Source organism: Hippocampus zosterae, chromosome 12, assembly GCF_025434085.1.
Source record: "Hippocampus zosterae strain Florida chromosome 12, ASM2543408v3, whole genome shotgun sequence".
Taxonomy (NCBI): Eukaryota; Metazoa; Chordata; class Actinopteri; order Syngnathiformes; family Syngnathidae; genus Hippocampus; species Hippocampus zosterae.
Window position 1 is genome coordinate 8,981,480 of NC_067462.1, and position 143,623 is coordinate 9,125,102.

Here is a 143,623-nt window from a genome sequence, read left to right on the forward strand (position 1 = left end):
CAACACTACTTTTCGGTTACATCATTATGCAAGACCGTGCAGGCTAAGCATAGCGTGGTTCGAAGAAAAACGTCCCAAAGCAAAAAAAAAAAAAAAAAACACACACACACACACACACACACCACCACCACAATTTTACCAAATTGTAATCAGTCTGACGACAGAGAAAAATGTATAGACCAATTGGCGTCATAAATTTCCAAACTTTTCAGATGCATGAATTATTGAAGTTTACAAACAGTATGGTACATTTGTGGTTGGCACAGCTGCCTCACAGTTTTGCAGTACTGTGTGGAGTTTGCATGTTTTCTTTTTCCATGCATGGGTTTTCTTCAGTCTGGCTTCGACAAACCAAAAACACCCACATGAAATTCATTGACAACCGACTGTGCCTTGAGATTGGCTGCAACCACCAAGTGTGTTCCCATCCCTCTTACCCAAATTCAGCTGAGATTTGCTGGAGCTCACCCACACAAGTGTGAATATAAGTTGAAACACATTGAAAGAGACGATGTGCATGGTGTACACAGATTTATTGGCTTCCATACATAGTCCTTGCTGTCATTTTTAGTGGCCTCCAAAAATCTCCGCAATGATTTTATCAGCATGAATTACAAGCCACTTCCCAACGAATCAGCAAAACCACGCTCAGTACGTGGTAAAACAATTTTAAAAAAAATTGTGCGGGTCAATAATGTTTGCGAGTCTAAGGCACTATGTCTTCTATTTTCCTAATTTAGACGCAGGGTTTTTTACAAATCAACACAGAAGTACAAAAAGGAACAGCACATTTATCAGCACACGCACACACTCTCAAACAAACCGCTTCGTGACGCACCTACACTACCGAGGCTAGGTCCTTTTGTAAAGGTTGATTTTGAAAGGTATATAGTGCTGCTGCTGGGTCCAGAGTAATATTACCTGGAGATCTGTGTACAAAACATCTTCAGCACATCTTTGGTTTCAGACACCCCCATGCTATGTTCGTATGCAGTCTCACCCGGGTGCATCTCACCCTGCAGTGCCTTTTACACAGCATTTTTTTTTCTGTCTATGTGGCAAACTCGGGACCTGTAACAGGCGGTGGGGGGAGAATGGCTGTGCGCAAGACAATGGTGGATAAATGTTGGCTCTTCTGTTACCGCTCTGATGCAGGATCTCTGCGTGAGAGAGGCTTAGGAGAGAGATGTACATTATATGGACAAAAGTAGTACCAATACTTTAGCCCATACAGTGTATTGTATCTGAGTGGGAATATAATGAGCTACAACTCAAATGGCCACAACAAACTAGACATACAACTATGTTTTCTTCTTTTGCTGCAGAATGCCTCACATGAAGTCAAACACCTCAGATTGGTTGTTTGGATGGACCATAAAAGCAAAGAGAAAGATAACCGAGTGCATTGATTGAGTATACATGAATCGCTAGCCGTTGAACCTTCCCACGACTTTGCTTCTACCCATAAAGCCAATGCTGCTCAATCCGCATAACACAGACATCCTGCTTCTTTTTTTTTGTCCTTAAGAACTGCAAAAATACATCGTAAGAAGTGTACAAGAGTAGTTAATACAATCAAATATGACAGTACTGAACGCAGGGGAATCATAAGATTGTCCCTCGAATCAAACAACATCAACATAAACACTTTGATACTGTAACAATGTATAATAATAACAATTAAAATAGCAGAGAAAACAAGTAGATGTCATAATAACACCCGGGCTTCAAGGTAAGTCAAGTATAGAGGAAGGGTGGTCGTGTGCATCCTCTCTTCGGGCTGTGTCCTCCCTTAGGCTTCCTTTGTACTCGCCTTCATTTTCTCCACTGTTTCCTATGGTAAAATAAAGATAAAGGGTCAATATAGTCGTGGTATAAAGTAATTTCATCACGTTGCACCCATTTAAAAACCAAAGCGGTAGCATTAAAAGTTTTGGATGAGGTAATTTACAGCTCAGCTGACGGTAATTTACCTTGCGATGGCCATTCTGTTGTATTATGCATCTGAAAGTTGTTCAGGCTGCTTATGTTTTTCCCATGTTCTATCTTTTAACATTTCTACAGTTATTCCAGTTTAAAGACGGCTAACCTAGCTAGAACCTACCTTATCTACAGGACATTTGACAATATTAAAAATGTAATTGAAGAACAATTTCAAAATGAATTTGGAGATGAAAATATATACATTTGTATGTCTCATGGATTGCATTACGCAAAAGGAATCCCATGTATCCATTTGTTATATACCCGCTGTATACCCAGCAGACTTGGTTTATACGGTAATGCATATAAACATGTTTTTTGCTTACTACTATACTAATTACAGCAAGCTTGCTCTTTTGAGACAATTTGCCTCTTCAATATATGATGATTTTTTTTTCGTTTCCTGCCATGTGAGTATTGTACCGAAAAGCTTAGGTCTGCAAATTTGAAGAGGATGTTTTTTTGCAGGCTCGGCAGTTTAAGTCAAATCTCCTTTGTCGAGAAAAACACATTCCCCTTATCTGGAGAAACCCTCAAGTCAGATCCTTGGGCTAGTTGGTTTACTGATTTAAAAAAAAAAAAACAACCTGGTGTTTGTTCAGCTCTGCCACACGGAGGTTCCACTCTTCCTCTGTCATTTCCACACCGCCATCTGTTGGCTCATCCACAGCAGCTGCCTTGTCTGCATACAAAGTGAATCAAATGTGTTCAGGTACAAAGACACGGAGGAAATAACAAAATGATTTTCTTGTAGCTTACCAGTGCAGGTCATTGCAGTGCAGACCCAGTTGCCGCATGCACACACGCAGCGGTTACACTCCACCTGCGTCTCTGCACCGTCCTCATAAGTCTCATCTTCCAGAGCACATTCTAGAAGAAAATATATATATACGAAGAAGGGAATTTGGCAGCTGAGACAATCGAGCACGATTCTCCCCATTCGGAAACCACTGTAACTAAAAAGGGGTACACGGGCCGCTGCCAAATGACAGACTGGCGCAATTTAGTAAATTGCCACCTACTGCATAAAACAGTGGGAACAGTTTCGGAAAGGCGCTTTTCTGTACCCATGAGCAAAAAGTAAGCTTCATGAAGGCATGTTTGGATATGTTTAGGACAGTTGAACTTACGTTGGAATGTGTGTATTCTTATTGCCACACTGTGTGTGAAAAGAAAACACTTTTTGATGCGTTTGGGGTAATCCTAGTGTTTCTCAATAACCACACAGGACCTTGTATGCCGAAGACACAGAGTTCAGCGCTCTGGACTTCAGCCTACATAGTGATTCTGAGCATAGTACACTGAAGCAACAACCATCAGCAGCAACAATACTGAATTAGATCAGCGAGTTCTCTATCAACCCCACCGCATAGTTCAGCCTCACAGATACCATATCTGCTCTGCCCATGCTGTCTGTGTCAAAGACTCAGTCCACCGTGTCTGACACGACACCGGGATTTGTTGTTGTTTGTTTTCCTAGAGTCCAAAAACTTTTTCAGTGCAGCACAAGAGGGTAGTGAGTAACACGTCTGCCTCACAGTCAAGAGTTTGTGGGTTTGAGTCTCAACTCGTTCTGTGCGTAGTTTGCATCTTTCCCCCGTGGTTCCGTGGGTTTTCACTTACATTTCAAAAACATATGGTTGGTTCATTACGACTCAAATTTTCTCCATTGGTTTTAAATGCGAGTGTGATTGGTCACATCTATTTGTGTGCCTTTTTGTGTCTTGCGATTGACACAAAACAAAAATAGATGGAAGGGTGGTCTCAGCTCACTCTTCTCAGGCGGGTTGAACCCAGGTTTCAGGCAGTTGAGGAACTCATCAAAGCTCAACTTCCAGTCGGCATTCTCATCAGACAGCTCAATGAGGGCATCAACACAGAGACTCCTGGATAGCAAAACACACATGCAAACTCACTATTAGTAGCAACCCGACTTTACAAGCTTCCATAAGGAGGGCATGACAAGTATACTCTGGAATGGACAGACATCTAAAATAGCTCCAGAGCACATAGTAGAGATATGCATGTATATGCAAACTTTACTTTCGAAGCTTGCACAGAGGTCAAATACTGACAAGTCAAAAAAAAAAAAAACGATCTAAAATAAGTCTTATCTTTCAACCGCTATCGTGCGAGCAGACACTAACCGAAGCAGCTTGTTGCTCTCCAGGTCGGCGTAGGACTGCATCTCAGTCGCCACAGACTCATTGTGCTGGATGAACTTGAGCAACTCGGAGGAGTCCAGCGTGGAATCGCCGCCGTCATACGACTGGGGGTGAGAAAAGATGCATAAGAACAGCTTCATAGATGTGTTACACCAGACACAATAGAACTTTGGCATCCATATTTATAACAGGACCGGTGTTGTTCATTTTGAGGTTATAAACGGCATGCTACAAAATTGTTCGCATGCTCAGTTACTGCGGTACTTCCTTTGGATTTCATTCTGGTGCCTTTCATTAAGAAACACACACTGTAATTAAGACTTTACAACTATATTTGTACAAATTCAGGTTACATCACACCAAATCTCTCTCATAAGCCAAGGACCAGACGAGTAGTGCACTCTCATTTTGCCTCAGTAGTTTTAAGACATAATAAAAGAACAATCAATTGCACAAGATCCAGGTGACATTGCCCGACTATTAGAGCAGTAAGCACTCTTGCGGATCTATTCTTGGTTAAGTATGGTGTCTCTCCCCTTTGAAATAATCAGTATGCAGGTACTGTACCCCACTTCAACGAAGAGAGGCAAGGATGAGGACAATAGGTGCAAAGCGGTTGGCCCACCTTGAAGTACTTGAGCAGGATGTCAGAGAAGTTGGAGCCCTTGACAAACCAGCCATCTGGGACAACTTCGGTCTGCAGCCACTGGATCACACGGCTCCTCAGCTCGTTGCGGTCCGCAGCGTAGCAAACCACTGCGGGATGGGGAGCATTCTATTGGTCAACATTCATGAATAATTCATCGTGTACAGTCTACATTACTTGTATTGTGTTACGTTTTTATTTTTCTTTCATGTGCGTTTGTTTGTCTGTTACTAGACTATGCTTGTGCACTAAACCAACAGAGACAACCAAAAGTGTAAAAATGAATCCAACACCCACCTGGGCTGGCAGCTGCCTGCTCACTCTTTTTCTCTGAATGGTATTGAAGAAAAAAAAAAGAAATGGCAGAATTACAATCCCAAGACCAGTTATTATTTAATGCTGACATAGATTTCTTGGCCAAAGGTCTGCAAAGAAGACCGGGTGACGTAACTGACCTCTATGAACAAATTCTGTGCCAAAGCTCAGGTCAACATTCAGCAAGTTAATAGTTCACTAATGATGAGTTGCTAATATAACAATCTGCTAACAGATTGAAACATCAAGCAAGACTCGACAAGTGACTGTAGCCTCATATGGCGACTATTGGGATCGCAGAGCAATGTGACACCTCTTTAGAATGACACCTCACTTTTTCCAAAACCAATAAGTGTACAAATTACTTCAGTTGATAGACTTTGTTCACAAGAACCATCAGGAGTTAATTGCTGAGCTTATTTTCACTCCCTTTACATTATAACAGCATACGCAAACAAAGAATGTCAATGGTCCCCCATTGCTGAATAAATCCATCATAAAGCACAATATTAAACATGATCTTAGATTAAGATTAAGAAAACCTTTATTAGTCTCGCAATGGAGAAATTCCTGATGTAGCTATGGAGTGTTTAGCTTTCCAGTTGACTCTGACATGTGATCATCTCACAATATTGTGCCCATATTCATGTTCTGTGGAGTCACACGATGAACTAATTTCATCAAGTCTGACTCATTTGTTGCTCATTTTGCAGCCTTTTCTGCCAAGTCAAGTTTTGTGTAGTTTTAAATTAAACGTTTCACTTGACATGAATTGCAAGCATCGCAAATGTACCCTGGCAGTGTCCATCGTAGGCCACTTGGATTTTCAGTCCGCTCAGACAAGCATCCCTGTGCAGCTCACAATGGTTCCGGTAGGTCTTCCCATTGCTGCCACATACTGACCTCTTGTGGGGCTTACAGCTCTGGAGAGAGAAAAGAAACCAAGCACATGAATTGGAAATGTCTTTCTTACCCCACCACTACCTCACTCACTTCGATGCACAGGCAGCTGGGCTCCCCTTTCTCACTAACAGCACATTCCCGTCCTGCCCCGCAGAAGACATTGGCACATACTTTGCTCTTGCTCTGCAGCTCCTGAAATAAGAAGACAACATTTAGTTTCACACATAGTTGCGCTCGCAATAACAGATGTGACATGAAACGGTTGCGCCTTCGAGGCTGGCAACATCGTCATAATCACAGCTATAGTTGTTGAGATGAGAGTTTAAACAAAATGCTGTGGAAGTTTTTTGCAGTTGAATGCCTCTAAGGCTGGAGTGACAGTTACACTGAATGATACAAGATATTTATTTTTATTTTTTGCTCTCAAGAGACAAAAATGGGAAGTGCATCACGCAACACATGGAATCGAGTATTATGCTTATATATAATATACATTAACGAGTTTCTCTATTAGATAAGACAAGAATGAAACAGAATATACTCTGGAAGTTACACGAAGCAAGGGGACTCACTCGAATGTTAAATTAAGGCAAGTTTAGCCCCGTTTACATTTTACAGTGTTCAACTTCTGTTTACACTTGCAAACTGCAAAGCATACCCCCTTGCATTACATATATGACATTGAAGTTTCCCCACTTGGCACACGTGCTTTCTACATCTAAATATTAAGCTGGTTAACTTTTTTTTTTTTTACACTGGTATGAGAGTTATAAATGTATTACTTCGAGATAGCGTGACCCAAGTACCACATTAGTATAGCAATGTTTTAGGGACATTGAGCAGTAACATTTATCAAACTACACCTATTAAATTGCCTGAAAACTCAAATTAGAGTCAACGGTACTATACTAAATTCCAGACATTAAATCATGTCGGCATGTGAAATCTAACTTCTGTATTAACAAATGAAAGTGTCGCACAAATGTGCAAATGCTATGTATAGACCGCATAATACACCATGGATCATTATCACTCGGGGATTATATATCATGATCTGAAACTGTATATTCGGTCATACTGTTCAACTCATACTGTACATTTTCTTTTTTTTTCCCCCCTGTCCCCAAATCTGACGAGAAAAGTAAATAATCTGTGTTACAGGCAACTTTGCAGCTCCGCACAGTTAGGCGGAGTTTCTCCGCTAGGTGGCGATACATCACATGACGTGACAGCAGCTGCTTGAACTCACTGGGTAATGATTCAGACTCAGCCTCAACCGATTAGCCAAAACCTCAAAAGGAACTGCGTGTTGACAAGTCAAAATGATGAGAAGACCATACTTTCCAGTTTGTTTGTTTCACCATGACGTCTTTTATTTCTTTTATCTTTTGTTGTCGGCTGGTCTGTTGTGTGACCCCACCCGGCTACCTCCAGCCCCCTCCAAAAACCACTAATCTCAAGCAGCAAACACTCACACTCACTTTATGACCTTCATTACCTTCTCTATTCTCCATTTGTGTGCCTTTGTGTGCATCTGTGTCAGCGCACTGAAGTTTTTGTGTGTTATAGGGCGTCTCCACATCTGGAGTCTAGTATGTGCATGTGTGTGTGTGCGCGCGCGCGCGTGTGTTTTTCTTTGCGCTTGTTCCCATGCAATCGTTTTCCCACTTCCCTCCCCCTCTCTAGGGCACTGTTTCCTGTAACGAGAATAAGGCAGAGAAAAAGTTGGCCCTTCCTGTGCTTGAGCACACGTGAGCTTGCGGTCCACATTCAGGGTCTGGTATGCGGACTCAAACAAGGGCTGGATTCTTGGAGACTCACATAAGCTCACCAATAATTGAATGTAACAAGATGGATAACGGGTGGGGACGGGGGTAGGGTGTCACATGCTAAAGTGGAGCAGACTTTAAGCTCCAAGTGGTGAGAGGAGCTTGAGGGAAATGGTGGTTCACTTCTTTGCATGATTTAAAAGTCGCACACACAATAATCCAATGTTGGAGGCAAAATCTTCAAAGTGATCCTTGTGGCCCTGAAGATTGCAATCCATTTACTTGCACTGAATCCGCCGCAGTGAATTCTGTATGAGCTCTGCAGATGACGCCGGTGGTATTCTGTCCATCCATGTGCAACCAGCAGACAACCTTGACATTTAACTAATGAACGCAGAAGCACACAGGACTTTTTTTTTTCCGCCCGCACCAGACGATTCCATTGGGTTGTTGCTATGGTGAGAGGTGGTACCCGTGAGACCGCAAGTGCCAGTCAACCAGAGAGAGCCTTAAAATGAGATCGCAGCAGAGTGTGGTTGTACAGATGTTCTCAATGACCCCCGTGTCACAGCACAAGTTGTCAACACTTGCAGGTAGCGTGTCTGAATATTACATCTGTTCAACAATTTTTACTATTTGAGTACACCCCACGATGAACCCCCGTTTAAGGCGAGGATATAAGTTGAAAGCCACGATCAAGGCAGACCATTTCATTTTGCAATCGTTAAGCCTCGCCACACGCGTTACATTTTTCATTAAAACATACTTTTACAATGCAATGTAAATGTTGTTGAACAAAATTAAAAACCGATCAATCAATATGTATCTTATGTGTTGTATTATTTTGTTATTTTGACTTCAAGATGATGCCGCGAGAGTGGCTGCCTTTACAGCAGCTCCGATATTTTGTTCTTCTGCTTCTTCTTTTCATAACTTTGCTGCTGTGAATTGGGAATTTCTCCATTGTGAGACTAAAAAATGTTTTCTTATCTTATCTTAAATAAATGGCAACTAAAAATGGAAAATGTCGGGTATTTATATTAAGAGGCTGGGCCTAGTGGGGTTGCTTGTGCGATCGCCGAGTCAGCATGTGAGCGTCTCGGTGGGAGGTGTGGTCCAAAGCAGCTTCGGCATAGGTGTGCATTTTATTGTTCTCCCAGGATTTAAGAAACAGCTGAATTGGGTATTCTCTGCTGTGGCTCTCCTTTACCACATACAAAAGGATTACAGTATAGCCATTTATCTCAGCATGGCGTCTCCGCGCTCGAGTCGAGTGCACTTCTGCCCAGATCTGCCCTGTCACCTTGTTTTATTCCCACTATCTTGTCCTTTTAGTGACGAGCGCCATTGGACCAAGACCATCTTGTTCCGTTTAATGGAAGGAATGTAAAAGGAAAGTGGGAGTAGAGGAGGGTGGGCGGGGTGGCGGGGGGAGATGTTGAGATTAGGAGGAGATGGTGATGATAACACTGATAGAGTTGAATTGCTTCTATGCTGCCACTGACATCAAATATATTTTTTAACGCTTTCTTGCTTCCCCTTCCTGATCAGGAATTATTACCATAGCAGCGGGGTCGCTCAATACTGGCATTCAAGCGACATTTTTGTGCTTGTATGTGCCTCAATGTATAAGTGCATAGGTGTGCGCATATCTTTTCTCTGCTCCGATGAGTTCGAAGGTCAATCAATAGCTCTCTCGCGCCGACGTCACTCGGTAGCCGATTGGAATCAATTCCCATGAGTGCCCTGCTCCTTGTTAGTGTGCAGGAAATAGACTGATGGCTTGCAAAAGGAATAACTCGATCTTGAATGCCAAATAACAACAAGAGCATGAAATTGTCATGTATCTTTCCATGTCATCACGTAAATGTTCGATGTACTGTATATATTTTCATCTTTGAATGTTTGGGATTCTGACCCCATAGCAATCTTGAGTTGAGTAAAATAAAGCTGTTATGAATTGCCCTAGCGAGAATAACTCTTCTCATCCCTAGTAAAATGCATTTTCTTGAGCGCGGAGCTTAAGTGGCTATTGAGTGGGACAGCGAGGCACTGTGCGACAAAGCCTTTTTCATCTTCACATTTTACCCTGAGCCGTCAATGTTGTTGCGCTTCGATAGTTGACTTTGCACAAAAGAAAAAATGAACACGTGCAACGATTTTTCAGTAGAATCGCAAACTCTCAAACCTGCACGGAAGTGGGATAAGTTTCTGGATTCATGGGAGAAAAACAACGTCTTCTTCGGGTATGATCTAAAACATGCTGCTTTGATGACGTAACGATGACTATTTCGCGGTTTGCTTATCGCGGCCTCGGTGCATTGTGGATTTTATCAAACATATTCATGAAAAAATAAAAAATAAAATGCGAAAATGCAGCGAAGAAGGAAAGGTCCGCAAGAGGCAGTGAAAGTCAGCAAAACAACAGCAAGTCACAGAGCAACATATACAGTACTACATACATCTGTTTACTGTATTTCGTTATTCATACACGAACCTAACCTAACTTATACATGTTTAAATATATTAGTATATCGCATTAAGTAATGTTAATTACTACAAACATGCATGTATATAGGTGACGTTTAACATGAATTAAACGGCGCTTGAATCCGATTTTACCGATACCCACCAATGCATCGTGATGAATCTAGATTTCACCCGTCAATTGCGTCATACCCGGTGAATGAGCCGATGCACTCGCATTGCGCACGTGCGCATCGATGCATCGATTCTTTTCCACACCCTTAATACCTGTACGGTGGGGTTCGCTACTTCGCTGATTTTCATCTTTCGCGGGTGGTTTCGGTCCCCATTAACCGCGATAAATGAGGGATTACTGAACTAAGCGAACTAAATTTCTCACAGCACTGATTGGACAAGCAATGTCATGTGATCACCTGCGGCCACTGATGCCCAAGCGGGAGTGTCATAGCTAATTAAAATGCTGAGTCGCATGTGTCTTACCCTCCATGGCAAAGGCCCCGTGGCACCCCTGAGACGATTCACCGAACCCCTGGGCTTCGATCGAACTAAGGTTAAGAACCACTGGTCTCGATGTTTGTAGAAATATGTCTCGAGTCGCACAAAACTAGGGAGTTTGAAGTGCTGTCATGCATGAGATCCCACAAGATTTTATCGTAATGCGCGCAACCTCAGTTAAACCAGTCTCAAGGGATTCATTTTGGGCTTGTCAATTCAGTAACTGAGTCACATTTTTTCTCTTTTTTTGGGGGACTTTTTTGAGACGTTTCGAAAGACGGTCTGACTTTAACCCTTTCAGGGACAGTAGTTACGACAGTGGACAGCTGATTATGTTGTCAGGTTACAGGGTGCATGAAATAGTCAGAGAGTTCGCCTATGATTTTATGGGCTCCAATATGTTTGCAACATCGCTGGTATAAATGATCTGTGTCTGAATGTGTCAAAATTGGGACAAAACCTAATCAAGCATCTCTTCCGAATCCAAATGGACGAGCGATTCCGACAGCCACAGACAGACATTTGGACGCCTGAGATGACTCATGGCGCAAACATTTCATAACTTCAAAATGTGCTCCAGTCTTTGATGCTTTGATGCAGTGCTTTGTAAAATCGTCAGGACCCAGAATGTGAGGGGAGGGGAGGGAGTACATTCCGGAGGAATGTTGTGCCTCAGTCGGGGTCTGGCCGGGTTCGTCTTGAGCCAAAATCTCGCCGGTATCTGGGTCAGAGCGTTGCCCCTGATCTCCCCCTCTCCTGCGTTTCCTGCCTTTTCCCTTTGTCTCTCCGGCTTTTGGACATCGGTTCAGTGAGCAGACGTTCCATTTCACAGCGCCTTCCCGAAGGACAACCCAAGACAAATGAAAGACACTCGCTAAGTATGAACTAGTTTCCAGCTGAAAAATATATTCGCTCTTATGCCTAAATCCCAACGCACGAGGGAGAAGCATCATAAGCGAACGACTTTTCATCCGTTACTGACAGACTGCAGTCATTAAAGCTGGTGGATTTGCACTCAATAATTAAAATACCTCTTGGATGTTGCCTCCTTTCCGTGCCTAATTAACTTTATACATCTCAAATGAGACTTGAGCGTCATTCCTTGTTGCGGTTGACAGCTTTGTGAGGACAGAAGCAGGCGGACCACAAAATGCCAGCATCTTCCCCTTCTTTCGAACTCAGAGTTTGCTGTATGTGACTGATACGTGTACAAGTGGTGTGCGTATGTCCTTGAATTAATGACTACTAAGAAAAACAGTCCAGATAAACAGTTGGGGTGGTCTCGGGGTGTTTGCTTAGGGACCAGGCGCGGGCTGATATTAAACCCGCAGAAACAAAAGCATCCTGGGTAATGAGCAGTATGCACCCATCTCTGCCTGTTAGCTTTCACCCTGTTTCTTATTCAGCATGAAAGGAATGCATCGACAAATGAGATGATGTCACTCCAGTCTGCAGCCTCTTGTTTTCCGCCCACCGGGCCTTCTTGTCCAAGACCCCAGAACGTAAAGACGGTGGGGAATCGAAGACAAATAAAGTGAGACAGACTAAAGAAAAAGCCAGAAAGGAGTCACCGACTTGGCTGAGTCACATCTGCTCGCAATTAGACTAAACTAAGAAACCAAGCCCCCCCCACCTCACCCACCCACCCACCCCTGCAAACACGCACCCACCCTGCCTGGTAATGTCATCGAGCCACGTGCAATGGCATCTCTACAGCTCCCTTCAGTTTTGTTAGCCTCAATCAAACCTGATTTACAGTACGTTTGATTTCCCTTTATTTTCTGTTCTCTGCATTTTTCAGCAACAGGGCGGGTGCAAGGGGTAGGGTGGGGGTGGGGGGTCTTTGCTGAGACTCAATCCAAAACCACGACTACAATCCCTGACTCTGCAGTTGGAACAAGTGGTCGTCCACTTAAGCGAAATTGAACGAGCACCTTTGAAGATCATACTTCCTCACACGACTTAAAGCCCCGACTGGTCGCACTTTTCCCAAGATTGCTCAATGTCTGTCAACTGTCAATTCTTCGCTGCGATGGTCTTTATGTAATCTGGACCACAGAGGGGGCAGAATCTGTCACGGAGGACGTTGCTCTTCATGTGTTTTCTATTTAACAGCAAAGCAGCAAAACAAAGGGGAACACATTGAACTTATCCAGAGGACGGGTTACAAAACGATCTTCCCACATGAAATTAAAAAAAAAACAAAGTTTCAAAAGATAAAGAGTTGCGTGACCAACTTTTAAATTGAGTGCTGTTCAATTCAATTTTAGATTCAATTTTATCAGATTGTTCTGTTGGTGTTTCTTTGAGCGTAGCTCCATCTAGTGGATGCATTGTAGATTGCGTCTTATAATGCGGTGCGCCCAATGTATGAAAAAAAAAATTACAAAACAGGCCATTCATTGAAGGCGCGCCTCATAATCCAGTGCGCCTTTTAGTGTGGAAAATACGGTATATATTCTTGTCGGTGTGTTGTCGCACAACCATCAGGGCTTTGCCTTGACCCATCCCACAGATTAGGAAGGGTGGCTCAATGGCTTCAGTTGTCAGCTCAACGTTACCGTTTAATGTCGACTGCATCTCATCACAGCTTACCACCAGTCCGGTTACGAAAACTGGACGAATACTCTTTTCAAGCAAATATAACATACCGCGAGGACGTGAAACACCCCCCCCCCCGCCCCCCAATCCCCTCCACCCTGCAGCATACAGCAGCCAAGTCTTACCTCACCCTGATCTTTCCCCTGCTATAATTTCCTGAGCATGGCTCTGTCCTTTTTCTGTTTAGTCCCTGCCCAGACTGCATGACTGCATGTCGACTTGAAGTAATTAGATCGGTCTGATAAAGACAGAGGACAAAGCGTCCCACCCCTCCCCTCTGTCACATGCTCATGTTCTCTCCACCTGGGCAGATATTTTTAGCCCACCTCAGATGCAAGAGAACCGCCTATGGAGTGCCAACAAGGGAACCGACATCTACTTGGGCATGTCCTGCTTGTTCTCTTGCTTGCTAAAGCCTGAGAGGAAAGCGCTGGTGGGCACCTTTGCCATGACAACTGCAATTGTCATGATCCACGGCTGGCCTTTTGTAGGTAAATGAACCAATTCGCTCTGTCACCACAAGATAAATAAAGAAAGAAATGGGGGAAAAATATATGCGGTTGTAGAGATCCGCAGAACCGCCTCCTGGTCCGCTTTGCATATCAACCTCCTGTTGTGTGTCGCTTGTTATTTCACACTGCACACAACGCAAGCGTTTTCCCTCAGCCTCTTGGCGAAGGTGATGCAATTTTTACCTCAAGCACTCTCCTTGCTGGCAAGGTAAATAATGGCATTTCAACTAAAATCAGACCAAAAAAAAATCAATCACGTTTTGGACGATTTGAAACCACCGTTATTACTCTTGCGTAAAAGGATGACATGGTCAAACACACAATTGCTCAGTGCAGAGATTCACATTTTTGACAACAAGGGGGTTGTTTGTGCTCAATGCAACAAAGAATGTGCTCTGACAATTGTCAACAAAGTAAAATAAAAAAGATGAATTTAGTCCCCTTAGAGATAAGGTGAGAAGCTCGGTCATCCGGGAGGGGCTCAGAGTCGAGCCGTTTCTCCTCCACATCGAGAAGAGCCAGATGAAGTGGCTCTGGCATCTGATTAAGATGCCTCCTGGACGTCTCCCTGGTGAGGTGTTTCAGGCACGTCCCACTGGCAGGAGACCCCGGGGACGAACCAGGACACGCTGGAGAGACTATGTCACCCAGCTGGCCCGGGAACGCCTCGGAATCTGCCTGTAAGAGCTGGAAGAAGTGGCTGGGGAGAGGGAAGTCTGAGCTTCCCTCCTAAAGCTGCTGCCCCCGCGACCCGACCCCGGATAAGCGGCGGAAAATGGATGGATGAATTTAGTCCCCCATTCATTCTCACACAACAGTGTCCGATTTTAGTGGACGTAGGCAGCATATGGCCAGAATTGAATAACCTACAGTCAGAATCCAAGAACATCAGCTCATAAAATCTGTACCTACTCTCTGTATCACGGGTCTCGGATGACAACGACAAAAGCCTGCAGGCTCATCGGACACACTTACACTAAGTGAAGCTTCTGCTGCAACTTGTTGACCTTCTGGTATGCCAGTTCAAGCTCTTCTCATGACCAGACAACAGGCCATATATTATCTTGGTAATTACCTTCGGAGAACAGATGCCGCACCATTAACTGGCTAGCGCCTTCATTGGACAAACTGTGGCCTAAGCAAGTCATTCCTTGCTGATCGCGGCCCGGGAATTGAATAAGGCGTGCATACAATGGTGCATTCTCAAGGGAAGGCGGCCAAAGGTGGAGGGAAGCAATGGAAGAGCAGCAGGGGAGGGAAAAGGGGGGCTGCGTCATTAATGGCCACCAGGTAAGAGGTTTGATGAAGGAGGAAACTTTGATTCATTTGGCCGCAAGCAAACGAGTTGTCATGCGGATTTCTGCCATGCACAGGGCGTTTCTTAAACGTTCTTAACTCAATGTTCGTTGTCCTTCGTGCATCCACCATCTCTGGGGCTTGCTGCGAGGGTCGTATTGTTTCAAATCAGGATACACTTTGATCCAAAAAGGCACACAAGAGTATCTTACAAGAGTAATCACACTTGCTACAATATCTGTCATTTCCACACATCTTGTTTATCGTTGTGGAAACTGACATTTCTGAGTAGATGGCGGACATGCTTCCTTGGTCTTTCATCTAGCTGGCAAAAAAACATACCATTACTTGCCATTTTTGTTGTTCTGTCTTGGCAATGGTTTGTGCTCTACTACAGACAGCGCGGAAGCTATAGCCCAGGGGTCGGCAATCCAAATTGTTAGATATGAAAGAGCCATATAGGACCAAAAAAACAACAACAAACAAAACGAATAGATAAATAAATAAAAGCGTTCTATCAAACTTACAATGAAGGAAACACATGCTGTATGTATGTAGGAGACTGGACAGTCTCAGAATTGTTTATGTTATTCATTACTTTGTTGCGTGTTCACAAACGCCACCATAGAATTTATTTTGTGATTTCCTCTCTTGATTTTCTGTTTTGGGACATTATTTTAGCTTTTCTTAGTGTCATTGAAGTGATCATTAATTTCCGTTTTTCAGAGGCTGTCTTTGAACGACTCTCGAGTCGAAAAACGAGAAGAGAGAAGTCTGACGCAGATGTGTCTGTGTTTGTCGAGACTGTTAAAAGCATAAATAAAGTGTACGTTTAAACCAACATCACAGCTCTCCTTTTTTCGGAGCTGCAACATGTATCGATATCTATTTGAGCTATATTAGCCCACTATCAAAATCTTTTTCCATTTTCAAACATTTCTTAGAAAGCTCCAGGGAGCCGCTAGATGGCGCTAAAGAGCCGCATGCCCCTTCCACATTCTCTTCAAAAATACTTTTTCCAATTTCCTAGGTAACAACCTGATCAACAAGACAAGGAGCTTATTTTCTGTGACAGCAACTCCTGGCTAACAGGGCCGCCGACCAAAAGCCAGCTGTTCAACAGCTGTGCCAAGTCAGGCCAATAAATGCCACCTGTGTGTCTGCTCCTGACACGACATCACATGTCTTGATTGTCCGACTACATGCCATTGCGCTGCCACAATACGCTTGTGTTTGCTCAAAGCTTTTTCTCTTTGCGGTGTGACACTTAATAAAGCAAGTGTTGTGCATTCCTCCTGAGCTCACCCTTGAAAGCACAAACAAACACAAGAAACAAACAAACACATTGGCCACCCAAATGCACTGTTTGGACACCATTAGAGCAGCTGCCAAGCATCCCCAAACGAAGTGCAAAGTGTAGGTGGAGCAGCACTGATAAATGTACACAAGGTTTGACCTTCATTCTGTGCTTTTCCCAGCTGCCCGCCATTCATGTGTCACTTTTTTATATAGCTCCTTTTCCTGAGCCATTTCACTTTCCAAATGGAGCCTCTCTGGTGTTTTCCATCGGGGATTTGAACAATGTTGATTGTTCCAAACCCCATTAGCATTTTTGGGCTATTTTGGAAAACTAATCACGAGCACTGCATTAACTGTAATATAAAATCATGCCATCAAATATTTGGACTTGATTTGTTGCTCTTAATGTTTCTGCGTGTGTTTTTAAGAGAATCGAAATAAAAGCGTGGAAGTTTAAAGTGTCCAAACTTACCTCTGCGCTACAGAGAGTCAGGGCGAGCAGAAGGAACACAGCGACACGCCGTAACATCTGGTCGTAGGGCGGAAAAAAAGTCAGATTTATCGAGCTTCAAATATCGTTTCTTAGTTAAACCTACTTTGAAGTCATGTTCAAACAAACGCCTTTCAGCGCGCGTCTACTTGGTTAGCTTACCGTTTTAATTAACAAAGAGCTTGCTCGGGCCTCGGCGAAGGAGAGACGTGGAGCGGAGTGGATGTTCGTCGGTCTTGAAGGCAACACAACCTCGACTTGGAGGAAATTTGAGCAGCTTGGAGGAATTCGAGCAGGTCCTCCGGTCTTCCTCCTCCTCTCCCGGCTAAAGAGCCAATGAAATGTCTGGGGGGGGGGGGGGGGGGGGTCCTCCACAGAAGAGGAGGAAGGGATGCTTGGATGAGCGCCCGAACAAGCCGGTCTCTTATTAAAATACATTCAGTGAGTGACAAGAAGTGATGTGTTTACATTCATATCATCCAAATATAATTTATAGCACACAAACACCTCACCACGATGTGGCATGTGGTCAGTGACGGTATTTGCAGGCCCGTTTAATCATTTACAACAAATACAATTTCAAGGCATTTAATTAATGTTTTGTCCTAAGGGGGGGGGGGGGGACCTGACGTCACTCGAAAAAAAATGGTGTTCACAGTCATATACACATTCACATATATCTGATAGACAAGACATGATGGCAGTTATTATAATACCTTATTTTTTGTGACATTTTAAATATCATGAGCAAAAAAAAGCGAACGGTTTCACTTTTTGGACTCTTTGGGTCACTGTTAAATAGGTACAATGCTGTGAAATAGTATTTGCTCACTTCCTGATTTTTGTGTTCATATTTATGACATTAAAATTTCAGTTAATGAAACCAATTTTATTATCACACAGACTATTCAAATAAATACAAAATGCAGTTTCTAAATGCTAATTTTATTTATTAAGTCACAAAAAAAATCATAAAACTACCTGTCCCCATGTCAAAAAGTAATTTGCCCACACAAACAGAATATGTCAGACAAAGTGAAGTAGGCTACAAGATCTCAAGAAACAAACTTTTTGGAAGATGTGCAGTCCGTTATGCCTGGTATAAAATGGCACAGCATTTAATTAAAATAACATTGTGCCAACAGTGAAGCATGGTACTGTAGTGACGGTGTGATGATTTGTAGCTGCTTTGCTAACTCAGGACCAGGACAATTTGCTATGATTCATGGTACAATGCATTCTGCAGCCTCCCAGAAAATCCTGAAGGATAACGTCCAACAATCAATTTGCACCCTCAAACTCAAGCGTTCTTGAATTGTGCAGCAGGACAATGATGCAAAACACACCAGCCGTGGAACTAATCGGGAGAGGACGGCACGATTATTTTTTAATAATTTATTATTTAAGACCCCTCTTATTCTTTTTTTTTTCTCGCTGACAGCATCTCAGATGTTCACAAACATCCATATATATATATATATATAGAGAGAGAGAGAGAGAGAGAGAGAGAGAGAGATTGAGAGAGAGAGAGAGAGAGAGAGAGAGAGAGAGATGTTCTGTATAAAAAATTTCTCTACTGTGTGAAGCAAAACTGCTCAATTTTCAATGATAAGAAATTCTGGCAAGCAACAAATGGCCGTGAGAAGGTGCGAAAATTACTCAGTATGTTACAGTATTATAAAAAGAAATAAACTATTTAGTGTATGTATGTGTCTTGTGTGTAGTAATCCACTGTTGCGAGCAGAAACTAGAAAATGTGATCACAGGGACCTCTGCTGGTCCCTGCATCACTTTACATAGTAAAGATGCAAGTTTAACCTACAGGTCAACTAAATGTGGTTAACAACAGTTTACATGATGACAGGAGGTGTGACTCGTACAGCAATGTCTGTACGGCATGTTTGTATGTGTGTGTGTGATAAGTTATACAAAACGGCAACACAGCTTGACCACATGTGACTTTTTTTTATTATTGTATTTAAAAAGAAGATACTGCCGCACTACACAACTATCATCAGAGAAGACTACAAGTTAGTAAAAATTATTTCATATATATATATATATATATATATATATATATATATATGCATGTCTTTTTACAAACATCACAAGCAATGCACCGGTCTAAATAAAAATACACAGTTGTACAATAGCAGTTATAGCACATTATGGGTGTAAACAGGGACCTTGTGACATTTTTAAAAATGTTTTTAACAGCTTACACAAAGGTCAAAGCTGCCTGTCATACATTGAACGATGTGTGTGTGTATAGGCAACTTTAAATGTGTTTTTATTCACAATTTCAAGATTCTTAGGTGTCCATCATGTTGCTCTATGAAGAAAAATAAATAATAGTTCACATGCTTCCAGAAAATACACAAGAAAAAAAATGGTTGCCTGATGATGATGCTTCATTTATCGTAATACTTGCTGGTGAATGACATATTTTAGCTTCTGAAATAGCATCCGTGATGGAACATTGCTATTTTCTGACAGTGTTAAATTAAATGTGTAAGCTGTCGAGACAGTTAAGTCCCGAAAACAGCACAGTATGTACAATATAAGACATGACATTGGCGCTACAGTGTATATACACTTTTCTCCCAGACTTTTGGCAAAAGTATCTTTTAGTGTATTCTCCTCTGGTCAAACTCAGTCAAGTATTTGTCTTGCCCCCACAAACGAGGTTAAGGATACTTGTTTTCATTGATGGCACCCGTTTCTTTTATTGTCCCGCCTCCCAACAATACTTTGTGCTGATGGGGCAAGATCTTTATCACCCGCACGCCTGTTTGTACAGCGCAAAAAGAGAGAGGATTTGGTCTGAGGTGGCTCTGTAGTTTGCTCTCTAATAGGGCAAAATAAGCCCCGCTCTTTTTCAAAATCGCATCACAATCTACGGAAAAAGGTCGCACAAATCTAGACCGGATATAAACAGCACCACATTGAAAAAGACATTCAGGCAAGCGGTCTTTCTAAAGTTTTTTTTTCTCTCCTCACTACTTGAGATGCTTGCACTTGAAAGGATTCCTGTGGAAAGAGATGCATCGTCGAGGTGTTAAAAAAAAAAAAGTTTCGCACAGCGTGTGAACTCTGCATGTGCAAAAAGGTGCTCTCCCTCGACTCCGAAAATGTAACTTTTGCCGGTGACAAAGAGCTGCGCACGTTGTATAAAAGTGTAAAAGTAGGCACTTGTCGCATTATGACATTGGTTGAATGGGAAATGAACTCCAGCAGAGTTACTGATCGGCAGACACACAAATAAACTAAAACTCTCTCCAGGTTGTAAAAATGTCTACTCTTGATTAAAACCTTAGATAAAAAAAAGATGGTACTTAAAAATGGAACATAGAGTTTCTTTTTGTAAAGTAAAAACATGTCCCTCCTGCAAGTTTTGAAGACCAGGAGCACACTTTTTGTTTCATATTTGACACAATCATTATTGTCCCGATTTGTATTTTTTAAATTCCGTTTAGTTTACCTCCGCCGATGTATTGAATGGCTACTTATTTTATTTTACCGAGGATGAGAAGGGTGGGGTGTGGATTTCTTTTCTCCCATTATTATTTCATACCATTTCAAAACTAAGAGCATTTTCTATCATTTCCCAGTGACAAATCTTAATGGCAAAATTCAGGTCGGCGATGCTAATGCTAAGATAAATGCCTGTGGTTCGATTTATTGACTTTGAGTTGCCCCTTCAGAAGTGTGTCTACGTGTGTGTGCTCTCCCAGGCGTGGATATGGAGTGCAGTGGTACATGCGTGCGCCCGCCGTAGCGTGTTCATACGGTGAGGTCGTCCGACCTGGCCTTACTGCTCGCTTGGCTCAGGCGGCTCAGAGGTCTGCTGTCCTCTATCGTATCCGCCGCCTTCCTCCCTGCCTGGGCCAGCGCGCTCCCTCCCTCCCGGAGGACCGCCCCCTCCGCCTCTGCCTCGGTACCCTGCCATTCTCCACCTTCCACCCCGACCGGAGGCGCCTCCTTGGATGCATCCGGCTGCTGCAATGTCCCCTCTCCAGTCTCGGTGGTCTGGGCGTAGGAGGGAAGAGTCTCGTCGTACGCTTTGGGGATGTCCCCCATGGGCAGCTCCTCCTCGGCCTTCTCCTCCAGCCCATGGAAGGGTGGGGCCCCACTGCCCGCCTCCATGCCCACTTCCGCCAGCGGGTAGAGGTGGGTTATGGGTGGAGCTTTCTCCTCATCCAGCCGCCGGTAACCTTTGGCCCTCTGCAAGGAGGACACCGCCAAAGGGGGCAGGCTTTTTCCCGGCGGCAGGGCGGCCGAGCCTTCGCCTTGCGCCGGGGCGGGCGCCGGCTTGCGAAAAACAAAACGGATCTTCTTGAGGCCTAGGTGGCTGATCTCTACGAAGTTGAGGAAGAGTGAGACGCAAGCCACGGCCAACATGAAAATGATGAAGACCGTCTTCTCTGTGGGGCGAGACACAAAGCAGTCTACGGTGTTAGGGCAAGGCCAACGGCTGCATTTGTACAGCGGCAGTATGCGGAAGCCGTACAGGAAGTACTGGCCCACCACGAAGCCCACCTCAAAGAGTGTCTTAAAAATGATATGGCAGATGTAGGTCCTTAGCAAGGTGCCCTCCAGTCGGAACTTCTTGCTTCCTTTTGTGCTGGTCTCCTTCGTGGTGCGGACACTCCCCTGGTCAGGTGCCAGCGGGAGTCGTTCCTCGCTCAGCTCCTGTTGCCGACTAAGTTCCGCCTCCTCGCGCTCCTTGCGCTTCTCCTCCATGTGCACATGGTGCACGGCGTGGCCCACGTAGACCAGGGACGGCGTGGACACGAAGATGATCTGCAGAACCCACAGACGGATGTGAGAGATGGGGAAGGCCTCGTCGTAGCACACGTTCTCGCAGCCGGGTTGCTGCGTATTGCACACGTAGTCGGACTGCTCGTCGCCCCACACGAACTCCGCCGCCGTGCCCAAGATGAGGATGCGGAAGATGAAGAGAACCGTGAGCCACACCCTGCCAATCACCGTAGAGTGCTCATTGACTTCCTCTAAAATATTTCCCAGAAAGCTCCAGTCACCCATGATCGGTCCGTAGCACTGCAGGATGAAGGGTGGGGTAGGGAGAGAAATGGAGGGTGCAGACGGGCAGGGAGGGTTGGTTTTGGCAGGCCGGACAAGTGGGGTGGGGAAGGGGTGAGGGTTTTGGGGGGGGGGGCACACACGGAGTGTCAAGTGTAAGAAAATGTCGAAATGTTTGACAGAAAAACACAAAAAGATCGTGCTACCCAGTGGTACTCCGGATGACTTCACCAACTGAACGTTTGTGCATTGGGAATAGAAAACTTAGCTTGCGAGGTTGAAATTCACATGAGCTTAGTTCTTTGTAAAATAAAAATATTATATAAATTTGTCTTAAAAAAAAGAAAAATAAGTGAGTCAATTCAACCATACAATCATCCAACTTGGTTAGTTATCTCGTAGTGAAACCATTCACAGTTCAAACTTTGACGAGGACGGGCAACATGATACTTCTTATCGCCTCAGCAGTCAAACAACTCCAAACCACAATAACCTGACTAAAAGTTAACTTGTAACAAAAAAAAATGAAAATGACTTGGTACGCTTTAGGGAAACCGATCTTCCATACGCTCAGATATATGTAAAATGTAATGAAATGGGCCACTTGCCACAGCTGCGGCTCCCTCGAAGTTGAGTCCTGTCCCGTTCTCTTGGCACCCGGCGGGGAAAAGTGAACCTTTTTCTGCCCTCTTTCCCACCTAAAGCCCTGTCCTTGTCGCCCCACTGAGCAGATGTGAATGAATCGGCTCTGATGGTTGGTTTTGAGTTTGCTGCGAAGTTTAAGCTTGGAGCCAGACGGCCTTTATTTGCCGGGGCGACGTGTGGTGACGCAGAGAGACAATAGGATCAACAGAGCCCAAGCGGGGATGTATGGGGGTGCAGGCCTCAGGCTGCCATGGCAGCATGGATGCTGGACCACTGGCCCACCGGGTCCAACGCAGCACAGTGGTCCGGGACCAATTTCCTAAAACATTCTGCATGGTGTTCCTGAGCTTGTGGCTGCCAAATGTTAGGGAAGGGACTTTTGAAGGAGAGTGGGTGTCCTCCGGGACTAACAAAAGGAGCACCGTGGGCTTCTATGATGAATATGAGTGGAACTCTAAACACACAAGCTTTCAACAAAATGTACACTGGGTAACAAGGGGGGAAGGAGGGTGGTATTAAGGGCAAGTTTTAAAACTTAATAATTGGTCTACAAACAAACTCTGTTTTAGAGGTTTTCGTAAAAGGAGGAGAATTTCTAAAACATTTCCTGGAAATAGAAAGGGGTGGAGTTCAGTGGATGGGAATGTCCAAACTTTCCCCATTTTTTAAAAAATCACCATAAGGTCGCACATTTCATTTCAAGCGATTTAAAAAACCATACAGATTAGTTTGTTTATTTGTTTTTCAGCCATCATTGGATAGTCAAGACCAAGTCAACTGCATGATTTGCAGATGAGACCATGTCAACACCAAGACTCCATAGCGATGATGCGATGCCAAGACCAAGACTTACCGGTAGTCTACATGAGACCATATCAAGACCAAGACAAACACAATAAGAAACTGAGTAAAGTCCTACACTCTAAGAAGAAGAGGGAAGGTCGACACGAGGATATGGTCCATGTCTATATTAAGACGGAGATAATAGAAGGATGAATCAAGACAAAGACTCTCGGGAGAAAAGGGCACACTATGACAAAGACCAAGTCCATACAAGACTCAGACAAGACCAAGACTGAGTACTTGACAGATCAGACTCTATGGCGATGAAAAGTTGTCAAGACCAGGACCAAGGCAATACATGAACAAACCTTTTTAACGACCAAGAGGCAATTTCAGTTCTTATGAGGGTCAAACTAAATTTACAACAAAAAAAAAAGCAACAAGCAACAAACAAAAAAATTCTATGTTAAGATCTTTACAACAGTTCCTTTGAGGATTTGTATTTTTATTTACATTTGTACAGCAGGTAGGACTAAAAACTCTGGCGGGCATATCTCACCCACGCCCCGTAGGTTCCCCCTCTCGCTTCACTAAATGACTGAATTTGTTCTCAAGGATGGGAGGGGACTGGAACATTAGCCATTGTGGAAGATCACTGTGACCCAATGAAAAAGATAAATGAGCGTAAGGCAGAAGCATGTCCAGCAGAGTTTCACAAGAGCATAACAACAGCACTGAAATATTTATATTGCAACATTGCGAGAGATTTCACACTCTGGGGTCTGCTAGAACTCCTGTGAGTGTGTGTGTGTGTGTGTGTGTGTGTGTGTGTGTTTGTGTGTGTGTGAGTGTGTATCATCATATTAGCTGGAATGTGAGGAATGTCCACCATTGCTGTCACGTTTCAGTTTGGCCGCTTGGTCAGGTGGTTAGTTTGTTTATGGTGCCTGAATGCATGTGCACATCACTAGTTGTCACCGCTGACATGTTTGATTTGCAGCCAAGTTACATTAACTTAATTTTAGAAATGTTTGAAAAAGAGGACACTATGTGGAAATTTGACTTTTTAATTGTTTACATTAAACAAAAACAAAATTCTGGAGCATCTGCTCACCCATCAAGCGTGAAATAAACAACCAAAAGTTTTTTTTCACCTTTCTTGAATTAGCCAGTGGTGTTGTGCATGACGGGATTTTGGTGGCAGGGAGTTCCAAGGCTAGGGAGCCAAGCAGCTGAGTGCTCTGCTCTCTTAAGATGAATGGAGGGGTAGAATCTGAGGGTGTGTGGTGGAGAGGCAATGTGGAGAAGGTCAGACAGATATGGAAGGGGTGATTTGTGGATGGCTTTCAAGGTATAAAGGATGAGTTTACTATATATTCGTAGTTAAACCGGGATCCATTGTGGGGGGGGGGGGGGGTTACACAAAGAAGAGTTCTGGACCTATTGAAGCTTGTGAAGGGACTGATAAGGGAGATCACAGAGTAAAGAGTTGCAATAATCAAAAGGAAAAGTGATGCGAAAAGTAAAAAATGGAGGCCGTACAGGTGGTGAAGGAGGTGTGGTTGATGTTGCGTACGTGAACAGAAACGGACTGGTTTATGTTACGGACATTAAAAGGAATGATCGTATGGTATCGAGGATGAGACACAGACTTTTGACCTGAAGGGAGGAGAAAACTAAGCGTCAACCTTTTGAGATGGATGATGAATTTGATTTCATGAAGTTTGTGATGAACCAGGGGTTAATAATTTCTAATCAGCAGGAGGTGAAAGAGGAGGCTGAGAGTGAGATGTTGGGTTTCCAGGAAATATTGACTGAGGTGCCCTCCCAGAATACATGAAAGAGATTTACGAAAATTAGATTACAATGCTTAGAATCTTAGACTAGAGTACATTTTGGAAAATGAGGCTGATGGGGAGGATGTATATAATGAAGACTAAGGGCCCCAGGATGGAGCCCTGGGGCACACCCGAAGTGACTGGTGAGATCACTAGTAACTGAACCCATGTTTTCCATCTCGTCATTATTATACGTCTTATTATATTGCAATCTCAGTGTCACTGTCAACAAGGAGCATTTATTCATGGTTAAGGTACATTATACATTTTAAAAATATACTTTAAATTTTAAGTACAGGTGGTCTTTGTCAAATGTGTTCTGTCGAGCAGTTAGCAAAAAAGAAAAAAGAAAAAGCAAAAGTAAAAGTAAACCATAAAAACAGATGTGTGTGATCAGCTCTCTCATCTCTCTTTGCCGGCACGTGGTGTATGACTCCTCTGACAGAGCACTCTGACCATCTCGCTAAGTTCCGCCCTGTTACCACTCAGCCAATAGCATTTGGCTGCCCTTGGGCTATCACAGGCTTGGTGATCTAAGTACACCTCCTAATGTCCGCGGTTCATTATGTTCCACAAGTCTGGATTCGGCTGCTCCAGTTGCCGTGTCGTGAAAGAGGCCCATTTGATAGTTATGAAAAAGACATTTGCATGAAGCAAATAATGGAGCTTGTAAATTGATCCCAAATTGTTTAAACGATGGAAAGTGTCAATATGAGGTCCTCCTCAATGAACCGTACAGTGTTTAAAAAAAAAAAGCGTGAAAATTAATAAAAGAGTCCATCCATATTCTGTTGCTCTATTGTCGTGTAAACATTTACTGTACATTAAGGTGATGATGGTTAAAAGGAGACAAATGAAATAACTCAAATTGAAAACATATTAGTTGTGAACTACAGTAAACATCTAGCTCACAACCTCCCTCTCTTCCGGCCCACAGGCATGCCTGTGTCGTGTTGGAGAACGGCGGCCATGTTTGGAGCTCTGGTTTATCCATCGGGTTTCCCTTTAAAGAGCCGCGTGTTGGTATAGAGGACGTTTGGATGCTAAGCCCGACAGTGGGCGCGTGAATGGAACTAGGATTTTACACAAAGACATGATGTCATGATGCAGGGCGTGGACGCTATTGAGAGCGTGCAGTGAGGCGCAAGGCTAGATTAGACCTCGAGGCAGGGCACTTACTGGCCACTGACCAGAATGCTAACACGCTAACAAACATATCGTGGGGCGATCTTCCTGCAGATCCGCACTGTCGACCGCTTCCTGCTCACAGTGGCCTTTGTAAGACAGGAAGTGACGAACTCGTGCGATGACCTTATTAGGTGATAATTCATATCGTAGCTTTGATTGGTTGCAATCTGGGGCGTTTTGACATTTTAAAAAAACAAGGCTACTCTGTTTTACGGTGTGATGTGTGGCCTTTTTTGTACCTTTTTTTTTTCTTCCAACACAGATGACAAAATATAATTTGAATATCAGATCCTTTAACCTGCTCATGTTTACGTGGCTACTTGTTGCTCAGCAGAGATCGTTGGGCTCATTCAGACCAAAACGCATCCTCACACAACTGGTGGTTTGCCTATAATCTATTCGAAGAATGACTGAAATTAATTCAGCAATTACAGTCCAATTTGTTTTACTATGTCAAGGTATGAGAGCTTTGCAGGAGAGTGGTCCTGGCCAGCAAAGCAGGCTTAAACACAGCCAGAAGGGTTGGTCTACATTTACAATGTAAATTTGAATATTTGCTTCCATTAAATTGTCCTCTTTTGTTCTCTACATTCCATTTCCTTAATTTCGTAGTGTTTCTCAACTAGGACCAAGGTACCGAATGCATGGCCTGCCAATGACTAATGACTAATGAAAATCCAGGCGTATTAATGTCCTATTGGCAATTTGCTACGTCAATTTGGCTTTTTTATTCGAGCCCGTAGCAAAAAAATTAAGCTCAGTAAAGGTATGAAGAGATCATCAGTTCTGGCATAAATTATTACCCCCTTGGTGTCATGACGTCCCCTACGCGCGCCACGCACGCACACACAGAAATGAGGCATTCAGAGTGAGATTTAGCAGATGCTATCAGCCGTGACCTGAGGGCAGCGCTGAGCCCCCCCGTGACACAGCGCAACATTCAGACCTTGGCGCTCAGGTTTGTGCTTCAAGACAAACAAATGTGAGCTTGTTTGTTGAGCTTGAAAAGTGAATTGTGAGCATGTGCGTGTCTGTGTCCGCCGTGCACAAAAACCCTCCGTCTCCCCTCTTCGTGCCGTTTTGGCTTTCTTTTTTCATACCACTCATCTGTTTGGAGCCACTTGTTTTTGTGTTTTCGGCCAGTGACGCAACGAGACGGCCATGTGATCGCCTTCACACGGACTTTCTCACCTGCCTCGCCGGTCCCAACATTCCTCTGTGCTGACCCCTCACTTCCTGCATATCGTGGCTTGTTCTTTCCTGTCATAGTGTGCAACCCTTAGGGGAAGAGGGGAAAAAAACACAACAGAATTTTGATTATTGCTGAGTAAATACTGACAACACCATTGACACAGGTTAAGCAGTGTGTAAAAAAAATAATGGGGCATGTACAATGGTAACTCTTAAAGTGAGAGGAAGAAACTGTTTTTGAGCTGTGTGCTTCTTCCTCCTGCAGTAACCCTTGTTTAGCGCAGGGCATGGTTGCGAAGCGTCTTACCTCAGTAAGTCTTGCGCACATGTTCATTGTGTTTGTGTTGAACTGTTCTCTAAGTGTTCGTCAACAGCTGAAAAGTGCATCGGTGACTGTGGCTCTCCTTTGCCACATGTGAGGGCATTACAGTGGTATACAGTAAAACCTCCTAAAAAAACAATTACTCCCCGCTATCATGGGTTTGAGATTCCACGCCGCATTCCCCCCACACACGCCCCACCCCCCAATCCGCTTATGACTCAATTTTGTTCTGCCATCTGTTTTTTGGGGGGTGAAATGCCACTGTCCAGTTGGGGGGCCGCTATTTGGTTTCACAGTACGTCAATTTGAAAGAAGAGTGAAAACGGCAAGTAGGAATGGTAAATCCTCTTCAATCCTGCATTTTACACCTCCCTACAAAAAGCGATAGCTGTAGGTTCATTTTATCATGTACAACCACAGGACATGATTATTAAAGTATGTTATATATTAGGTATATGATGAGAAGTTTGTTAGTTTGAAAAAAGTGACTTGTTTATTGTAAACACCGATCGAGTATTGGGTTGCCAACATCTGCTGAATGTAACTAAAAGTAACTTGTCATCTCAGTCAAGTAATCGGTAAAAGTAACTGGTTTACTTTTTCAAGATGAGTGTGGCAATACCGATTGTAACCATCGCGCCAGAGTGGGTTCGAATGTAACTTGGATATCAATAGAGGTGAAGAAAAGCCACCAGTGTATGCTTAGTGCTCTTATATTAGGCGGTGCACTCAAGATGGCTGATGCAATTGATTGCAGATGTTAGGTAATCAATTCAGTTTAGTTACTGCCGAAACAATCAATTAATTGTGCTCCATGGTGGAGCCTGCGGCAAATACTGTCCCGCCTTCCTTCTTTATCTTACCATTAAGTTGGCAATATGTTGGTAAAAATCTTCATTAAAAAAAATACAATAAAAATAAAAAAATCACATGAGCACAAAGCATCTTTCCCAAAATGTATCTGTTTTGGTCAACATTTCGTTTCATAACATTGTATGAGGGGAAATGAAACATACGTATCCAACCCTGGATATGACATAACAATTAACAGTATTGCATGACATGGATGCAAAGTGAAATTGAAAATTTGTACGAGCCTTGCACACGACTGAGCAGTAATATTAGCTACACGCAACATGTGAAAAATTGGTTTGGTGGACCAGCCAGGACATCTCGTAAGTTGTCTCTCACCAAATGGGTGTCACCTTAGCAACAAAACAGTTTATTTGTTCTTTTTTTTTTCTTTTTCTAAAAGCATTTTACGTGTGGAAGATGGTTTTAGAGTTTCTAGTTAAAAGTCCAATTTTCCCTTACTCGCAAGGCCGTATTGTAATTCATCTTATTTGGTAAAAGACATTAGGTCAAAAACCAAGCACAATTTATGACAGGAACAGGTCTACAAAACACACACACACACACACATAAATACATATTCCTGTTGAGAAGTGATCATATAAATTGAAAGTTTACTTTCTCAGTAAATATTTATCACCGGCTATTGTGCTTGGAGATTTCCATCCACATTGATGGTAGGTAAGATTACAAAAGTGACCCGTGTGTTTCAACGGTGAGAAGTTTTGCACTGTTTGGACTGACTACCTACATTTGTACTTAAGGTTTCCCCTTCCATGTCCTGTTACTGCACCAGCCTGCACCAGTCTCCGGCCCGTGAGGGTACGCCTGCTTCAGTTAATTGTCTATCTCTCGTGCTTCGCTGACTTTGGTGTCATTGTACTATACCGAACGGCATGAAATGGGATATAAAAGCAAGAGTGAACAATTGTTCCATTTAGTTGCCTACGATGTATTTTAATAAAAAGGCCTTTATATTTTTGAATGAATCAATACATTCAAAGGTCAGTTGAAATTACTCCACTGCATGACTGGTGCCTGCAAATTTTCGAACACGGAGCACATGATTGTGGCCCACTGAGGGAAACACACTCCTATTCATCACCGTTGCTTAGTCCGCTGGCTAAAAGTTGTAAAATATTTCCATAGACTGTTTTCTTCTCATTTTGATATGTGATTGGTAAAGAAATTACACACCACAGTGTCAGAGAGGGTTTTTTCCACCTCTGATAACTGAGCCCCAATCGGAACTAAAATTGGCAGATTGTCACTTTTTAAGAAAGTCAATTTAAGGAGATTCTGCAACGCTGACACAAAAATATGTTTGAGTAATATGAGTGTGAGGCTCGCATGCACAAAGTAGGCGTCAGTCACCTGGAAGACGAGCACGAATTATCTGGTCGTGTTGGGCTTCCCTAAAGCGGCCGGTTTAAAAGTGGCACGGGGTACAGGAGTAATAGGTAGTGATTGTATGAACGGTACTCAGTGAAGAACTTCCATTCATCTTCAATTGTATTTACAAAAACAGTGTGGAGCTAGCTGGCTAGCTAGCTAGCTAGCTGGCTAGCTGGCCGCACAGCTGAAGTAAATGTTTCGCCTTGAGTGAAAAATCACCCACGGCCATATTATCAATGTAATTGGCTAAACTTGTAACCTGGAATAAAAAAACATTTTGGAGTCGGTGTCACTACCACGAGGCTGAGAAGAAATGTGTGTGTGTGTGTGCGTGCTTTTCCATGTGCGTTGTGGTGTTAGCGCAAAGGTTGCCTTTATTGTCTTAATTTATCCAACTTTTTCCATTTTACTCCCGATAACACAGACACTGGGTCATGTTGATAGGTTACGAAATAGGTTACGGATCATGTGGTTATTTTATTTATTTATTTATTTTGCTCAACTCTTTATTTTCATATATATAAAAGTTTCAAGTTTGTGTTTTTGTTCTTATGAATGAAGGGATATTTTTTGAACAGTATTTTTGCATATGGGCTGACAGACTACAATAGGTGGACCTTTGACGGAGCCCTAAGGATTTGTATTTGTGTACCCCTGTTCTATACCAACATCACAGGCTTCATTCTGACTCCAAAAATGTCTAAAATGACACTTTGATGACTGAAAGGTTGATTAACAGTTATTTTTTTTTTTTAAATCTAGAAGACGGTCAAGCCAGGAGGAGCAGGAAATCTTCAAATGGTCGCAAAAAAAGCCTTTTCTGTCCAAGATGGCCACAGAATCTCCCACACGTATGCCAGGCTCCCCAGCAGATGCCAAGAGCAATGTGGAAATGCCAAATGGGTTTTGCTTTCAAGCCGTTACATAAGGGCCTGCCGAAAACCCTTCTGATTTTTGGTCCTGCCGCAGGGGCATCATAAAAGAAACAAAAAAGCCACAGAAAAGTTATCAACCGTTTTGACCTAAAGTCTCATGAGCTTTGCTGGCATCCAATGTGACGCGATGCGTGACGAAACATTGATCATGAAGGCATATTTTCGAGATGTTTTTGGTTGAACTGCGTCAACTTTGAGGGTTGAGCAAAAACTGAAAAACCTCACAATATGCCTATGGGCGACTGACACATCCATATGAACAACCATGAGAAGATTCATCTTCCGTACCGCTTGATCCTCACTAGGGTCGCGGGGGGTGCTGGAGCCCATCCCAGCCGTCTCCGGGCAGTAGGCGGGGGACACCCTGAATCGGTTACCAGCCAATCGCAGGGCACACAGAGACGAACAACCATCCACGCTCACACCTAGGGACAATTTAGAGTGTTCAATCAGCCTGCCATGCATATTTTTGGAATGTGGGAGGAAACCGGAACACCCGGAGAAAACCCACGCAGGCCCGGGGAGAACATGCAAACTCCACACAGGGAGGCCGGAGCTGGAATCGAACCCGGTACCTCTGCACTGTGAAGCCGATGTGCTAAACTCTGGACTAACGGGCCGCCCTACCATGAGAAGAAGGCATATGAAAGTCTCAGGCAGTCAATCAACAGTACAATTGAACTGCTTCACAAGGGTCGCAGGCGTGCTGAAGCCGATCCCAACTCTCTTCGGGCTACGAAACATTATTTTAGCGGCCCCTCACTTTCACGGTGAGGGGAAGGCTTTGAGAAAGCGAGTGAAAATTGTCCTTCTGGAAGGCACATGGGAGAAGTGGAAGGACAACTTCCTCTCTGAGTGGGTCGGCACAATGCCGGAGGGCTGGGTGGAGGTCAGAGCAAGGAGAGAGGATGTCGGTGTTGTGTGAGATTGGATGTTTAACGGGATTATGTAGAATGCAACCTCCACCCCACCGGCCTCCCCTTCCAAACTAACACTGCTAGCCAACCTTGGCCTTAAGCACCAATTGATGATCAAATGATGCGTGAACGAAAAAAAAATAGCCAGTGTTGATTTCACGCTCCACATTTGCAGCCTGGATGTTGAGGGAGTCACAGAGTTCTTCCATTTTTTTTATAGAGTTCATCCTCACTCGGGGTATTGAGATTATATCACGACAATGTTTGCGACAAGACATCGGAAGGGAATCACTAACCCTGTGTCACAAGACTCTAAACCCGGCTCATGTTCCATAGTAGTGGGTAAACAATTCAACGCTTGGTCAATTCTGTTTCACAATGATAGGATAAGAAGCAACATCAAAGGAATGAAATGTGATGTCACTCTGAACGTTTGACCGCCACAAGATGTCGAGATATAGCGGACAACCACTATGATAAGATAAGATAAGATAAGATATCCTTTATTCGTCCCACACTGGGGAAATTTACAGCCTCCAGCAGCAAGAATGTATGTAGAAAGAAAGGAGAAAGAGAAAAAAAAAACAACAAACATCTTTCAATTAAATACAATATGAACACAAATGGATAAATCGCAGTACTATTTACAATTTTCCTTCACATCATTTAATTATTATTATTATTATGATTGATGATGATGGGTCCCTTTGTTTTCCAACATCACCACCGCTTACAATAATCCCCTTTATCAAGGGCAAAATGGGCACAGGTGCAAATTGGGGGGAAAAAAATATATTTAAAATGTTCATCATTGCCTACATTATTAGTTTAAAACATAAATATCCCAAATTATGATCCCAATACACTTTAATAGTATTATAGCGTTTGCCACCTATCTGACAACATTATCCATAAAGTGGCTTAGAGATTATTTCATATTTTAAAAAAATGCACACAAATCGCAGATGACATCAAAAGCTTGTGAGATTTTTGGACAAGTACGTGTAAAAGGAAATAAGGTTACTGATAAATGCACCGTCGTGCAGACCTCTGCACCGAGTACAGTGCATGTGCCAGCCAAGGTAGGAAGTCCAGTTGGCAGGGGTTAAGAAAGATTACAGAAGAGGGTAACACCCAGTATGTTTTGTGTCAGGGTTTTTGCAGGGTTCCACGCCGCCGGGTCCCTTGGGTCAGCCGGCGGTCTGACACAATCTTATCAAGACGTGGCACAGTCAGAACGGACGATGGCGACCACCGCCGTTACCGCGACCCCGCGCTCACTTCATACTCACGGAGAGCAGCAAGCGTGTTAAGATGAATGCCGTTTCCTCCAATGAACAATAGCCTACACGGACGGGAAGTTATAAAACATTTACGTCGCTACCGTTTATTACACCGGGAATATGCAGAGCGCGAGCACACTCATTCATGTTTTAATGCATCAGCTTCATAATATTGACGGCGTTATGATCGGTGCTTTTGTGAGCGGTGGAAACTGGTTGACTTGAACAGGTCTATTCAGAGAGAGTGACCAGTGTACCTCTGTGACTGGCTGGCAACCGGTTCAGGGTTTACCCCCCACCTCTCGCCCAAAGTCAGCTCAGATAGGCTCCAAACACACTGGTGACACGAGTGAGGAGAAGCTGAGAATGGATGGATGCATGAACACAAGAAAAATGCAAAATACGTCTCCTGCGATGTTACTTTGTCCGTCTCTGGCCTACTACGAGCCCAGAACAATGCGGGCCTTTCATTTGTTGTTTGTTTTTCGGGATGTATGGCAAACATGTGAAAACATGGCTCTCAATACACATAAGAGTGGAGAGACAAAGTCACTCAGTTGACAAACATGTCGCTTTTCTTGGGTGAGGGCTTCTTAAAGATATCCTTCTTCCTGCGTTTGTTAGTCCGTTCGCTCTCCGCGGCTGCTCGCAGGGATGCTGGAAGTACACGCTGGTGGCATGACGGGACGGGGGGGGGGGGGGGGGGGGGGGGAGCGGGGCTACAATAGGGCGGGGTGGTGGGGAGTGGAAGTGCCGTTAAGAGAGCATACTTCCTCCCGGCATCTTGATAACCGTGTCCCTTCTGAGGGTGGGAGAGGAACCGACGATCGGGTTTCGAGGTTGTGCTGGCTTTCATTCGGGTTAATCTGTTTGTCGAGAGAAAAGCCAGCGCGATCTTTTGGAATGAGAACAGCAGCAAATGATTTCAATTAAAGCATTGCCGATGCCGGAGATTTGCGGGAAGAAATGGACACTTTACCACAACTCAAGCTCGACTGGAAGCACTTGAACCTAAAAGGCAGAGAGGTCTGGCGCTATCTGTTCATTTTCAGCTGTTGGGGGTAGTAAATATGTTTTTTTCATCTCAGTTTCACTTTGTATCAATTTTCCATTTGAAAATGGTGCAGCCGGAAACTACAACAACATGCCGCATTGAATGTAACCGTCACACCACCACCAAACGACAATGATGGAAAAGTGGACACTGTGCAGTATCGCAGTAGCACAGCCACATGGGATGATCATCATAACAATGGAGAATTTTAGGTCTTAATATCCATGTTTTGGGAATGTTGGAAGGGAATACACAAGCAAGCATGGGGGAGTACATGTAAACGCCACACAAGACGGCCTAAAATGCGAGATGAACCGCTTGACTATGACGCGTCCTAACATGGCATCACTGTGCTGGTTGTCTGGTATTCCAATAAAGACCCCAGGAGCTTTACTACAGCCACATTGTGATCCAGAGCAGCAAGAATTTGGTACATGAGATCCTGTCAGATGTTTCAAACACAAAATTACTTTCATGGAAACACGAAAAGAAAAAACACATTTATGTAAAGCACAACATTTTTCGTCAATGGATGGTACAGCTTCTTGTTGACTTTGAAACTTAGCTTGTAGCCAACGTGTGCACATTTTGAGCATGACGTCTCTGATCCACTGGTTAAAGGACACATTGATTCTCTCCTCTTTCATCTCAAACTGCTTCAAACAACAAAGCGTGTGACGAAAGAGTGGTTAGGACTGCACAACTGTCCGTGTTTTATGTTATGTGTTGTGTTTATTATTTTACTTTATGTTAACTGTTTTGTTAAGCGCTTTGTTACAGCTGCCGCTGTTGTAAAAGCGCTGTATAAATCAGCATGTATTGTATTGTATTGTATTGTATTGTATTGTATTGTAATGTAGCAAATGAAGCAAGGAAGAGAGGCAGAAGTAACTGCAATACCCCTCCACTCCAGTGGGTGGCACTATAAAAGGCAAGTCAGCAAAGCTGCGACATTAAATGGAATGAAAAATTGTGATATGCTATCGATGTCGATTATGGTGACCAGAAGAAAAAGCGAATGCTCCACCATATAAGCATCATAGCACACGTGTAACTCATTTATGCATGGACTGCATAACCTCATCTTCCTCGCCAACGTGAGACATTCCAGTCATCCAACAAGTTGAGAGTTCAGCCGGTAATAATAGCATTGATCCGCAATGAGCATTTGAAAGAACGCATGGATTCCAAAACAGGAATGAGGAGTCCAAAATACACATCCATCCGCCGACCGCATTTGACATCATCCTCCTGCAATCCTTCACCTGTTCACAATAAGCTTAGTCTCTCTATTATGAGCCACGGAGCACCACGGCTCATTTAGTGCCATCGACCAGCGCCATTCTTTTGCTTTGCCTTGCCTGTCAGCGCGGGCGTAATAATAACCCGACTGTCAGTAATGATGATGACCATGAGAACAATACTGGGAGACACGGGCATGCGCAGCCGACCAAATATGCACGACAGGAAATAGTCCCTCGTCCATCAGAACTCATGGAAATACTACCACATACTGGGTGGAGTGACCCTATTGTTGGGAGAGGGTTTCATTGTTGTTATGGCTCATATTTAGATGGTTTAATTACAGCACGTTGGGGTTTTTATGGTTAAGGTTAGAGTGGTAAATAGAGTAACTATTAATTACTAGTAGTACAATTGCATTCATGGTTCTGACTGTGTCCTAAGCTCACTAGAATCAAGGCATTGTATTGAACTGATTAATATTAATGCTTCTAGTTATGTTTTTTTTTATTACTTGCAGTGACATTCCGACAATTGTGGACACAACCAGTGTACACAAAAGCATTTTCATTTGAAGGCATACTTTCAAGGACAAAAAAAAAGATTAAAAATGTCACTCACCATTAGCTACGCTTCACTGAGCTGTGACGATTTGGCATATTCCCTCAAGTATAATTATGACACTGACAGAAAAGCAACACAATTTAGCGTGATGGCGTTTGATATTCTGTGATGGATCACGTTGTCCCGAGCACACAATTCCTCTCTGCGTCATCATAATCTGCCAACGAAGTATATAAATCGATCAAAACTAGCAGTGATTGGGGCCAAGTAAAGTCGTTAGCTTTAAGCTAACTTTGGACTCGTCTGCTAGCGTCCATGTTGCTTCCGAAGCGACGCTTATGTGATTTTTTATTTTTTAAATAGCCGCAACACTACATGTTTTGGCAGTTATGAGGTCACATTCAGAGATTGCTGTGACAAAATATGGCCAATTTGAAACATTTGGCAGTTCTGGGGAATTCATTTAAATAATGTGTTTGAGTATCGCTATAGAATACTGTCTGTATTTTCGCGGTTACATGGGGGCATTTGGTGAATTTGCTGACGAAGGTTTTGGTTATTTGTCAGCGAGCATTCACGGATTACTTTTCAGATGGGCATTCAAAGCATCTTTCGATTTCCATTGCTTCCAATATGGGAAAAATATTTCAAAATCTCAACAAATCAGATGTCTGCCACGAATGGATTTTGTCTGACTTTTGAGGTTTCAGTGAACTTGTATGTGTCCACATCTAAAAGAAGACTACCATGAATAATCAGCACCTTAAAGTGATGTCGAATGTATCTAAGCATAATAATCTCAAGCACACAAAAACAGCTGGGAATGTTCACACTGTCCTTTAGTCGTGTTCTATAGTGTGGATGGGAAGTTGAGTAAGTAAGTGTGATTGACAGCTCAAATGGCAAACAACAACATGCCAGTACTGTTATCGAGTTTTGCGCCAATGTGCAGTGGCGAGTGACGTCCCGTAGACGTAGACTCGAGTTCTCCACCCATGAAACAACCTTGAGCTTCGCAACCCATTTAGTGTTCCCGCTCTGGACCTCGCTCAGGCTTTCTCTTAGGCGGCATGTTTAGGAACACATGTCCGTCAAACCCAGGCCCGCCTAGGCTGCGTGTCAGGCGGAACAGCGGGCTTGGGGGGGCGAGTTGGTAGTTGAGAGGCTTTACACTAATGCAACCTGACATTAGGGAGTTTTTCCCCTCAAACAGTGGCTCTCGTTCAGGTGGAATGATTGTGACAGATTGGAATAATTAGTTCCCCGAGTCCAAATCTAGTTGATCTCAACGGGAAACTACTACTGGTGCTGCAGTCCATTTGTGGTGGTTCAGGTGACACTAAACTCTTATTAGTAGATCCATTCACCCATTTTCTATACCACCTATGCTGTTCGGGGTGTCTGAGTCATAAGCCAAAGAATAAAAATGTGTTCGTATGCCAGTTGTCCTTTTCAAGGTGAGGAGGTTCATGGTTGGGTCAGGCAAGGGAATGGCTTACCATCAGTGACTGGTTATTAGTATGAAGTGGGAAATTTTCTATCCCTTAGTATCAACCACACCAAGTGAAGCCTCTCTAAAAGAGTACTATGTCTGCAACACAAAAGGAAAGAAAGAAATTGAAACATAACCGCAATTTCAAGATCGGGTTCTCACCATCATAAGGTTAGCATGTCCGCCTCACAGGGTAGAGGTTTGGGGTTAGATTCCGGCTCTGGCCTCTGGCCTGTGTGGGTTTTCTCCGGGTACTCCAGTTTCCTCCCACATTCCAAAAACATGCATGGCATGTTAATGGAACACTCTAAATCAGGGGTCTTCAATCCTGTTCCTCAGGGGCTGGTTTCCTGGATGTTTTCCACTTCTCTCCTGCAAGCACACCTGCTTGAAATGATCAGATAATCAGCCAAATTTGCAGAAGCTGGCTAACGATCGACATCATTTGAATAAGGCCCGTTGCAGCAGGGCAAGATGGAAAACAGGCAGGACAGTGGCCCTCAAGGAACAGGATTGAAGACCTCTGCTCTAAATTGTCCCTCGGCGTGAGTGTGAGCGCGACTGTTTTGTTCTATATGCTATTGGCTGCCAACTAGTTCAGGGTGTACTCAGCTTACTGTCCGAAGACGGCTGGGATAGACTGCGGCACGCCCGCGACCCTCCTGAGGATAAGCGGATTAAAAAATGGATGGATGGAATTATTTTGATGACACAAGCTGTAATGAAGTTTCCAGGACACAGCGTCTTGCTCATGAGGGATATTATCATAAAAAAAAAATCTAGTGATTTTAATTCATTTAAATTTTAAGGCATGAAAAAACGTGATCTTTTCCCACGTCAAAGCGACAGAAGAAACCTTTCACAGCGGCTCATGCTGCCCGGACAAAGTAACACATTTTAATCCTCAAGGGTATTTTCTTGACACGCTGAATTAAGGAACCAGGCTGCAAAATCATTATGACAAATTGAGAAAGAATACGAAGGAATATTTCATTTTCAAAGTTGATGCGAATCCATGACACATACCTAAACTCAAAAACCACTGACAAAGATCGCTCCCCAAGTACGATTTGCTTCTTCTTTTTGCTTTTTGTGTGATGTCACCACAGAAGGACTCCAACCAACCATCCATTTTCAATAGCGCACACATCTTGTTCTGGTCACAAGCAGCTGGAGCCTATCGCGGGTGATGACACCCATGGACTGTTCACCAGTCAATCACAAGGAACATATGGAGAAAAACAACATTCACTCCTTCAGTATGTACACATTAGAGTCCTCAATGAATCTAGCATGCTCGTTTCTGGAATGTGGGAAGAAGTCAAAATCGCCGGAGAAAACCAAAACGAACACAGGGATACTGTGCAAACTCTCCAGATTGCCCCTAGCTAAGATTCTAATTCTCCACGTCTCTGTTAAAAAGGGGAAAAAAAATAAAGAAACAACAAAAACGAAATGTCAGAGGTTCAATGTAAGGCAGCTGAGCACCCCCACCCCACCCCACCCCCGCCGCCCTCCAGGTTACCAACACCCATACTGATTTTTTTTTTTCAATTTCCACTATATTGTATGGGAAAATCTGTATCACAATTCCAACAAGTTTCTGGAAATATTCATTTATAGGCGCGAAGCGAAAGCGACTCAGAGACGGCAATCTCTCCACTTGGTAATCTTCTAAAACGTCCTACAGCTAAAATTTCTCAAACAGTGCATTGTTGCACAAGTTATTTGATGCCTGTGGGACCAGGGTGTACTGTAATCTCTCATCAAAGAACAAAACAGAAGAAAATTATTTTGCAATTTGCCACTTACGAAAATAAAAAGACTTCTGGGTAATGACATAGGATCAAAGTTGAAGAATGAAGTACTTCCTCACAGTCTAGAGCTGGGGTATCCCACTAGCGGGCCATAGATTGTTCATGCGGCATAGGCCATTTGGTATCGGGACCGCACAGAGCGAGTGAACAAAAGAATATTTCATCACAGTCTAAAGTAAGTTTTATTTTGAACATCAACTTACATCCGTCTGTGCAGTATTGGGAAAGGCTCTTCTTGCTAACATCATAGACGTCTTCGGGGAGTTTCTTCGAAATGCAGGACAGGCCAAATAATGAGACGGAAGCAGTTACAACGTTCCAAAAAATTTTATGGTTACAAAATGTGGTCCTCCGAAGGGAAACCCCTGCTTGGGGGTGCTTCCCAAAAGAGTAAGGCAAATCATCAAACTCTGCCATCACGGTCCGCCCACATACAACGATCAAGCTAAAATATCTCCCAATAAAATTGTCATCCATTTCTTCAGCATAGGTTGTTCAAATGTGGCGGGAATCAGACAAAACCTCTACTCTCAACTCAACTTTACTTTACTTTACTTTACTGGCCATACACTCCCGAGACTTTTTTGTGCATCTCCTCATGATGGATATGCCCACCAAATTTGACGCTGCTAGTTGGAACAGGCTTCGGGGGTTGAATTCTCCAAAACAGAGGTAGGGAACTCCGGTCCCTCGAGAGCCACATCCCGCCTGTTTTAGATCTCTCCTGACTCCAACACACCTGATTCAAATCATCAGCTCATCAGCGAGCGCTGCACAGGCCTGAAACAATCATGTACAATTGAATCAGGTGTGCTGGAGTAGGGAGGGGTCGAAAACAGGCATGACATGGCTCTCGAAAAACCGGAGTTTTCGAACATGCCCGCAAAATGGCCGACTTCCCGTGTCATTTGGCACATTACCTCGGGAGGCCTTTTTTTTGTACTTCTATATCAGCGATAGACAAGCCTACCAAATTTGATGGCAATAAGTGAAACATATATTTAGAACACGCTTTCAAAGTACAGTATGAGCCAATTTTTGAGCGGTATAATTTTCAAGAGGGTTTCTGCTCTCACAACTCAACCCTGGGCACGTCCTCCCTGGAAGGCCACCGTGGAAGCGGAATTGCCATTAATGCCAGAAAACAATCCCACTTCCCCTTCTGTTACCGGCAGAATGCTTCCCAACAGAAACTAGAGCACCAGGGATGTAAGAAGAAAAGGGTGCCGAGGCAAACGGGAGGAGCGGGGGTGTTCGGGCTGGAGGAAGAGGAGGAGAGAAGCCAAAGAAGAGAGGGTGGGCCTTAGGGTTGCCACTGGGTGAGTGGGTGTGATGCCCCCTCCCTGCGTTTTCTTCTTAAACCCCCTGTGAAGACTTTGGGCCCGGGACAACAAAAGCTCAAGAAGAAGAAGAAGAAGGAAAGTGGCCACCATTAAAGAGGATAAGCAAGAAGCCTCATCAGGAACAAGCTTCTAAGACGACAGCAGGTAAGGCCAACAGGTTGCAACTAAAAGGAGCATTCGGGGAACATCGTCAATCAATGTTTCAGTAGACCTTAAGGATATACAGTTCAAATTAAATGATAAATGACCTGAAGTGAACAATTTTACACACCATGTTAGCGTGACGCTTTTCAAATGGAGGATTTGTTTGATTCCAAAACGTCACCACACTCGTGAATTTGCCCAAGACAACTTTACAGGGCAGGCTCTTTTCATTTTGTGTGCGCTGTTGTTCTCCTACGTGAGCCGTTTGTTTATTTTAATTTAGATTCACTCTCAATATGAGTTGACATTCCCGTATGCTTTTTCCAAGAATGACTTTGTTCAGGTTTATGATTGGCTGGATTGGACTTTGCAGTGATATCAGCATTCAAGAATGCTTTTTTAATTTTAAGTTTGAACATATTTATTTTGTACATGACTTGGCAATTGATGTTAGCTTAGCATCGCTGTAGGCACACAGCGCAAAAGGAGAATGTTGTTCCTTCCTATTGAATATATATTGCTGCGGTTTGGAAAATGGACGAATGCATAAATGTTGAATGGAGCAAACTCTTGAACATGCTCTTTTTGTTAGTATGGAAAAAATAACAATCGTGATTATTTTTGATTGATATTGAAATCATCCATCCTTCCATTATTCGAACCGCTTTATCCTCACGCAGGTTGCGGGCGTGCTGGGGACTGTTATCGGGCAGTAGGCGGGGCACACCCCGACAAACAAACAAAAACATACAGTAACTCCTAGGGAGAATTTTGAGCATTCAATCTACCTACCATTGCTTGTTTTTGCAATGTGGGAGGAAAGCCACAAAGGCACGGGGAGAACATGTAAACTCCCCACAGAAAGTTTCAGGGACCGGAATCGAACTCGCAACCCTTCCACCGTGTCAGTCAACCAGCATGCTGCCGGATATTGAAATCATGATTCACAAAAATGATTATTCATCAAAACCGTCTTCAACTCCGAAAACTTCATTGCTGCATTGCAAAAATTCAAACCGTGAATCAGCATCGCCCTCGTCTCTTTATCATATTCGTTTTATCTTACTTTGTTGTTCTATTTGTCATTTTCACAAGTCTTTAGACATACTGGGCTAACCCGTCCTGGTCAATTATTATATTTCGCGCCATACGATGTGCAACCGAGTGTTGGTACGACAATTTAAAAAAGTACTCTAATCACCTCCTCTGGCCCAAACAACAGCGATGCAAGTTTAGAGAAACTTGAAAACAGTTTCAAGCTTTTTTTTTTTTAGATTTATTTAGCATAATCTTCTGTTGGAATGGCTGTTTTTCAACCAAGAAAAAAAAAGAAAATACTATCATCTCTAATGTAAGACCGCTCTTGGTCTGATAAATCGAGTGGCTCATAGTTGGAAAATTTCAAGTTGGGACATTCATAAGATAAGGTAGCACTGAAGCAACATTTTTCTTGACTGATCGCCACAGTGATACGCGCAGATCCATTCAGATTATTCCTTCAAGTCACCACATAAGGTCCAACGCGAATGCCTCTGCGCCGCCGTCCGCAGCTAACCAATATCTCATCGGGAGATCGTTGTGGTGCGTATACAGCTGATGACAAGGTAGGCGGCCATGTAAGGAAGCGGGCCCGACGCTGGTGCGACTGATATACGGACGCGTAATGCCAACAGGTGACTCAGCAGAGCCGGCGGTGTGTGTGTGTGTGGGGCGGGGGTGTTCAGATTGCGGCCCGTAGCTCACTGAACTACGCCTAAATGACGGCGCCACCGGGCAGCTGAAGTTAAACACACGCATCCTGGACAGCCGTCTTGGCACTGGCGGCTGATATATGCTTGCCACCCCTGCGGCCGAGTTGCTAAACAGCTGCAGAGCGTACACACAGAGAATCACTCCCGGCACGCGTCAAACGTTAATAATAGGCATCGTGCATATCAACAATGGTACCACCATCAAGCCTGGAACGTGATTTACTCGGATAACAAATTTTCGCCGTTGAAATGACCTGAATTGCGATTTGGCTGTTGCACTCCCTCCAGTAAGAAGAATTACTTGATTCTTGCAAAGTTATTCTTCAAAAATTCGAAATGATTTTCTCATTTGAACGAGTTCACTGCCATTGACGGCTGTAGAAGTGCAAAGGTCATTTGTTTTGACCTGCCGTGACAATGTATGAATTTTGGAATATAATAAATACTTGCTGATCTTCACTTTTCTCTCATATGTTCCGGCTTTATTGTGATGAAATGACAGCTTTTTATTTTTTTTTTATTTGCTCTTATCAGAAATGTAAAACAAATCGGAAAATTAAGTGCTTTACATAAAAACAAATACGGGTTATTTTCCAACTCGTTTGATCATTAACGTAAAGACGCCCTCCACTTAATTTCCATTTGAAATTCAATATATATATAATATGTTTGTAACATATTAGTTAAGATGGAGGTCTTCCAACTCCTTTCCAGGCGTGTTGAAAAGCACAGATTGGTATGAGCTGTATTCATAGGTGTGTGTGTGTGCGTGTGCGTGTGCGTGTGTGTGTGTGTGTACCAATAACGTGATTCTGGACATGTCGAGGTGGAACCAAAGATAAAAGTAAAAAAAAGAAAGAAAAGTAGTAAAGAAAGAATTAATTATGGAAGAGAAACAAAAACACTTCTAAAATAACTTGTAATAACAAAATGTTTCCTAAATGATATTTCATGATTCTTCATCCGATAGCTTAATAGTTTTTTTTTTATTCCCAATACAATTGAATGAGTAACTTCCAGTGAATTGCCTGCGGCACTTAGCGCGCCGCATCTGAAAGTATCAACACAAAGGATTCGCCTCCATGTCACAACACCGCTGACATATTTTATTTTAGCGCCGCAACATATGTAAACGCTCCCGAGCAGAGGGCTGTCGTACTGTATTCCGTTTAAATTCTCGATCTCGAGTGGCAGTCACAAGCAGCTGCTAGCTTCGTATTTTACCACCACATTGACACTACGTCGAGGACGTCTCATTTCACGCAAAACTATGGAAAAGTTCCTAAAATAAACAAGACTAAAAATAAGACTTTTATGTACGACACATTAGATAAATGTGAAATACAGCATGTATGCCGACATGAGATTTTTTTTGTTCCCATCTAAGGTGGTAGCTACTGCATGAGTGCCATCCACTTGTACTTTGAACCATGCGGCCTCACGGCTCCCTCTAGAGAATGTCAAATAACGCAGGGAATAAATCAGCCTTTCTCACTCATCGTGCAGTCATAACACAATTGTCCTCGAGGCACATCACGGTGTAAATACTTCGTTGACCTCACAAAGGTTCCTTTACTTTAAACATGTCCTGCAAGAGGCTCAAGAGGAGGGCTGAACGATTTTGAAAAAATAACCTCACTGCGATGTCATTCCTTCTTAATATTGTGATTTGGATTTATGTGGATATTATGTGGATTTATGTGGATATTATGTGATTGTTTCTTTTAGGTTCACTTCATGTCTATTTTTCTTTTTTACAAACACAAGTAATATTTTAATCCATGTTACAGTAAACCTTTTTTTTTTACATGTACTGTAAATGTTTTGGTTGTATTGGCTGGTTTTACACAAAAATAAAGGCAAATGAATTATGAAGGAATACAAAATCTACTTCAGTTACAGTTCTTAAAATTTTGAGGTGGAGAGAGGGGGCTTTCACTTCGACAATTTCACAAAATTCTACCAAACAGTTGTGACACAAGCAAGTCAGTAAGTCACATGTCAGACTACAACAAGCATGCAAACAAATCTGTGGTCAACTTCACCTTTTTCATGTTTCATGAAACAAGCACGTGAAAACATGTGGACTGCGTTTCTGAAGCGCTGAACTTATTTAGACTCTATATAAAGAAAATTAATACACAATCCATTCATCCATCTATTGATTTTCCAATCTGTTGACCCTCACGCGGGTCATGGGCATCCTGGAGCCTGTCCCAGTTGTCTTCGGGCAGTAGGCGGGGGACACCGTGAACCGGTTGCCAGCCAATCGCAGAGTACGCAGAGACAAACAACCATTCGTGCTCACAATCACACCTAGAGACAATTTAGAGTGTTCAATCAGCCTGTCGTGCATGTTTTTGGAATGTGGGAGGAAACCAGAGTACCCGGAGAAAACCCACGCAGGTACGAGGAGAACATGCAAACTCCACACAGGAAAGATGGAGGCGGAATCAAACCCTGCACCTCTGCACTGTGAGGTGGCTGTGCTCATCGGTCGACCACCGTGCAGCTCTGAAATATACATGTACCGTTTTATAAGGCGCACCTGAAAGCATTCAATTTTCTCAAAAGCCGACAGTTCGCCATATAATCCGATGCGCCTTTTTATACGGATCAATATTCAGATTTCTTGGATGCGGTATTTTAGATGTTCTGTAAAGCGCTTTGTTACAGCAGCAGCGGTTCTGAAGGCTCTGTGTAAATAAAGCTGTATTGGATTGCATTCCCTTTAGCATGGCTCCATCTAGTGGATACATAATGCAACCGCAGCCACTATTGTAGCTTCTATTCTATGCGTCTTATAATGTGGTGCGCCCTATATATGAAAACAGTTTTAAAATAGGCCATTCACTAAATTCTGAAGGCTCTGTGTAAATAAAGCTGTATTGGATTGCATTCCCTTTAGCGTGGCTACATCTAGTGGATACATAATGCAACCGCAGCCACTATTGTAGCTTCTATTCTATGCGTCTTATAATGTGGTGCGCCCTATATATGAAAACAGTTTTAAAATAGGCCATTCACTAAAGGTGGGCCTTATACTCCGAAGCGCCTTATTGTGCGGAAAATACGGTACATTTGATAAATGAAGCCTACCGCACAACTGAAATAGAGATTCTTTTGCTTTCCAAATTGCAGACTTTTCGATTTGAAAATTGCATTCTACTACATGGCAATATCGATTTGAATTTGCTTCGTTGTTCAGCCCTACTTAAAAGTCTGTCGAACCGAAAGGCACAGAGTGGAAATTCGACAATGTTTATACTCCATTTTTTTTCCCACATCACTCAAGCAGCGTCGTATCTTAAGTTTGCTCCTAACTTTTGTCTCACAGCCCAACCCCCCCCCCCCCCAACGGCCAAACAAAAGGGTAAAATCAACGGCTTATAAATCAGAAAACTTGTCCATTGGGGAACATTTCCATCAGCTCGTGCGCAAGCAATCTAAACATGTTGGCTATTTATGACGTTCAGCAACTCATGTGTCACTGCCCTGTAAGGAGGCAAAGAGTCCAACCAAGTGGAAAAAATGTGTGGTCCCGTCGTCATCTTTGTTTGTGCCACTTGAGCGTGGCATTACTCCCACCCCAGTGTATCAGTGCCCGTCGTCCATTATGTCTCCATTAGCCTGCCAACGCACTTTGTAAATAGACGTGACAGCCGTGATTCTGCACAGGCTCTGCGTCGCAATGAATCGCTGCTTAATAATGTCACAACAAGGTGGAGAAGGGAAAGAGAGCTGTGAGACACGGGCAAATTCAATGGAATTTTCTTGAAGCTCCGCCCACCTTGATTACTTTGGTGAAATTATGAGATGAGGATTTTTCTTTTACCCACTTGCCACATCTAAAATCGGGATGGTCATAACAATTGATTGCTTGATCATCTGTCTGTGGGATACAAAGTGTGGTGTTTGAATTAACCAGCAGAGGCGCTGTTGAGTCACTCACAACTCTGTCCAAAGAAGACTTTTGTTGGTAATTTTTATTCCTAAGTATTGTGACTTTATTCTCATTAAAGTGCCATTAAGATTTTTTTCTTTCAATGTTATTATTTGATTTGAATAAAATTATGGGATTTTTTTTCCCTCACACAATCACCTTTTTTGTTTAAATATTGTAATATTATTTTCGTGAAATTGTATTGGTCCGAACTGCTTCGTCTTTTTTCATAAAGGTTTGACTGTCAGAATATTACACATATTTTGTCTTAATATTATGACTTCAATCAAACAAATGACTACTTTGTACTCTAAATATGATTTTTTTCCATAAAATTGCTACAGTCATAAACTATGTTTTCATCTGAATGTTTTTTCTTTTAATCTCACAATTTTGCTTCCTCGTATTGTTGCAATTTTTTTCCCAAAACACTTCTACTTCTCACACTTCTGTTATGTAACGACTTATTTGCGTAGCTGTGTTTCTCAAACAAATGCGTGTTTGATCCTGTAACATTCCTGTAATTTTTTTTCTTGTCTTATTTGGAACTTATTTCAAGAACGTGAAGACTTTTGTCTCGTACCATTTAGACTTTGTTTCATAAAACTCTGAATTTTTTCTTGGGTTATTTAAATTTTTGTCTTCTAGGATTCTGACTTCATTCTTGTAAAATTAAAAACTTTTTTTCTCATGACGTAATCCGTTTTTCTCATAACCTTAGTAATTTTTGCCGAATCATTTACAATTTAATTCCCACAATGACTTTTTTCTGTAGATTTATGTTGTAATCTTTTTTTTTACTTAAAACTTTACATTTCTCCCTATAACTTTATTCTTGTAAAAACAACAACTTGTGGAATTGCAACATTTTCTTTCTTTTCAATGGCGACGGCATAGTAAGTGGAAAAATACATCCCCCCCACCCCCACGGGTTTGTTTACGATTAAGATGAGAAGGGATTTTGTTCCATCAATGAATCCGTTTCATGAAGATAATGTGTATTGTGAGAAAGTTGAAAAAGCAGTCAGGCGGTTGTTTGATAAGAACACAGTCGTTTCCATGCTCAACCTCCTGCCATTGTGCCGCGTGGGCTCTCACTCCCTTCCTCAGAGTTGAAACTTCTTTGTGATTCACTTCCAGTCGAGATCGTCAGCTTCATGCAAGCCAACGCAGAAACGGTCCAGCATTGTGGCCACAAGGCACAAAAAAAAGAAAAAAGAAAAATAACAAGATTTGATAGAATGAGTTTGTTGTTTGTCAAGGGTAATGTAGTGGGCCACATACCTGTCCGCTGTACAGCTGCCATGCGATTAATTTCCGGTTAATTTAAACCAAAAAATTTTAACATTTTATTCTCGTAACTGTCTGGGGGTTTTTTTCTCGTCAATTTAGGCCTTTTTAATCAATGTTGGGTCTATTTTATCGTAACATTATACATTTTCTCTTGAAACACAATATAATTATTTTTTTTCCTCATGAAATTACAATTTTTTGTACTGTTGTACTTTTTGCACTCTTCTAACTTTGTTGTAAACTATTTTGGGGCAGTATTAGTATTCACTCAGGGACGGAGCGAGATGGTGGCCAGCCCACATTGAGGGCAATGTTGTGTCACCCTGGCCACCCCACTGAAAAAAAATTCAGGCTCGCATAAAAAAAAAGTTTGTTCATGTGACATTCGCAGGCTGAGCCACGATTAATCTTTTCCTGGGTCATTTTCAATCGACAACAAGAGGCAAAATGGCCGCTGCTGAGATGGATTAAAAACGAGTTGATTTTTGCTGCTTAATTCATATTCCACAAATGTAATATTCATCAGAATGCCGTGTTTAGACGAGTGGACCCGCATAGAACATTTTATTGTAAAGGAAACTTTCGACTTGACATCCCCTTTAAAAAAATGTCTTCGAATTTGAAGACTTTTTCTTAATTTCAAAACTTGATTCCTTTGTGACAATAAGCGGATTAGAAAATGGATGGATGGATTGATAATAACTTGATTCTCATGATACAAAGATTTCTTTTGAGTTTTATTATTATTGGTATTGTTATGATCGTGATTTATTATCATGTCAACTAATTTTCACCCGAACGATTCTCATAAAACGACATTTGGACGATCATAGCATGAAGACATTTTCCTCCTGTCAGTACGACTTTTTTTCAGAAATAGGATTCTTTTCTTTCTACTTCATGACTTCAATTTGAATAATATTCCACCAAAATGACAACCTGTTTCATGCATTAGGACCGTTTTTTTGTATTACCTTTTTTCTCACCTGGACGATATAACTTATTATAAGTAGGCTAAATTACATATCACTTCTTTTCATCTTATCATTTTTTTATTTTATGACTTCAGTCCCACAATGTTACTTTTTTCATAGACTGTTTTTTTAATTCTTGTATCTACAGGTTTTTTTTCCCCCCTCCTGAAAATGACCACTTGATCTCATATCATTGACTATTTTTGTTCTTTGAGCGTGCCCCTACTCCCCCTTTGTCGTCTCGCGCGATGTTGCAATGGAAACCCCGACACTTATTTCCATATATAAGCCTGATCGAGAGTTGGTGGGGGAGGGAGGGTGGACACATGGTCACGGTCATTTAGACCTTCTCTCTCTCGCACACATAAGCAGCATCAGCGTGGTCAGCTGGCTCCATCGAAGCCTTCTATGGCGGAATCACCGTGGAGTGTTAGACATGGAGAGTGGGGGCTCTAAAAGAGGAGGAACGGTAAGCGACGACGTTTCTTCCATACGTTTGCTTCCAATCGGATGTTTTCTCAAACTTTGCCAAGTTGGGTAATAGCTTATGACCGGGTGTCAAAGTCTCTTATCTGTCGGGTTGTATGCGGGTGTCAGAGGTGAACAGCCAACATCTTAATGATGGGGTCATTCATAAAGCTGCCTTATAGGGTCATTGCCAGCTCGCAGGCGCCATGTTTGGGTCTGGGCCAAACTCTCACTAATGCTAGAATGGAAAAAAAAAGCACTCCTACGGAGATCCACGTGGAAGCGTTGAGGACAATTTGGGGGGTGGATGAAGAGATAGAAATGGCGGCGATGGAGTGGACGCCTGCTGCAGGCCACGTTCCCATCCAAAAGGACAAACTCTTCTCCATTCGACCTGCCCGCTGGCGGCATTTTACCCACTCATGTCGGTCACTCATGCACATTGCTGGAAGAAATGGCACAGTTGAAAATATATGCCGTCATTTTTGGTGTAAAAAGCAGCAGCGTGTGTACTTTAGCGTGATTCGAGAACTTCCTCTCCCACGAGGGGTGGTGATGGAAAAAATTGTTTTCATGCCCCTCTGTCCAGTTCACAAGCGATTCACAAGGCAGAGTATCTATTTTTAAGGAGATGATCAACATACACGCAAACACACACACACACACACACACACACACACACACACGGCTTCAAGATTTCTTTTCCCATGCTTGAATTCTTAATGAATAATTTTGGTCGTTTAATTATATTTTAAAGGGTACATTATGATCACTTCTCAGAAAAATAATGGCAGGAACAGTAAGATGGGAAGAAATGAAAACATGAAAACAGAAGCTGTTGAAGGGAAATGCTTTCGTGTGTCTTTATGTTTCATGTGTTTTATTTTTTAAGTATGTTAAGTTTGGGTGTATATTCGAATATTTTGTGTTTTTTTTTTCTTTTGGGTTTAAATGATTGTAGTATTTTATATATTTTATTAATGGACAGTATTATGTTTTTCCTTTTCTTTTTAACATACATATGCGTTACTTTTATTTAATGTTTTCTTTTTTTTTCCATTTAAATATACTTGGTTTATGACAAACCGTTTCATGCTGTATTTTTTTGTCATTTTTGTAAATAGTTTATTTCACAAGTGATTTTGTTAGTTGTTTTTTTTTAACTTGATAGTTTAAATCTACAGTGCCATGAAAAACTATTCATTCTCATCTCACATTATCTGATTCAAGGGAAGCCTTGCGGTTCTTTAAATGATGCCCTGAGTTTGTTTGTGAATTCCTGGATGAGCCGTCGATATGCTCTTGGGGTAAATTTTGTAGACAAGCTGTTGACCAAGAGCTTCCAGTATGTTGAGGCAGCCATTTTGAATGCCCAAGAAACCAAATTACTGTATGGTTCCTTGACTGCATAGCTCTCGCCGCTTCCTGCTCCTTGCTCCTCTCAACAACCTCAATCTTGTCATCCCTCTCAGGTGTGCTCTTGGTGCCCTTGAGCCGCAATGGGCGACTGGAGCCTGTTGGGGAACGTCCTGGAGGAGGTCCAGGAGCACTCCACCTCGGTAGGCAAGGTGTGGCTCACCGTGCTCTTCATCTTCCGCATCCTGGTGCTGGGAACGGCGGCCGAGTCGTCGTGGGGCGACGAGCAGAGCGACTTCCTGTGTGACACACAGCAGCCCGGCTGCACCAACGTGTGCTACGACCGCGCTTTCCCTATCGCGCACATCCGCTATTGGGTGCTGCAGATCGTCTTCGTGTCCACGCCATCCCTCATCTACATGGGCCACGCCGTGCACACGGTGCGAGCTGAGGAGAAGCGCAGGCGGCGGGAGCAGGAAGCGAAAGAAGCCAGATCGGCCGGGGCGGAGACCAGATCGGAGGAGTGCGAGGCCGAGATGGAGGGCGAAAAGGAGTACCTGCAGCGGAGGGAGAGCGGGAGGGAGGTCGGGGCGGACGGGCGGAGCCGGCTGCGTCTCAGGGGTCCGCTCCTCCACACATATATCCTCAGCATCCTTATACGCACTGCCATGGAGGTTATCTTCATTGCCGTGCAGTACATGATCTACGGGGTGTTCCTCAAGGCGCTGTACCTGTGCACAGCATCGCCCTGCCCGAACCCGGTCAACTGCTACATGTCGCGGCCCACCGAGAAGAACATCTTCATCGTCTTCATGCTGGTGGTGGCCGCGGTGTCCCTGGCACTGTCTGTGCTTGAGCTCTACTACCTGGGCTGGAAGAGCCTGAGGGCGTATGTGCAGCGGAAGGCCGCGCGGCGCACCTTGCCTGTCGTGACAGCGACGGCGCTGGAGCCAGATGGGCCCATGGCCCCGCGTACTCCGCCTCCTGACTTCAACCACTGCGTCAACCCCCTGACCTCCATGGCGCCCGTTCCCTTCAGCAACAGGATGGCGCTCCAGCAGAACTCGGCCAACATGGCGGCCGAGCGCCACCACAGCAGGGACAACCTGGAGGACAATGAGGACTTTCTGCGAAGGTACCAGGGGGCGCCATCGCCCCAGGGTCTGCCCAATAACTGCGGCCCCATGCACGCGACACACTCTGAGTATGCTGGGGACAACCGTAGTCTGAGCAAGACGAGCAGGAGCAGCGGGCGAGGGAGACAAGACGACCTTTCCATTTAAACACGGGACCTTCGCGAACTACTTTGAACTATAGACAACATGCAGGATAGCAGAACGGACGCCTGAGAGTTCCACTTGACATGTTTATGAAGCACTACCATACTCTATTTGTTCGCACGTGCAGTAGGGCAGAAGTGCAGAATGACTCACTCACAGACAGTTTCTATCACAGAAAATTGACTTGATTGTTTAATTTTGCACTTTATAGTTGGGCAGGCACCCCAAGGACTCAACTGTTGTATTTTTATACTGTACAAGCAATCAAAAAGTCAATTTTATATAATATATTCCCTTTAAAGACTGAACATTCGGCAAGCTCCTCGCTGCCCATCTTCAAAACCCTCCTCAAAAGTCACTTGTATTCTTTGGCATTCGACTCAGCATGACCTTGATTTGTTCTTGGTTTTACTGTTTGGTGCTTTCTACCGCCTTTATTACCGATTTGTCTTACTGTTTATTGTGCATGTTAAATTGCTCCATGTAAGGCACTTTGTATGCAGCGATGGCTGTTTGAAAGTGCTCTATAAATACTGTTGACTTGACTTGACTTAAAGACGATGTAAAGTGAATTCTGAGATTTGCCTCTCCATACATTATACCTGAGGTTTGAAGATAATTGCTGCAAAAGTGCAAAGATTGACAACAATGTAGAAATGAATTGTGGAGCCATATTGTTGTAAGTTTTTCATCATTTCAGTTTTCCAGATTGTTCAGTGTGGCTAAAACGGTGCTTGATGATACTCTTTGGCATCTGGCACTCGTCTCAGCCCCACTATATTAGAACTTGAGTGCATCTGATTGCATCAGCAGTTTTCTGGTAAGATTGTGACATGCACTTACTCAACCAGCTGTGTCCACACCTCGAAAATGTATCCTCCCCGTCATCCCACGTTAGTTTTAGAGCACCTCGCTGCTGTGTTGTGGAAAAGGGGCTTAATGATACAGTGGGATATAGTACAGCGAGAGGAGGCTTTACACAGGTATAGTTTTGTGACTAGAACATGTACTTCTGCGTGGACATAGATAAAATAGCATCAATTTTTCCAGGTGGTTGAAATAGGGTTTGATTGACAGTTGAGTGGGGTCAGAGTCACAGCACACGTTACACACACACACACACACACAAACAGCATTAAAGTCTTTATTTTTCATGATTTTGAAGCCTCATTTTATATACACGACGATTTGAAATTTGGCAGGGTTTTTAACAATAGTCTTCTGTAGTGTGTCAAATTTACAATAAATTTTTATTGACACTTTACAGACACTGTCAGTTTAATTACCGGTATATTTTCGTGCTGTTCAATAGCTGTGAAGTTACCATAAAGGTAATATGCCTTGATGAGGGTCGTGTAATATATTACTTTATACAGCATACAAAAAATAAAATTAAAAATACTGTACGTACTGTATATGAAAATGCTCTTGTGAACAGTCATTTGACAGGACCCATGTGGACGCCTGTCATGATTGAAAATTATGGCCACTAGGTGGCGACATTGCACTTACGTTTCCCTCGTGTCTTCAGTGTTGACAATGATTTGTCATTATGTCATCATTTTCCTGACCACAAATGGACTTTTTTTAATTCCTTCTTCTTCTTTCCATATTACGCAGCTTACTTGGACAATTATTCACTCATTCATTTGCTTTTTCAAAGTAACTTTAGGTTTTAGTGTACAACAGCAACAATCCATTCAACTATCTGCATATACTTTCGTTTTATGTACTTGTAGCTTTTCTCAATAAATGATCACGTTTGTTTAACATTGTGAGTTGTGTTTTTACTTACCAATAGAGGGTAGCGAACAGCCAGAACGCACCTCCTGTAAAATCATACGGACAAAGAAGAAATTATGATGCATTCATGTCACAGCCCGACATTTTATTATCGAAAAGGGCGTTTTCGTTAAAAAAAAAAAAGAAAAAAGAAAAGTGGGAACAAATTGTAGAGTTGATATTCAGTAGAAACTTGTATTATGAATAAATGACTTCAGGTCTGGGATAGCTAGGACGCGTTAGTTAAAAATATGATTTTATTTATTATTCATATGTGGCTGTACGTGACACACACTGTCGGTCAAGTTCAGCGAGGATAATTTTCTACTGTTTAAAAGTGAAAAACTGTTGTGTCGATATCATTTCTTGGCAACAAGGACATAACTTAAATTTGAGGAGTCACTATCCACGCGTGGACGAGAGGGAAGTTCAAAATGACGATAACTTTGAATGCGGCGCTTGCCTGATGGGAAATGAAGTTTTATTCCCACCACCTATTGCCGTACACCGGTAGTCTCTGCTCAACGTTTACCGGTATGTCCTGTAACCACAACCGGAGGCTGAAGTGACTTCTTCGCGAAAACGGACATCTTAGTCATTATCTTAGCTTTGACTTCTAGAGTAAGTACTCGTTGTTAGCTGATAGCTGTTTTTTTGGTTTTATCTTACCGCAAAGCGTTGAGAGATGGTCTATCTCGTTATTAATTTATGCTAGCAACGAACCGGTTGGGAAATAAAACTGACTATTCTATTGCAGCTTTACATGCTGGTAACCAACTGCTTTGTGGTTGAGCTGTCATGTTAAACGGAAAACGTCAAGAGGTCGTTACGCTGTTGCTCAACTCCAAAAAACTAACGCATATTGCAACGACAGTAAGTTTGGGCGGTTTGGTAAATAATAAAAACACAAAAACCCTCACGCCTGTTTTCGGTGCAATGTAGTACACGGAGTCCTCGTTTTACGACGGAGTTCTGTTACTGTTGTCGTAAATCAAAGACCAACCGTTTTTACCTGGCTGGTCTTAATATCGGTTCCTGTAAATATGAATAAATAACGGATTACACTATGTAGCACAAACTTATTTTGAATTTAGGTCTTAACCTTAATTTACGAGTAAATGTTTATACCGTGTTCTCCCCGGGCCTGCGTGGGTTTTCTCCGGGTGCTCCGGTTTCCTCCCACATTCCAAAAACATGCGTGGTAGGCTGATTGAACACTCTGAATTGTCCCTAGGTGTGAGTGTGAGTGCGAATGGTTGTTCGTTTCTGTGTGCCCTGCGATTGGCTGGCAACCGATTCAGGGTGTCCCCCGCCTACTGCCCGGAGACGGCTGGGATGGGCTCCAGCACCCCCCGCGACCCTAGTGAGGATCAAGCGGTACGGAAGATGAATGAATGAATGAATGTTTATACCGTCTAAACAAGGGTCGGGAAACTTATCGCCATTTAAACCCCAGGGGAATTGTTGGAACAAGCCACAGCGACTCATATTAGTTAACGCGGGTTTTTTTCTTCATAAAGTCTGGTTAGATTTCCTAAAAACGAAAATGGACCCTGATAATTTCCCCGCACCTGGTTTACGTGCCTCTTTCTTTGCTTATCTTGGTCCTCCATGGTTAACTAGTCATTCATGCATATGCTCACCTCCTTTCGTTTTAGTCTTCAGCGGTACGGCCATGAGGAAACCTTGGACAAAAACGGGCATCTTTGTCTCCGCGTCCATCGCCTGCGGTTGGGCGTTGTGGTGGAGGCAGTGGAAGGCCAATGGCGGCTCAAAATCGTCGCCGTATCAGCTCAAATTGGTTCAAGTGCTGTTTCGACACGGTGCCCGTACGCCCCTTAAATCGATACCTGATGTGTTGGAGGTAAAATCCAAAGAATTTAATTGTTTTATGATGGTGTTGCATGGCTTTGTTGTCTTGTCAGAATGAATACTCAAAAACGGGCTCCTTGCCTAGCAAATTCAAATAGGTCCAGCCTTACGGACAATCTGGAAAAAGAAAGTACAACAATAAATTCAGTTGTTGTCAAGGTTCGAGAATGAAAAGTTTTTACATTTTTTTCCAAAATTTGTCAGTACCATGGGATAAAGTTGTCGAAAAATAGTTGTAATATGAAAAATGATGCATTTTTATCCCCAGAAAATAACTAATGTCATTTCATTATTCGCTATTTTCCCATGAAAGGCACAATGGGTGCCCACACTATTGGAGCCTCCAGGCCACACACAGATCAACCATGTGGTCACAGACCTTGATGGTGGGCCCAGACCTCCATCTCCATTGGAGGACAGCTACAGGGAAAAAAAGCTAAGCGTGAGTAGGGTTTTTTTCTCACATTTGAAGAGCACTCACGTTTCTTTTCAGACAACCATTCAAGTCACTATGTTTGTCGACCATATCAGGGTGGCGTGTTTGTGGGTCAGCTGACCACTTTGGGCATGCAGCAGCTGTACGAGCTGGGTGAAAGGTTGAGGAGAAGATACGTCCAGGAAGTTCCATTCCTCAATTCCACCTTCTGCTCTAATGAGGTCTAGTAAGTGTGGGTTAGAGGAAGACAATATGATTTAATGTCAGTCAGTGGATTCTAATGAGTAAATTCCCATGTGAAGTGTGCGCTCTACCAACATTATAAGGACCATCGAGTCTGCCCAGTGCCTGGTGGCAGGGCTCTTCCAGCAAAAACAAAAAGGTACACACTCATGTGATATCACTTCCTTCTTTATCCTCAACATCTTTTCACTTTTTTTTTTTTTTTTTGCTTGCACAGAAATAGTTCCCATATTAACCACAGATGCAGAGTCGGAAATTCTGTACCCCAATTACCACGGATGCCGGCTGCTCAGAATGCTCAGCAAGTTTGTACCATGACACAAAAGTAGCAATTTTGTTAAGATTTTTTTGGGGGGTGTTTTTCTTCTCGATTGTCCTTGACTGTTTTGAAAGGCGCTTATAAATAAAATGTCTTCTTATCATATATACTGTATATTCTGGTAATCAAATGAGAACTGTGTTTGCGTGTCAGCCCCCGCTTCAAAGAGGTGTCCCTCCTGCCGGACATGGTGGCTGACCTGAAAAGCATCCGGAGTGAGCTAGGCATCAGCGCCAAATCGGACGTTGACTTCCTCCTCATCAGGGACGACATGGTCGCCAGAGAGGTGACGCTCGCTCCTGTTAGCAAGTTGAGAAAAGTGATTGATGCAAGCAGAAATCAAACGGAAGTTCCAAACGTTGAAAGTAGGGTGTTTGCAAATGTGATCATATCAAATAATTGTAATTAAGTTATAAAATTGGTTGTAACATGAGATTAAAAAAATAGGTTTGAACCAAATCGCTTCACTTTGAAATATATCGAGCTACGTATCGAATCGTCTTTGATTGGAACGATGTATCAACAGTGCTGACAAGTTCAAATGTACGTCAGATGACGAGAAAAAAAGTTACTGCACCATATTGATGAGAAGGAGGATATTGAATTGTCATCCCACGGAGTTGAACCGAATTGAGTCGTTCCATTTTTAATGTAAATCGTCCTTGAATGGTTTCTCACCCCACGTGTCAAACCATATCAAGTCTTCTTTTGGAAAGAGATGCACACCCCTAAGAGAAAAATATATATATACTGTATATACATGTGTTTTGAGAGGTTGTAATTTTATGACAAATCAGGAAAAAAAATCTTATAAGACAGTCAGTCAAGGTATTATGGTTACAGTTTGAACCATTTAAACAGATACCTTAGTGTAAAGATAATATTTAAGGCACATGACAAGCTGCCCGTCTGGCTGCTACCATGCACAGTCATTTAAACAGTGATCACTGTCCCACCTAATGCACCCTATGCTCAAACTGATGTGACCTTGGTAAACCGAAACGTGTCATGCAACAAGTTACAGCCGTGCTACGGCGTGTGTGCATGCCTGCCTATTGTCAGACTCACGGCCTGCCGTGCCCGCCCGCGCTGGCCGCGTGGAGAAACCGAGTGGAGCAGAGAGCCGTGGACACGATGGTTTACTGTTACCAACCCAGCAAGAGGTCAGCCATTGGAACAATGAATGACTCTTATCGCTCTTAATCAGAGTCAACAAGAACAGTGTGACACAATCTTTTTTTTTTTCGGTACGACAGGGAGAATTTGCAGTTGTGCGTGGGACCTCTGCTGCATATGCTCTTAGTTAACATTGACGAGAAACTACAAGGCACCTCATCCGAGCCAAACAGGTTACACATGCATATTTCTTCATGGCTTAAGTGGGTTCGTACAAACTGGAAAGTTTTCTCACTCGAATTAATGCCGACTTTTCATGGCAAGATGAGCAGGTATGTTTTGCAAATGCTACTAAACAATTGATCATTTTAAGGAAATGAACACACAATGGAAATTTCTGCTCCAAGTAGACATTCATGCAAAGTAAAATATTTACATGTACTATTAATTCATTGCATTTTTTAATCAAACCAAAATTATCATTGCATTGTTTTTTTTAAATATAAAGAACAAGAAAAAATATTTTTCTTGACATTGTTTTGATAATATATTTTGGAAAAACTCCCTGTATCCGCATTTATTCACATGAATGTGTTCAGTTTTTTAAGTTTCCTTATATTCCTATTTATTCACATCCTATTGGATTTATTTCCACTATGCTAATCTGTAACCTGTCCCATACTCCCATGAATGTACAGTATATATTTTTTCAATTAAATTTTTTTGTCTGAAGAAAAAAGGTTGCTTTTTGTTTAACAGCAATATTCCTGTGTTCATTAGCATCCCCTGATTGCAGTACTTATATTCTTTCCGCCTTTTTCAAACAGGAAGCTGTTCTTGTACTCGGCCCACGACACAACATTGATCCCGTGCCTGATGGCGCTGGGCATTTTCGACATGAAGTGGCCGCCGTACGCTTCCGACATCACTCTGGAGCTCCACGAGCACAAGCGCACAAAGGAACCTTTTGTCAAAGTGTCCTACATGGGTCAGGTATGAGCCCCCCCCTGCCACGGTCAAACACACACACACACACACCAGTTGTGCATGAGTGGCTGTTTCTTTTCTCCAGGATCAACTTATTCCTGGCTGCAGTGGACTCTACTGCCCCCTGCAAGAATTTCAGAATGTGCTTTCAGCCTATTCGCTCAACGTTGACCTCTACCAATCGCTTTGCAACAGCACAGGGGACTCATCTAAACTCTGAATACACACGGGCCTCTGTTGCATTTCCAGATATTGTCTATGCTATCACGACTGTAGAGTTTATTTGGTTTTGCCCACAAACTGAATGTCACTTCATTCCTCAGGGGAAGAATATTTTATACATAAATTAGGTTGTGCAAAGTGAGTCAATTGCAGTGTGTTTGTTTAATAAACAAGCAAGAAGAGAATTCTGTCCAAGTGCTTTTACTTTGTAGTATTAGATCTTAAGGCAAAGAACTGTCTTTGGTAACTGGGAGAAAACGGACACCTGATTAGCAATGAGAAAAGTTGTGGAGTGAAACCTCCCAACTTCTGTACTGACTGGTTGGCTACCAGGCATGATCAAACTGTGAACGTCTTAAAACCTGTAACTGAAAAGGCAAGGTTCTATGTAACATTTTCACACAGAATAATAGAGTAAAGCAAAACCACTCACCCCTTGGAGACACAATTGAGGAAAGTGCCACAATGTGGTCATCGAGTAGTGTCATTTTATCGGCATTACTGGCATATGCAGGAGGACAATAAACAACATGATCCACGGCCAGCAAAATAATAGCCCAGGCCATAGTTGTGAAGTGCACAACTATTTTTGGTAATCAGCATCAATAAAACCCAATATACCTACCAACTTATCATATTACACTGATCAAGCAGATGCTTTTCTATGTCGCTTTAAGTTCCATTTCCTGTTCTACGGCTAACATCACTCTTTGCTGTCAATGGTACCCTAAAAAAAAGATGAACAAGTTAAAAGAGTGAAATTGATGGGATACCTTTGGCAAATTGCCGAGAGCCACAGCATACTGTCCAGCCACACATACACGCAACGGACGACATGTATATACCAAAACAATATCTTTTATTTGTAGTCCATCACCACAGCCCTGGTAGACTATTTGCACCAAAGCCAACGGAGAAACACATGACAAGCTTATACAACAGAGAAAAAGAGAGGAAGTCAACTGGATGGTAAAAAGCAGTGCGCGTTTACATTGGCGTCTCACTCACGGCCTCACTTTTTATACCGTTACACCAGATCTAGCTAATTCTAGTTCTATGTTACCTGGCATACCTCAATTGGGCATTGAGCCCACTCCACTCTGGACCGTTGGAGGGAGGGAGCAGGGGAAAGGGAGGGATTATTGCTGTGGGAATGATTTACCCAGAGTCAACAAGAGAGTCGAAAAACAAAACAAAAAACAAAAGAACAGGAACAAGAACACACATAGCACATCTGGGTATTAGCAATAGGATTTACGCTGGCTAAAGAAGTCCTGGAAGTTTTGGAGCAGAACTTGTAATCATGTGTGGTACTAATTGTGTGCTGCAAAGCCCCTCAGGATCTCTTGCCCCACCCACCATGTGGTTAAAAATAAAAAAGAAGAGCTTTCGGCAGACGGTCCATGTTTGTGCTTTTTCTTTTTTTTTTTTAATAATACTATTATCTTAATGAGGTCATAGTTTGGTTTGTTATACACTGGAGTTACAAAGGAAATTAAAATAGACTAATATTCGAATAGCCCACCAATCGTAAACAGTACAGTATTTTTTAAGGGGAGGTGGCGCTTCCTCCTCCCAAGTAAAGTCAGGTAATAGGAGTCGAGAGGTCACTGATAGAATGCCTATACACACACACACAGACACACACGCACACATTCAATCACACGCTCACATGTCTATACAGTACAGAAACAGTCAAAAACAATGGCGACAAGATGGAGTTCTACCCAAGTCCTCACAAAGCACTAATTCTCAATTCTGTTCCATACCGCATCCATTATTTTGTTTTGTTCTTAATTAGGAGAAGGAAAAAATAAGATGGACATAAACTGTAGCATCTCCATACTGACTTAGAGCAAGGGTGATTCCTCTTTGTTGTCCAACTCATAAGTCCCCCCAAAAAACATGTTTTTTTTCTTATTTTGCGAAACCGATGCACAACAATTCCATACATTCTCAAGTTCGTAAGTCAAAATTGTTCTTGTGGCAAAAAAGTATTCCCACCTTCATTGGGGAAAAAGTGCCCGCAGTCCACGAGCAAGACATGACCGGGTGTCTCCGTTCAGTTGATTCCAGGTTACATCGACCATTTTTGGAGAATACTTCCTCACTCAACCTCTTTCTCCATCCTAGAACATTCTAGATACAAAGTCTGCGAATTAGAACATTCCAGGGCCCGGACTGAAGCCCATGTCCATGTCACGCGGCCTCATCTGTCCCCCCATCATCATTGTCTGTTGCGGCGGACCGCCCATGCCCTGCAGTGACATCATCATGTTAGGGGAGCCACCCGGTCCGGGGTGAGCCATTTGCCGTCCCTGCATCATTCCCCCGGGGCCACCCGGAGACATCATCCGTGGTTGGTGGCCCATCATGCCTTGGCCCATGAACCCTGGTGGGCGCATGGAATTGTGGCCAGGGTTCCCTATTGGCATGTCTTGGGGCCCCATACCACCGCCGGGCCCCCCCGGCATCCCTCCCATCCCCTGCATGGGCATTCCCATTCTTGGGGGGCCCTCGCCCATCATGGCCTGCATGGGAAAGCCGGAGGGGTGCGACGGTTTGCCTCCAGGGTTGTCCCCTCCGCCGCGAGGGAAGTAGGACAGAGTCTGGCTGGGCTTTTCCGACGGGATAATCCTGGACAGATCGAACTCAGGGATGCCGGATGCTCCCGGTCGCATCACCTCGTGAAGGTCCGCCTCGCTGAAGCCGCCTTGCATGTTGTTGAACTCGGGTCCTCCGGGGGTGTTGGGCTTGCACATGCCCCCATCCGGTCCACCTCCGTGAGGCATGTTTCCCATCCGTCCTCCCATCGGTCCTCCTTCTCCCTGGAAGCCCATGGGGTGACCGGGGAAACCTTGGTGGCCACCGGGCCCGTTGTGCGGAGAGAAGGGGCCCTGCTGGGACGGGGACTGGGTCAGTGGGTAGCCCTGGTTTCGGTGCGGATAACCCAAACGCCCCTGGGGCATCATTTGGGGGTTGGCCATTCCGGGGTCTTGCGGATTAGCGGGGATCATCATGCCATGAGGCATCATGCCGGGGCCCATGTTAGGGGCGTTAGGAGAGGGCATTTGCGGGGGCATTCCGTGTGAGAGGGGCTGGGATCCCATTGGGTTCATACCGAGGGGGCTGAGGGCTGGCATGGGTCCAGAGTTGCCAGGTCCCATCATGCGGGGATTGCCTTGGTGGTTCATCGGCATACCTTATAGACAGACACAAAAGAAATTACATTTTGCACAAACCTCTTCACATAAGAGCAATAATTTCCTTCTACTGTGGCGTGATGGTGAGGTTTTATTAGTCCAAATATGACACTTTTATTTATTTATTATCAAGAATATAATGTTCATCTGTGGTTGCCAGTGTCAAATGGTGACAGGCCGAACAACTAAATGCTTTTCCACTAGATGGCAGAATTTCCATAATTTATCTTTGGCTACACCTGTTGCCATTGATGCCACAGATTAAGCCATGCCATGCACACACTCGTGAATTGAGACTGGCTCATCATTATTAAAGGTTCTCATCGTATAAAAACATTACCATTGTTGTTAACTGAAGGAAGGTTGGGGGAGCGGGCAGGGGGCGAGTCGTCGTCGGAACTGGCGACTGTCTTGATGGCGTCATGATAGAGCGGCGTGGAGCTGGGCATGGCAAACTTGGACATGCGAGACATCATAATGGAGAGCGGGTTCTGAGAGAGCGTGGGCTCAGGCGGGATGGTGTAAGGGCTGCCTGACGGCACGTTGCCAGGGAGGGACATTGGGCCAGACGGCGCGCCGGACGACGGTGGGGCAGAGGAAGGGCCATTACCACCTGTGTGGTGCGAATACAAAAATAGAAATCAAACATTGGGATTTCCTGGTCTACTCTTATTTTATACATTGACACTTGTGACAACGTGTGGCAAACTGTATGACCACGAGATGGAGAGAGTGGACAGCAAAACCATAAAACTAATCTGAGATTGGTAGAGTATGGGCAAGTGCCTGGAAACAGGAACAATCTGATTGTGTATTTTATAAGGCTAATATTTTTATGGATAGTTTTAGAAAGTACACACCAGCATGGTGGTTTGTATGTCTTCCTGGTAGTTAGAATGTATGCCTCATGATTGTAGAGTTCGGGGTTCAAATTTCGGCTCTGGCCTTTCTGTGTGGAGTTTGCAGTCGCCGGGTACTACTGCTTCCTCCAAAGGCCAAAAACATGCATGTTGGGTTCCCTGAAGACACAACTTTGACCATAAATGTGAATGGTTGGTTGTCTATATGTGATCTGTGATGGGCTGATGACCAGTTCAGGGTGTGCCCAGTCTCTCACCAAAAGTCAAACGGGATGAGGCGATTATGAAGATTAATGTTGGAGTTTCCGTTTTTTTTAATGTATGAGTTTTCAACTACATGATGATTGTAACCTTATTATTTGGACCAGAAGTCACTTTTTTTCTCCATGGTTTTGTTGCCCCTGCGACTTATACTCAGGTGCAACTTGTGTATGTATGTTAGAGCTCAATCAGACTGACACCCAAAATCCCTGTTCCCTAATTATGTTGACTTTCCTTCGGCAGTTGGCAAATACATGTATTGCTGCCATTGAACAGAAGGTGGTGGTAATGCATCAAAAGTATTTGCAAACCACCAAAAGAAAGAAAAAGAAGAAATGGAAGACATAGTAGTTGTCTTTACCGCTGGTGGGCACCCTTTTAACATGGCAGTAATGCACCTAAAGTATTTACCTGCCAAATAAAGAAGCAGTAGTTGTCAAGGAAATGAATGTGTGACGTATCAGGAGTTTAGCATACTGTTTCCTTATGCCACCACAAGGATTTATGGCATCAAATGGCAGCAAAACCGACCAGGATTCTACCTTTGGCCACAATGAAACATGGGATTCCAGTAACTAAAAAGAAAAACTTCAGCAAGTTGGAACTGGAGGTATTGTCCAATCAGAACTCATTCGCTGCAATCTACAAGGGCTGAGTACAGATATTAACTCTGATGCCATCACACCACCCCGAGAGACAGTGTGTGGGTGTGTGTGTGTGTGTGTTCTGGGAGGCAGAGCGTGCTCTTCTCCCATTAATTTCTGAGCACAGCCTGTGTTATAAACCAATCAGCAGCTTGCGCCCAAATTGTTTCCATCTGTACTGCCTGATGCAATGGGTTTCGGCACTCCGTTTTGGGGGCAGATTGAACAACCGAACGGCACATTTGAACAATGCTCAGCTTCCGAAAGGTCGGAGTGAAACAGCGCACGCTCTGTGAATATTTCCAAACGCAACCCAGATTAGGGAAAAGAGGTTTTGGTGGGAGCCAGAGCCCTACTGTTCTTGGCCTCAGTTTTTGTAAAATAAATGTTCCTACAAAAAAATACGACTTGTACTCCGGACCGATTTATATATATCACTGGCGTCAGTCTTATGTCACAATTTTATATTTTCCTCAAATTTATGTTATTGGTCATTCCACACAAGGTGTTATTTTCACAAATTAGTGACCAAAAACGTTGATAATGGCTGGCATTGTTACTGGTTGAACAAACGTGACATCTCGCGGTCTCCTGCAAAGTGATGATGAAATACAAGGATTCCGCCCGACATCAGTAATATTTGTTTTCCTTCATCATGATGCATTTTTTTGTGCAACCTATACGCCAGAGCGACTAGTCTAAAAAATATATCACAAATCTAATAATGATTATAGTTTGATGTACTCTACCTTGCTCCATGTTCCCCATCATGTTTGGTGAGGTGAGACTGAGAGGGGGCTTGCCACCTTGTTGTGGCACTCCAGGACTTTGCATGGGAGGCTTTGGTGAGGAGGCCCAACCCGGCGAGGGATTGGGAAGAGAAGGAGACCTCATGTGAACCGGGGAAGCTCCCGCCGATCCCATCATGGAGTGCGGTGACTTCATTGGCGCAGATGATGGGGGTGCTGCAGGGGGCTGGGGGCCTGCGGGACCCGTGAGCATGCCGGCCAGCTGGGACGGTGTCTGAGGTGATTTGAGGTTTCCAGAAGGTGAGCCCATCATGGGGGACTGCACCTGCCTCAGAGGAGGGGACTTGAGTGGGTTGACGCTAGGAGAGTTGCCCCCGCCAGCTTGGACATTCAAATCTGCTGGCTTGCGACCTCTTTGGCCCTGTGAAGGACCAGCATTGGGGGGTAGGTGGTTCATGCGACCGTTGCCTCCCGTTGGTGTGGCTCTGTGTTCTGGGCCAAACGGTTGCTCTCCGTGCGGGCCCCTCATTCCTCCGGGACCCCCAGGGAAAGGACGCCCAGGCCCCATAGGAAAGTCTCCCGGTTGTGGTTGCTCGGGGAAGGGCGGCCCTTGCATTGCCCTGCCTTGGCCAGTCATATTTTCCATCGGAGGGCCGCCTCTCATTCTCATCATCTCATCTGGACTCATGTTCATTGGAGGGTCTCGTAGTTTGGAAGGGTGCATGTGAGGTCCAGGCCCTGGACCAGGTCCCATGCCGAATTCGGGACCCATTTCTCGACCCCCCATTCCCTGGAGCCTTGACGATGGGCTCATTGGACCGTCACCGGGCATTCTTGGAAACATACCCATGCCATTTCCTGGTTCCATTCCACCTCTTTGATGGCCCATCATCCTTTGCATGTCCATCATCATGCCAGGGGGAAGGCCTTTCTCTCCTCCCATACCTTGGTGGAACATTGCCTCTTGGACTGACTGAGGGTTTGGGAAGCGCTCCCCTCGACCACCAGGGCCAGAAAACATGGCCCCTGGTCCACCGGGAAACCCTCGTGCATCTCCCATGCGGGGCGGCATGTCATCAGGCCACCCCATTCCTGGCCGCGGGGGTCCTTCCATCTCAGGATTGATCATTCCTGAGAAGGCAGGCATTCGCTGCATGTGAGGGGGCATGCCTCTCGGGCCGGGGCCTGGGCCCATGGCCATGCGTTCTGGGTAAGGGTCTTGTGGCCCACTTGGTCCTCCCCACATCTCTCCTGGGCCCATCTGATAGGGTGGTGGAGGTCCTCGTATCATTCCCCGTGGACCGTGTGGGTGCATCATCATGTCTGGAGGAAGTGGCCGATGTTGCATTTCTTGTTTCTTTCTCTTCTCCTCATAAAACTCCTGCTGTAACTTCAACCACGCCACCTGTTCTGGGGTCATTTGATCACCGTCTCCGCAGCCACCCGGCCCCACCATGTGGGGACCCATTTCATCCTGCGGAAAAGGAGGCATGTCTCTGGGCCCGTGGGGAGGACCGAATGGTGGACCTTGTGGGCGAGGTCCCCCTGGCCCACTTGGTGGTCCAAGGCTTTGAGATTGTGCCATCATGGCCTGCAAGGGGCCTGGCTCAGACCGCCGAGGAGGACCGTCAGGGCCTCCGTCGTGGGGCCCACCGTGGGATTGTGGAGGCCCCGGGGGTGGCGCCTCACGATCATCTGGAAAAAGCATGCGCTGAATGTCTCGCAATGTCTGCAGCGAGCGCTGGCGATGCTCCAACTGCTCTTGGGATAGACCTTCTGTGTTGGCCTCCATATTTAAAAGCTCCTGCGCCAACTGTTGCTGCTGCTGCTGGGGCGTCAGACCAGGCCCACCGGGGCCTACGCCCTGCCCTACTTCACTTGCCGTGGCAGCATTAAGGCCTGCCTCAGCTTGGCTCATGGGTGTCTGGTCAATGGGGCCTGCATTGTTGCTGGGGCTACTGCCGGGAAGATTCTTTGAATCAATGACTGCAACTGATGAGCCATCCTGTGGAAGAGCGCCAGACTGGCTTCCCTGGTTTGCCGACTGGGGTGGCGCCGGCTCTGCCATGCCCGTTAAGGATGGCTTGGATCCGGGCTGGTGGCTCTGATCTTGGCCATGGGACGGCGTTTGTTGGGAAGGCTTGGAGTCATTTCGGAGGGCGTTTGCTGTGTTGTTCTTTGGTAAAATAAATGAATAAACCATGATTAGAACGACAACATGATTCGAGAGCTGAAGATATGCATGTGTGATAAATGTTTGGTGGATATTAGGATGGCTTTACCAGAAGTAGGTGAGCTTTGTCTTTGCTGTTGGAGATGTTTTTCATGTGGAAGGTGATGATGTTTTCTGTATGGCCAGTCAGAACTGCATCAGCTGCCCTGAAGACAAGAAGGAAAGCAGATATCAGCAAAAAGACACCATTTTAATATTTGTATTGCAGTGACAGCGGATAAGGACACTGATCCTGGCAGGAAAAGAATGCAGACAACCACTTAATATGCGCACACTCGGAATAAGTTCATTGTGGAGAAATATTTGGTTTTCATTGGCATCGGGATTTCATTTCCATTTGCTTCTGTATTCAGTATCATTGTTAACACTTCCTTATTTTCCAAGGGGGGGTTGTACTCATCCCACCAAATAAGTGAAGTGCTCCAGCAATTTCTCACTGCCGCCACCAATGTGCCCGCACTTTCAGAAAACGAATAGTGTCAAGTCAAGCTTCCTTACTTGTTGGCCATTTCTGTGGTGAAGACATAAACAAGTTTGGAGCCTGGTTTCTGGCCACTAGCAGGTTCCGTCGTGGAGCCCTGACCTCCTAGTGTATTGTGGGAGGGTGTGGAGGAGCGACTGAGTCCAGCGTTGGAGGTAGAATGGGTGACAGAATCGGGTGGCTTCACGTCACTGGAGTTACAGTCTGCGGGAAGACGAGAGGACGAGACGACGCAGCTTTAGGACATGTTGTTATGCAGCCATGCGTGGAATTGATCAACAGATGGTACACCAACACATGCTTGGAAGAACACTTACTGAAGAATCCTTTGTCATCTTCGTCACTTTCTCCCCCCGAGCACCAGTCGGCTCCACTGTAAGGCTGCCTCCTCTCTGCCACACACATCCTTTTCACCCTGCTATTGTCTGCACAAACATACAAAGCCAATCGTGGTCTCACACTGGGCAATGTGAGTTCTGATGACAGGCAGGAATGCGTATGTACAGGAAGTTTTATAGTGTTCCATAATAAACAGAAAATCCCCAAAAGGTAACTCCAGACAATTGGACGAGGTCGTCGAATCAGGAAAGAATCCACACTCTTCGATTTAACTTTTGCACAATGACCCAGATGATTGATAATCTATAATATACAGTTAATGCAGTCCTTTTCAAAGAATACGGCCCCCCTCAACATCATTGGTTTTCCCCACAGTAAGTATTTCCTTGAAATAACTCTGTATGTAGCTCTACTGCCGAGAGCTAATGTGATGCTATTCTTATTTAGACAGCAATCTAATTGAGAATCCATGAACAGCGAGGCCAAGTAGTAGCCATTTTGTCACAATTGTTTTAAAAATGCAATGTATGATATCCAGCCCCAATAGAAGATAACGTCGATAGCAACTGGAGATGACTTCGGCTTATCATAAGCTACAGACAAAACAGCATTCAAGCATTGCGGATTTTTTTCTCTTCTTCCAATGGTGAGCAGTTAAAAGCGTCAGTACAAAGAAAGACTGCGTAATTTCCCTACAAAATCATCGCTGCTGACAGCAAATCTTTACAAGGGCTCTGAGTAATACTGGCCCCTGAAACCTGCTCATCGTGAATCAAGCTGCCGTTATAAGCTGTCTCACCTTTTTCCTCAATGGTGGGCGTTCCGCTCTCCGGCTGTTCAAACGACTCCACCGATGTGCTTCGCTCTCTTTTCACTTTCACTTTGGAGCTGGGTCCAGAGGTCAAGCTCTGGCCATTCTTCAGCCCGATACCCCCTGCCACATTTTGTGCTCCTTTGGCACCCAGGGTCTTGGGATCGCAGGGCGAGGGCTGCGACTGGCTGCCAGCACTCCCTGGCTTACCCTGATTGGGCATTTTAGAGTCCATCTGGGAGGCAGTGGAGGGGGACATGACGGGAGGTGAGCGGACCATGGCCTCCGTCTTAGGTTTCGGGCTGATGCAAAGAAGATAAGAGACAAAAACTGTGAAATTAGTCTTCGTGATTTCGTTTCTTCAAGCAAAACATTTGATTGGCTGTGCATGGGCATGAACAACAAAAGGGAATAAAAAGAGTGGAAGTCCAAACAATTCGGACAATTTTCAGGTCACTTACACCTGCAGAGTCGAACCTACCGTAATCACAAACTTTCTCAGTTTGTACCGTCGGTATCAAACTGACTCTTCACATTTAATTTTTTTTCTGTCATCAGCTTTGTCTTTTGTTGTAATAATAAAGAAAAGGCAACAACAATTGTCAAAACTAATTGAATAACAACAACAATTGGTAAAAATAAGTGAATAAAATTGTCCCCATTTGGAACAATTTTAAAAGAGCATGTTTGAGCCCTACTCGTCATGATCAAATTCGGTGCAAATTACATGAGTGGAGGGCTCAATGTAGGTTTTTTTTCTTGTTTTTTTTTTAAATGGGGCACAAAGCTTCTAACCATGAACGCTTGTGTTCTACTCATCTGAAGCTCTGCGCGGAAAGAATACAGCATTACAGACGTCGCTCCTGTTGAAATGATTGCTGCTATCCTACTAGCTCACTATGAAAGCAGCTCAGTATCGTCGAGCAGGTCAAATCTAACTTTCAGAGAACTTTTTTTTTTTTCGCCACACCCTAATCCCTCCCTCCCACTTGCCCTCATACACACTTGTACATGCAGTGTGAAACAAATGCCAACAAGTCCAAAAAGGACAACCGCAGCCTTGCTTGCTATATGTACAAACACACGGGGCTGCTGAAAAGCAGGGAGCGCCAGGGAGAGTTTTGGCAGTCCAGACAGCTGTTTCCAGAGACTCAAGCATGACTTTGCGGGGAAAAGTTCCAAAGACAATGCACTCCGTGAACCCAGGGACATCTCCTGATCACACACGAGGACCTTTGCTTGAGGCCACAAGGACATGCTGAGGATGGACCTGAAGTCAATTTCATGACAGCGACCTTACAGGGTGATATACGCACATGTGAAGAAACGTACAATTTTGGCTCATTGTTTACAATTGCAAAACAAAAAAACAAACCCTCCAATTTAACACGCTTCCCTCCATCTGATAATGTGAAACTCAACAATTGATCAAAGACGCACATTCAATCCTTTGTATGATTATAACCAATGCCTCTTTTTTTCTAACAAAGCAAAAAAAAACACTGCACATTTCCAATGACATGTCAACGATGAAAAAAAACAACAGGAGCTGCAATTTCTTTTTTCAGTGTTTAGGGAGGGACAAAAACATCCACGCTGATGTTGCTCGTTGAGTCTACAAAAGGCTAAATTACATATTTTGGATTGGAAAACATTACAAATGGCTCTGAAAATCATCTACGCTAATCATAATAAAAGCACCCACAAAGAGGGCCACTACTACCGTTTTGACTTTTATCAAAGTAGCCTTTAGTGAAAAGGGTTGGACGTCACTATTACAGACAATACATTTACTATAATTAGCATAACTGGCTAACTATGTAAAGTGCTCTCAGACTCTCATGTCAATTCGAGGCAAACAAGGCAAATCTATTCAAACCAAGTTTTAAATGACGGGATGAGTAAAGGCGGTATTGGTGGCCGAGTGGTTCGCATATTTTCTTTCAGTTTTGCGGAGTTTCGAGCTTCGATGAGCCGGTGTATTCTGACAATTGTTAAGACAGTAAAAACAGTAAAGACGGGTTTGATGAAGCGTTATGCCGCTTATAATTCGATAATGAATAAAGCTGTTGTTAGCACACAGTTACTGCATGCGCATTATTGACAATCATCTGGCGTAGAAGCTAAATCACTTTGTGTCGTGGTCTTTGTTCCTCGCCGCTGATATGAATCTATTCAGGCTAGTGGTGATCAAGGGTTAGCCTTAAACTTGTCAGCTAGCTTACACTGTGCATACGTGAGAACTACTTTACTGGAGCCAACCATCGTAATGATGCAATTGCCATGTTGTCAAACATATCGCAATTATCCATCACCTCTTCTTGCTCGTTTACAAGCCGTGTTTGTTCATGTCCTGAGCAGTCCTCGATGGGCATAAAAAGTTACCGCTTAATGATTTCCAAAACATAATACAATCTGCATCACTTGGCAGCTCTGACTAATGTAATGTTACTGCAGTGTATTAATTAACTTTTGCAGACGAAATCTTGAAGAAAGTCTTCCCAGAAGAATGGATGTTTTTACTGCTATAAATGGGGAGTGTGTTTTATTAAATCTTCAGTCTAAGAACAGTCAAATAAGTTTCATGCACTTCCTCAGCGCACCTATCAGATAAATATGCTATGCTACATGACATAGCAAGAAATGTATGGTTATGAAGTCATGCTCAGCATCATGAATTGCTACACGGACTGTGGGCCCCACTCACCTTTGTGTGTTGGTGGATGGGGAGTTCTTTAGCCTATTGGAGTGCATTGATGGGGTTACCAGTACGACAGAACACGGCGAAGTGAGGTGCTGGTGGGGACTGCCCGCGTGTGCGAGCGGCGCCTTGGCACGGACGTTCCTGGGGCCGGGATTGCCGAGGTTGCTGAGGTTCCCCCGTCCGTCCTTGGACTCCTCTCGCTCCTTTTTGCCACGCTCCTTCTTGCTGAAATGTGTCGCTGCTGTACCTGCCGCCGCTGGCCTCTCCTCTTGGACCTCCAACATTCTCCCTCACGTCCTTGTCTATGTGAGTGTGTGCGCCCGCCCCAGTACGTATGTGTGTGGTTTGTTTGTGCAGAAGAGAAATTGTGTAAAAACAATAACAATCGTCCAGGAGTCTTTTCTCGTTCACTGTGTATTTATGAAACTCCTCAAGGGGGCTTTCAATGGCCCTTGGGCACACTGCGGAGAAAGAGAAGGAGGGGGGTGGGAAAGGGGCTGTAAACAAAAATGCAACAAGAGAGCAAAAACAAATACATACAGTACAGTAGAACCTGTCAAGTTGAACGCCTCTGATGACGTACAATACAGAACACGACAGAGAAATCTGCTTTGAAAGTTGGCCGGAAAAAAATGCTGACGTCAGCAAACAACAAAAGGATGTTTTGGCTTGCGATTTGCTTGTTCTTGGATTTTGAAAAACACTTACAGTGATCCTCACTATTTTGCGGTTCGTTTATCGCGGCTTGGGTGCATCGCAGATTTTTTCAAACATATTCATTAAAAAAAAAATTAAGTTTGCAAAAAGTCCGCGAGAAGCAGCGAAAGTCAGCAACACAACAGTGAGTCACAGAGAGTCGCTACTTCGCGGATTTTCATTTATCGCGGGTGGTTTCGGTCCCCATTAACCGCGAAAAATTAGGGATTACTGTATTCAGAAGGCAGATGGCATAGATATCAGCAGCATTCAAAGCATTACACTAACTTAAACTGAGGTTTTCCTTGGCTATGTGTTAAGATGTCAATATCCGGCTATTTCGCGTTGGATCATTTCCTGTGAATTTTTATGAACGAGCTACTAGCATACCAGACTAAATTATTCGTTTTGCAATAATTTTATGGAATTCTTTCTTGCATCACATTTTTTTTCCAAGTATAAAGATGGCTGTCAAAATCGACTCATGTTTTGTTTCTTTTAAAACAGAACAGGGTCAGTAAAAACAAAACAAAACTGAGGACTATAAATACCAGAAATATTCACACTTAGAATTGTAGCTACGCAAAACATAGCTTGTTGCTCCAAATGTATATAGAGTACTTATGAAGTCCATATGTTTATTACGTTTCCAAGCATCTCAAACTGTATACTGCTTGTACTATACTGTACTGGCACTTCTTCTCAAATGGTGTGTCAGGCCCCATAAGTGGGTGGCAAATCCTTTTTGGGTGGGTCACGGACAACTTGTAAAAAAATAATGCATTTGTACTGAGTTTTTCCTAACAGTACAGAGTTCCTACATAGAACACACAATATTGGGTCACCGCTATGCATATGTCAGGGTCAAACAGGATGCAGCGGCTCTAGCACGCGTCCTCACCACAATCAAATCGCACCGGGTTTGAGTCGGAGACCCCCTGCTAGAGGTTAGTTTGGTCCGCAAGCTAGACTACGGTGTTCAGAGTCACACCCAACCAATGAACTGCACCAAGAGGGGGAAAACCTGAGTTAAAAAAATGAAGGGGGGGGAGTAAGTGTGTGCAGCATAGTGTATCAGACAGTAATGTGTAAGGCCAGATGGGTCGCCTTTGTGTACTCGTGAGCAAGCGGGAGGATTGCATGCAGACGCAATTCTGTCAGTGATATTACATTGTCAGCCCCAAAATATTTAGGAGCTCTTCCAAACACTCAACATTGTAACTGGCTTTGGAGTTTTCTTGGGGAGGAGGTGTACTCTTTGAGCGTCCTGGAGAGGGTTCTGTTGGGGGTGGGGGTTGTCACCAAGAATGAGGAGAAAGAAAAACAAGACTCCCGCTACAGCAGCGGTAGCAGCACTAATCCCTCAACAGTCTACTACAAGCGAAGTGATTTACGTCTACGCTGGACGTATCGCAAAGACACGTGAGCATAAGGAGGCCGCTTGAGCACAAGAACAGAGAACCCTTATGTGTTCAACTTGCACTGTTTGGACAAACCTCGCAATAAGGAAAGGAAAAAGAAAATAACGAGACGCGGCAGTGAGTGAAAGTTCCTTAGTGTGCTCAATACAAATCACACACTGTGATACAGTTGTGTGTGTGTATATATATATATATACAGGGTGGCCCACTTAAAAGTAGCCCAGATTTTTTTTTTTATTAAAATATTTTTTTAATTTTTTTCAAAACATGTATTTAATTACGTGAATGTTACAAGTGACCCAAGTCTTTCCAAAACCTGTTTTTATTACTTACAGGTTACAAGAGATGCTGGAAGTGTCCCCCATTGACATCTATACATTTTTGAGCACGGCACAGGATGTTGGCTGATACTGACTGCAGCTCTGCTAAGGTGATGCTTCGGATAGTGTTGGTGATGTTCTGTTTGAGTTCGTTCAGGGTATGAGGATTATTTGCGTACACCTTTTCTTTTAAATTCCCCCATAGATAAAAATCGCATGAGGTCAGGTCCGGAGACCGTGGTGGCCATAACCCCTTGCTCACAGTTCGCTCTTCCGTAAAGACTTCATGAATGGATGCCAGTGACATGTGGGACGTGTGACAAGGGGTTATGGCCACCACGGTCTCCGGACCTGACCTCATGCGATTTTTATCTATGGGGGAATTTAAAAGAAAAGGTGTACGCAAATAATCCTCATACCCTGAACGAACTCAAACAGAACATCACCAACACTATCCGAAGCATCACCTTAGCAGAGCTGCAGTCAGTATCAGCCAACATCCTGTGCCGTGCTCAAAAATGTATAGATGTCAATGGGGGACACTTCCAGCATCTCTTGTAACCTGTAAGTAATAAAAACAGGTTTTGGAAAGACTTGGGTCACTTGTAACATTCACGTAATTAAATACATGTTTTGAAAAAAATTAAAAAAATATTTTAATTTAAAAAAAAATCCGGGCTACTTTTAAGTGGGCCACCCTGTACCTCCTCTACATGGATGACAAAGCTGTATGCCAAGAGCGAAAGAGACAGACTCCCTGATCCACACAACCAGGATCTACAGCAGCGACATCGGGATGTCATTCGGGCTTGAGAAATGTAGTCGGATTTGTGACTAAGAGAGGAAAGGTAGTCCGCACTGAAGGGGTCTCACTCCCTGAAGGAACAATAGCAGACATTGAGGACAGCTATAAGTACCTCGGTGTACCACAAGCCAATGGCAACCTCGAACTGGCAACAAGGAAAGCGGCTATGGCCAAATACTTCCAGCGTGTGAGGCAGGTCCTAAGAAGCCAGCTCAATGGCAAGAATAAGACCCGGGCAATAAACAGCTATGCCCTGCCAGTGATCAGATACCCTGCAGGAATAATAAGGTGGCCAAAGGAAGAGATTCAGACCACGGACGTTAAGACCCGAAAGCTCCTAACCATGCGTGGAGGGTTCCATCCCAAATCCAGCACCCCGAGACAGTACGCAAGCCGAAAGGAAGGAGGCCAGGGACTAGTGAGTGTGAGAGCCAGTGTCCAGAATGAATACATCAAGGAGAAGGCTCTAACGGATGACTTACTCAGAGAATGTCTCAGACAATGGGGAACAGAGGATGAGGCGCTGGAAGAGGCACCATCATGGGAGGACAAGCCCCTACACGGGATGTACCACCGGACCATAACTGAAGTGGCTGATCTCAAGAAGTCCCATCAGTGGCTAGAGAGGGCCGGCCTGAAGGACAGCACAGAGGCACTTATCCTGGCTGCTCAGGAGCAGGCCCTGCGCACCAGAGCCATTGAAGCCCAGATATACCACACCAGACAAGACCCAAGGTGTAGGTTGTGCAAAGAGGCACCTGAGACGATCCAACACATAACTGCAGGGTGTAAGATGCTGGCAGGGAAAGCCTACATGGAACGCCATAACCAGGTGGCTGGCATAGTCTACCGAAACATCTGCGCGGAGTATGGACTGGAAACCCCAAGGTCAAAATGGGGAAACACCTCCGAAGGTGGTGGAGAATGACAGTGCGAAGATCCAGAGGGACTTCCAGATCCAGACTGACAAGATGGTAATGGCGAACCAACCAGACATCGTGATCATAGATAAAGGGCAGAGGAAAGACGTTGTAGTGCATGTAGCCGAGACGAGGAATTTTATATATATTCTCATATACATATATAAATAAGGATTTCATTTTGGCGATTATGTTTTGTGGACGTCATTGTCAATTTTGCATTCACTGCAGTCCGGAACAAAAGTCAGGTTGAAGCAATTCCGAGCTTTTAAATTAGGTAATTATTAAGTAGCAGTGTGGTTCATCATGTTCTTCAAAGAAAGATGGGAGGCAATTTCAATATTTCACCCTCTATGGCGTCTAGTGATGAGAATATTTTAAAAGCAGAGAAGGGTAATGATGCAGGCTAGATTCCTCAGAATTTGTCGGATAAATCATAGAATTAAAACCATTTTTCACAGGCTGAAAAAAAACCTACTTGGACGGTAAGTAATTATGTATTCGAAAGGCCAGGCTTAAGTTGTGTTTATGCCCTTCAATGTAGCCTGTGATGAGATTCTTGTTGCTGAACAATACTGTACAGTGTATGCTATATGGAGAAATAATCGACAATTAAGATGGAACACTTTCAACTTGACAAAAAATTCTGTTTGCAGAATTGTTACCTGTTGTTGCTTTACATTCATTTACATGATCGGAGTTTGTTTTTCAACAATTCCAAACAAAACCATTTCACTCTTTGCTTAAACCAACAAAAAGGCAGAACAGCAGGGCCTGAGGCTTGAGCCAAACCTTTCACATTTTAATGCACAAGCCAAGACTAACAAAATTAAGTTAACTCAAGTGTACTGACTCTTGTTAAGAAATACGAGCATGTCAACAAGTTAAAGCGGCAGTCCAACGGCTGAAAACTCACATTTTTAAGGTAGCAACGTTGAAGACCTCTTGACATGCTCACTTCACCAGCCTGAAGAACTCGCTTACTTTTTATGTTGCAAATTCAGTGCTGCAACAGTCCTTTTGACTAAAGTTCCTTTAACTTGTGGAAGTAGTCTATTTCTTGTTCAATATTTTTCAACACATGTAACACTCTCCCTCTGAATGTTCTAAACTCTGGCCGGGTTCAATGCCAATGTCGCGTTGAACAAAATAATGCTGCATGGAAGAGTTGCCATTGTTTAGCTCCGCATCGATGCAGCTCGAATTGCAGAGGTTGCTTTGGTCATTGGACAGTAAATTAGTCAAGAACTTTGCTGTTTTACATGCAAGTCCTGTAGTCCACTCCACTTTGTTTCAGTTGTGTCATGACACGATTAATTGATTATTTTCATACAATTGATCAGCCATCCATCCATTTTCCGATTCGCTTCATCCTCACAAGGGTCACGCGGGGGTACCGGAGCCTATCCTTGCGGTCTTCGGGCAGTAGGCAGGGGAAACCCTGAACCGGTTGCCAGCCAATCGCAGGGCACAGAGAAACGAACAACCATCCGCGCTCACACTCACACCTAGGGACAATTCAGAGTGTTCAATCAGCCTGCCATGCATGTTTTTGGAATGTGGGAGGAAACCGGAGTACCCAGAGATAACCCACGCAGGCACGGCGAGACCATGCAAACTTCACACATGAGGCCCGGAGCCAGGATCGAACCCACAACCTCTGCACTGTGAGGTCAAAGCGCTAACCACTGGACCACCACAATTGATCATTTTTGTCACAATTCAAATCAATTATTCAATTCCTGTGTGCATCCCAACTACACTACGTCGATTTCACTAAGTGAAAGGTCAAGTGCAGCACAAATCCTTTTTTTTTTCTCCAGTACTTTGAGACGGCATCAAACCTAAGCTTGGTGGTTTAGCATGGCTTATTGGTCTTGTCTTGTTCATTACTACTTTCCCCTCTTTCATGGTAATGATACATGTGAGAATTGTATCTTATTTACTGCCATGGAGGCAATGGCCCATTATTTTTAGAGGGACGCCCGGTCGCCATATTAGCCAGGCTAGCTATGCAGCCACAGCCAAGGAGCTGAAGGAGCTACCCACATTATAGTCCGACACACTGAGGAAAATGTGAGGACATCATCATCAGTCGGTGGTAGAGTCAATCACAAGCCGCGGAATTTACATGTCAAGTACGCGTTACCTATTCAATTGTTCCTCTCCCGGATATTTTGGACTTATCTGTAACAGCGGAACACATGCCAACTGTGTTCCGGACAAATCAGAACACTTGGCATTTCTGTATTTATGGATTAGTGTTTTCACACTGTAATTATCTACAGTTTACTCGAATTGCGACTTCACTGCTGCATTGACATAGGTCAGTCACAGAGATGATGTTCGGTCGACAACTAAAACGGCTGAAAAGGCCAAGCCACGCTGTACCAAAATGGTAGGAACAAACTCCGTCATAAGTTAAGGTACAGAAAAGAACAAAGCAGTGTCTAAAAGGTGCATTTGCTTCCTTCATCTCCAATAAAAGACACCAGAGCACTGTTGCAAGCAAGTCGATGGGAAATGCAAGGATTCTCTACAAATTAGTTTTTACCTGTAATTTTCAGCGTCTAGACAAGAAGGCGCACATAGTTAGTTCTTTCTTTCTTTTCACGCAATGGTAGCATTTCGGTACACATTTATGTCAAGGAAGTGCCGGGCTTGGCGAGCGACTCGTCTGAATTACGTCACCAGACTTGCTCCGGAGGGCAGCAGGGAGGATTTATACCTGTGTTTGGGGTTAATGGCGTGAGATCGACAGGGTGGAGAGGGTTGTTGGCCCTGCATTAAACCCACTGTCGACCAACTTTAATTCATCTCACTGCCTGGAATTTTTCTGACACTTCTTACGGCAAGGCATAACCCAAAACAAAACACGCTCGCCTTCTTTTCAGCGCCGCCATCGGCTCGGCCTGCCGACGTTTCAGCCTGATTTATGCAAATCCCGCTTTGCAATTCCGTCGCAAAGAAGTACTGCTATCATCCCCGCTCTCTATCACCTCTGTGGCCATTTCTTCTCCTTTTTTAAAAAATGTGTTTGGTTGCAAATCAGCCACGTTAGGCTTTTCTGAGAATATATAGTATATAGATTGCAAAGCCGCCATTAAGAAATGCTAATGCGAAAAGGCTGCCTTCCTCCTTACGCAAGGGCATCGCGTTTGACTTCCTGCATTCCTGTCACATTCATGCAATTAAGCTAAATTGTGACTGAGCTTTGAAATGGACTTCTGCATTTACCCACCTCAAAATAAGTGAGACTGTGAGCGCTAACATCATGTGAGAAAAATCAATAGTTTTAAGATCATGTCATGCTAATAAATCCAGGGGAACAACTAACTCCTGTTTCCAATCAAGAAGAATGAATTTTGAACCGAACTCACACGGGAAGTTCACACAGTGATCCGCTTGTTTTTTTTGCCATACCGACAGCTATCTGAGAAGCAAAACAAGTACGTCGACGGGTTATTTTTTGCCACTTTCTTCCCTAGCAATTAATGGGAGACACCACTAAACACACTGAAAGTCAGTTTAGAACCAAACTCTGGAACACATCCGTGGTGTTGTTGCCACACCCTGCGCAAGGCAACATGAGTCAAACGTGACACACACAGAATGTCAGGAATGCCGGGCGGCTGCAGAGCCGATAGACATAGACAGCAAAACACAAATATGGAAGATCGCAAGTGACAAAGTTGACATGAGTAAATGTCGGAGCCCTCTTAAAGCTTGTGAAGAAAAAAAGAGAGAGAGAAAAAGGATAGGATGGCAACATGTCAAGAAAGATGGAGTTCACATACATGTTTCATATGATGTCCCACCCATAAAAGTTGAATGAGGGTGCAAATATGCCATCAAATCTTATTTGGGCAATATTTTTTTGTTCAGTGTTACAAACTGTAATGATACACCACGTTATGTACAAATAGCAGAGCTCATAAAGATATTTTGTTAATTGAGTTTCTGAAGATCTGACCGTTCCTTCCATGGATAGAGATTGCATTTTAATATCTGTTTAATCGCAAATCTAATTTATTATCCTTTTTTTATTTAGTGGGGAGAAATCAAAATTAATCGACAACTAAAACATTTAAAATATACAGGAAATTGTTCAGAGTCACCGAAAATTGTCAAAAATCTCCGATTTCAGCCTCTCAAAGGCAATTCCCTGATTTCTGTCCTTCATGACTGCAAACTGAATAACAAGCTAACTCGCGACCGACTGAGTTTCAAAAAATTTGGAGGGTACAACATCAAATCCCTCTCATGTGATTTGGCTTAATTGTTGTTTAGTTGTATTTTTATCACCAAGCCATACGAAATAAATAAATGGAAAAGGAAATGATTGCTGATCAGTAATTGGGTCAAAATAGTTTGCAAATCATTTTCATGCAAAATAACATTTTATCCAATATCCAATTAATTGATGGAAGAATTGACAGAATTATCAGTTTAAAAAAAAATATTCAGTAGTAACAGCCCTAATCATTAGTGCCTCTCCATTCACCATATTTTCCTCAATTACTTCAACAATCAATACGACTGAGTTTTATATCAACTCATCTATGATCCATAATTGTCATATATATCCTTATGAAAATCCTTGCCAGTTTAATTCCTGCAAGATTAGGTATGGATTCCAAAAATGAAACCATTCGCTGATCGAGTAAGACAATCAGATCGCATTTCTTTACAACATTAATGCAAAAAAAATCGGAAAGAATTACTGAGATTTTGTTCAAACCTGAGGGGCTGTTTACAAGCAATTAAAAACAGGTCATTTTCGTTCAAAGCCGGATCTACAAATGGGAGTTTTGAAAACTATAATGCTATCGGAATGTAAACATTGAAACCGTCCGTTTATGAAAAAAAGAAAAAGGAGAGAACGGGCATGTGTGTAGGGAGTGTTTAGTCTGAGTGCGTGCGAGTACGGCCCACAGTGCTCTTGCAGCACCACAAAATGTCCATTTAGTACACTAAAACTGATTCCATTGGAGTCACATTACATACCAAAGTCACAGCACCAACTATTGGCCCAGTGTACATATTATGCTGCTGTCTGCACACAAAACTAAAAATGCCAAGAGCAAGGTCACACAATCCTATCATATCAGTATTAGCTAACTACCTCGATCCGTCTGTCAAGCGCCCCCGACCCGCCGCCTCAACCCCATGGTCGTGCCTATCACCGGTGGGTTTTCAATGCTCTTCCATCCCTGGGGAGGCGACATGTGTGTAGTGTCACATTTTGTCATCTCATGGTGACAGAAGCTGCAATGTGTCCGTCAACATGATGGGAGTGGCGAGGGAAACGAGAGGCTGGTGAGGAGGTGTGACACAGACGTCCCCGTAGGAGGAGAGGGGCTATTACACCACTTGCTCTCATCGCTGAGAGCCCAGGTGGCCGCCTGTGTCTCACACGCGGCGATACAAGCGGCGCACAGCTGAATCACGAGTGACACATCTGCTGGCGGAGTCCGGGCACAGCGCCACGAGCGGTGGCCCCTTCCAGCAGCCAGCCGGACCGGCAGTGGATACTCTCATCTGCGTCTCACATGCACACACTTCACCCTGCACATCTCTTCCCATCTGCATCCCGTCTCTGCATCTCTGGCTAAGTGCTGGCTTCTTCTTGGGGCCGGCACCGCGACTTCACACAAGAAAAAGAATGACTTCCATAAGGCGTGGAAACAAATGTGTAATATGGCCCAACCGAAAGCGCCGGCTCCTATTCGCGAGCACTTGTTCATTCAGTTCTTGAATTGTGTGGGAGGCAACGCAGTAAATCTGAAAAATCAATGAAACAATTCATTCATACAGGAGCCACACCAAACTATTTGGGAACTGTTGGTGAAAACAAAAGCACCTATAAAATCAATGAACAAGAATTACTTTCAGGATCTTCAATCTAAAACGATGAAACGGAAATGAAATGTAATGAGATCATACATTAGAACAACTGATGACAACATGATCTGATGAAATACAAAGCCTTGTTTGCACCAGTCGGAACGGTTCAGCGCGGTATACATTTCATTGCTTTTTCTGTGTGGTTGTAGAGAAAGCCAAATCAGGGTTTGCTCGATTATTTCCCCCCAAATTTCAAACACAAATTATATGAGATTCTCAGAAAAAAATATAATGATGTCCAAGAACTACTGCCAGGAACTTGCACAAATAAAACAGACACTGATGATAGAAGCACAACCTCCCCTGAAGCATAATCGTCTATCCAAGTTAAACAAGTTGAGCAAGGCCAAACTATATTTCGTAATCAGCTCTGAAATTTAAACAGGATCCTTCTTGGCCCAAAGCACCCTCCACACAGTGCGACTGGCCAGGTTGTGCTCTCTATAGCCACAGGAAGAGGCGGTGATAAAGCAAACACCTGTACAAACATACAGGTTCAGCTACAATTCCAAGCAGGTATCTTTGTTTGGTGACATTAAATAGCTCTTTTTGTACTTTTGTTATCGGGGTAAGGGACACTCTGATGATGCCTCACTGTGCCAGAGTCTATTGCTCTTGGCATTTTATTTTTTTGTATTAGGAGAGCTAACCCCAATTTGTAAAGAGAATCTCCCTGCCCCCATCAGACTCATACTTTCCTGCTGTCCCTTGACTGTGGCTCACTCACTTCTTCATTCCCTCCCTCCTCACAGTTGCTCCCACACTCCAAACGCATTCCTCCCTTCGCTCATGCTGGAATGATGTCTCCCGGTTTTTACCTCGACTTAATTCCTTTACGTTAATGTTTTGATTCTGTGCATATGAAATCACAAAGAAGCCTCAACTATGAGATTGAGCACACTTACTAAACAAACCAAAAGTTGTAATCAACGTTAAAATATTTTGCTTGTACAATTAACATATCGATGATGGCGATAATTTGACCCTGGAAGATAATAAATAGTATGGTAGCAAACACTACTGGAGCACCTTACAGCTTACTGCCCCTTGCCATTATGTCCTTTCGCATTTTTATTATTTATTGAGCAACTGCTATGAGAATAAGGAACCCAACTAATGTAGTAATGCAGGCCATGAGCAACCTCCTACCCGTCATAAAGCGCACCACTCTGGAGAGCCAGACTGTGTCCCTGAATTACCCCAGTTTGCACGAGTGTGTCATTCCAGAGGAATTTTAAACACACTGGCTAAGACCAGCCCAATTAAATATACAGACACAGATAAATATATGCATGCTTATACACATACCACGACACCCACGAGTCAGTACTCATTCGTCCTAATAATGTCTGAAAACTGCATCGCCGCTTTATGAAATTGATGGCTGCAAGTGAGTTTGCCAACTTGTACTCTTGACTGTCCTGAGAGACTCCTTGACAACATGGCATCTCTGCTCTGCCATTAGCCACAATGCTAAATGTGCTAGCAACAGAATACAGCTGCTTTAGAATCAACTCCAACATAAAACTATCTGTCACTCAATCTTAGCATTGAAATGCTAATTACACTGCTTGGCAATATACGATCAACTGCATTTAATGACAACATAAAATAAGTCTCATCTCATCCCAATCAATCGATCCTGTCGGCACATGTGATCACACAGATTTATTGCTTTACTTGGCATCACTTTATAAATTTGTATTTAGCTTCTTGACATTAAATGTATGCTTTTATGCCAAAAGGTCATTACATGGTAAAACTTCATCCGTCTGTGCATCCATCTTCTAATCCGCCTTTTCCCCATCTGTCGTCAGGCAGTGGGCGGGGTATACCCTGAACTGGTTGCCAGCCAATCGCATGGCACATATAGACGAACAACAATTCACACTCATAATTACACCTAGGGACAATTGAGAGTGTTCTATCAAGCTGCAACACATGTTTTTGGAATGTGGGAGGAAACAAGAGTACCCAGAGAAATCCCATACAGGAGAACATGCAAACTGCATATGAGGGCCGGAGCCGCAATCGAACCCTGCACCTCTGCGCTGTGAGGCGAACATGCTAACCAGTCGCTTACCGTTCCGCCCTGGTAAATCTTTTGTCGAAGAGTTAATGCTACTACACAGTCAGTAAAAAGGGAACAGGATGAAACATGCTGGTATGAGACATGAGTGATCCAAATTCAAGGTGTGGCATCCTTTTGGATGTAATCTTTCAGAAGCAAAAGATCAAAACGGCAGCACAAAGATTGGAACCTGTTGATTTCCCAGACATGTTGGAGTCAAGTCTACATTTTGCCGACTGCCACTCATCCGCTTTCACACCATACCCGCAATCAAGACAGACACCAGAAGGCATTGCAGTTGACTCATGTCATCACATGAAAAAAAAAAAAATCAATGCAGTACTTAAGGAGCGCATGTCAAATCAGCACTTAAGAATCAATATGATTTTATCTGACGGTAGCTTGATTAATTCAGCGGATTGATGAGTTTTGAAACCACAAATTTAATTATAAGTAAGATAATGGTGTGCTCCCCGTGCGCAAAAACCGGTGCTTGTATCGATAGTCGTTCCACGTTTATGTCATGTCTAGCGCTGACACAGGTCCTTAAGAAATTCGAGTACCTTGGTTCAAAAAAGTGCTTTGGGCATTTGTTTGCTGCCTTGAGTTCCCGCTTATTTACATGTACACCGTCAAGAAGAAAAGTCAAGCAAACCAAAGCAACAATTGTTCATGCGATACAAGACAGTAACCCGCCACCAATGCGGCCAGCTTAAAATTAAACCTTACCTAACCAAATATATGGACATCAATGCCTTGGTATGCATTTATTTCGAAGTTGTTCCTGGCAAGGTGCTGGAACATAACGGCTGTCTTGACCCAGGTCCCGAAATAATGTAATGTTAATCACTAATTAAGGGTGTGAAAAAAATCCTTAATTATGCTGGCATTGTATTGTACGAGGGCGGCACTAGGCGTCTGATGTCACTTCGTCTCATAGACCAAAATTTACGGGGAGAGATCTATTTAAATGTCACCAATGTTTCGGTAGCTAAAAATACTGTACTACTAAGAACTGTTTGCATTAAATAGAAAATGTTATCTCAAAATGAATTTGTTGGGCGTCCATTCTTAAGTGGATATGTTTGGTTTTTTTACTTCTGCACCTTCGACCAAGCAAAAAAAACATCTAGGTTTTATTTTTATCCGAATAGCCAATTGTTCAATAGAATTTTAAGTAGGACATTCGAATACCAAAATATTCCATATCTACATCCCTAGTCATCTCCTTCAAATTAATGGTGGTGGTGGTGGTAGGGGGGGTGGGGGTAAGTGTACCAGACAGTAAGGCTAACATAAATCAAATTAAGTGGCAAGTTCGTCCCACATTTTGGGGGAAAAGTGCCTCTAAAATTAGAGTTCAGTTATTGCGCTTGACATTGTGGAATTTAGTCAATCCAATGAAAATGTTGCATGTTATTTACAAAAATTATTAAAATGGGGGGGGGGGTGCAAAAAAAGTAACTACAGAGACGTAATATTTTCTCAAAGTCTTAAACAATATAGCATGAAGACGCTACAAATGAAACAATTGTTCAAATCAATTGCATTATATCATGAATACAGGGCCAGGGGCCATCACAACATGGCTCATCGGCCCAACACCAAAAAAGGCTTAATGTAGCCAAAAGCAACCCTAACCCAAGCTCAATTTTGTCTCAGTTTCTTCAAGACATGAACAACCAATAATATAATTCCAAACAAGCAATATAATATTTATCCCGTAATCGATTTTTATGCTCACCGAGTCCCACGGAAATCTCACTGAGTCCCACGGAAATCAGATAGGGAGTTATTGATAAGATCCCAAAGACCACAAGACCTTCCGCATGACAAGTGGGCTGGTCTCTGCCATGAAACTAGAGCAATCCAGTGATGCTCTTGACATAATGTTAAAAATGTGGAAATTCAGAAAAATTGTTCTCAAAGTGGATTTCTGTAGGTTGCAAGCTCCGCCATGAACTGTGCTCATTTTTTTTACCTTATTTGTCTGCAATTCTGAACCTCAGTGTTTCTTGTACAGTCTAAAAAAATGTGCCTCGCCGCACAATTCGTTGTGGTTCAGAATCCCAGCGTGGGAACGAACATTGCTCTGTGAGCTGAGGATGAGAGCTTTGAGCAAAGATGGAATAGTGTCATCCGTCCTTGGGTCTTCATGGGGGACATCGAGACATCTGAGTCACAAAAAGTAGTAATTATAAAAATTGTTAAGTACATTGTTAAAAGGGCAAAGCACACATTGTACCTAACCAATGATGTCAGAACACAACAGAAGTTGATGAAATACCTCATTTGTTCCAATTTCCACCAATAGATGATAATGGAATCACAAAATGAGTGAACACTGAACTGTACTTCTTGGTGGAAAATTGGTTTGTGGGTCCTGCACAAAAACGCTGCTAAAAAGGTGCCATTAGAAAACGTTTTACTGATTGACGTAACCATTTGCAGTGGCACACGCGGCATTAAAACAAAAACAACTTCACGCTTATCTTTTCCTCATTCCATTATTACTGGTGCCAAGGAAGTTATATTTTCTCCAATTTGTTAGTCAGCACAATTCCAAAACTGGTTTTCCCCCTTAAAAAAGTATTTGATGGGACTGGGAAAAGTCCAAGGAACAACAAATAACTGTTATGAATAGCAGAAATCTTAAATCTACCATTTTTCATCACTGCTATGAATTTTCAACACTTTTGTGAATGTCTCGATACAGTACGGCTTGAACACGGCGTACTGTATAAAGAAGCCTGATCAGGACTGAAGTGATCCAGCCTTTGCCAACTGCCATCCATCCATCCATCCATCCATCCATCATCTACCGCTTATCCGGGGCCGGGTCGCGGGGGCAACAGCTTTAGCAGGGAAGCCCAGACTTCCCTCTCCCTAGCTACTTCTTCCAGCTCTCCCCGGGGGATCCCGAGTCGTTCCCAGGCCAGCTGGGTGACATAGTCTCTCCAGCGTGTCCTGGGTCTTCCTCTGGGTCTTCTCCCGGTGGGACATGACCGGAACACCTCACCGGGGAGGCGCTCAGGAGGCATCCGAATCAGATGCCCAAGCCACCTCATCTGGCTCCTCTCGATGTGGAGGAGAAGCGGCTCGACTCTGAGCCCCTCCCGGATGACTGAGCTTCTCACCTTATCTCTAAGGGAGAGCCCGGACACCCTGCGGAGAAAACTCATTTCAGCCGCTTGTATCCGGGATCTCGTTCTTTCGGTCACGACCCATAGCTCGTGACCATAGGTGAGGGTTGGGACGTAGATCGACCGGTAAATTGAGAGCTTCGCCTTTTGGCTCAGCTCCTTCTTCACCACGACAGACCGATACAACGTCCGCATCACAGCAGACGCTGCACCGATCCGCCTGTCGATCTCCCGCTCCCTCCTACCCCCACTCGTGAACAAGACCCCAAGATACTTGAACTCCTCCACTTGGGGTAAGATCTCCTCCCCGACCCGGAGTGGGCACTCCACCCTTTTCCGACTGAGGACCATGGTTTCAGATTTGGAGGTGCTGATTTTCATCCCAACCGCTTCACACTCGGCTGCGAAACGCTCCAGTGAGAGTTGGAGAGCCCCGTTTGAAGGAGCCAACAGCACCACATCATCTGCAAAAAGCAGGGATGAAATACTGAGGCCCCCAAAACGGACCCCCTCAACGCTTCGGCTGCGCCTAGAAATTCTGTCCATAAAGGTTATGAACAGAATCGGCGACAAAGGGCAGCCTTGGCGGAGTCCTACCTCCACTGGAAACGATTCCGACTTACTGCCGGCAATGCGAACCAAACTCTGACATCGGTGGTATAGTGACCGAACAGCCCGTATCAGGGGGTTCGGTACCCCATACCCACGAAGCACCCCCCACAGAACTCCTCGAGGGACACGGTCAAACGCCTTCTCCAAGTCCACAAAACACATGTAGACTGGTTGGGCGAATTCCCACATACCCTCAAGGACCCTGCTAAGGGTGTAGAGCTGGTCCACTGTTCCACGGCCGGGACGAAAACCACACTGCTCCTCCTCAATCTGAGGCTCGACTTCCTGACGGACCCTCCTCTCCAGCACCCCTGAATAGACCTTACCAGGGAGGCTGAGGAGTGTGATCCCTCTGTAGTTGGAACACACCCTCCGGTCCCCCTTTTTAAAAAGAGGGACTACCACCCCGGTCTGCCAATCCAGAGGCACTCTCCCTGTTGTCCACGCGATGTTGCAGAGGCGTGTCAACCAGGACAGCCCCACAACATCCAGAGCCTTGAGGAACTCCGGGCGGATCTCATCCACCCCTGGGGCCTTGCCACCGAGGAGCTTTTTAACAACATCGGTGACTTCAACCACAGAGATAGGAGAGCCCACCTCAGAGTCCCCGGGCTCTGCTTCCTCCAAGGAAGGCGTGTTGGTGGAGTTGAGGAGGTCTTCGAAGTACTCTGCCCACCGGTTCACAACGTCCCGAGTCGAAGTCAGCAGCGCCCCATCCCCACTGTACACAGTGTTAGTGGTGCACTGCTTCCCCCTCCTGAGACGTCGGATGGTGGACCAGAATTTCCTCGAAGCCGTCCGGAAGTCGGCTTCCATGGCCTCACCGAACTCTTCCCACGCTCGGGTTTTTGCCTCAGCGACCACCGAAGCCGCGGCCCGCTTGGCCAATCGATACCTGTCAGCTGCCTCTGGGGTACCACAGGCCATAAAGGCTTGATAGGACTCCTTCTTCAGCTTGACGGCATCCCTTACTGCTGGTGTCCACCAGCGAGTACGGGGGTTGCCGCCACGACAGGCACCAACCACCTTACGGCCACAACTCAGATTGGCCGCCTCAACAATAGAGGCACGGAACACGGTCCACTCGGGCTCAATGTCCCCCGCCTCCCCCGGAACATGGGAAAAGCTCTGTCGGAGGTGGGAGTTGAAACTCCTTCTGACAGGGGATTCCGCCAGACGCTCCCAACAAACCCTCACTATACGTTTGGGTCTGCCAGGACGGACCGGCATCTTCCCCCACCATCGGAGCCTACTCACCACCAGGTGGTGATCAGTTGACAGCTCCGCCCCTCTCTTCACCCGAGTGTCCAGAACATGCGGCCGCAAATCCGATGATACAACTACAAAGTCGATCATCGAACTGCGGCCTAGAGTATCCTGGTGCCAAGTGCACATATGGACACCCTTATGTTTGAACAAGGTGTTCGTTATGGACAATCCGTGACGAGCACAGAAGTCCAATAACAAAACACCACTCGGGTTCAGATCGGGGGGGCCGTTCCTCCCAATCACGCCCCTCCAGGTCTCACTGTCATTGCCCACGTGAGCATTGAAGTCCCCCAGCAGAACAAGGGAGTCCCCAGCAGGAGTACTCTCCAGCACACCCTCCAAGGACTCCAAAAAGGGTGGGTATGCTGAGCTGCTGTTTGGTGCATATGCACAAACAACAGTCAGGACCCGACCCCCCACCCGCAGGCGGAGGGAGGCAACCCTCTCGTCTACCGGTGTGAACCCCAATGTACAGGCACTGAGCCGGGGGGCAATGAGTATGCCCACACCTGCTCTGCGCCTCTCACCGTGAGCAACTCCAGAGTGGAAGAGAGTCCAACCCCTCTCGAGAGAACTGGTACCAGAACCCAGGCTGTGTGTGGAGGCAAGTCCGACTATATCCAGTCGGAAATTCTCTGCCTCACACACCAGCTCGGGCTCCTTCCCTGCCAGAGAGGTGACATTCCATGTCCCAAGAGCTAGCTTCTGCAGCCGAGGATCGGACCGCCAGGGTCCCCGCCTTTGGCTGCCGCCCAGCTCACATTGCACCCGACCCCTTTGGCCCCTCTCATGGGTGGTGAGCCCATGGGAAGGGGGACCCACGTTGCCTCTTCGGGCTGTGCCCGGCCGGGCCCCATGGGTGTAGGCCCGGCCACCAGGCGCTTGCCAACGAGCCCCACCTCCAGGCCTGGCTCCAGAGGGGGGCCCCGGTGACCCGCGTCCGGGCAAGGGAAACCTTGGTCCATATATTTTGCTCATCATAAGGGGTCTTTGAGCCGTGCTTTGTCTGTTTATTTTACTAACACGGATCAAAGGGAACAACAAAATGTGAGCGTAGAGAATGAAAATCAATTTGGCGGGCAAATAGACACTTCGACACATCTTTTTCACTGGGAAAGGAGACCCTCCCCAATGCACTCCGTAGGGATGGGAGCAAACCGCCTTGAACATAGCACAAATCTTTTGAGTTTTAATTAGAAATCCCACAGAGCAAACAAATACAAAAAAAAAAACTTGAGAGGCCAACGAACGAAAGAAAAAATAAATCCCTAACTGCCTTCCGTCAATATCCATTTTCCAGGCATCCTTCACCTCCCCACGGTTTTCAGTTAATATATGCCGGGATTAGATAGCAGATAAATAAACGCCCGAGACAAAGATTTCAGGGAGAGCAGCATGACCACGTTTCGCCCCATGTTTCCGTACACATCGGAGAATAAGCCCAAACAAAATGCAGCTCGAGCCAAGTGGTGCAGGCTATGACGTCCTCATTCCTCTGGAACAATTAATGCCACAACTCAAGGCTTCCTCTCATTGCGACAAAGCTATCGATGCCTTTGCAGGTAAATATCAAAAGAGAGAGAATACAAACCAGTCATCACAGTTGCAACACGGCAGTGTAGAGCTATCAAACAATGGCACTGCTTTGTCAACAACCCTGAAGAAGATGAGTAACATTTTTCTTAAATGCATTTGATATTCTCATGAGAAAAATAAAACTAATTTGATTATTCTACACCGATTTAGCATTCAACGTACTATCTAAGCAACATATCAGCAGGGAAAGCTTATTTACAAGTCACTCCAAATATGTGCTGCGAGCAAGCCAGGGTTTTGGGGGGTGGGGGGTTTTCTTGGGATGGAACACTCACGATCACGTTTGCATCCGCGATGTTATGAAGAGTAACAGTGTGGATCAATGTTGGCTTTAATTTAATCCCACTTGAAACATAAAGCATAAAACGGACAAACGGTGTGAGACAACAGACAACCTTTAACTGCAGTCTCCGGGAAATGATGTCAACCAGGGACGATTGTCTCATTTCTGCAAACATGTGTCCCTCCTCCCATCTCGCTCATCTGTCAATCTCTTTGACTCCTCCTTGGAATTTCTGGAGGGAGGCGCTAACGTGTGAACAGAAGAGCGCGGAACGGGGACTGTAAGAAGTTGGGAATCGAGAACCGAGATGAGCACTACACGGAATGCTCAATACCCATAATGACTTCCGTAAACACCGCACCTTCTAACCTTGTGTTTTATCCGCACATGTGTCACTTTACGGATGCATTCCATTCACAATAGAAGTTCCATTTGTTTTTGTAAAATGAACCAGTACATAAAAAGATGGGATTTAAAAATAAATAAATAAATAAATACAAATCCAATGGGGCAGCACGCCCAGCATGGAATGTGAATGTCGCCAAGAGAGTGAGAGCTGTCTGGTTCCTTCCAAGTAACGTGCACGCACACTTCACAGCCATTGAAGAGGCAGTCCTCGGCAGCCACATCCCCTCCCGAAGCAATGGCCGGCTGCCATGGAGGGGAAACTTTGGCTGTGGGCTCACTGCCCCGTATCAAGGCACCACTCCCGTCATCACAGCATCTTGCTTCGGCAGTGTTGTTTTGGTAACAAAAGCCTTTTCTGGACCGAAACAAAAAAAAAAGCACTCTTCAGCAGAACATTTTCAGTGGCCGACTTTTCGGTGCGTCTATACCAATTATTCTGGAAATAGTTCATCTTTTATGTCAAACAAAACAGATATGTAAACAACATCACTCGTGACATTGCAAAAGATGTGAGCAAGTCTCGTGAGACTGATGCCCAGTCGGCATCTAAATTCCATAAATGATCATCATCATTACATGAGCTCACTCCTTTACACATATCACCCCCAAACAGAAGAACCAGCAACATCCTCTTTCCTAACCTTCAATCCTCCCCAAAATCCAATACCGCCTTGATCTTTCTGCCCTCATCCATCGCTACGTTCCATCCCACCTTCTACAATCTTCTTCCTCAATGCTTCTCAGTGTACCTCTAGGCTGTTTATCCCATTGTGGGTGCAGAACCATTAGCAATGTAGCCCCTCATCCATGGAGTTCATTTCCACAATCACTCCAGGATATCAAATTCCTCCACAATTTCAATCCTGTTTTAAAACTCCTCAATCTGCATAGGCCATCTGACTTTTCACATATTTTATGACCTTTATTTTATGGCATTCTAATTATCGTTTCATTTTTATGACTGTTATAAGGTGATATTGACCGCCCCAAAAGGCGCTCAGAAATACCCACGCACTATTATTGTCTGTCACTTTTCCACATTGGTACCAGGAAAAATGTGATGACAAAAATGGAAATGTATCTCTTGGGTATTCAGTAAAATACGGCTACACTGGCAATAACAACAAACAAACAAAAAAAGAGCAGGAAACTCACTGCGTTTATGTGAAAAGGCCCATCTCACAAGCACAAGCTGTAATCTTTGCCACCAGGCATGTCATCAGAATTAAGGGTGATTACACAGTTTTACAATACAGCAACAAACCTCTTGTGACAACAAAGAATGTTCTTGAAAACAGACGGACATCTCGGAAGTGGTTATTTCAATTTCCATTACTTCCCCGTTGGACATTTTTCGTTTTGTATTATGTACGACCCTTAAGAATTCCCTGTAAAAAATATAAAATACAATTGAAAAAACAAAACAAGATCTGACCACTGCAAAATGCCATAGGTAAAAGGTATCTGTGATGATATGGGTCTGTGTTCGTGCCAATAGCATGGGTAATTTACACAATCTGGGAGGGCAACGTCTTTTTCATAGAAACCCTCCTGCTTATTTCAGCACAACAATGCCAAACCACATTCTGCATGTGTTACAACAGCGTGGCTTCATGGTAAAAGTGTGTCGGTAACAGACTGGCCTGCCTGCAGTCCAGACCTGTATCCCTTTAAACATATGTGGTGCATGATGAAGCATAAAATACAACGGCGGACACCCTGGACTGTTGAACAGCTGCAGCCGTATGTCTTTTCTTTGTTATGTATTCCATTCAATATCGGGTGAACGTGATTTGCAAATAATTGTATTGGGGGGGGGGGGGGGTTTAACACTGCGGCCCAACTTCATTCAGGGTTTGTAGTTTCCCCCCTCCCAAAAATTAAGAGGAAAAAAATCATTACGACAAGGCATGTTTAATGGGTGTAACAAGAGAGCAGTAGAGTTGAATTTGACTTACCTCAGAAGCCCCCCCTGCCCCTTGAGCAGGGCCTCATATGGAGGACCAGGCCTCAGGTCTCCTGGGCACCGATGTGTGCTCTCCACCAGAGAGCCACCAGTCAGCCCCCTCCCCCCTGGAGGCTGTTTATGTGTGCGCCCGTGTGCGTGCGCACTTGCAGGAAGCTGGCCCCCTCACGACACCCTACAGCCACAAGTCATTCACACCTGCAACACACAGGGAGAGAGAACTTTGCTTCATCGGGTGACAAGCAAATACGCGCAGCGGCAAGGAAAAGCACTCAGTTGCTCGTGTTGACATGACAACATGGAGCAAACATACAGGAGGTGCAAAGTTTTAGGTCACCGACTGTTTACGTTCCTTTTCCTACCAAACACTCATTTAAACTTCAAACGATGAGGGACCACATCAAAACCTCTGATAGGTTACATGTGCTCCATTTTGTATACAGAGCTACCTCAAAGGTCAAACATCTTAAAAATTGAGGATTAGTGATTTGGTATCACGCGACTCGGAGATACAATATACTACATCGTTCTTTATATCGCGCTTTCAGAACAGTTGCAGCTCTAACAAAGCGCCTCACAGAACATTTAACACGAAATAACAATAATACAACAGAACACTTCAAATAAAAACCGACAATAATATGATCACCAGAAGTCAGTTTGTCATGTGGTCGAGTTGCTTCGAGTCAGTAAAGTAAGTTCAGCACTGTTTTATTTAGGGAGGTTTCTAATTACTATTTGTGTTCAGTTCTTGCCAACTTGACAGGACTCTCAGCAGGAGTCTGTATTCACTTTTTTATTTTTTTGCTTAAACAAAGGACTTTGATTTGGATGCTGTGTGACCAGTGCTTGCGCATTTGCGTCCATCCATTTGTGATGTTGCCACTTTATATTGGCTGTGTAGTTTCTACATATTTAATTAGCGGTTGATTGAATTTTATACTTGTGTGACAGTAATGCGCATCAGCCAAGTGAGGGTTTTTAGCCCACTCCTCTGAGCATTTTATTGTTTTCAATACAATGGCGATTACATGACAATTTCACGTCAAATGTTTTCTCTCAAGTTAAAGGTTTTGCTATGGAGACAGTTTGGACCCTGGAAAAAATTACAGGGTGTTCCTCGTCTTATGACCGACATCTGTTCCTATGGCAATGTAACCTGAAACACTACGAAAGTAAAAATTCTTATGCTGCTTGCCAAACTAGTTAACAGTGTTCAGCGTTCATAACCTCAAAATGTCGTACATTGAATTCTAAATACAGTTCACCTCAATGGGAATTTTTTTTAAGTCAACCAAATCTGACAACGACAACTCTCATGGAATGGGTACCAGTTTATTGCCAACAATGTTTGACAGGTCACTATAATGAAAAGACGACGGCGTCAAATTGGAAGAAGAGATAAATAAGAACCTGTGTGCATCACATAAATTAATGATGCAAGCAGACAGCGGTGTTGCTTAGCAATTGAGGGGGCCCTCAGCCTTCAAATAAGAAAGTGTGCCTTGTGTGCATGGAAACCAAGCTTGGACGGTGCATACACATGGCCATGAAATACTGTCTTCTGAGGCACAAAAAGGGACAAAAGAAACGTTTTCTTAAACATTTCAATTCAACCAAAGGTATCTTTTTATGACTATAAATGTTACCAAAATGTCACAAGGGAAAATTTCTTGTCTCGTAGATTTGGGTTACTGACATCTCTTAACACTGGAACACAAGGTGGCATGATGTGGATACCTCAAAATCTGAACACCTCAAAAGTTTCAAAAAGAAATTTTGAATATGATCAAATAAAAGTGTCACACACAACAAAATTAAAAACATCAAGCAACATCTTATAATATCTCATTAGACCTCAGTTCTGTAAGCATCAAAGCATGAACTCAGCACATGTGCGACACTGATTACCAAAGGAATCACTGGGGTTTGCTTTGGGAAGAATATACAGTGACTGCTAGCATTAGCTCCTAATTAGCTGCCCACTAACTATCCAGATGCTTTTCTATGCCATCAGTTGTATCAAAAGGTTTCACCGTGTGTGAGTGTGTGTGTGTGTGTATGTGTGTGTTTTAACTCAAAAATGAGTGCACATGTGACTTAAGGCGCTAACCCGAGAACAGCTTTACTTAGGACACAACTACTACTACTACTACCAATAAAAATAATAAATAATTATTGATGAAGGTGACACACCCTAGAAATCTAAATTCCATTATCCGTAGGCTATTGGGAGGCAATAAAATGAAACAAGGGCATAAGAACATGTCAATCCACATTCTTTAGTAGTTCAGCCGTGGCTGATGCTAAGCTACCCAACTGGCAAGTTTAAAAATAAGCAATAAGCTGAGGAAAAAAGTTCCCTTCCAAATAATAGTCATAAAGGTCACACATCACATTCCTTCATCTGTGTATGCTTTGGAGGGAATCAAAACACCATGGGAAACAATTTATCAACCCAAAGGAGAATGCAATTGTTGCTATTCAAAGTAAACGCTAGTTTGAGCATACTTCGCTTTGGGTGAAACAGAAACCATACGTAGCAAATTAACCTCTACAAAAGGCCAAAAAATGTTTAGTGACAAAAACTGTTATATCTCCATCAGTTTAAATTCCCTTTATTGTGGATAAGACAGAAAAGTAACCTGTGTATATCCTTGTGAAAGCTCACTCGCAGCATTTAGCTCTTGAGTAACACAGATTTGCCATTTTAACCTCTCCAAAGTTCAGAGCCACTCTTAATGAAAATAACAGCTCAAAATATCGGCCAACACCGTGTAAGTTTGTTTTGCAATGCTGTTTGTATGCAAACACATACTTTGCAAGAATGTACATTGCTGGCATGACTTATTCATGATGGAGTTTTTGATGTCATCCTTGTTTTCTCTCAAGGAATGTCCAATACCTTCTTTTTAACTTTCGTTGCCAACCACAGGTAAATAATCCAGCCAACAAAACCGAGGGTGCTGGGTGTACTGTCCGGCTGCAACGTGTACTTGCCTGCATGTTTAGCTTTGGATGACACAGGGTTGCAACTGAAAACTCTCTTCAATTTGGTAGGCTTGTAAAGACAACAAATAAGGGGAGCACTTATACGTCTGAAAAAAACTAATGAGAAGCGGTGGATAGTGTTTAATTGAATGCTAGCTTTTGCATTTAGCTGTGTGCAACATCGGTCCAGATAGGCTATTTTAATTTCTGGGAAGAGCAAAAAATGTTAGGAATAACAGTAGATATTAGGTCACACAAAGAACGTGTGTGTGTGTGTGTGTGTGTGTGTGTTTTTTATAAATTTAAGCAACAAATGAAAAGGGAAACGTTTTAAGGGTACTAAAAGGTAAGAACTGTGGATGGTGTCCACCAATTAAAGATGGCTTTAGCGTTTAGCTCATAATAATAATAGTCGAAAAAAAGTAATTGCTACACATTATAAATCGGAATTTTAATGTCTGTGTAGGTTAATAAGGCAACACATGACAAAGGGTACTCTTAACAACTTGTGGATAGTGTCCTTTTTCACGCTAACTAGCTTTAGCATGTTTAGTTGTGCCAAGAAGCTCTTACCTGCCCCAACCTGATAAGAGCATCACCTAAAAGGTTGTGTGAAAACCATTGTGTGAAAGAAAATACGTTTTTAACGGTGATTAACAACTCAAGACCAAATTGTTAGACTTCAATTTTTTTAACAATTGTCGACTGTGGACAACAGAAAATGTATGCTAGCACTACAAGAACCTGTGGCGCTGGTCCAAAAGAAACAAAGCTGCACACACTTAAGCGTGTTTCAAATCTGTGTGACACAGCACAAAGCCGCACAAAGTTCCTCACAAACGGTCTCCTAAAACACACACACACACACGCACACTTGCAAACCCCAAACTATAAATAAACTTAAAGCACACATCGGCTACGCATCAGTCGAGAGTCCTCCGCCACCCCCCTCACTGAATCTCAGCGCCCCACTAGGACAATTCTTGGCGGATACAAAAAAAAGTCAACCGGATTGTGCTTGAAAAAGTCCAAGAACTTTTTTTTCCCTCCCATCTTTCCCCTGAAAAAAAAGTTGTTCCTCTTTGGCCACAGAGCTCCTGCTGTGGTGGTGGTGGTTGTGGGGAGGGGGGTGGTGTTGGAAGGAGGACTTGAGCATTCATGGAGCCTCTCGGCCAGCGCAAACAAAGTCTTCCCCGAAGACGGAGGCCAGTGGACGGTGAGAACAACGACGTCTCGCCCGGCCGGAAAAGCGACACCAAGGGTGCCTTCATGGTCTCGCCGTGGCTTCATAAAGAGAAAGCCCCCAGTGTGAGGGCCCTTGGTCGGCGGGCGTGCGTTTTTTCAAGTTATGCTAGCTCCGTTAACAATGTAACAATTAAAATGAGAAGGCTCAAGGCCTTTATAATCTCCCGTCGCCACCGTGTACAAATCACACCAAAGAGCAATTATTATTATTCCTCTTATTATTATTTAGAATGAGAACAAAAAAAATACAATACCCCACGTCCGCGGGGCTCCAGTGGAATGCACAACAAGCGTGGCGGGCATTGTATCCTTTTTTTCCATTTTCACCAACAAGCTCGGGCGGTCCTCCGCTGTCGGCGGCTAAAAAAACAGCATTTCTCCGCGGCTTTTGCGCCATGCCGAGACCATCCTGAATAATCCGCTTTTGTCGCGCTGGTTGCTTGGTGGGAATGGGAGGAGGAGGGGGAAGACCAAGGGGAGAAAAAAATGGGGCTTCTGTAACGTGGAAAAGGAGCGCCTCGGTTGTCCGCCACGGCTGTGGACGCGACGCGGGGCTTGGCTAGCCAGCAGCCGAAGAGTCTTCGGGTGGGTGGGTGGGGAGGGGGGTTTCGGTCGGGAGGGAGACGGACGGATACCGGAGTGAGCAGTCCCCGGGAGGAGAATCCCGCGTGTGCCCCGTTGCCAGGAGGCGAACTGTGCCTTCTCACTGGCGACACTTCTTTTTCCTTATCCACCTGGATTCGTCAAGGGCCAGCAAAAACATGACACTCACCTGGGACTTTTAAATCCTTCGTCGTTGCACGCCCAAATCACAACATGATCGCGGCACCATAATAAAATACAAACACGTCTCCCCCCCCTTTCACCCGAGTTTTTCCAGTGGTCCTACTCCATTGCTCAGTCAAGATTTCCTGACGTCGCTCTACGAGCACTACCGCCGACAGCTGCACCCCTCACCGTTGCGCTCAAATGGTTTGCTCCGAATTCTAAGTAGCAATTCTAGGTCAGGTCTGTGTGCCATTGAGGCTGCCGCCGGACAGTGGACGTTTACTCCTGTACGCCTTCTTTGAGTTATTATTTAAAAAATAACAAATAAAAAACAACCAGAACACAATGATAAACAACGAATTCATATTTTAACAGTTAATTTAGATTTCGGTTGCCTTTTGTCAGTTTTAACAACTTCCAATGTTAGAAACGGGTTAGGACATGACCGCCTCTCTGGATGAAGGATGGATGACATCACTTTTTTAACGTATATATTACATAATATCATTTTTTAAAAGATTTTTTTAATTGCCATATTTGTGCTGCATTTCAGAATGAACTTGAGAATTAGATACCGTGCAAATCAAAAGATTAAAAATTGTGTACCATTAGAAATGTGCATATTTTTTAGGAAAGTTTCACATCAATCAGTATATTTATAAATTACATTCCATTATTTATACTAGTTTTGATTGAAATCGATACTTATTTCAGGTCTGTATGCAGTGATTGCTGAGTTGAGTTGAGGTCTCTTGATGTAATAATTCAGAAAAGAAGATTGATATCCATTCAGAAATCTTCAGTGTCGCCTATATTCTTGTTTGCAATGTTACTTATTATATCTCACTACTTTATTTTATTTGTTTGGTATGTTTTATCTTTTGTTTTACAAATTGTTATTAAGAACTGAGTTAAAAAGTGTACATATAAGACATGAAAATTGGATCAACTGGTTTTATATTATATATATTGAAAAAGAAAAAAAACAAACAAAAATATTATTTATTTATATCATTTTATATCATTACACGTTTGGATGTTACTGATAGATTCATCTTATATATTAACATATTATTGGGCTCTCGAACAATAAACTTATAAGCGCCTACGTTTCCCACAATTCAACACTGCAGCATCTTTCCCAGACCCCTTTTTTTTCCCAAAGCTCCTCCCCTTCTGGGACAGTTTGTAGTTTCCCCAGCCTTGATGATGTCACCCGTTGTGACTCTTTCTGGCTCCGCAATCTAAGTGTTATTCCATTAAGTCCGTCTGTCCCAGGGTGAAATTGTGACCGTCAGGGGGGTCAGATTGCCGAATGTTATTTTTACCCTTGAGTTTTTCTCAGCATCATTCCATTAAACGCAAGTCATTCAATGTTATGGACTTTTATGTTCCCAGTGAGCAAAATCACTTAATGACATTTTGGAATTTGAAAAATAGACCGCAACCACTTGACGAATCATATCACTTGTGGCCCAGCATCAGCTTGCCCACTCTCTTCCTCTCTCTCTCACACACACCCACACACACACACACACACACACACACATACACACACACACACACACACGCACAAGAGAGCGACTATCACAAGCCTCCAAGCAAGAGTCAAACATTAAAGACATGCAACGTAAGAGTGGTCCTCCTCAATTATTCATCAAGATACATTTCCAATGTAACCCAAATGTATAATCAGGACAACTGGGGATTGAATTAATTGCTATTTAAGTGTACACACTGTTAAAATGGCCTCATTGTATGGGCGTGCGCTCGCTTCCAAGTCGAGATGTTAACCCAAATGGCAGGACATTCATGTTGGAGGGTGCCGTTTAAAGCCTGCTGCGTTGCGTCTATGAAACGGAAACTTGTGAATGAAATATGATAGAAAAAGGGATACGGTCTTTCCCCATAGGAATGAATGGAAACACAAATTTCAACAAATACAATCCGCCTCAGGGTGAAACTGTTGATATCATAAAACTAGGTATGGTATAGGTAATGTTTTAAATAAGCAGGCCATAAAATGTTTTTTACCAAGTGAGGGTGAAAACATTCAGGATATAATTTTTTCTTTTGTGTGGTGCACACTAGATTTTGCCCCACAAAGTCTGTGGCAATATTTCAATGCATGAAAATTATATTTTAATTTCTAAATGAACCAGATTGGCCTATACAAAATGTTCAATAGTATTAGGGGCACATAATATTTTGCCCCATGAAGTGTGCCTAGCACAGAGTCTGCCCAACAGCGAGTGCCTGCATGTTACATGATAACAAAACAAGGCACGACAATTGTGTTGCGAGCTAGCTGACATTTTATTTCTGATGTGAAGTTTTGCAAAGAATCACAGACTTCAAAAACCACATCTCACGGTTAGCGAGAGTCATGTCTGTCACGTGATGTACCCAAGTGGTGGGTGACCCACCAATTGTTTTCATCGGAACTTTCACCGTCTATATTGCAGTAGTGTATAATGGCCCTTTATTTGCGGCGCCTTTCATTTGTCACAGAAAGTATTTTTGGGTATCCCAAATCTCGGGATTTGTGCTGCATTTTTGTAACTAAGGACAAGCAGACCACAGCTACATTGGACATGTTTGTGCACGCAAGTAAAGATCAGTGACACACCACAAAGCTCTGCCTCTCTTTCTCCCTCTGTCTCTCACTCACACACACACACACACACACACACACGCGCGCACACACACACACACACACACACACACACACACACACACACACACACACACACACACACACACACACACACACACAAACACACATACAGGATTGTGTGTGCATTTATGTATGATAAATCCTGCTAACAGTAGACTGGCAGAATTCCCACACTGGGTTGCATTAGACATGCAAGACGAGCAAAGCTCCCGCCCTCCCGACTTTACGGCACATCTGAAAAAGGCTGCAATCCACATTCATGTCACATGATCACAACCGCATGTATGGCACTGGATGGAAATGGTGCTTTGCATGTGTATGCGCAAGTGTGTGTGTGTGTAAGTAAGGTTCCTCTCGGCCCATCTGTTCGCGATCCCTCTTTAAAGCAAGACGCCAACATTGACTGCTCACTTATCATATTACCATCTGCATTATTTAACGCTTCCATAAACACTGTTATGTTGCATGGTGGTACACAGAGGATGGATATCTCGCAATACCACTGATAAAGATGCTACCTTTGGCAAATTAACATGGTGCATACTCACTGCGTACTGTCCAAGTGAAGAGACTGCTGAATTTGCAGTGATGACAAAAACCTTCTCATCCCTAAAATCATGCACAGGTCTTTAAAGGACACCTGGAAATGACTAAAATGCCCATAAAATGTCACCTCAAAGCATAATGGCATACATTTAAAGTACAGTATTGCAATAAATTCTTGTGATTTGACCAGACAAAAAGCAGTCTGCACTATACATTTAGAAAGTAATGTTGAACCATTTCATTTTTAATTTTCATTGTTCTGTGTAGGGTAGACATTAATTTTCCCACAGCCTGGATCCAAACCTTGGGCTGCTGTACTGTGAAGCAAATGTGCTAACCAGTTGGCCACCTACGTTTTCATAATAATAATATGAATATGGGAACAGTATAGAATATAAAGGGTACGGTCCGGCAACAGGTGGATTTTTTTCCTGAAATGTCATAGCTATAAATTGCAATGCATGGTAAAAATCCATACTGCGCAAGTTTTTAAAGGTCAAACATAAAAATAAAAAAGAAACATCCAAAAAATCTGATGTGCTAGAAAAAAAAGACAGACACTTGAAACCAGTTCTTCTAAAATTTGCTGTTGACCAGTGTTATTTTATTTTTAACCCCCCCCCCCCCTCCAAATTCCACAATATGCGGAGACATAACATTATGGTTATTCATGGGAAATTGAGGTTTTGTCAACCCCATATTAAATAAAAAAATGTGTATTGTTAAAAAAAACTTTCTTAAAAAGCAAGAATTAAGTGATCCTATGGATGCCTAACCGCAAGTATGTGAGTGTCCACTGTGTACCCTTTTTTTTAAAATTGGTCTTTTGGGCACATTGAATTTTACCACACAAATTCTGCCGAGCAAGAAGTGACCTCATAATGCTCCCTGGATGGATACAGCCTACTTTCATACAGCCTGGATAGAGAACAGCCCATTTAAATTTCCAAGATCGTTTCAGACTGGAGAAAATGAATGATTGTTTGTTGTTGCTTTTGTCCATTGGTCTGGAGTACACAAGATTTTGCCCCATGAATTCTGGCGAACAGCAAGTAAGGACTTGAAAATTGTATTTATTTTATCAAGTGTTAATTCCAGAAACACTTTTCTTCCAATTTACCCAATGAAACTAAATGGCTTAAAACAAATTTTCATCAGTGTTTCATTGATCAAAATACATACTTTTGGGATGATACATGGGACGGCAAGTATTTCTTAACATAATATATAATCAAAATAAATTGTGACTGTTTCATCATGTACTTTTCATATTATTTTATTTTAAATGTCTCTTGGACTAATTTGCAAATTGTTGACCCACGTTCGTGAAAGTTGACTTTGAATAAGATATGAAAAGAAACATTGAAATAATGATCTGTAGTCATCAAAAAGAAGATATTTTAAGACACACAAAAAAATGCTTCAAAAGCCAGAATAAAAACTCAAGACAGCATGAAACAATCTGGGGAAATCAATGTGGTCCAATCAATTTGGACCCACGCTGTGCATCAAAGGGTTAACGGGGATGTTGTGTTGGTCAGAATAAAAATTGCGTTTGTTCGACATCGCGGTTGGAGAAACACTGGTTGAGCGAGTTGTGTGCAGCAGGGAGGTCGGTGAGCAGCGTGTCAGCCAGACCAATCGTCATTCACAAGATTATCTCGGTGTGCACTGTTGCCATGAGTAACAAGGCAAAGCAGTTTCTCACACATTCCTTTTGACGCCTCCTGCATCAGGATGCTCCCTACTTACGGCGCGTGCACTCTTTTCATATGACGGTTGAATTGCAGCAGAAAAATGTAGCCGCATGTGTATTTTGTATGTTTTATTTTGTATGTTTTTGCATGGAGTGAATAATTCTTGTCGCTGTTGAAGACGTGATACTGTACATTTAAAAAGTGCAGTGATAAACACGAGAATACCTGCCACACATGCCCGGTATTACACAATCGCCAACTTCCTCTACAGGGCACCCAAATTTACAAATAAGTGGGAAGTACTATATTCGTGACAGTGATGTATAATTATACAGTGATGACTTATAATATAACCAATATGAAACTGGAGATTTGCAGACAGTATTATCAGCCATAATGTTCTTGGTCCACGTCCCTCCACTGAATGTTGGTAACAATAGTATAGATAACGCTTGTCATTTTTGCTAGTCTTTTTTTTTGGGGGGGGGGATAGTTAGGGGGCATCAGAAAAGTTGTTAAATATTTTGAAAATGTCGCTAAGATGGCAATAAGCCATCTTGCTTGCTACCTGGCTTATAGTAGCGGTCACACTCGCACAAATGAAATTGAAAAACAACAACAAAAAACTACAACTTTCAAAATAAAAGCACCACTTATTATACTTTCAATTTTGACTCAATTGTGACCGGATGTGGCCCGTGGGCCGTGCTCTGCCCATCTCTGGCATAGATAAACAACAATTGACATTTGTATTCATACCCATGCACATCTTCAATGAACCGAACGTGCTTTTGAAATGCGGCAGGAATCCAGCGAACCTGGAGAAAACCCCAGGCAGTCACAGTGCATGACACAAAAATGAGATTTGTAGTATAATTGCCTGGCAATGGCGGAGGACGATGCCCAATCCCTCCCGCTCTTGTTTACGGTCGCCTGCAGTCATGTTGTGCCACTCTCATCTGCGGTGGCTGATTGTTAGCCACGTGGAGAGGACTAAAACAATGTTCATTAAGCGGTCATTACCACTCAATCCCTCCCTCCCTCCCTCCCTCCTTTCTCTGGCGCATACCCACCCACCTGTGTCTCTCTATTCTACGAAAGTGGACTGTTAAAGACTAATCAGAGGCGAGGACAATTAAGACGGCTTCCTAATGAGAGCGGGATTTACGGCGAGACGTGGGCCGGGGAGATGAGGACTGATGATGATGTTGATGAGGATGACGACGACGGGAGTCGGGGAGGGGCGGGTGACCACCTTACATGATGCTATTTCTGCATATGAACGCGAGCAGACAGGAAACAATACATGCACATATTCCTCAGCCCATAGTCCCCCCTGCTTGTTTCCATGGGAACGGAAGCAGACGGAGCAGGTCTGTATCCCTCAGGTCTCCTCGCGCACACACACACACGAGCCCTCACGCACGCACGCACGCGCGCACACACACACACACACACACACACACACACACACACACACACACTTACGCTTCTGTGCTGTCAGAGCTGGCTGCTCCTGTGTGGGCCACTGATACACACTGATTAAAGCAAGTTATAATTTGATTTTCTCAGCAGGCGCCGTTTAATAGAGCAGTTTAACTAAAGCTGTGCCTTCCCTCGGGGCTTAGGGGGAAGGAGACGAGAGGGAGCGAGCGTAAGAAAGAAAAGGCAAAAGATGCACAGGAAAAGAGAGAGGGAGAGAGACGCTAATCCCAAACACTGTTCTCTCCTCTTTATTAATACGTGCGTCCCTTCCTCTTCTTTTTCCCCCTGGTTGTAATATTGGTCCATTGTGGTTGTGGCGTTTTAATTACAGTCTCGACTTTGTAAAAAAAATCTACTTCCTCCCGTCTGCACTGTGTCTCTCTCCCTGTTTCCTCCCTCTATTTCAGACCCATTTAGTGGGATAAGCATCTTGAGACAGGCAGGTTTTTTTCCCTCCACCCCTCGCCACCCCATTCTCGCATCTCTTTCAGAGCGGAGGATATGGAGACTGGCATCCCGGTGTCCGCCTCGGAATACCAAGCAGGGGCTCGGGCATGTTAATATGCAGTGTGTGGGGGGACAGAGGCTGAGATCAAAGTGAAGCCAAAGACAGACGGAAAGACAGACAGACAGAGAGAAGGATGGGGTGGGGGATGGTTAAAAAAAAAAAAGAAGAGTGAGACCTCCTTCCTTTCGCATCATCATTCCCACGTCATTACCTTGACCACCCCCCCCCCTCCATCCAAGCGAAGGCTTCATTACAAAGTGTGTTCCTGCGATTGCATTGATGTTTTTAATCAACACGGTCAAAATGCATTTCTGTGCCAATCTCGTCTCTCGCTCACTTAAGAGGTTGACCTACCATGCTCCGAAAAGGCGTCCATGGGCCGAAATTCAAAAAAGGTAGCATGTGTGCAATATGAATCATTAGAATACTGCAAGGACATGTCGCTGCCGTTAGTGAGGGTCAGGGTAAGGGTAAGGGAGGAAGGTGGAGAGATAAGGAGGAAGAAAGGGTGATGAAGAATGAGAGGGCACATAATAAAAGATAACTTCCCTGGCATGCTGCTGCAATTTCAAAAGCTTTGATTCCTACCTGAATGAAGAAATAAATGAAGAACGATGACAAAATATGAGAAGGAGGCCTCTCTTTCACATATAGTCAAATGACCATAAAGACATATGGGGGCTGTATTTTCATAGACTTTCACGTTAAAACTAGTGCATCTTCATTTTCATGTAGGAACGCGTTTAGGAATTTAGCAGACTGCGTTATCCTGGGTGTTCCAAAGTTCACAGAGGATAAAGAATATAGACCAGTTAGTAATGCTACATCATCGGTCTACATGTGTTGCTCCACTCTTTGTAACAAAGGGTAACATTGCCACATAGATGCTAACTGTGTGCCTGTGTGCCTGTGGAAGTTCCCATTGAATGTTAGCATTGCAGTAGCAGAGGTGATGTGCTTGCTTTAAATACATAACATGTCATTCTCTTTGTTTGATGTTTAGTTTGACAGTAAAAATCATTTGAGAGTGAAAATAAACAGCTTGAAGCCTCTTTTTTGGGAGGGGGGGGGGGGTATTTACTATTGTTATTTGCCAAACGTCTGCTTGTTGCGAAGCGAGTTGAGTCACCTGCCACCATCACGCTCCCTTCTCAAGTTTATGCTCGCAACTCATCTTTTAAGTTGGCTCACTCCTATATTGATTCACTTTTTTAGATATATTTTTTTTAGACTGTGTGAAAAGAAATCAAGGCAAGGGGTGAATATGTTCCCTAACCCGATTCCAAAAGCAAACTACAAGCTAAGGGACTCATGAGGGCGCTCACGGCTCCTTGCCGAGGCGAGGGGGAAGAAGAGAGGGCAGATTTAAGTGAAACCTGCTTCTCTGATTCCAGGATAATTTGCGGAGAGATGAAGAGCGGCGAGAAGGAACCACCTACGCAGCACGCACACACTCTTATTTAAGTCTCAATGGCTCATGGGCACAATGACACACACCACATTGACATTTCTCCACACGGACCCGCCTAACTCTGTGCTTGACTTCACATCTCTCCGTTTTGTTTCCTCCACTGTACTTTCTGTTCTGCATCTCCCCACAGACACATCATGATGTCTTGGAGAAAGAAAAGGAAAAAAAAGTTCCAATAGAATAGCAGCGGCAGAAACAAGCCGCCACTCGCGGGCGCCAAGTCCTCCCTCATTAGGCCTGATTCCCCCTGAGTGACATCCTTAACAAAAGGATGCAGCCTCTGCCGCCATGGCAACAGCCTCCTCTATCTCTGCGCGCCGCCGCGTGTGTGTGCATGATGGGATCTCACTCTTTGCCTCTCACTCCATTGCTCCTTTTTTTCCACTCTCTTTTTGTACGCCGGCTCCTGTTTTCCATTTGAGTCTCGAGCTCCTCTCACTGGATGCATATGGTGTGGTGAAGATCATAAAGGTCCTTAAGACATTCACTCTTATTAGGAACCTAATCACAATTGGCCAGTCAAACCGTGCTTATGCCCATGTAACATCTCAAGTCTTTGATGTGTACTACTAAATTGCGGCACACTTTGAAGAGGTGGGCTGTGGCTTGACACGACTGGTCATGCACACTCACAAACATGTTCATGAGCTTTACCGTGATTATCCTTCAACAGTTATTCACTATAATTTTCACATTGTATAACATACAGAACAGCAACTGCAAACAATAAACAAAGTGTAAGACGCAAAGATGAAGGTTCTATTCATTGAGACATACGTTTGTACGCCTCTCTCAGCTCATCCGTACGGAACGAGTATTGCTTGTTCTATGCAGAAGATTATGATATGAGTACTGTATTGCCTTCCTACATGTGTTTTTGCACCATTTGTGTTTAATCTCTTGCTGAAAGAGTAAGTCAAGTCAAAAAAACTTGACAGTACGTTGTATGCCCTCTCACTAGTCTAAACATGGCACTCTGAATAATAATGCATTTGTGGAATATGAATTAGAAAGCAAGATCCACGCGCTAGCATGAGCATTAAGATAGCAGACTGAAAGGCTGAGCTACATGGTCGTTTTAATTACACATGGGGCAATTTTTTGTTTTTAAAAACAGTAAAAGAAAAAAAAGGTCTAACAACCACACATGTGATTCCCAACAATAGGTAAATACAATAAGAACATAAAAATATCACACATCAAGTTCTAGCTCAAAACAGCACCGTTGTATGTTTCTTGACAAAGCGACATCGCCAATTCCAGTTATCGCCATCGCCATTCTAGGTAGTTGTACTCTTATCCAAGGTAAAGCTGGAGTAATAGAGCTGTGTGTGCGTGCCTGTGTGTAATCCAGGCTTCCCGGGGACTCTGCCATCGAGGCCTCGAGAGTCCCAAGCAGCAGCCAGTGTGTCTGGTGTCACAGCAAATCAACTGTCAGCTGTACACCACCTGCCCACCCACATGCCCCCACCACACACACACTCATACAAAGTCCGAAGAGAGCGACTATGAATAGAACAGCCAGTGTTGCCATTTTGTCCCTCCTCTTCTTCCCTCTGTGGGCCATGTGAGCGTCTGCGTTTTATTTATTTATTTGTTTGTTTTCGCAAGTGGCCTCCGACACGTCTTCCTCTCCCAACCCTTCTCACCAGTTCCTCCTTACTTCAAACATCTGGAGGTGCATACACTAGCTAAGGTCACCTTAAGACATCATCTACAGCCCTCGTTATTGACAAGGGAGGGCAGGAGAGATGCTTCCAGAGTCAGATTTGATCCAGAGGGGGATGGAGGGAGAAATGCACTTGAGGGAGGCCTCGTCTGAGGAAGTGTCTCCAGGGAGGATTTCTAGTGGCTGCGTGCCCGTGTACAACTATGAGATGTTATGACACCGTTATTACACTGTGTGTCGCTTCCACATAATAGGAAAGGTTTGTGTGTGTGGTATTCTGTTCTGTCTGGTCCCCCTGTTTCTCTGCTGTCTGTGGCCTCCTCTTCCCTATGAATACTAATGTGCTTCAAACCCCAGAGATCAACCCTCCTCCTCCTCCTCCCTCCACGAACCTCCCTCCCTCCATCCCTTCCTCCCCTCGCCAGCGCCTTCATCCGTCTCCTCCTCCTCCTTTCAGCCTTTAACTTTCCCTATTTTCCAACCCCATCTTCTTCTCCACCCTAAATGCCCGCCCTGTACTTCCTCTCCTCTGCTACTTTCTCTGCCTTCCCTTTACATATAGACTCGCAAGACCACTTTCCAATGCCAGTGTCATTTCAGGTGTACGTGAGCAGATGCAACTGCGTGCACATTCAGATCCGAGTAATAAAAAAAATTAAAAAACGAAATTCCACTCCGAAGATGTATACCAGTGACTCAAAGTGCACCCTCACCCCCAATACATTGTGACACGCTGGAAATTATTCACGGCCTAATTCATTTAAAATTGCCTAACCTGTCAGCCTCTTTATGTGTGATATAGACTCACGAAAGCAGCAGTGCTTGTGGAGCGTAGGCTTTGCTAGACTTTCATGTTGCCACACCAACACTGATTTGGTCTAAGAACGGAATCCCCCAACCAGGAATAATGTGACGAATGGGAGTCGGTGAATTTAAAGTTTTCAGGAAATGATTACCCTTTAAAGCAGGCGTGAGCAATTCATTTTGGAAAGGGGTCACATGAGAAACTGGAATGCTTGCTGAGGACCAAGCCAATGTGTTGACAACAACTTTGCTAATTATTTTTCATAGATTTTGAAAAAGCATAGCGTCTTGGTTCAATAAAATGCTTCGTGCGTAGATGGAGTATGTAGTTACAATTACGAAATACACTTTTTTTACACACAAAATTACAAACGGTCATTAAAATTCCATCTAACACTTAAACTTTTGTGCAACAATTCAGCAGCCATTCCTAGTCACGGCTCTTGAAATAGATAGATAACCATGAAGTATAATATTATTGACAGTGATAATATGATGTAGGGTGGCCCAGTGATCCAGTGGTTAGCGCATGGACCTCAGAGTGCAGAGATACCGGGTTCAATTCCAGCTCCGGCCTCCCTGTGTGGAGTTTGCATGTTTTCCCCGGGCCTGCGTGTTTTTTCTCCGGGTACTCCGGTTTCCTCCCACATTCCAAAAACATGCATGGCAGGCTGAGTGAACACTCTAAATTGTCCTTAGTTTTGAGTGTTAGCGCAGAGGGTTGTTTGTCTCTGTGTGCTGTCACGTTGCAGGGTGGTGGTGGACCCCAAAAAGCAGGCAGGAGAGAGGAGCAGGGTGTATTTGAAGATGTGTATTGACAAAACACAGAAAACTAAATCCTAAACAAACAAAGTCCAAAGTAGCAAACAAAAATCATGACTGAAGATAAAACAAAAACGGCAACCAAAGCATGACTCAAACAAACATGACAGTAGCAAAAGCAACAATGACCCGAACACCGAGTGTGCGGGCAAGAGTCCTTTTATAGGCCTGATTACCTATGGCCAACAGGTGTGCAGCTGCCAGGGGAGCCCTACAGTGCCACCTGTTGGTCCCCAAACCGAATCGTGACAGTACCCCTCCCTCAAGGGACGGATCCCAGACGTCCCAAAGTGGTCCAAAAGGCTTGCCTCACCAGGGAACAGGAACTAAAAGCGACAGCAACCCTTGCCTCGCCGGAGAACATGAACAAAACGCGACGGCGACCTTCGCCTCGCCGAAATGCAGGAACGATAAGCGAGGTGACCTTCACCTCGCCAGAGAACAGGGACAAAAGCGAGGGCAATCCTTTTGGCTGGGCGTGGCCTGACGTGGACGGAGCTCGACGGAACGGGGGACAAGGAACAGCCGGTCGTGAACAGGGGCTCGGCCTGACGTGGGCGTGTACGTGGCACTGCTTGTCGTCGACGTGAATGTGACTTTGCTCCAACAAACACGTGACGAGCCTCGGCTCAACGAAGACGCGGACGCGGCTCGGCCCACCGTAGACGCGGCTTGACGAGACAAAAACAGGACAGCCGCCTTACCAGCGCTGCCTGAAAGGGGGAAGGGTGTCGGCCGCAGACGCGCTCCGCCAGGCACATGGTGGAATGGGGACCAATCCATCGTACCTGTGGGGTCCAGGTGGTCGGGTCATTCTGTCACGTTGCAGGGTGGTGGTGGACCCCAAAAAGCAGGCAGGAGAGAGGAGCAGGGTGTATTTGAAGATGTGTATTGACAAAACACAGAAAACTAAATCCTAAACAAACAAAGTCCAAAGTAGCAAACAAAAATCATGACTGAAGATAAAACAAAAACGGCAACCAAAGCATGACTCAAACAAACATGACAGTAGCAAAAGCAACAATGACCCGAACACCGAGTGTGCGGGCAAGAGTCCTTTTATAGGCCTGATTACCTATGGCCAACAGGTGTGCAGCTGCCAGGGGAGCCCTACAGTGCCACCTGTTGGTCCCCAAACCGAATCGTGACATGTGCCCTGCGATCGTCTGGCAAATGGTTCAGGCTGTCCCCCGCCTACTGCCCCAAGATACCTGGGATAGGCTCCAGCACCCCCCGCGACCCTAATGAGGATCAAGCGGCTTGGAAGATGAATGAATAAATAAGATGATGTATACTGTGATGGCATTGTACTCTCAATAAGTACAGTATATGAAATTGTAGAGTTGCATAAAGAATTATCAGGCCTAATCTTCTTGGCTTCTTTTCCCTTCACCGTACAGGAATTAAGAATTTTGCTATCATGAGGTTCATCGTTTTCATTTTTACTATTCTCTTTTCGGGGAAAAAATATTTGCTAGAGGGGTCGGATAAGTCATTCGGTATAAATGAAAACGTTGCTAAGCTGACAATACTGTAGACAAGTCGTAGTGCATGCTCACTACCTTGCTTATACCTGCGTCCACAGGTGTGTGCATAAAATAAAAGCACAAATTTCAAAATAAAAGCATTGCTTTTTCTTTTTTGGGGCGGGGGGTATCATTGTGACGGCCGGTCAGAGCCTGTAGGCAGGCCAGATGTGTGTCCTGGTCTATTTTAAAGTCTAAGACTTCTTAAATTGCCATGTTTTGAAGCCTCCTGTTTTCTCACATCAAAAAAGTACTCTGATAACCACGCCACATTGAATTCATCAGTTGGAACAAACAGGAAAAGGGCCTGCTGTGTTTATATCTTGCTATGTGACTTGTTGGTAAGATGACACATTTTATCCGAAAGTGGAGACTGCGGTGTGGCATCCAGAGCAAAGGTACAGCGACGTGTTTTTGGTTTGTTTTCATCTTTTTGATCGAAGACGAAGAGGATACTGAGGGCTATAAGTAATCAGAGAGCCGCAGAAAAACAGACAATCAAGTGCAAAATTGCATCATGAGCTAAGGCACAGCGTCAGCTCCAGAAACACGGACGGGTGTTGGTTAAGAAACATTTTTTTCGATAGGTGGGTTTCTAAAAACGGACCACTTTAGCAACATGGAGACTGTGGAGTATAATACCGGACTGCAGATTGTGCAGAATTCAGAGATATGTCGTAAGCAACGTCGTAAGCTTATGTTAGCATGTGTTTTTACTTTTGTCTTTTGTCCTTCTGGCTTTTAATTGAGATGTTCTTTATCGAGAGGAGACTAAGGGCAGCCACGAAACTAATCATGTGGACACTGTGGAGTACAATGCAGCAGTCACTACAACTAAGGTGAAGCAACTGGGTAAGCTCATTTTAACACATGCTTTTTTTTTCTTGTGCGATATTCAAGAGGAGACTACGGGCTGTAGGGAAACTGTGGAAACAATGTAGTTCAACACTACATTTTTGGCAAGTGGGACGGAGCTGGCGTAACCTGAACATCTGAACTGCGATGCAGATGTGCTAACCGCTAGTCCCCATGCTCTGACTGCCAGTAACAATATTAGTTCCACTGTATTGCGTTTTTGGTGAGGAAACGATTACAGCTGGAGTGTGTTAAGGTTGCAGGAGATACTCCATTTTGGTGTCAGCAACCTAAATATGAAAATATGTTTTTCCATGCTTGACTCAACGGCGGCATTTGGGAATAATGAAGCCAGAGTGGAGGAGGAATCCTGCAGGATCTGCTCGCTGCATTCCTCCTGTTTGGGGGGAGGGGGGGGTCGCATAGCTAAAAAGCAACAGGCTACTGGTTGTCTCACAAGCACACACAACACACACTTAAAACAATAACAACCCCTGCCAGGAACAAAAACGCACACACACAAGACACCCACAAATAAATGACGAGCACGCACGCACACACACACACACACACACACACGATCAACAAGACACCCACAAATAATTACGAGCACGCACGCGCGCACGCACACACACACACACACGATCAACAAGACACCCACAAATAATGAAGAGCACGCACGCACGCGCACTCACACACACACACACACGATCCAGATGCATGCAAACAATTCCCAATGCAGGGCCACTTCGGGTTTCATCATCTTCTTTCCCTTTTTTCCCCTTTCGGGGTTGCTTTCTTTCTCTTGAGAGCTGGGGAAGGGAAAGGGGGGAGTCGAGAGGAGTGGAAAGGGGAGGGTAGGAGGGGTGTCTCATTCCCCATCTTTTGTTGCTTCTCGAGAGAGAGCGAGGACATATCCACATACTCTCTCCAGACCCCATTCTCTCTCTCTCTCTCACACACACACACACACACCTACGAAAGCAGGCGCTAAAGGCTCATTTGTGCCACACACACGTCAACGATTCTCTTTTTGAACCCCCCCCCCCACTCACTGGCCACACTTGGTACGCTCCAAGCATTCCTGCCAAGTAGCTTTCACACACAGGCAATTGCTGACAAGCTACAAAAAGGCGAGCCGCCTCTCTCCCCTCTCACCCTCGGCGACCCGTATGTGTGCTACCCATCCTCGCTTTTTTTTTTAACCCTTTGCCACCCAACCGCGGCCTCCACCTCCTCCCCCCATCCTCTTCTTCCTCCTTCCCACCGAGAATGTGGGGGCCTCAGCAGCATAAATTGTCAGCTGTTCCTGGGCGTACTCTCTGTAAGCCCACATATGCAGGCGCTGGTGCTGCGAGGGTAACCCGAGTAAGCAAGACCCTGCTGGTTTGCAAGACCTGAAAAAGTAGACGGAGGCCCCCCGAATAATGCGGCAGTGTGAAGGCACTACTTACAATTGGGCCTAAAGCTACCATTGGCTGGCTTTGAGTCGATCATGCATAAACTGTGTAAAAACACTGATTGAGATGATGCACTAGCTAAGGTATTTTGTGTTGGATTTAGATTTAGAAAACACAGTGGGGCAACCACCACCTTTTTGTCTTGAAAACTACAGTACAGTTGTGCCTTGATTTGTGAGTGTAAATCATTCCGTGACCATGCTCAGAACCGAGTCAACTGAACTCTTGCATCTCAAATAATCCGTCATTAATCTGCACCTGCCTTTCAAAAACTAAAATGTTCCTAAGAGCAGTGTACAGTAGGGCTGAATGACTTTGAAAAATAATCTAATTGCACCCTGGCCCTTAAAATTTCAATTGCTATTGAACTTGCAATTATTTTTTTCAAGATTCTCTTCCTATATATTTTTTTCACAAACAACAAGCAAGAAATTAATCTGGATTTCAATAAACAGCTATTTTATGAAAACAATTACACAGTTCTCCCAAACAAACATGACATAACAGTATTATATATTATGAAAACACGCAGTAATATCAATCTATGAAGCAAACAATTATATTAGTTATATTCAATAGCTGTTATGTTGTTGTTATCTACATGTGCTGCTATATAGTTTGGTTTACAATATTTTTTGATCTAGGTTTTGAGTACGGTGACGTCAATGCCAGTCGGGTCACTCAAAACCAAGGCACCAGGGTCCAGTGGAATCTCTGAAGCATCAGTAGGCAAAATATGACCACTGGCCAGATTAGTAAAAAAGCCAAAATAAGCGAACCACTGGTAGCATACGTAAACAACTCGCTCTTGTGATGACGAATGATCGTAAATAAGTTGACAGTCATTCACTATTAACATTTTTAACTGTGATGGAGGTTGAAACAAATACGATAACCACGGTGTAATAAAACAAAAACCCACTGGCTCCCTCATCTTTGGAAACGTTGACGTAAGATCTTGAAGTTCTATCAAGAGTGACGCCGCCACCTAGTGGAGTTCCACAGATATGTCCGTATTTGTGTTGTAATACTTTATTTTTGTGAAATTATGGTGCACCAGCCTCTTAGTGGAACCAAATATCCCAGGGGGTGCTGGGGGGTGTAATGTTAAGTGAATGATTTCATTCCAGGGCCATCATAAAACTTAAACATAAAATTGAGCAAATATTTTAATATGACTAACCAATCCACATGAAACCCTAGTAACAATATTCTAATAAAACAAAACAAAAAAATTACTCACTGCTTGAAGACAGCTGCGAAGGGAGGCATACTGACGAAATGGACCTCTTGCGTTCACTTTGAGTATTCTTAACTGTCAAACACAAAAAACATCAATAAGACAAAAAATGCGTTAGGTAAAACTACTCACCTTTTGATGAGTGAAATGCATCATACAAATGCATTCTCAAGTTCATTTCATGAATTCAATTTTAAGAACCAATGTGTAGTAGAACTAAAATATAGTAAAACAACTCACCGTTTGCAGGAGCGGAACAGATGCAAACTAGACAGTGAAGGGGAAGGTGTCTACAGAGTGATACTGTCACCAAGTGGTGTATTACTGGTATCCATTGAAATAAAAAGCATTCAATAAAGGGATTACGGGTATGAAAATATGTGGTATCTCATGAGGGGGAGGAACATTGGTCAGTTGGTTAACACAGCCGCCTTACAGCGCAGAGGTGCAGGGTTCGATTCCTGTGTGGGGTTGTCATTTTTCCCCCATGACTGCATGGATTTTCTCCGGGTACTCGTTTCCTTCCACATTAAAAAAACACGCATGGCAGGCTAATGGAACACTCTAAATTGTCCCTAGGTGTGATTGTGAACGTGAATGGTTGTTTGTCCATTGGCTGCCGAGCCGTGGCTAGCAACCAGTTCAAGGTGCAACCCGCCTTACCATCCAAAGACAGCTGGAATAGGCTCCAGCACACCCCGCGACTCTTGTGAGGATAAAGTGGATGGAAAAATGGATGGATGGGCATATGCTGCAACCCCTGGCAAAAAGTAAAGAATTAGCAATCTCAGAGAATGTTACTTGTAGGAAAAAAAATCTTTCAAAAATTAAAAAAAAAAGTTTAATATTTAAAATGGCAACTTTTTGGCTTCCAGAAACCCTACAAAGAAATCAAGAAAAAAAATGCGTTTGTCAGTAACAATTACATTTTTGGCCAAGCGGGCGGTGGAGATGTGCAGGAGATGACGTTCTACAATTCTCAGGAAAACAAAAAGATCTTTTGAGACTCTCAATGTTATATACTCAGGTTTATTGATCAAATTAGACATCCCCAGAGCAAACACATAACCTTTCCAACCACAAAAAGCACAGGAATGCATTTAAAATCTCAATTTCAATAACATTTGCAATCACTTATTTTTCCGATAATAACATGTTAAAAGGTCCCAGCATTTTATATAAATACTCTTGTATTTTTGTTAAATATCCTATCATTTGTCATGCTGGCTCAACACGTGAGGTCAAGACTATAGCAAAAGGAAAAACAAAGGTAAATTAAAGCAAGTTTAACTATATAAAAGTCCAAAATGTATTCAATCTGAACAGAGACGAAAGATTTTTGAAAATTGATTTGTGAACAATAAACATCTCTATGTGCACACTTTTGCATTTATTCAGTAGGAGGGAAAAGGGGCTTGGGTTAAGGTGGAGGACGGGATGGATCAAATTGCCATCATGAAGCAGTCACGTTGCAAAAGTCCACGTACGTACTGCAGATGCACATGCAGTGTTGTCGTAACTGACGCGTACCCCCGCCCCCCCATCTCCCCCATATACGGATGATTAAAATGTGAGAAAAGCAGGTCAGAACAAAGGGCGGCAGCGAGTGAAGGTATTACGAAGTTGAGCACACCAAAACGGACACTTAAACAACCAAAAAGACCGCCTTGACTTCACACGCACCCCCTCCCACCCAATAAAACACTTCAAGTATTCCTACCCTTGGCTTCAAGTATTCCCGCCCCACCTTCAAATTCACCACCAGCTCTTAGGTTTACAACATAGGCTAAAGATAAGTGCACTCCAAATTCCACTATACACATAGGATTGATGACACTATGCAACGGTGACCAGTTAAAACAATCACGTTTTTCATTTTTATACACAAACATGTTGATCGTGATTCATGACATGGGATCGATGTTGCACGGCGGTGTCTTGTTCCCCCACCCTCCTGAGTGTAATGTTCAAGTTTTGACGTTTTTGGGGGGGAAACGGACACATGCCACCCTTGGTTTGGTTTTTAAATACCACCATGATTAGATTAAAATCAAAAGAACAGTCACTTGTCCTTACAGACCGCGTTGTGCTTGAGGGTGACGGCTCCATTATGTACAAGCTTCTGATTGCTCGTGTGACTTCCTTGTCATTTGCGCTACGTCGGACTCTAGGGGGAAAAAAAATAGGAAGACATTTTTCCACTCGGTTGCACATGGCCAAAACGTAAACCTGTAACTGACCAAGAAAAACAGGACTTCAACCAAACTTTGAAGGAAAATACTTCATATTTAGGTCACACAAAGCTCCAGAGGGGCAATTGCCAAGGTTTTTGGAGCACTCCTTTATCACACATCATCAATAACCATAATGAATCTATGAAAGGTAAAAAAAAATTTAATTGTTGTGTTAAGGCTATGCCATTTTCGGTTTATATCTTAACTCATTCACTCCCAAAGACGTTTTTAAATGTGTATGTGTGTGTGTATATATATATATTTTTTTTCTCTATATAGGTGAGATGAGGATATATATATATATATATATATCTCGTATTGCTCAGGAGAGTCTGCATTTTTCCCATCATTTCGAAGGAATCACCCGCAAGGCAAAGTTGACCTGATATTTTAAGGTAAACCAAGTATTCAGAGACTGCATGTCAGTCTTTGAAACGGAGCCACCAACCTCAACCTTGGTTCAGCACACCCTTTGGATGACGTACTGGCCTCAGGAGCCAGCGACAATGCAATTCCTGCATTTGTACAACTTGGGGTCATGGGTGCGGATGTGGTTCCGTACATTCCTCAGTCGAAAGAACGTCTTACTGCAAAGCTTCAGAGCAGAAGGCCATCAGACAACAGAATCCGAGCAAAGAGTCAAAAATACAATTCCGATGATACCCTATTACGGCAGACCCTCGAAATTATCCAATTTGTTCAGATTGCAATGGGAAATAATGAAAAGTTCAAGCTGTGGATAGTGATTAGCGGGATCTCGCGCTGCCATTCTGATGGCAAACCCTCAAAATGATCATCAAACTTAGATGGCATTGGCACCAACCTTTACAGTTAAGCAACTGCTTCCATTTTATAGGTGACATAAGCGCACTGTCCCGTGTTGAAAGTAGCCCATTCCTCCATTAACCTTTATAATTAAACATATGTTGGTCGTGATAAACATAATCGATTAACAAAGTAAATTTACATGGTGGTGTAGTGACCATATTTATTAGGCTTGCAGAGGTGCCATGTTTACTTGACAAACTCATCAATTGTCAAATCAATTCATAGTTATTTCAGTCGATTAATCGTTTCCTTCCAAATTCTTGAAACTTCACCCTCGAAAACAAGAAATCTCTGATTTCTGTAGTCCTTCATAAAAACAGACTCATTGTCTTTGTTTTTCTTTTTAAAAGTAAGACATTTGCAAACATCTGGTTTCATCGTGAAGGGGGGCGCGGGGGATAATAAACATTTTTGCTGATTTTCCTCACGTTACAGCATTAACCAGAAGCTGAATCAGATTTAACCCACATCTGTGCATTTTCTGCACCGCCAATTATAAATTAAAGAGTCCGGGCCGAGGATGAGGGGGATCTCAACTTACCAGACACGGCCAGTGCTTGCCCGCGATGTGCCGCAGGCGATGCATGATGAGTGCATCGCAGTCCTTGTAGGAGGTGGAGCATTGCGTGCAAGAGTGGGCCACCTTTGGAGCTTTTGGGACCTGGCTGCGCGGGCCTCGCAGCTGCTTTAGCCTTGCCCGGCGAACAGAGTCCAATACGACGCAGCCCCTGCTGCTCAATGGGATGGCGATAGGCTCTTGCTAGTAGGATTCAAGACAAAAAAAACTGTGTAAGACTTGTGGGGCTTACGCGAGACTGTACATGGATAAAGATTGCGCTTGCATAGCGCCTGACCTACTCCATAGTGCCCAAAGGGCTTTATAAAGCCTCACATTCAACCATTCACGCACACATTCATACACCAATGGGACATTACTACCATGCAAGGGGCGTCCAGGTCCATTGAGAGCAAATCAGGGTTTAGTATCTTGCTAAAGGATGTTTCTACATGGTCACAAGGGTTGAACCAACAACCTTCTGGTTGTGAGGCGACCACTCGACCACTGTGCCATGCTGCCCCATAAAGCGATTTGGATTCAATTCACCATTTTCTTAAAATTCAGTTTCAGTGCAATTTTCAGTGCAATATTAAGTACAGTTACATCTACAAGAAAATGTCATCATACATAAGCAAAACGTTAAAAGTAAAACTTTAGTCCGCCTCTAAATGGTAGTATTTTGCCCCTACAACTTGGGACATTGCACGTCATTTTTTTCATCTACCGGTAACTCATGCTCGTGCGACCAGTGAATTTGCTCATTTTTCTACACATAAACCATAAACTCCTGCTCTCCTCCTTTCGCCCATTATCTGTAAAATAGTAAAAATGGGTGGAAATGTGAAAACGACAATTCCAGATTAGGGGACCACTGTGAACCTAGTAAAAAAATAAAATAAAATAGTTAAGTCTGGAGCACTGCCTTATAAGGTGTGGAAAAGTGGTACAGAGAATGGATGGATATACTTAAGAGCGTCACTATGGCTGACGTAACCCCCAACCAATTCTTTTCTGGTTTTTGAGCAGATGTTAACTATGTAGCTGTCGTCTCATTTCATCTGAAATAGGTGTTAATTGTAACTGATTTATTTCTTATTTTCGAGCGTGTGCTGACAATATCAACGAGGTTTTATGCTATGTGTTGTGTTTATTATTTTACTTTATGTTAACTGTTTTGTTAAGCACTTTGTTACAGCTGCCACTGTTATGAAAGCGCTATATAAATCAGCATTTATTGTATTGTATTGTCATACTTTATGTATCGATACTTACTGTGATACTAATTTTCTGTTCATAGCTGACTGCTCTCTACCAGCAAGGCGTCTGTGAAGTGTATTCTACACCCAAACACGAATTTGGGTCTTTCGAGACTCAGCATTTCACATTAGTTTCGTGATTGAATTCTCTATCTTCTCAGGTTCTCTTCTGACTGTTGCATACCTGCGATGTTGTTTTGCGCTTTACTCCTCCCTCCTCCACTTTTAGTGACAACAACAATTGATAGAAGTCTTATTTACCTACCGCCATGGAGGAGAGGATTAGTTTCTGAGACGAGAGAACCTGCACCTTGCAGCTCTTACTTGTTGCTGTGTAGCAAGCTGGTTTGGCACCTAGCATTCGGAGCTGATTGGATTTTCGCATAATGCTTTTACCTGGTGAGCTTGGAGAATAAGAGTGCTCTAAAAGCACACAACTTTGACAATCATAAAATTGCGTCATCTGAGATCACGATTTTGAAGGTAAAACGATAAATTGTCCAAACCCTAATTGAAGCTATCCATTTGTCAATTTTCTATGATGCTTGTCTTGTACTGGTCTCCAGTCAATCACACGGCGCATATAGCGAGACAAGCGTTCACACTGACATCCACACAGATGAGGAATTTATAGAGTGTTTCACTGATCAAACATGGATGTTATTGAAATATGGAGAGAAACCAGAGTTGCCCACGCTAGCACCGAAACATGCACAGTCCACACAGAAAGGTCCGAGCTCGGATTGCAACCCATAAACTTTGTCTGAGGGCCACTGTGCCGCCCAAGACACTATGACTATATTTTTACACAGCTGTAGTTATGAACCAACGGCCACCCCCTTTACTTACCTTTGGTATGATAAGTGCAGCCTTTTTCCCTTTCGATCTGACTAAAGGCGTGTCGTTTCTGGAGTTGGTCCGGCGTCTCTGAACCCTGCTCTGGCTCACACTCCTTTCCTCCCTCTCCCTCTTCACCATCGTCAAGGTGTGGGGTGGTCCTCTGGCTCTCAGTGCCCTGTGCTTGGATTGACCCGTTCCAAATTTCTCTCCGATTTGTGACACGGAGCGCGTCAAACAAATATCCACGCTCTCTTCTTCTTTCTTGATTCCCACCATGGGTGCCCCGGAAGGCCGGCAGAAGCTGAACAAAAAGCCTGAGTCCAGTAGTTTGATGGGAGGCTTGCTCTGGCGCTTACCCAGGTCTGGGGATGGAGGATCCAACAAAGGGCCGCCAACTGGCACAGGATCTGGGGGTTCCTCTTTGATAACTTTGTATAAAGGGTGGTTGTAGATGGCTTGGGGAGGAGAGTGCTCCGAGAACTGGAACCCATCGTGTTGATCGCCCTTTGCTTGTCTCTCAGTGTCCATCTCCTCCCTCAACACTTTCCTGGGTCTACCCCGGGGCTTCCGCTCCTCTCTGGTGCTGCCCTGCCTGGCCTTGGCTTTTGTCCCTGGACGACTGCTGTTGTAGCGTAGTGTCTTGACCGCCGCGCCGGTGATGTTATTCCTGGCCCGTGTCCTCGGAGACGAATGATTGACTGATGCAAGAGAGAGACCTGAGACCGAGTATTCAGCTGGTTCTGGTTTGATCCTGACAGTGTTCCTCACTGGAGTTTTGTTGGAGGTACGCCGCACAGGCTGCTGTACAGGGGGATGGACACGAGCACTGTTCCTCACAGACCGTCTGAGCTCTCTCCCACTGAAGCCAGGCCGGGATGCTGCCCGGAACATATCAGGTAAGACCCCTTTACTTCGCATGCTCCTGTCGCTAGGAGGGACGTGTTTTTTGGAATTGTGTCTCTTCGTAATTCCTTCATTGACAGGTGGGCCGCGAGACTTGGTTTTCCCCTCCTTGTCGAGTAGGATACTGTTCACAGGGTCGCAGAGGGGAAGAGACAGTGTCACAGGGGTATATGGTAGCACTGGGGGAGCGGAGCGGGGTTTTCGCCTCTTGGTTAGCGAGTAGTTGTTGGCTTTGAGTTTCCTGAGTCGTTTCTTCTGCCTCCAACCAATCAGATCTTCCGGGCGAGGGAGAAGGGCTGTCCTCTGGAGGCCGAGAACCAGCATTAGTTTGTACTTCTCCTGGGCTCTTGCGTAGTCTTCCTCATCCACTCCTACCTCCTCCACTTCCTGCTTCACCCTGACAGGGCTACAAACAGGACTGGATCTGGGGGTGCACGATTTTCGGTTTTGTCGAGGGCTTTCCAATATGGGCAGTAATCTCTGAACTTGCTGAGCAGCCCCAGGACTTGAGCGGAGAAGACGGGTGTTGGGTGGAGATATGGGGGAGTAATTTTTGGACTGTGGGGTGGCAATATTTGTGGATACGGCAGTCTTCTTGGAGGAAGGAGATTTGAAGTCCATGAGTTTCATCCTGTGTGAGGGACTCATGGGGAGTCTGTTATGGACTTTAGCATTTGACATTTTATGCAAATTGCAGCACGGACTCCCTTCCACAGATTCATCAGATGTATCCACTGTCAAGTGGACGCCGCCAGTGTTATCCTCTAACTTCCTTTTCCTTTTGGGTTCCGTCTTTTGGTGATGGCGCCGACTACACACCCCACCGTACTCCAATTTTACGTCCTGGGTAGGATGGACAATGTTGCGGTGCTCTTTCATAAGAGCAGAGCAGGCCTCCACAGCAGGCCACATGCCCAAGTGACGGGCCATGGTGATGACTTCAGGGAGGTCCACCCAGCGCACGCAAAGCGTGGAAGAGTAGGAGAAATCCAGCAGAGACAAGAGGCTGTCCTCGCTGAAACCTGAGTGGAAAAGACAGTTAGATACATGGATTGCTTGGTGAGCGAGATGACAAAGACACTTTAGGTAACAGGAAGATAGAAAACTGCTTTCAACTGCTGCGCCTTTATGACTTCACCTTTTGCCAACGCCCAAAAGAACATTAAAAGGAGCCCCAAGGAGTTCTGGCAAGTATGAGTTATAAGAATTAAGTAAACATTTTCTTCAATTTGCACTGTATTGAGTTCAATTGGTATATGAAGGGTCGCTAAATTGAACATTAAAATGAATTAACCAGATTCCCAAGTAAATAGGAATTAAATGCTTATATGACATCACGATATCTGTTAAAATGCTATTCTACTTTGTTAAACATCGTTACAATACAATACAATACAATACATGCTGATTTATATAGCGCTTTCACAACAGCGGCAGCTGTAACAAAGCGCTTAACAGAACAGTTAACATAAATAATAAACACAACACATAACATAAAACACGGACAGTCGTGCAGTCCTAACCACTTTTCCGTCACACACTTTGTTATTTGAAGCAGTTTGAGATGAAAGAGGACAGAATCAAAGTGTCCTTTAACCAGTGGATCAGAGACGTCATGCTCAAAATGTGCACACGTCGGCTACAAGCTAAGTTTCATTGACGAAAAACGAGATTGGTTCACTTCTCCTGTCCCATGGAAATCCATTTCAATTCCAAGCGGCGACTCTCGGTTCCAAATACATGCCGAGGAACATTCACGATGCTGTTTCAATGACAGAAACGCCTACTACATAGACACTAATCTCCCGCATTTTCGTGCAATTTGAGTTTTTCTGTGAATCCTCCGTTGAGTAGTTCAAATGCGGGAGAAAACCTAATTGTGAGTTATGCTGTAAAAATTTTTGGGGGGGTGACGGAGTGTTGAAACAGTAATTTATGTAGGAACAACTTTTAAAATGTAAATTCTTGACATTTATGGCAACAATGTTTGTTCGTACAACAAAGCAAGTTGTTTGCTCCAAAACAATCTGCCGAATTGTTTTTACTTACCGGTACAGCTTTAAGTTGGGGTCAATTACTTCTGTAAACTCCTATTTCTTTGTTGAAAGTGCGTTGAAGCCAATTTTTGACATTCACAAAACTTAAAATGTTTGGTTGAATTGCCCAATTTCAAATGTTATCAGTTTGGTACCTTGAAATTTTGAGTTCACCCAACTTTTTTTTCCCCGTGTAATAATTTTTATTGAGGGTATAATATTCTAAATCATTTTAGATTACGGTAGCTTCCCTGCTAAAGCTGTTGCCCCCGCAACCCGGATAAGTGCTAGAAGATGGATGATGGATGGATGGATTTTAGATTAAGCTAATTAATTATTAATTAGGAAAAAAAATACGAGTAAATTTTATTTGAATCTTTCAGAAAGGTATTCAAAGTAATTTGACGTATTTGATCTAATTTCAGCATAAAACCAGACAAATACCAGTTTTCACAAGACTATAACATTAAACTGAAATGCTAAGTATTATGCTTGGTGAATAAAAATTACTAACAGACGCATGTGTTAGAAATACAATCACTTCCCTAAATTTTAATTTAAATTAACCCTTAATCCTAACCATTCCAAGTACGAGACAAGTTACATTTATTGCAGAGTATGTGTCCCTCTTGCTTCTGTCTGCCCACTAGATAGCGACAGTCCAGGTCAGGAGATGAGTCTTTGCCACGTGTATTTTTAGGCCTTCCTGAGTGGCTATTAAGACGCTCAAGCTAACAAAAGATGGCATCATTTGAGCTTGACAAGTCGTTGTTAACGCGTAACAAAGGCGACAAACATGCAATTCCTCTGAATTTTTTTAACAAGTTTGAAAAGTTACTCAAGGCTTTTTGGATGACACTTTTGAGGTACCGTATATTGATAGTTTACACAAAGAATATAAGCAGTTGTAAACATCTTTGAGGTTGGCATTCAATTACTCAGGGTTTTTTGCAATTCACAGACTGTCCCTATTCTCCATGAATAATGTGGGTTTCTGATATTACATGTACCGGTACACAAATATCCCTATTCAGACACAGCCATTCCGAACAGGTTTGCCCCCCAAAATTCAAACAATGACAACGAATGGTAACAGTTGTACATAGACTTGCAGTTTTGATGCTAAAACGGTTGCATGTGTTGTGTTTTTTTTATGAAATACTCGACTGTTAAGACGTAAATGTGACATACGCTGACTATATTTTGACTTACCAGTGAGATCTATGTCTGTCTTCATACTGGAATCCATCTCTGTAAAGACTTCTTGGAAGTGGTCACTGACGGCTGCCAGCACAGCCCTGTGCGCGGCGTAGGACTGACCGTTAGTGCGCACAGTGATGTCACAGAACATCCCCGCCTCCCGCTGACTCCTCAGCTTGTTGAGCATGTCAGAGCCGTGCGATGCAATTGTCTTCGTGACGCATCCTCGGCTGCCTAGCTCCTAGGAGTGAGGCAGATTTTAAGTGCGTGGTGAGGGTGGAGGGGCTACGCCGTAGGAATGATGTCAGGGATATCCAAGATTGACAGAAGATGAGAGCGAGCAGCTGCCAACTCAAAATATGTGTGATAAAGAGAAAATGACTTATGCCAGATAAGGAACTGAAATTGTGTATTTCTTTTCAAAATTGCAAACCTTGCTCACCTCTGTCACCTTGTGTTGCTGGCTCTGACACTCAGAGCAGTCCAGGACAAAGTCTCTGATGTGGAAATACATCCCTGCAACAACAAATATATTTATTGACATCTTTTTGGGAGGGGTGGGGGGGCACAACTTCTACATCTGTTATTTAAAAGCTAACAAAATATTAAGACTTTCTCAGCATGATCCTGTGTGGTTTTGAAAACGACAGTGACAATAATAAACCTTTTAAAACAGTGACTATGAAATCAGTCAGTGAAATAATGAGACAAGAATAGCGGGTGACTAATGCACAGACCCTATTCCAATGAAGTTGGTGCGCTGAAAGAGAATACAATATTAACAAATCATGTTCAACCTATTTTTAGTTGAGTACGCCACAAAGACAAGATATTTAAAGTTTAATACAATACATTATAATAATAATAATAAAAATATTTAATTGATGTGAAAAACAATTGTGAGTAGCACTGTGATGTATCCATTTTGTATTTATATTGCACTTAATCGAACGGTGTTTGTTGATTTTTTTTCTTCTTTCTACCCACATTCTTGCTGCTGGAGGCTGTAAATTTCCCCAGTGTGGGACAAATAAAGGATATCTTCCCATATCTTATTATGATTTATATAGCGCTTTCACAATAGCTGCAGCTGTAACAAAGCGGTTTACAAACCGGTTAACATAAAGTAAAATAATAAACCCAACACAATAAAACTGGGCAGTCGTGCAATCCTAATCACTTTTCCCTCATACACTTTGTTGTTTGTAGCAGTTATAGATGAAAGTGGAGCGGATCAAAGTGTCCATTTTACCAGTTTAAACTGATAAGTTTCATTGTTTTTAGCAAATAATCATGAACTTAGAATTTAATGGCTGCAAAACATTCCAAAAAAGCTGGGAAAGGTCGCAAATATAGAAAGTTGAGGAATCGTTAAACACCCGTAAACACTCATTTGGAACATCCCTCAGGTGAACAGGCGAACTGGAAGGAGCACCCCTGAATTGCTCAATTGCTCAAGCAAAGATTGGGTGAGGTTCGCCTATTTGTGAACAAAAGCAAAAATAGCCAAACAGTTTCAGGACAATGCACCTCAATGTGCGATTGCAAGGAATTTAGGGATTTCATCATCTATGGTCCATAATATCATCAAAAGGGCAAGCGGCATATTTATGTTTAACACAACGTCGCAGCTTCATCAGTATTGGGGTTGTACAATAAAAGGCTCTTTTAGTAAATACATCTGCTTTCTTTTGATTTGCTTGACAAGATGTCAGTTGGGTCATTTTATTTAGCTACAGAGACAAGTTGTTTATACCGAATTTGAAATTACTGTACAGTTCACAAACTACAGAGGCCCTGCCCATGAAGGTGGCCCACGGCTGAGTCCAAACCTGTGGAGGTCCACAACTAGAGATTAGAATAAATATAATGAAATCGGTCACTGCACTGTAGTTTGATGGGAAGCATGCCTCCATCACTCTTTGGGGTTTGACTCATGGTTCCAACCTTCCTGTCTGGAGTTTGTGTTTTCTCTGTGTTTGTGTGGCTTACTCCAATCTACTAAAAACAACAATGTTTGTCTGTATGTTCCTTGCAAACGACAGACGAACCAGTCTAAAGGTCTACCTCGCTAGCTCACATGCAATCGATAAAAGCCATTGAAAATGGATGTAAGGATTGTAACCGGAGACAAAAATACACAGAGAGACTGCATATAATAGCCCATACCTTAAGGAACTACACATGGCCCCGAAGGGTTACAGTTGTTGCTTGGTACCCTCACAGCGACAAGGACTTCACCAGTAGTTTAAAAATTGATAGTTGGATGAGAATATATAATCTGAGATGTGAACCACCATTTTAATCACAGTTACACACACATTCCGTTGCTTTTTGGAAATGTGATTTGCCATTCGGTGTACTGACACAACACCAGTAACAAACTGCAATGGAAAAACTACACTTTTCGTGCCCCCGCTGCATAAAAAGCAACTAAATTGTGTCTTGTTCAGCATACCTGCGTCATGAGGTATACAGCTCAAACATCTTAGTCATTCATCTCTCTGGAGTGACCTGATGGTTAGCAAGTTGGCCAAACAGTTCTGAGGTTTGGGTTTTAACTTATGGCGCCAGCCTTCTTACATGTAGTTTGCATAGGTTTTTTTTCTCTAGCACTTCAGATGTCTATACATGTGAATGTGACTGTGAATGCTTGTTTGTCAATATGTGTCTTTGCCATTGTCTGGCTTTCTAGTCCTGGGTGTATTCCACGGAGATAGGCTCCAGCTCACCCGTGACAGAATTGAGGACAAGCACTACAGAAAATGGATGAATGCAAGTTTGTGTCAAAATAGCAAGTACAGGACCTTACCGTAACTACCCTAGCCACACTAAATGTGTGATTCCGAGAATCATGCTGTCCCTCCTCCTCTAAAGACACTTATTATCGTGTCACGTGAGGATAGGCCGTGAAAGGTTTGTGAGATGGGCGCATGGCTTTAGAAAGACGTTCTTACCCTCCCACCAGTAGTTCTCGGCCACGCATTTGTAGGTCTCCTCCAAGGAGAGGTGACGCATGCCGGGTGGTCGCCGGTGAAAGGTAGCGACTGCCTCTAGTCTCCGATCCTCGTCCAAAACCTCCCGGTAGTTGAGGAAGCCCCTCTCCAGTTTCTTTCGGTAAAGCAGCCCCCCGATCCACTCGAAGTTAGGGGACCAGCTCCTTTCGCCGGCAACACTCGACCACGGCTTAGGGGGGCAACGTGTACCCTTCACGGCCATCGTGATTTGTTTTGTATCCGCTGATCGATAGGGTGAAACTTTGTCCCTGCTTTGAGGAGGGCCCAGTCAAAACTCCCTGACGTCCAGTTTAACACACTTTGACACCCTGATAAAACATCGGTTGTCTATTCGGCTAATTCGTTAAAAATTATTTGAATATTTCTCTCTTATCAAATGTTAAAGGCGAAAGTGCCAAACGACAACATTTCAGTAGATGCTGCCGATTTTTAGCCTTGATGTCATCGCAGGCATCACTCGTCCTCGTCCAAACATGAAATATTTATATGGCTATCGTTAATGTTTAACAAACGTTTCGGTCACGTTATTGTTGTGACGTTCAAACGGCGACACGCTTGCTTTGGGGGAACTGTTCGTTGGAGTGGAGACAACAATTGCAGCCCAGGGGGGGGAATCGCGCCAACAACGCCAAGTGATGTAAAGTCAGCCACCTCGTTCGGTCCCCAGCCGTTAGCAAGCTTTGCCCCCGGGCAGCGGTCCGCGTTACATCTACCTCAGGTGGTCGGGAGTGGCCTTTGGAGAAGGATGGCTGGGGACGGCGTTAACTTGAGATTTCTTTCGGCCAACTCGAGTCGGAAGCAACATGATGACGCAGCTATCAGCTCACCATCGCCACCTCTAACGACCTAAAAAAAGCGAGTTTGTCCTCCGCTATTAGCCCTCACAAATGTTGCAAATAGCCACCTGGCCTCGCCGAAAAGCGTGAAAACGGGAATCGGGTTAACACAGATGTGAATTCATACGCCTTCGGTGATGGCAAAATCCAATCCGATGATAAAATAATCCAAAATGTAAACTCGCAACCTTCTGTTTGTTGCTAATCAGCCTAAACGAGCCAACTCCTCCCCGCCTTCTCACAGTGCACATCAGTGTCAGAGAGAGCGAGCGAGAGATTCCCAATAGAACTCGATTACAATTGGCTGACCGATATGTCAATCTGTAGTTTCCATACCCCTTGAGGAACATGGTTAGGTTGACCAATATTAATATCAAGTGGGTGATTTACGAAAAAAGCTTAATTTAATCTGACACATTGTTTTCACAGCACAGTGCTGCATACAGTATATTTCAGTGATGTTTATTTAGGGTTGAGAAACTCTCGGAACTTAAATATTTTCATAATCACTTCATGACTGAAATGCATCTAAATGACTTTGTCTTGACTGTTAGTTATTCAACTTTATTTTTACAATAAACGTCGAGTAATCACCAACTGCATGCCTATTAATATCGATTTATTCTTGTGTAAAGTATCAGTACACAAACATTTTACTGTTACCGTACTGCAGAACATCTTACATTGAATATCACGTGCATCATTTGAGGTTTAAAAACACACAAACAGCACTAGTATTTAATTTACATTGTATTGATTGTGAATAGTTATGTGGAAAATTACTAAATTAAATATTACTAAATTATGAAACATTCACCAGGATCTTGTACCTTTTAGAGAGGATACGGAGATGACGTTTCTGGGTTTAAACATATGAAAGGGTTGAGAGAAGCTTCCTGATTTCTGTGTAAACTGACACTTTTGTGTGGAGTAAAGAGATGATTTGCCCTCATTTGCTCATCTTGTCATTTACCACATGCCCACAAGCACACCAAGAACATTCACATCTTAAGAAAAAAATAATTGAAGGAATTAAACGATTGGCAGAACATCAGACTAGTGGTAAGCACAACTGCTCTCACGGTTGTGAGGTTTAGAATTCAAAACTTACCTAAAGCATTCCTATTTACGTATGAGTTTGATATGTGCCTTCACCCGCATGCCAAAACATGCATTTTAGGTGAACGGATGACAATAGCCCATAGGCGTAAATGGTTGTTTTTCTGAATATGCCCTGTGAAAGACTAGCGACCAGTCCCAGGGTGTACCCCACCTCTCACTCAAAAGTCAGCTCGGATAGGCACCATTTACCCACAACTTTTGAGTGCAAGTACAATACATAATGAATAGCTAAAGGGCATTACTGCAGCAGACTTAGACAAAAATTAGATCTGGTTTAGCTTTGCTCTGAAAGAAAATAAGTATTATACATTAAGCCTTTTTACTACCGAGTGGATAATTGGAGAGTTCAAACCTCATGCGCCAAACCCGATCAGCAAAATAAGACTCAGGAAATACAGCATATTAAAAATTCGTTCGCACAGCACTAAATCTTCAAGTGCCATTTTATTATTGCAAGTTTATTACTTACAGTATTAAGAATTGAAAGATCAAAATGCTATGTACTAATTTAAGACATCACAGAACAGCTAATTATATGATAACAGTCTATAATTTATTCACACAAAGCATTTATGAGTTTGAGTGCATCATGCGTGAAGACGTTACCCTCTCAATCACAATAGCATTGCGGTATTTCACACCAGATGATGTGATCATGACGTCAGTCTCACAGTCATACTTATATCATGGTCACACTAAGGCTGAATGATGGTGCTTGTTGCGGTAACATCGTCATCCACTTTGGGCCGCTTAGACTCTGGGGGCTGGCAAAGGGGATCGGTGGGGGGAGATGGGCGTCCTGGAGGAAGAAGGCAAAGGAAAAGATGTTAGACAATGCTGTTCAACAAGTCAGTTTGATCAGTTATTAAACCTTAAAGGGGCTGTCAAATTTCAGTCAGTTACTATCACGGTGAGCTGAATTTCTATATCGTAGGCTGTCACTAACCAACAGGAATATAGTAGTAAAGTCAAGATTGTCTTAAATATTTTTATGATAACATTTCTCTGCCGAAAAAAACAAAACAAGCCCAGAGTGTGTATGTGTGTAGGTTAGACGCATTCTTACGCCATTGTGATAAACCAAGGTACTATTTGTACTTGTGCTATTTTTCTGATTTCAGTGAAACTTTGTGGAGGGATGAATGATGTGCAAAGGAAGAACCACGATTTAAATATTGCTAGATACGACATACTGTAACAGACTGACCATGTTTAGCTTTCTCAGTAGACGCTGGAGAGCTGAAGAGCAGACTGGTTGTTTGTGAGCCAATAGGAGTCAAAGAAACCCGCCTGGAAACAAAGAGAAAATAAGTTAGTTGCAGAAGGTCCATTCATGTTATTCATCGTTTTGTTCACTTACTCACTGTCTAGTTGTAAAACTAGCTAAAGTCAGCTGAGAAAGACCAGCTTCAAGTTACATGTTTAAATACAAAGCTGGCAGACTCCATTGTCTGAGGAGCCAGAGTGATTATTTAGCAATCAACAGGGGGTCCAACGAACACCCTAAAACCAGACAAGGCTTTGTTCAAAGCAGAGCGCTTACAACAACCAAAACAAAGCATCTCTTGTCAAGTCTCTCTATTTTTATAACACAGATTGCCATTTCATACATTTACAATCCCTTCCAGGTGTATTTATGCACAGAGTGAGAATTTTAAGTCACATCCTGAATGGAGACGCTTCAATGTAGAGCAAAATAAATTATGGAATACTCAAATGTTTATTCCGAGCCACCAGTAACCCAATTTAATACTTGCGCGGAACTGATGATCAAAACACCAGGAGTAAGTAGTCAATCTCTTTTAGAGGCCCGTAGACTTCTAGAAGCTTCTCAACCTTTGCATGCATTTTGTACCGTAACCAGCAAATATCAGGGTAATCTGATTAACTTTATTTCCTTCAATATTGGGGGGAGGCGGTTGCAATCTGTAGATATTTTCTTCAGTACATTGGCAGTGTGGGTCACACCAGTGCCATGGTGTATAATAATAATTTTATGCTATAGTTCTATCAAAATAATTCTCACCATATTCGATTTGTTCCTTTTCACACAGTTTAATGAGATTCAGGACGAAAGCGTAAAAGATTCAACCTTTCCAAAGATCATATTACAAATTTATCAGAATCAGAATCAGAATCATCTTTATTGGCCAAGTATGTAGAACACACAAGGAATTTGTCTCCGGTATAACACGCTGCACTAGTATCATCGTATTTATTAATTGAAAATGGCCAGAGAGGTCATTCAAATTACATCGTTTCATTACTATGGTTGTTGTTTGCAGAACTTTATGACATCAGACTGAAAGCTCTGTCAAATATTTTGGTTCATTTCTTTCGTGACACGAGGACAAAGTCATAGAAACATCTCTTAGTGTGATGCTCTACAGTACTATCCATGTCCAAAACTTACATAAAAATACACAAGTGAAACTTTATAAAGGGGTGTCACAAGTGAAAAACCACTGAATGCGAGAATCAAAGGAATTAATTTTTGTTGTCAAAACAAAAAAGAAAGTGCCATCACCATTCTTATACTCCTCCCTGATTCAGATGAGACCAACATGAACATGGCACCCTATCATTTTAAGAGTTATTAGTTTGGTTTTGGCAGAGGTCTGCCGTATCTTTATGATGATGCAGATCCTACATTAAATCTCATTAGATTGTGCTGGGGTACGTCATGTCATAAAATGCAATAATACGGATTAAGATTGAGGCTATTTGCAGCATTTAAAAAAAACTTTTCATGGCTGTAAATGAGTCTGAGAGGAACTCCTCTATTTTAAAATATTATTATAATTTTCTTTTGTTTTTACCTTGGAGTGGGTCCTTTAGATGCTATGGCCCTTTTCGGAGTAGTGGGCAAGTTGGTGCTGTTGAGGACTTTGGGTGTAGTGGGAGTGAGCGGGGTGAGGCGGACGACCTTCTTCGAGGAGCTGGGTGTGAGCGGGTTGATGCCAGGTTGAGGAGTTGACGGTGCACTGGTACTTGCGGACGTTGGCGTCTGAGAGGTAGAGGGAGGCATGCCTTTTGGAGTGGTGGGCTTCCCCCACGCCTCCAGTGTGTTAAGGGTGATCTTTCGAGGCTGAGGCTTGGATTTTGTCTTTTTCTCATCTGGGGTCCTGACAGAGGAGCTGCCTTCTCGGCCTGGGGTGACGTGGGACGTGGGAGTGGAAGCAGAGCTTGACGGCTGGGACACGGGGGATGAAGTTCGGGCTGCTGGAGTCTTTTTGCCCTTTTTCTCAGCAGCGCTGGTAGGGGTGAACACTTCCAGAGTGGGAGGCTCCTTCAGTGGAGTTCCTAGCTCTCCCGATGAGAAGGACAGGAAGGAGCAGTAGCCATCTGTGGAGGACACTGCCAGGAAGGAACCATCTCGAGACCTAAGACAAGATGCAAACAATTGATAAAATTACAGTACTCTTGGATCACAAATGGACGGTTTTGTGGAAGTCCTCCACTCGGTCATAATCGTGATTTCAATATCATTATCAATCATGATTTCAATTTCAATCAAAATAATCTTGAATATTTCTTCCATAACCTCCCAGCCTTATTTACAACAACACATATTTTGCCAAAACAATGCTGTCCTTTCATCCCTTATGAACTGATTTAATAATTCAGCACTATGCACCTTACTCCTGAGAGCTCTCATGTAGAAACAATTATGGGAGTGACTTCCTGTAAGACGCTGGAAGCAGCGGTGAGCCATTTGTTACAATGGATTTAGTTTTGTTTCGTTCAGTTCATTACAATGTTCTCAAAGTGAGCTTGTGAAAGTTTTTTAGGCACTGAACATCAAATGTTTAATTGAGAACCTGGACCTCACAACTTTGAGGCAAGCAGTATCATTTTATGGTAGAATATGAAACAAATAGCTCCGTGCACTTCAAGTCCAGTTTAACTAAATATGTCGTATCATATGATTTCGTTTGGATTATTATGGAAAAGATCGTTCCATTACCATGTGAGGTCACTGAGTGTGTGGTAATGAATGTTGGACACCAGGCCAAACGGAAGAGCCTGCTGCGTGTCATACAGGAAAATAGAGTCCTCGGAGGCCACTGCAAACACCATGCGGTATGGCAGCTTGAAAAGATTAGGAAGGGGCTCGGTCGTACCGTCTAATAGAGAAACGTGGCAATAGAGAAATATTTAGGAGACAAAATGGGAGACTGTAAATGAAAGTTTGAAGCCACAGTCTGGGAAGTGTTCTTACCTTCTGCCTTCTTGCTTCGCAACTCAAAGTAAACTGGACAACAGCGCACAGCCAGTGTGGCCTTAGTTGGACATGGCAAGTGGGCCACTGGCCTAAAAGACAAATGAATTCAATCACAAGTACATAAGATACAGTGCCTTGCAGATTTGTCTTCCTTGATTCTTTTTTTTAGCTTTTACCACATTTTAGGCTTCAAACTGATGTAAAATTTGATTCTTTAGTGAAGAATGAAACACCAAGTGGGAACAATCGTGAAGTGGAAAGAAATGTATATGACATTTTATTTTATTTTTTTAACAGGCAAACAACAGAAATATAGGGTGTGCAAAATTATTCACCCATTTTCCTCACAGTGCAGACTGACCCCAGAAGTTCCCTAATGATTTCTGAATAATCCAATGTAGCCCTACTTTGTAAACAACTGATGATGATAAATAGAGTTGACCTGTGTGTAATCTAGTTTCTGTATAGATGCACTTGCTCTGTCATGGTCTCAGAGATCTGCTAGAACAATATTAGGGAGCAAACAGCATCCACAAGATATATAATACGGTGCATTTCACCTTTTAAGGCTCTTCCTGGAAAAGATGTAGGTAGTATTTGTGATGGTCTCCCCAACCTCCACGCATCCAGCTGAGAAGAAGTGAGGACAGGACAGTAAGATTCAGTTGACACCTCAAATCCCCTAAAATAAACACTGACAATTTCCCAAGAACACGCTGCACAAGTACCTGGAGCGAGTAAGAACGAGCCATCTGGCGTGAAGGAAAGACGTCGGAAGAAAGACCTCATACTGTCGTCATGGAAGAGGCGGTGCTGCTTGACCTGCAAATTTATAAACAACAAAAGGTTAAGTAAATTTACCTAACATAATTTAAATAGGTAAGTAACCAAATAATACTTCTATGGATAATTGTGACAAAGTTCACGTGTGATTAAAATGTGTGTACTAACCTCTCCGTCTGCAGGTGAGCCCGAGCTCATTTTGCTTACACAGAAGGCTTTCTTCTTTGTGTTCGTGTTGTATATACGCATTACTCTAAAAAGGACGAATATCAAAACATATACACAACTGTCAATTAAATGGACCAATCCTTTAAAGCCTTTCTGGGTAATAATGGGTACCTGTCACAACTGAGAGTGGCAACATACTGCCCCAATGGATCCCAGGTCACACCCTGCACGTAGCTTTTATGGTCATTCAGTATGCACATTTTCTGTCCTGAAAGATAAAAATTGGCAGACGACATGAAGGCAATTAATTTTAGGACACATGTTCACTTGTTTGGATGTTCCCTCAGCAAACCTTTGTTGATGTCCCACATGATGGCCGTGTTGTCTACAGAACCAGACACCATGCAGTTCCCATCGCGGGTCCAGCAGATGTCATAAACATCCTCAATGTGGCCCCTAAAAACACAGTGCACAGATCTAAGTGGACTGCGTTATGACCAAACTGACATACAGTAACGCCATGGTCTTTACAAATTATTTTGGAAGTTAAAATGCAGACAAAGCAGTACTTTCTGCTTTGCTGGAAATGAATGCCATTATAGTGGTTTTGTACCTCAAAGTCTTGATGACAGACCAGCTCTCTTTGTTTAGCTTAGCTTCTTCTTCCTCCTGGAACACTGGTGCCTGTTCCGGCTCCTTGTTATCATTAAGTTTCCACAGCAGAATGGCTGCATCTGAAACAAACAACAAATGGATTGAGGTCATATGCTAACACAATAGCACTTCTGTTGTGAGCAATGCTGATTTAATTTTTGCCGACAAGCTTATTTTTCCGGACGAGTACGAAAACTAATAAAAATGTACATTGATAGAAACCAGGTCTTGACACTTTTCATCAACAAATAAAAACAAGACAGAATTGTTTGACACAAAAAAAATCTAATCAGATCCAATATTGTCTTGTGGAAGGTCGGAACCAGCTACCTCGATGTGGAATATTTACCATTTTCCTGTTGTTCTTAATGCTTAGAGAGCATTAATAAGTTGTTTTATTTGTAAAGAGTGTTGTTGAAGATTTCATGTCGAACAATTACAATGATTCATTCTTGACGGTTGATCCATTCATGAAAAGCAGGCCCACTCTTTGTGTAAATTTTGTAATTGTTACTCAAACTGGCTCAAGGGCAGCTTGACAATGGTCGAGAAGCAGATTAGCATCTCTTCAAGAAGTCTTTGCCATTTCTTAATCATAACATGTGGGTAGAATCAAAAAAGGGAGTCAATGTATTATAACGCGTGCCATTTGAGTCACTGTAGCGCAGATGGAACAGCCCACACCAGAATCTAACAGATGTCACTGTACATCCCCGGTGATTATTACATGGATATCTGTAATAGTGACGATGGGAGCACATGGCCTTCCACGGGGAGGTGCTTATTATATAGACATATTCACATACACCGGAGCCAAAAAATAATCACTTCAAAAAAGTAAATGGGGTATTGTCAATAAGATAAAGATAAGATATCCTTTATTTGTCCCACACTGGGGAAATTTACAGCCTCCATAATGCAAAAGTAGAATTTCTGATGCACTTCTTGCATTGGATATTTATTACATTGGTGGACATACAGTAGAGAGCATTAATAAATTGTTTTATAGTCATGTGTAACACGTGTATAGTCATGTGTTAGACATACCATCTCCTCCTGAGGCAAGATGCTCGCCACTGGGGCTAAAGCGCACCACATTGACAGCCTTTGTGTGTCTGGCCAGGTTAGACATGTGTAACACGTGTATAGTCATGTGTTAGACATACCATCTCCTCCTGAGGCAAGATGCTCGCCACTGGGGCTAAAGCGCACCACATTGACAGCCTTTGTGTGTCTGGCCAGGTTAGACAGAAACTCTACCTCCGCCTTTCCATCTGGGCCCATGTCGACTCTCCACAACTGCACGAACATGACATAAAAAGGAATGAATGCCCACATAAATTTGCAGCAGATGTTTTCTATAAAGCTCAAGTGTGATTAATTGATTACATTTGAACAATTAATGTAAGTTTATTTGCTGGTACTATTCTTTTTTGCAGATTATGTAGTTCAAAACTTGTTTTTGCTTCCACTAACACCATCGGCAAGGCGAAGCCTTTATCAAATGCACAGTCGGTGTTGCCAAATTGGCAGTTTGTTTGCGGTAATTAAGGACTTTTATGGCCCTGTACTAACTTTTTTTTAAGTGGCCTGAAACATTAATTCCCATTAAGAAATATTAGCCAAATCCTTTTCACCTTGTTTCTTTGTATGCCCAGAGGAAGGAAATCACAGAGTCATACTTACTGGACATTCTCAAAGACCGTGTCGAAAAGTAGAGCTATATTAACTCAGTGAAAACTTTTAACCCAAGGTATTTACTTCCTGCCACAAATATTTTGTAAAGGTTATCTTGTCTCACATGTAAAACTCGACTGTGTTGACATGAATGCAAACGCAGCTGAACTGAAAAATGTTCTATATGGACGGCAGAGTCGGTGTTTAATTGCTACACAAGAAAAAAGACTTAACATGACATGGGTGAACTAGACACAGCAATAAACAGATCTCCATAGTCCACCACACCAAATACACCAGGTTGGCCAAAAGCTGTATGACTGTATCATTTTAGCATTTTCCGTTTCAACTACTTAACATCCAAACTAGAGGAAAGAAGTCCCAGGCTTTTCCTTGTCTAGTAAATTAGCAAGTAGAGCCATATATGGACAAACTTGTGCCCTGCTACTTCAGCAAATGCAGAAAGCAAAAAAAGCAAGGTGAAAAGAGCTTTACATTTCCATTTGTGTAGTTTGACATCTTATTGCTGTTAAACTGCTGAAGAATTTTAAATGTTATCTAAATGAGTAATGTGTGAACATCCTTTTTTTCCCCAAGAAAAGTGACGTTTTGCGTGAGAAATCAATCATTATTCTTCAAGAACACCACATTAACTTCTGCTGTATGTATGGAAGCTGATGACGGACAAAAAATAGTTCGTGTTAAGGGAAATAAAGAAAATGGCAGAAGCAAAAAAGTTATACGTTCAATATAATTAGCCTTTCCTAGAAAGAAAAAAGGGGAGGGGGTTCAATCCAAATCGGATTTTTCTGGGGGAAATCACGAGATATCGATACTCACCCTGACTGTGGTGTCCACACCAGCTGTGGCCAAACGATGAGTGCGTCCATCGGAGCTGTGTTGGAAGTCCAGACTGTACACTGGCTCCTTGTTGTGCCAGGCGATCTCACATGTCACAACCTTCATCTCGTTTCAATCCAACGCCGACCTTCGAGGGAAGCCATTTTAGTGTCGTTTCTATCATTCATTACGGTTTTAAAAAGACGACAAACGGCTATTCAAATTCGACGGCCACTTGGGCGAGAAATGTAGCTCAACATTCGATACTTTACATTGGACTAAGACATGAAATGGATTTACGTTGTTATAACGATTTGCATACGAGCATTAAAATGAATAAAAACAACGTTTTCATTGGGTTACTCGGCAGAGTGTTTTTACCTTCGCTGTCGTCCGGCTGAAGAAGAAGCTGAGCGACTTCCCGCGTTTAGGCTTGTTCAAAACTTCCGGTCCAGTGCTCGTCAATGATTGGACAAAAAAGCGGAAAAGGCTGTGTTGTAATTAATATAGAGTACAGTGTACTGTATACTAATCATTTGGTGTATAAATTACGAATGTATAAATTAAATTTGCAGGCGAACCACACTAATGCTTCATGGGTGCTGCAGACAAAATCTGAAATTAAAAGGTTCCTGTTTTGGTTTATCTTAGTTAAAGTACATATTTAGTCTCATTAAACTTACCAAGAGCGATATGATTGTTTGGAAACATTAAATGACTTTACAAACAGTGACCGAGTGATAATACTGTCTGCCTCACAGATTTGAGGTTGGGGGTTAGAATCTTGGCCTGCCTGTATGATTTTTACATGTTCTCTCTTGCCTTGAGTGTTTTTTTCCATCTGTGTTTATTTGTTATAAATGAATATTTTTTTGACAGTTGTGTGAAACTTGATAATTTTGCAGACATTAAGAGCTCTCATGAGCCACGGCACACTCGTGTGCCCCAGGACATTGGTTGAGAATTACACTGTACTCCTCGAAATTGTCAGTGTGAATGTGAGCATGAAATAATGCCTGTCTAAATGCCCCCCCCCCCCTTTTTGCTCAAAGTCAGCTGTAATAGACTACAGCTCACCTGTGACTCTAATTCTGAGAAATCCGGTAGAAAATAGATGAATGGATGGCATTTTTACAGCATATCACATCAGACAAGTCATTTGCTTGTGGTGTAACATTTATTTTTGTTGTTATTTCAAGGCACAACTGTAGTTTAACCCAATAAGCAATACATCACACATGCCAAACTAAAATTGCAGGACATTTTTCATATGGTTTCTCATAAAAAAATAGAAAACATTTTAAATAATAGTATCAAATATGTTACAGAAAAAAATCTGCTAAATTCATCAGAAAAATAGAACACCATAATCGCCAAATGTTAAAATTGACTGAATAGCACATTTGTGTAACAGATTGATACACATTGCTCATTATGTCATGGAAATAAACAGAAGCAATTCTTTTAGTTGCGAGTCATCACAGTAAAAGTAAGATGCAAATTTATTACAGACATAGATACTTATGCAGTAATGAAAACAATAATCAATCAGAAAAAAAATCATTATACCTTTTGGGGTCTGACAAGGAGAATACATCTATAATACAGTAACCGGAACCCAGCTACAAGTAGAGTCGCTGCAGGCTGGTGAGAAAAATGGTCCTTTATGCACACATACCAATAATCAATCCAATTTTGATCCCAATTGCTCCCTTCTGATCAAAGTCAGTCAACATTAACAGATGTCTATAAAATTTTATCCTGAGTGATTGTCCTTTGATGGAGGTTGTGTTAAAGATGTTCTTTTTTTCCCCTCCCCAATTTTATTATAACAGGGGACACCAACAGAGAGGGGAGAAGTACTAACATTATGTACTTACTGTAGAAGTGCAATTGCTTGTGAAAAAAAACGACTCTGGTCAAAGTACACATTCAAACAATGACTCAAGTCTATGAAAAAATACATATATTACATGTCGATTGTGCTGTTTCATGTGGCATGGCCTAAGATCACTGTTCTTGGGGTGCTTTGTTTTTGTTTTGTCTGGACCAATGAAGGTGCCAGCTCAACCCGGACTGGGTGAACATTGTTTCAACAACAAACTACTCTGTGTAAATGACTCGTGAAACCCCCTTTAAAAATATTCTTAGGATGTTAATCAGCTGGCGTGTGCCTCGCTTCCGTTATTTGACTGATATTCGAACAATCTCTCATCCACTCACATCAACACGTTTTCCATACCAGATGCTGAAAGGATGTCAGACTTTAGCCTCTTTCTTCCATGTCGAACACTTGGATCTGAAGAGGAATGGACTGTTCGTCCATTGGTCTGTCGATAAAATGTTTTTACAAAATTTATACTAGATGCAGACGAAAAACAAATAAAAGTTCAAAGGAAATGTTATGAAAATTCAAAACAACTGCGAACGCACAAACACTCAGCATTTACTACAATAAACATTTGTTAAATTATAATTTTTCCTGAACACGTCTGTACCAAAATTACCGTGCCCTATATCTGCACGTTTCCTCGTCTTGGAATATATCCATATATTCAATAAAATAAGTAGAGGAGAAAAAAATAACGGTATACAGTTAAGGTACGGCATTTATCTACGTAATATTACACACCTTCTCGTAATATGATAAAGGTAAAATTATGAGGTAGGCATTAAGACTTCTATTTAATCATTTTATTATTTTATCTCCGTAGACATTTTTATTTTAAATGTGGCACACTAGGGTTGTGTTCCAATGTGCACTCTGTTCCCTTTCATCACTATTATGGGGTCAGTGACCAGTCACGCCATTTTGTGGGGGTGTTTGAACGTCCAGGGAGGAGTAAGTGCAGGGCACTCAATATTCCCCACAATGCACTTGGACAAGACACTCAACAGGTTAATGTGGACCACAATGCATTGCGAACAGGAAAACAACATGTACAATATCAAAAGCGGTGATCAAAGCGATAACCGTAACCACATAAATAATAACATAAATACGCGACTAGTAGTGCTCGGGCTGCCCAAATCGCTCAAGAGTGAAGGATTGGGGACTACAGTACTATTTAGCAATTACTGTATATTCACTAGTACGGGACAATGAGGGGGTTAGGGGTGTCGGGTGTACATTCGGACACAGTTTACGTTTTACGTTGTTTCTTAGATTTTATGTTAAAAAATTACAACAGTGTTCATTTAAATGGTTTAATGTATTATGAAAACATGACGAAAACGTTAAAGGACAAAATACACTCAAGATTGGGTTCAATGAATGGCTTACAAATATCTTAACAGCTAGGTGAGAGGTTTGTAAACACCGCACATCCTGGAATGTACCATAACCGAAAGAGGTTATTCATGATGACGTTTTCTACCCCAATTTAAGGCTGCGCCCTTATAAACTGCTTCATTTCCTTGTAATAAACTTAAATAATTCTAAAATATGCATGTGTTATGGAGTGTTTTTAGTGTCACATCAAGTCTATTACTGGTCAGCTCCTCACTTCAAATCTTATGGATTCGTATATGGAACAGTCCGGTCGTCAATTGTGTATCAGCTGAGTTGAAGCATACCGCCCAGTCATGACTGCCCTGAAAGGACCACTTCGGGAACGCTAGTTTTGATGTGCTCATCTACTGACAGAAAGCAAGTCATATCTACTTATTTAACAAAATAATACTTTGAGGCGAAATCATGTAAAAACTCACGTCTTCCTGCTTGGCTTCTTCGAAACGACCGAGCTTGCGCCGCAACTCGATTTTTATTCGGTGAGTCATTTTATTGATGCACCTGATACACGGCTATTTTAGCGTAGCTTATCAGACCACTTTACCGTTTTATACGATACGAAATTCCACATACAAGTTAAATTCTTGTTGTTTATTAATTTTTTTTCATGCGAGCTAAACGTTACATCCAGTGCAACGTTCCTGTTCTCCGAGGGGAGTGGTGTATCCCCCCCCCTTTTTTTAAATCCACATTGCAGTTACATCATAGACTAAACTCGTAGGGATGCTGTTATAAAGCCAAAAGCTGCCTCATAATAATGTAGCCCACGGGTAGGCGACTCCGGTCCAAGAGAGCCATCGTCCTGCATGTTTTCCATCTCTCCCTACTGAAACACCTCTGATCCATATGATCAGGTCATCAGCAAGCTCCATAAAAGCTTAACAACGATTCTGGTAATTTGAATCAGGTGTGTTGGAAGAGGGAACTTCTAAAAAAAAAGGGGGGACTTTGGCTCTCTAGGACCGGAGTTGTCTACCTTAATGTAGCCTGTGGATAAGTGTGGTGGAAATATAGTGTTCGTTAGGTAACACTGTCGGTTGTGTGGTGTAATTGTGGTCGTGATTTGTGTGATGAAACACGCAGCCAGTTTTAGATTGATGTCACACTGCATCAAGTTGAAAAAACGTAGACGTCAGGTTTAAAATCGGGACTTTTATGGATTTTTTTAAACAGTGATCATCACATGTCCTCATTCGGGTGATTGGTAAACTGAGGCCTAACCCGCTGACATTTGTGGAGAAGCAGGGAGCACCTTGGTCTAGTCGGCATCAAGTTACAGTGTACTATAGACAAAGCATTCATACTCACGTTTACGCTATGGCACAATTTTTTATTTCATGTGGACCTAATTTAGGTACATGATAACATTTTATATATATATATATATATATATATATATATATATATATATATATATATATATATATATATATATATATATATATATATATATATACGCACACTATTGGCAAGGCCAACATTGCCAAAAAGAGCAAAATTGACATTTTGACAACAAATGTCTTGTGCATTTAGACTCTTTGCTAAAAGCGTAATTCTATTTACCATAAACAAGCCCCAGAGGTATGAAGGCCTCCCTGAGAGACAACATGAGATGTTTCCATCCACACCTATTGCCTAATTAAAAAAAAGAAACTTAAGTTTGGCTCTACTGCTTTCGCAGACATATTGTGAGAACATGCTGCCGCCTGACTGACTTGTGACATGGATCCTGAAGAAGTCGAGTTGCAGAACGACTACCGCTATCGTAGCTATGCGGCGGTCATCGAGAAGGCGCTGCGAAACTTTGAATCGTCTAGCGAATGGGCGGATCTCATCTCCTCCTTGGGCAAGCTCAACAAGGTAACCGTCGAGGCTGGTATTAGGCTATCTCATTGAAAGTGATGCTGAAGTGGTGGACTTATTAATTGTCATTGCCCACCAGGCCCTGCAGAGTAACCTCCGCTACTCCCTCCTTCCCAAGAGGCTCATCATTGGCAAACGTCTGGCACAGTGCCTACATCCGGCCTTACCCAGCGGGGTACATCTCAAGGCTCTGGAGACCTACGAAGTCATTTTCAAAATCATCGGGACAAAGTGGCTGGCTAAGGATTTGATCATTTACAGGTAAAGAGAAAATTACTGAAATGAGAGCAGACCTGAGGTGCTCTGTGCATTTTGCAATGATGCATTTGTGTCTACGTTTTTAGCTCGGGTCTGTTCCCGCTGTTGGGCCATGCAGCCATGGCTGTGAAGCCCGTTCTGCTCACGCTCTACGAGCGTTACTATCTGCCATTGCAGAGGGCGTTACTGCCCAGTCTTCAGGCATTCATAACAGGACTACTGCCTGGCCTGGAGGAGGGACTGGAGGTCAATGACAGGTATGCAAGACAAAGCTCCTATTGAGGGCAAGGCCTTCAAATCTCCTTTTCATTTAATTTTTTAAATCCCCCCCACCCCCTCCCAACAAAAATCAAATTTCTGATGTTCGTGGATTTCCCGCCACCTCAGGGAAATGCAAATGACAATGGGCATCACATTTAGCAATTGTTTGGTTATTTAACTTTTATTTTTTTATAGAGTTTTTTTTTCTCTCTGCGGTAAAAAAAGGGCTCTGTTGTGACTATGAGTGAGTTGGG

The 143,623-nt window shown here is 43.4% G+C and overlaps 8 protein-coding genes across 13 annotated transcripts in view; 3 read left to right on the plus strand and 5 right to left on the minus strand.

Moving 5' to 3' along the window:
- Positions 1–518: 518 nt before the first annotated feature.
- On the minus strand, positions 519–17,109 carry LOC127611959 (follistatin-related protein 1-like). The gene is made up of 10 exons (XM_052082771.1): positions 16,944–17,109; positions 6,103–6,204; positions 5,903–6,032; positions 5,092–5,124; positions 4,774–4,904; positions 4,131–4,252; positions 3,757–3,869; positions 2,743–2,853; positions 2,571–2,665; positions 519–1,834 (listed from the first exon to the last, which is right to left on the minus strand). Exons 1-10 carry the CDS (start codon positions 16,998–17,000, stop codon positions 1,793–1,795), a joined length of 936 nt encoding a protein of 311 aa, XP_051938731.1. The 5' UTR covers positions 17,001–17,109; the 3' UTR covers positions 519–1,792.
- A 1,415-nt stretch (positions 17,110–18,524) lies between these two features.
- LOC127611949 (gap junction alpha-8 protein-like) lies at positions 18,525–36,731 on the minus strand. The gene is made up of 3 exons (XM_052082760.1): positions 36,271–36,731; positions 27,650–27,736; positions 18,525–22,022 (listed from the first exon to the last, which is right to left on the minus strand). Exons 2-3 carry the CDS (start codon positions 27,698–27,700, stop codon positions 20,745–20,747), a joined length of 1,329 nt encoding a protein of 442 aa, XP_051938720.1. The 5' UTR covers positions 27,701–27,736; positions 36,271–36,731; the 3' UTR covers positions 18,525–20,744.
- Positions 36,732–40,713: 3,982 nt separating this feature from the next.
- Positions 40,714–52,375, plus strand: gja5a (gap junction protein, alpha 5a). Of its 2 annotated transcripts, none has more exons than XM_052082767.1 (2): positions 40,714–41,009; positions 50,911–52,375. In XM_052082767.1, the coding sequence occupies exon 2, from the start codon at positions 50,938–50,940 to the stop codon at positions 52,075–52,077; it is 1,140 nt and encodes a 379-aa protein (XP_051938727.1). In that variant the 5' UTR covers positions 40,714–41,009; positions 50,911–50,937; the 3' UTR covers positions 52,078–52,375. The 2 variants fall into 2 exon arrangements, with proteins under 2 accessions (XP_051938727.1, XP_051938728.1); XM_052082768.1 differs by lacking the exon at positions 40,714–41,009 and adding an exon at positions 48,642–49,439.
- Positions 52,376–54,331: 1,956 nt separating this feature from the next.
- On the plus strand, positions 54,332–59,236 carry acp6 (acid phosphatase 6, lysophosphatidic). Its single transcript, XM_052082764.1, has 11 exons — positions 54,332–54,477; positions 55,515–55,720; positions 56,042–56,170; positions 56,260–56,390; positions 56,467–56,546; positions 56,625–56,712; positions 56,880–57,012; positions 57,789–57,889; positions 57,983–58,075; positions 58,670–58,835; positions 58,915–59,236. Exons 2-11 carry the CDS (start codon positions 55,532–55,534, stop codon positions 59,047–59,049), a joined length of 1,245 nt encoding a protein of 414 aa, XP_051938724.1. The 5' UTR covers positions 54,332–54,477; positions 55,515–55,531; the 3' UTR covers positions 59,050–59,236.
- Positions 59,237–59,891: 655 nt separating this feature from the next.
- Positions 59,892–97,952, minus strand: bcl9 (BCL9 transcription coactivator). 2 transcript variants are annotated; one of them, XM_052082740.1, is made up of 10 exons: positions 97,762–97,952; positions 92,746–92,951; positions 71,340–71,797; positions 68,621–68,934; positions 67,800–67,907; positions 67,500–67,686; positions 67,051–67,147; positions 64,769–66,944; positions 62,595–62,867; positions 59,892–62,253 (listed from the first exon to the last, which is right to left on the minus strand). In XM_052082740.1, exons 3-10 carry the CDS (start codon positions 71,618–71,620, stop codon positions 61,211–61,213), a joined length of 4,479 nt encoding a protein of 1,492 aa, XP_051938700.1. In that variant the 5' UTR covers positions 71,621–71,797; positions 92,746–92,951; positions 97,762–97,952; the 3' UTR covers positions 59,892–61,210. The 2 variants fall into 2 exon arrangements, with proteins under 2 accessions (XP_051938700.1, XP_051938699.1); XM_052082739.1 differs by lacking the exon at positions 97,762–97,952 and adding an exon at positions 97,244–97,548.
- Positions 97,953–115,528: 17,576 nt separating this feature from the next.
- On the minus strand, positions 115,529–128,492 carry si:dkey-229b18.3 (uncharacterized). 3 transcript variants are annotated; one of them, XM_052082747.1, is made up of 7 exons: positions 127,331–128,492; positions 124,816–124,889; positions 124,386–124,614; positions 120,244–122,159; positions 118,121–118,339; positions 117,221–117,346; positions 115,529–116,684 (listed from the first exon to the last, which is right to left on the minus strand). In XM_052082747.1, the coding sequence occupies exons 1-6, from the start codon at positions 127,590–127,592 to the stop codon at positions 117,242–117,244; spliced, it is 2,805 nt and encodes a 934-aa protein (XP_051938707.1). In that variant the 5' UTR covers positions 127,593–128,492; the 3' UTR covers positions 115,529–116,684; positions 117,221–117,241. The 3 variants fall into 3 exon arrangements, with proteins under 3 accessions (XP_051938707.1, XP_051938705.1, XP_051938706.1); XM_052082745.1 differs by having other exon boundaries at positions 117,200–117,346; XM_052082746.1 differs by having other exon boundaries at positions 115,529–116,752; positions 117,200–117,346.
- A 1,281-nt stretch (positions 128,493–129,773) lies between these two features.
- chaf1b (chromatin assembly factor 1, subunit B) lies at positions 129,774–138,169 on the minus strand. Its single transcript, XM_052082756.1, has 14 exons — positions 138,077–138,169; positions 137,696–137,843; positions 136,345–136,477; positions 135,138–135,258; positions 134,877–134,980; positions 134,696–134,792; positions 134,525–134,609; positions 134,302–134,395; positions 134,134–134,203; positions 133,571–133,662; positions 133,316–133,475; positions 132,168–132,731; positions 130,556–130,638; positions 129,774–130,147 (listed from the first exon to the last, which is right to left on the minus strand). The coding sequence occupies exons 2-14, from the start codon at positions 137,819–137,821 to the stop codon at positions 130,044–130,046; spliced, it is 1,833 nt and encodes a 610-aa protein (XP_051938716.1). The 5' UTR covers positions 137,822–137,843; positions 138,077–138,169; the 3' UTR covers positions 129,774–130,043.
- A 3,039-nt stretch (positions 138,170–141,208) lies between these two features.
- dop1b (DOP1 leucine zipper like protein B) overlaps positions 141,209–143,623 on the plus strand; it is a 20,613-nt gene continuing 18,198 nt past the window's right edge. The window contains exons 1-4 of one of the 2 annotated variants that reach the window (XM_052082738.1): positions 141,209–141,344; positions 142,669–142,847; positions 142,930–143,111; positions 143,195–143,365. In XM_052082738.1, coding sequence (XP_051938698.1) covers positions 142,710–142,847; positions 142,930–143,111; positions 143,195–143,365 — 491 coding nt within the window. In that variant the 5' untranslated portion in view covers positions 141,209–141,344; positions 142,669–142,709. Of the gene's footprint in view, positions 141,467–142,668; positions 142,848–142,929; positions 143,112–143,194; positions 143,366–143,623 lie in introns of both variants that reach the window. The other variant, XM_052082737.1, reaches the window with a different exon arrangement.

Coding starts and splice junctions, on each gene's coding strand:
- si:dkey-229b18.3 (XM_052082747.1), bottom strand. CDS start 127,592: ATGGCCGTGAAGGGTACACGTTGCCCCCCTAAGCCGTGGTCGAGTGTT. Junction 124,890..127,330: donor CGAGAACTACTGGTGGGAGG/GTAAGAACGTCT, acceptor TTGTTGTTGCAG/GGATGTATTTCCACATCAGA. Junction 118,340..120,243: donor CTGCACTTATCATACCAAAG/GTAAGTAAAGGG, acceptor GAATCCTACTAG/CAAGAGCCTATCGCCATCCC.
- gja5a (XM_052082767.1), top strand. CDS start 50,938: ATGGGCGACTGGAGCCTGTTGGGGAACGTCCTGGAGGAGGTCCAGGAG.
- LOC127611949 (XM_052082760.1), bottom strand. CDS start 27,700: ATGCAGGAAGTGAGGGGTCAGCACAGAGGAATGTTGGGACCGGCGAGG. Junction 22,023..27,649: donor TGTTGGGACCGGCGAGGCAG/GTGAGAAAGTCC, acceptor TTCATCCTGCAG/TGCTACGGACCGATCATGGG.
- acp6 (XM_052082764.1), top strand. CDS start 55,532: ATGAGGAAACCTTGGACAAAAACGGGCATCTTTGTCTCCGCGTCCATC. Junction 56,171..56,259: donor ACAGGGAAAAAAAGCTAAGC/GTGAGTAGGGTT, acceptor CGACCATATCAG/GGTGGCGTGTTTGTGGGTCA. Junction 56,713..56,879: donor CTGCTCAGAATGCTCAGCAA/GTTTGTACCATG, acceptor TTTGCGTGTCAG/CCCCCGCTTCAAAGAGGTGT.
- bcl9 (XM_052082740.1), bottom strand. CDS start 71,620: ATGTTGGAGGTCCAAGAGGAGAGGCCAGCGGCGGCAGGTACAGCAGCG. Junction 66,945..67,050: donor ACAAAGCTCACCTACTTCTG/GTAAAGCCATCC, acceptor ATTTTACCAAAG/AACAACACAGCAAACGCCCT. Junction 62,254..62,594: donor TCCTTCAGTTAACAACAATG/GTAATGTTTTTA, acceptor TCTGTCTATAAG/GTATGCCGATGAACCACCAA.
- chaf1b (XM_052082756.1), bottom strand. CDS start 137,821: ATGAAGGTTGTGACATGTGAGATCGCCTGGCACAACAAGGAGCCAGTG. Junction 134,396..134,524: donor GCTCACCTGCAGACGGAGAG/GTTAGTACACAC, acceptor ATAAATTTGCAG/GTCAAGCAGCACCGCCTCTT. Junction 130,639..132,167: donor TCTAAAGGACCCACTCCAAG/GTAAAAACAAAA, acceptor CTTTGTTTCCAG/GCGGGTTTCTTTGACTCCTA.
- LOC127611959 (XM_052082771.1), bottom strand. CDS start 17,000: ATGTTACGGCGTGTCGCTGTGTTCCTTCTGCTCGCCCTGACTCTCTGT. Junction 4,905..5,091: donor GCAGGCAGCTGCCAGCCCAG/GTGGGTGTTGGA, acceptor CCCATCCCGCAG/TGGTTTGCTACGCTGCGGAC. Junction 3,870..4,130: donor GAGAGCAACAAGCTGCTTCG/GTTAGTGTCTGC, acceptor TTTGCTATCCAG/GAGTCTCTGTGTTGATGCCC.